Source organism: Tyto alba, unplaced genomic scaffold, assembly GCF_018691265.1.
Source record: "Tyto alba isolate M040663 unplaced genomic scaffold, T.alba_DEE_v4.0 Super-Scaffold_16, whole genome shotgun sequence".
Taxonomy (NCBI): Eukaryota; Metazoa; Chordata; class Aves; order Strigiformes; family Tytonidae; genus Tyto; species Tyto alba.
The window spans coordinates 14968216-15112394 of record NW_024881278.1 but is presented as its reverse complement, the minus strand read 5'-3'; the positions used below and the strand labels follow the sequence as shown (position 1 = coordinate 15112394).

The 144179-nt window shown below is 42.8% G+C and overlaps 3 protein-coding genes across 6 annotated transcripts; 1 reads left to right on the top strand and 2 right to left on the bottom strand.

Annotated features, from left to right (window-relative positions):
- Positions 1-27357: 27357 nt before the first annotated feature.
- LOC104366432 (calpain-8) lies at positions 27358-57344 on the bottom strand. The gene is made up of 21 exons (XM_009973368.3): positions 57108-57344; positions 54288-54357; positions 46277-46395; positions 45362-45495; positions 44889-45057; positions 43910-43993; positions 43028-43113; positions 41582-41656; positions 40413-40573; positions 39538-39713; positions 37546-37557; positions 35663-35874; positions 35039-35075; positions 34296-34361; positions 33311-33368; positions 32657-32721; positions 31388-31456; positions 29989-30067; positions 28957-29073; positions 28280-28338; positions 27358-27381 (listed from the first exon to the last, which is right to left on the bottom strand). The coding sequence occupies exons 1-21, from the start codon at positions 57342-57344 to the stop codon at positions 27358-27360; spliced, it is 2109 nt and encodes a 702-aa protein (XP_009971670.3).
- Positions 57345-63981: 6637 nt separating this feature from the next.
- Positions 63982-91589, top strand: LOC104365796 (calpain-2 catalytic subunit). The gene is made up of 21 exons (XM_032989192.2): positions 63982-64219; positions 65104-65173; positions 73119-73237; positions 73613-73746; positions 74600-74768; positions 76679-76762; positions 78302-78387; positions 78890-78964; positions 79187-79347; positions 79702-79871; positions 81074-81085; positions 82559-82770; positions 84059-84095; positions 84969-85034; positions 85611-85668; positions 86669-86733; positions 87861-87929; positions 88495-88573; positions 89592-89708; positions 90151-90209; positions 90859-91589. The coding sequence occupies exons 1-21, from the start codon at positions 63983-63985 to the stop codon at positions 90880-90882; spliced, it is 2103 nt and encodes a 700-aa protein (XP_032845083.2). The 5' UTR covers position 63982; the 3' UTR covers positions 90883-91589.
- Positions 91590-92259: 670 nt separating this feature from the next.
- On the bottom strand, positions 92260-141906 carry TP53BP2 (tumor protein p53 binding protein 2). 4 transcript variants are annotated; one of them, XM_032989119.2, is made up of 18 exons: positions 141650-141906; positions 121454-121601; positions 116445-116558; positions 114626-114705; positions 113570-113671; positions 110776-110950; positions 109157-109338; positions 108606-108770; positions 107953-108190; positions 106055-106183; positions 105492-105628; positions 104218-104707; positions 103076-103857; positions 101064-101201; positions 100348-100481; positions 99170-99336; positions 95824-96023; positions 92260-93076 (listed from the first exon to the last, which is right to left on the bottom strand). In XM_032989119.2, exons 1-18 carry the CDS (start codon positions 141674-141676, stop codon positions 93035-93037), a joined length of 3450 nt encoding a protein of 1149 aa, XP_032845010.2. In that variant the 5' UTR covers positions 141677-141906; the 3' UTR covers positions 92260-93034. The 4 variants fall into 4 exon arrangements, with proteins under 4 accessions (XP_032845010.2, XP_032845011.2, XP_032845012.2 ...); XM_032989120.2 differs by lacking the exon at positions 141650-141906 and adding an exon at positions 127908-128165; XM_032989121.2 differs by lacking the exon at positions 141650-141906 and adding an exon at positions 123501-123744.
- Positions 141907-144179: the final 2273 nt, after the last annotated feature.

The following is a 144179-nucleotide window of genomic DNA, read 5'->3' as shown; positions in this document are numbered from 1 at the left end:
CTCTGAACTAGTCTTTATTATGTTGGTCTACTCAAGAAGACACGTGGTTGTTTCTAAAGGTGGGAGTCTTGGGCCACGTGAGTCAGCCCAGCAGCCAGGATGATGCCTCTGTCACAGCAGAGTGGAGCACCAGCAGCTATGGAGAATGCCGTGGTGTTCTGGGAGAGGTCTGTACAATACATCTTTGCAGTCCTCGCTTAGGCAGGAGTGAATCCACTCTACTCATGCTCCAAGCTTGCGTAGAGACATGGTGTTACCTCTTAGCAGATTTCAACAATACGGGCCTATTTCATTGACCCAGGCTTCCAGACAGGTCTGAACACCAGACAAGTTATCTCATACCCACCCAGACAAGAACAAGTAGACACACTCTGGCCACATCAAATATGAGGAAAATGTTAACTGCCTCTGAATAAGGACCTTGAGCCAACCTACTCATGTACCACAAAAACCAACGGTAGTTTCCTGGACATCTAGGGTTTCACTCAGCATCTGATCAAGAAGTAGCCAAGAACTGCAATTCACATGGACATGTAATAATAAGAGATCATGACAAAAAGATACAAACCTTTTCAGGAGAGGAGCTGAAGGTGTTGCTTTCCAACTTTGTCTGCAAACTGATTTTGTGCTCATATGCAAGATACACAGGCACATAGAAACAGTAGAGTATTCGCAAGATAATCATTCAAACCTAATGGATTCATGAAACTCAGTGCAGAAGAGTAATTTTTGCGACTGAAATTGTGACACACAAAATGGAAGGATGCGAGCAAGAAAAGAATATAAAATTAAAAACTTCCTCCCACTTAGCTCTCCCCTCAGATTCCTCTCTGTTTAACCTTAATTAGTTGATTAACTTCTTATGGGTGTCCTGGGACAAGTAAGGCTAGAGGACAGATTTGGAGACTCTGATCAATCTACATTGGGGGACCACCCAAGCACCCTGGTGTGGTCTGCTGAAGGTCTGAGAAAGTGTTTAAGATCCTTGAGAGGAAAGCAGGTAAACAACACTTCAAATCTGAAGTGGAACACTGAAATCTAATTAGAAAAATGTCCCACCTCAAAAAAAGATATTTTCCAACATTCCAGCATTTTCCTAAGATATCTATGATGCCTGGCATAGTAAATAGATTGCTATGCATTGATCCTAAAGGTCAGTGACTGTTAATTAAAATTTCACTGTACACCCATCTTTTGAAGGATGTCTTCTCAGCTTGCCATCTGGAAGGTTAATAACGGACAGATTTGCAGGCCATGTTGCAACACCCAGATCCAAAGATGAATTTCACACACTTCTAATTGCAGCAGCTGTTCAGATCTACATTTCAGGATGGTCCACAGAGAAAGGGCCCTTTATGAAAGTTTGGGTTCAGTGTCAAGGCTTTAACAGGGACTGATTCCACTGCTGGAGATGCTAATGTTGACAACCCTAATTCTGGTCAAGTAAATAATTACCAAGAGTAACATGAAAGGATAACAAGGGATTCTCTGTGGCCATCTGGGTGGAGAGAGAAACTGAGCCTCCTGAGTGGACACCACCCGGGGCCACTTTGACAAGCAAACAGCTTCAGCCAGTATTTGTTAAACATTTTCTCTTACATGATGTTTAGCCTCAATCTTGGAATTCAGGTACAAGTAGTATCACAGACAGGTTACAGCTTCTCTTTTATTGCCAGAGAGAGAAAGATTAGCAAGATCTTCTTGGACAATGAACTTCTATAGCTTCTCTGCAACTCTTTTGCATGGTTTTGGGAATCGCTGGTGATACATTCACAGCTATGACACTGGAAATACGTAACCCCTGGGATGGTGTTCATAAGCATGCTTAACTCAAACTCCTTTAATGGTCTCATCTACCTCTTTTCCAAAGAACATCCCACTTCATTATATCTTTTAGCATTAAATAACTGATGTTTGCTTGTGCCTGGCATTTGTAAAGGTCTCAGAACCAACAAATCCTGTGCTTTAATACTGATGTGTGGCTTTGGCTTCCTTTTACAACCTCAACTGATTTAACCATGCTTTGCATCCAAGCCATAGCCTAAAAGGTACAGAGGAGCACAATGACATATAACCCAGGGATGCCATCCATGCTTGGAAAATGATGTTGCATTCCGCACCCTATAACCCATGTAGGGCTTATAGTCTTTTACCACACACAGATCATCAGCCACCGAAGGGCAGAGGTGCTTGATCAAGATGAGCTGTCCCATGTGCATGGAGTCTTGTTTCCTGGTAACATGTTGCAGCCCATAGAATAGAAAAACAGCATCCGGCAGTGTCTCCCAGAGAGGAAAAAATTGCAGCTAGAGAAAAGGTTGTGTCCTGGTTCAGGCTGGAATAGAGTTAATGTTTCTTTTTGGTAACTAGAATAGTGCTGTGTTTTGGATTCAGCACAGGGTTTGGTATGAGAAGAATGCTGATAGCACACTGATGTTTTCAGCTGCTGCTGAGATTTCAAGGACGCTACAACTCCCCATGACCTGCGTGTGCACAAGTGCACAAGAAGAGGGGAGGGAGCAGTCAGAGCACCAGACCCACATTGGCCAATGAAATATTCCATCATGTAACATCATGCTCAGCAGAAGAGGGGTGGTTGGGAAGGAGCTCTCTCTCTTGCTTCCAGGATTGCGATTGCGGGATCTTGGTATCTCGGGGTCGCTGGCCGGGAACGGGCTGGGGATTGGTCAGCGGGTGGTGAGCAATTACATTGTGCATTGTCCATTCATGCTTTCTATTACTGTCACTGTTTTTACTTTATTACCATTATTCAACTGTTTCTATCTCAACCTGTGAGTCTCCCTTTACCTCTCCAATTCCCTACCTTATTCCCAGGTTGGGGGGAAGGGTGAGTGAGCGGCTGCAGGGTGTTTGGCTGCCAACCAGGTTCAAACCATGACAGGTTGTTATTTGGTACAATATTCTGGCACTGCTTAGCATTTTGATCTAGTTCTGTTTGGGAAGACATCTCACAACAGAGAACGTCTCCCCTTATCAGAGATGGGCAGCAGCTGCTGCACAGGGATGAGAGATCTTCAGGTGATCAGCTGCACTGGGAATAATTTGAAGAAATGAGAGTTAATTAGTTCAGGGTAAACCAAGAAGGGATATGATTAGCCAGAGTACTAAAAGACAATTACTTCCAGAACACAGCTAAACAGCTTTACAAAACTAAGAAAAGGCAGCATCTGATAGCTTTTCCAATACATGAGCTCTGATCTGTAAAAAACATCCTTTTCTTGTTCTCCCCCAGAAAATTTAGTTCTGGATGAGGACAGATCTGGAAGGAGTTTTACATTTTTTTTTTTTTAATAAATAATTTCTGCAAGGGCCTGTAAGATACCCGGCTACTCATGTGCAGGCTTCAGTGTGGAGAAGAACTCATCACCATGAATCAGGATTTTTTTGGACAACCACTGTTCAGTTGAAGCAACATGATCTTCCTTGCAAAGTCAAGTTGCCCCTTCTTCAAGTGGAGTTTGCTCTCAGGCAATTTGGCCACCTTGGGAACAGCATCAGGTTAGCCTCCTACCAGCTGGTCCTCTCTTCTCTGGTAAGAAGAAACTGTCCTGTATATATAACTAAGAACTCAATGATTTCCTTCCCATGGGTTACATATTAAAATATCAAAGAACCCTGCTTGTGGTCTTAGTCCATATCTGAAACATTAAGAAGTGCATTTCTGGACATTCAAACACATTCAATAGCTTGTATAACATTTATATAAAAACAAAAGGATGCTCAAGGCAGGCTAAGCTAAGAATGTGAGCAAGAGGCGGACCATCTGTGGACTGGTGCGTAGCTGCCTCTGTGGCTGCTAACACTCAATTCCGGCTGGATCTGTCAGCTCCTTTCTTGTAAGCATGCTGTCAATGCAAATTGACAGGAATCCCTGGGATTCGAGCCTCAGAACATATTCCCTTATGCAACGCTAATTGTTCACAACAGGACAGATATCGCAGGAGAAGATGTTTGACTAATTGCATACCAAATTGCACCCAAGACAAAAACCAGTCACAGAACAGGCAGTATATAAATTCAGATACGGTGAAATGGGATCATGTGAATGCATGAACCCAGCCACTTAGGTTCTGCTTAAATTCTCACTGTAAATATTCAGCAGAATTTGCAAGGCCATAAGCTGATGCTCCGTGTGAATGTGGATTGCATCTGTAGCATGTATGGAACTCTGTCTTGTATAATTCATGAGAATAGCCACACGGGGTCATACCAAAGGTTTGTTTAGCTCAGCATCCTGTCTATGCATCTGAACAGTGAAAGATGTGTAGGAAAAAAAGCATAAGAAACTGGATAAGCATAGCATCCTCCTTCCTTTGCTCTTCCTTGTCTACTGACTAGTTCAGGAATTCTGGAGGCTGTTCCTGCTTTCCAGAGCTTAACAGCCCATAGCAGACCTTTCTTCCCTGATTCTGTCTAATTGCTTCTTCAGCCCATTCCTACTTGTGATATCCAAAACATCCTGTGGCAAGGAGATACACTGTTTAATTATGTATTGTGTGCAGATGTTCTTCTTTTCATTTATTGTGATTAATAATTTCATGTGTTGCCTGCTAATTCCTGTGTTATAAGACAGAGCGAACAATCTTTCCTTACTCATTTTTGCAATTTTCACTTCCTCCCACAGATTGTTGTGTATTATTTGGAGAAAATTAAACCTTGAACTGACTCATCTCAAATATTAAGGGGATAAGGGATCACGTCTATTTGTTAACTTCCAGCCATGTCTTTATAGTGGTCCTGTTCTGAATTCCAGGTACAAGAAATGGTCTCTATGTAGTGTTCAGGCTTTGAATACAAATTACAACATGAACCCGCCTCCAGCGTTATTATCCGTTGGGCTACTGGGATTTAGAAACTCTTTGTATCTTGTCTGGTTACTATGGTCATTCTCAAAGTCTGTTATTTATGTGCTTTGTACCAGATATGTGAGCATAAGGCTATGCTTGTGGTTGCCTTCAAAGGTACAGCATTTCAATGAATATCTCTCCATGCTCAGAGGCAGAGGTTTCAGCAGACTGCCCAGATGTGAAGGCCAAAAAGAATCTAAAAACCTTGGATCTAACAGAAAAACCACCCTGTCCCCCCTTCCTCCGTGTCTTCACACATAACATTTTGCAAAAGGATGCTATAAAGGTCTTCCTCTGCAACTGATCCACTCATCATTGGTTTCTCCATCTTATTCAAAGTTTCTCATATATCTAGTTTCATTTTATCCCATGTACCCATCTCCTAATAATGTACCAGATACATCCTCCTGATTGCTTGCCAAGGACAACAGTTATTTTTTTCTTTCTCAAGGGAAAGCTATATTCATACATCAATTCTCCATCTTCGTAACAGACTCTCTCCCTTGATTCTTGTTTTCGAAGCCACTCATACAAAATGCACATTGAGTATGAAATGACAGAAAATCAGAGCACCTGCATTTTGTATTCACCCAGCACTAGCTTGAGCAGCCGTGCAAAAGCACAAGCCTGGAGTTTTGAGGTCCCCAGCTCTCAGCACCCTCATAGCTGTTTCTGCTATATATTTCTTCCCGTTGCCATGTCTAAATTTGACTATAAGTTCTCAAAGACAAGAAAGAAGTGATATTTACAGTGCTTCCTTTCTTATTGCCAGTGTCTGAGACTATTAACAAGTGTGTGCACCCTGACAGCAGTTCACTTCAAGTGTGGAGCATTACTGTTCTCACCAAGGGGAAAGAACCTAGTGCAGTCCCCAGGAGCTCAGGTTTTTTAAGCTCCTTTTTAAGATGACATTTCTGTAGACAATAGAACATTTTGTTGAGTCATTCCATGCAGACTGAATGAGATCTTTCTGTTGCACTCTACACAATCAATAGGGGATGCATAATTTGAAGAGAGCATTTATACTGCCAAGCATGCAAGTTTGGTTTATAACATTGGCCCAGAAGAGAGAGCTACTGGTGGCACTGGCTCCGGGGCAGCTCTGGTGCCTTATCCCCATGGGCAATGCCCTTAGAGACCTCAGCACGTGCAGAGACGCCCAGTGCCCCCGTGCCATGCAGCAGGCTCGGTCTGGAGCCTCTGGGGGGCTGCCATGGAGTGATTGCCAGACCCTGTGCAGCACTGTCCCTCGACACCCCTTGCCAGCGAGTTGCACTCACTTAGAGGAGTGTTGAGAGTCGTAAAAGATGGGCAGCAGAGCATGCTACACACCTGGGCTTCCTGACCTGCTGGACTTCCCTGCATCTTTTCATTGGTCCATCCCCCAAACCTTCTTCTCTCTTCTTCCTTTTCTGCACAGTTTTCACTCTCCTCTCCCCAGGCCCCTTTTCTCTTCCAGTTTCTCTTTTCCTCCTTGTCCTGGGGAGAGCCTGCAAACCTTCCCAGCCCACATTGGGATTAGTTAGGTACAGCCACGATCCACTGGAATTGGTTCCGATTTTAACCAAAGCAAGATCATTTTACCTTTTTTCCCCTGTAAGGCTCACCACTTGCTCTGGGCACCCCAGGGAGTCTGCCAGATTCTCAGGGGTGTCTGGAGGTAAAGCTGGAGATGCCTACAACAGAAATATTGCAGTTGGCACACGGCAAGTTTCTGTGGCAAATTGCTACCTTAGCTCTCCAGAGGAGATCCCCTTGGCTGCTTTGTATCAGCCACAGTTTGTTCAGTCCCCCCACACCTCTAAAATAGCTTGAGGAGGCTCTGAAAAAGTAAGGCCTGAGCAAAACCCCTCTGAAGTTGACAGCTACTCCCCTCTGTCTTTTTGGAGGCTTTTTGTGGGCCTTTGGCTTGATGAAGCACGTGCTTAGTGCAACTGAGACACAATCTTGACAGTTTTCCTTCCTATGTATCATCCCAGGGGGTGGAGGAATAACCCAAACCCACACCAAATCTACTGCCAGGCACAGGGACATCAAGGACTTGACCTCATCAGAAACTCCCCTCGTACGCTAGACACACCGTCACCGTCTTTGGGGAGCTGACATACCTCTCCTGTTTCAGACTCCCGCACTGTGTCACCCCCAGCTTCATCGAGGACACTGAACAGAGACAGAGATACATGAGATAAGGTTTCTGCCTGGTGCTTGGTGTCTGCTGTGACTGCAGGGACACTTTGCTCTTCCAAACGTAGATCTAGAAAATAAAAGTATGAGCAGCAAAGTTACTTCTTGGAAGCAAACAACAGCTAAAGAAAAATCCACCGAAAGCCCTATCCCACTTGTGTTTTCACCCTCCCGATGACCTGTCTACAGGTTTCAACTCATCTTTCAGACCAAACCACTTATGTGACAAGAGGCACAGAACAAAGAGAGGCTAGAGACAAGCAGGGCTGAGGGGACAACACTTGATGCCTGGCCCCACCAGAAACAACACCACTGTTTCTGGCATCCCAAGCCCCAGCCTGTAACAAGCCTCAGTCCCTCCTCTTACCTGTGGATCTCTCTGGGGGGGCTGGCAACTCCTCTGCTGGTGGGCTGGAAAGGTCAGCTGTCTCCTCCTCAAAGAGTTCCCTGCACTAAAGGGCACTAATGTGAACCAGCATGTGTGAGCCCTCAGACACACTGAATCGCATACTGTTGCAGTGTCCTTCATTGCAATCTGATTTTGAAACATGTCACTGTAGCTACTAAACCTGAATTCACCTTGTGTTTGAGAGTATATTTCCTTAAGCTGTGTTCACAGTGCCCACTATAATAATGTTCATCCATTGCATTTCTTTCCTTGCAGGTTTACTGTACTATCACCTACATTTTATAGAAAGGGAACAGAGATACAGGGGGAAACTTGCTCAAGGTCAGAGTTGGCTGGTGTGATGGAAAATGCAAAAGCACAGAAAAAAAGGTGGAAAAGGTGTGTCTGGTCTCAACAAGGGAGATTTGAATGACAATGACATTGCATATATTTATACCAAGTCTGAAATGAAAACACAGCGTCAAGACTATTTACATTATCTCTTCTTTTTGTTCTTAATACTGGCAATGATGTGGCTTGAAAAGATAATTACTCTGATTTGTAACATTATACCGTACTTCAGATATACTATAGTTGATATTTTCCTCAGGGATTTTTAACTTCTGATTATTATTGCTTACACTTCTTCATCTCCTCTTTCTCCTTCTCAATTTAACTGCCATTTATTTATGACACTACCCACCTCTGAGCAGCCAGGATGTCTCCTCTGGGTAATACTCCCAAAGTAAACTCCACTTAGGAGCACACACTTCCTTAATCTAGGCACAACTGCTTCTCTTTATAACAAGAGATCCAAATACAGTCACTATTTTCAGACAAGTTCATGAACCCTAAGAGATCGCATGTAGCATTTTGTACAAACCATTAAAACAGACAGCCTCCTCCATCTGCATGTTGTTTAACTCGGGGGTAGGTTGAAGTCAGTCCTGTAGACAAGGCTCTGCGACCTGCCACAGTCCTCTCCAGCATAACAGGAGTTCCCAGGGAGTACCCGGGGCTAGCTAGCACTGTTGCACATAAGAGTCTGGTACACAGTGGGGAAAGAAAACCCATTTTGCTGAAAAGAACCAAAGATACAGGCATCAACTCTCACATGCTTTGAGTCCCCATGCGAGGCACTACACCATGCCATCAGCAACAGTCCAGAGCCAACAGTGGTGCATGCTTTACCTCAGACCCTTTGTAAGGCCACAGAAATTTGAATAGAGAATACAGATCCAAGACTGAAACTGTCTCTGATTACTTGGGTAGACCTGTCGCAGCCAAGGATGATATGGCAAAAATCCCATATGAAAAAAGATGAAAGTAAATAAAAACTATGTGGCCCAGGGAGGAGAAGAATGAGAAAAGTCCTCTGTAATGCTACAGACAAGACTACTGTACCTGTGTGGAGCAGGTGAGAAAGAACATACTTTTTAAAGTAGTCCCTTTGCAAATGTATGGTTCTTGTTCAGCCTTACTGCACAGGACACAGAACATCAGCCTGGACCCTGTAGTTCCTCAATGCACTCTGTAAAAGAGCCATTTGATGAATATCCCAAATGTATGTTAGCAGCTAGAGGAATAAATCAGAGCTGGGGGTCACAACACCTCTGTCTCAGTTCTTTTCCTGTTGCAAAAAGCCTATGTCTTTACATGAGCTAGAACACAAGGTAGAGCAGCTCCTAGCACAATTTCAGTTTCCAATTAGGACTGCTCAGGCCTCTCATGAACTCAAAAATTAGTGTAATATAACTCTTGAGAGTGTTGATTTGCGTAATTTCAGGGGCTTTGGTAATAGCATGTTATCTTGAAAATCTTTCCCCAACCTTGAAGTAAAAGTAGTCTTTATTACAGTGTAGGCTTAGCCAACCGTGCAATGCCTCTGTGGATGTGCCTCTTAACTAAGGCAATACACAGAGGTGAAATAAGTCTAAAATGACTTTGCGTGGAGAAAGTCAGTCTTGTTAAAAAAAAAAACTGAAAGCAAACACTTTCTTTTGACAATATGTCTTTGTCATGGGACAACATGTATCTCTCTATTATGCCTGTGTAAGACACAGAGTTTTCAAACACTGTCATGGTTTGAGCTCAGAGGGCAACTGAGTGCCACACAGCCACTTATTGCCCCCTTCCCCCTCAGTACTGAGAAGGAGAAAATGAAGCAAAATACTCAGGAATCGAGATAAGGACAGGGAAGGGTGACTCGCTCATTACGGTCACAGACAAAAGACAGACTTGCTAGGGGAAGGAAAAAAGAACTTCAGTATAATTCAGACACTAGCAACAACACTTAACAGAGTAGGACAGTGAGAAGCATTACCACATCTTAAAAACACCTTTCCCCCACCCTTCCCTTCTTCCCTGGCTCAGCTTTGCTCCTAATTTGTCTACCTCCTCCCCCTCAGTAGCACAGGGCTCAGGGAATGGGGGGTGCAGTCAGTGCTGCTGCTTTTTCTTCCTCTGGGTGAGAGGGAGGGAACTCCTTGCATTCTTCCCCTGCTTCAGTGAGGTTCCTCTCTTACGCAAGGCAGTCCTCCATGAAATTTCATCAATGTGAATCCTTCCTATGGGCTGCAACTCTTCCAGAACTGCTCTAGTGTGGGTCACCCCCGCACGTCGCAGTCCTCCCAGTGCTAAACTACAACAGCAGGGGCTTCCCTCAGGGTCCCAGCCTTCTTTGGGTACAGATGCCTGCTCTGGCGTGGGGTCCTCCATGGGCTGAAGGTGGGCTTCTGCTGCACCCTGGACCTCCATGGGTGGCAGGGGGAACAATCCTGCCATCTCACCATGGGCTGCAGCAGGGTTACACAGGTGCACCTGTGAGAGCCAACTTCTAATTCCCCAAAACAGGGTCTGAGGAAAACAGTCTGAGGAAAACAGGGACTGACAGGGCCTGAGAAAAACACCCTGAGAAAGAGATAAGGGATGGGGGGGGGGGGGGGGGGGGGGGGGGGGGAGGCGGGGAAGGGGGTTGCTGAGGCCCTCGGAGCTGAGGAATGCCTCAAACACTAACAAGTAACGAAACTATAGCCACGGGGTGAATAATGTGGAGTCTGGAGCTGATAAGGCATCCTGATTAGCATGGGATGCAGCTGGAAGAAGGAGCTTTGTGAAGGCAAGACAGCTCTGCTGTGGTTCATCTTGTAAAGTTTCAAGGGCCATATGTCTGGTGAATAACTTTTGCTTCATTATCCGCAAAATGCATAAAAAAGTTGATACCCCTGGATATGCTACATCATCCCATGAAGCACTTTACCCCTCCCCATACATGTAACACATAGGTATGTATGTTGGCCTGGGGGATGGACCCAAAGGAAGTGTGTATAAATTAAGGGGGAATGAGGTAGGTGGGGAAAAGTGAACAAGCAAGCAACAGAAAGAAGTGAAGAAGATGAAGGAATTCCTGATGAACTTGGATGGGACCAACACAGGACCCCTGACTGGTGATCTCTAGTTCTCTATTCTCTCTCTCCCTATCCTTTTCTTTTCCCTTATTTCCTTCTTACCATTAGGTAATGCAAGGCATACTATGTTGCTTGCCATGATTTGATATATATTTAGCCAATTTTCATGCATCCAGTTAGTACACTGTAGGAAATTAATAAATGTTTGTGCATGGACTTTGAGACATCTCACCATTGTCCACTCCATTGGGGATTTACGAATCTACATGACTTGCCTCCCTCATCTGAGCAGGATGTGACAGCACCTTCCCCCTACTTCCTTCTACTTACCTGGGTGTTTGCATAGATGTCCTTCTCATAACTCCTACTCACAAGTCCCACCCCCTCTCAGATTCCCCTTCTTAAAGATGTTATGTCAGAGGCACAGCTGCTGTCACTAATTGGCTCGGCCCCGGCCAGAGGTCTGTCCGACTTGGAGCCAGGGGAGCTTCAACAAGCTTCTCACAGGGGCCACCACTGCCACCCCTTTCCCTGCTACCAAAACCCCTGCCACACACACAAACCCAGCACACATACTCGGTCTAGGCAATAAAGATAATTTTATTCTGATGGTAAATAACCGTTTTCCTTCCTGTAAGTAGTCTTTGCTCTCATCAACTGTTATACTGCCCCGTTCACATTTAATCATAACCAAATTTCTTCTGGGGAGACACTGAAACTTGTTTCCTTCAGCTAGAGACTCAAGTCCATAATTCACTCCTGCTACTATCAATCTTTAATTCAGATCAAACTTTTTGAGGACATCTAATAGCAGTTGCCAATTAAATCATTAGGCTCAGTTATCTTAAACAGATGCAATTTTTACTGGGAAAGCTATAAACTAAACAGCTGTTAAGAGAGGAGATCTCTTACACTACAAGTGACAAAATATTGCTAATTGGGTGATGCTTCATTTTCCTAGGGTGAAAATATGACTGCCGGCAGGTTATAAAACCTGAGGAACTTGGGTGTGATTCCTGCAGCTCCTTCTGAACTACTGTGTCTTTTGAGCTTTGCCACTCTCTCTCTTCAAATAAAAACATCTGCAAAAGGGGGAAAAGTTAGTTAACCTTGTGTTTCTCCTAGAGCCCATCAGCAAGTGTGATTAATGGTCTGAAGGGAGAAAGCCCTTCTTAACATGGGCCCAAAGAATAGCCTGAAGAATTGCTGTAATGTAGTGTCTTGTACACATTTTGTGATGGCATCTACTTGTCCCCATTTGTACTTACAGGTATAGTTTCAACACAAGCTTAAGACTGGTCATTTTTTTTCACAATAGCATAGTTCAGCACCTCACAGAGCATTTAGGGATTGTCTTTTCTTCTTGGCTGCATGCAGGACACACTTCCTTAGAGAACACCGTATACTGGGGGAGAAAATCCTGCATATTGTGTCTGTTAGTGACTAGCACTCTATAGTTCCCCCAGAGAAGGCAAGTGCTTGTCTAACTCGGGAGGCTTAGCCATGGCAGCCTGGTTAGATCACTCGTAAGAGTATGACATGCTCTTATGCACGTTCCTCATCTCCCACCCAACAGCTGTGCATTCTCAGCCCCGATTTTTGCTTTCTTATGCTTGACTTCATGGGTCTGTCTTTTTCCTTCTCAGGAAACCCGCTTCTTTCCTGCCTTTCCTCTTCCCAAACACAGGTTGACTAAAAATGTAGAGTGAAATTTGCAACACATTTAGTCATCCCAGATTCACCCTCTAAGTATAACTGTCCCCAGGACTTACTAAACTACACCTTCACAGGTGGCATCCTGGTCTGCCAGATAAGTCCCTGAAAACATTTTCTTTGAAGTATTTGGTAACAGTTTCAACAAAAGCAGGACTTGGTTTCAATGCTATTCTCTTCAGCAGGTTCTGCAAATCCTACTATTTAGGAGCCACTAACTGTTAACATTCACCGATGAACCGTGACATTGAAAAGAACATTGCATGGATGTACTGGGAATGCAGCAACACTCTGCACTTCTGTTCCCTCTTCATTTCCCTCCCCCTTGGACGTCTGGATTGTAGTGCTTCATCCTAGAAAACAGAGCAGAGGTGAACAAGGCTGGAGGAGGTCACATGTCTTTGGCTCAGAAGTCTCTGAAGGCTGGACCTTTCATGAACCAGGAGGATCTCTAAGGTGAATGTTCAACCAGACTATTGAAACTAGTTCCAAAATTGAAATTTGTGTCCTGTAGTATGCCAGGCCATAAATGGTGGGGATTTTTTTGCTACCTTGAGAATCGGCATTACTTTGAATATACCTGCTTCTCCTTTATTCTAAATCAAGGTTTAAAAGCCAAAACCATGAGGTTTATTTTTTGCTTCAAGATGATATTGCAATCATGTCAATGTTTTGATTTCAAATATTTTTCCTGTAAATTAAAATTTTGAGGAAAAAAAATTGAATTAATTAATTGATATTCCAGTCCTGCTTCAGCTCTACTCTAAGACTGAAAATGCAGTAGACCTGATTTGTTTCAACATAGAGACACTTTCTGACAAAAAGAGCATTTTGAAGAAATGTTTCTCAAGTAGCTGTTACAGAGGCAGGCTGAGAGATTTCCAAGATCTCCCTCTGATCACTCTGCTACCTGCCCATTACTCCAACCCTCCTCTCTGCAGCTTGACAGTGCCATTCATATCATTGAGATATCAAAATAAAAGGCCTACTTTATCAACTAGCAGACTCTGGGCTTATAAAAATGGTTGAGGGAGCTGCTTTGGACCACAGTTACATGTAAGAGAGCTGAGTTGTAAGCTCCAGGCTTGCATTTGGATAGCAGTCCTTTATGCCTTGAGATAAACTGGCACAGCTGAGGTGACTGTAACAAACACCTCAGTAGGAGGCACATGCAGCTGTGGGATGGTACCCTGCAGTGCTAAATGAGAAGGGAAAAATTCTCCGGCTTTCCCTGCCCAGTGAGTCTTGTTCATCAGGATTTCAGGAGGTCAGAGAGGTGCAGATGGTAGGTGACACAGAGACATTCTCAGCATCAGCCTGGTGTGCAAGCACACAAAGCTTTATCTGTAAAATTAATATATTCAGTCCTGACAAAGTAATCCAAGATAAGTGAGGAGTCACTCAGAGCTGATCTTATTAGGATGCAATATAATTAATTTAAAATTACTTATTTAGTGAAATTGTGATGATCAGTGTTGTGTTATCTCTCCAGATGACAGGGTTATTAGCTTCAGGCTGCCTGGGGGAATAAAATAGGAATGAACTGTAGTTAAATAGTACACATGTACATGCCACATGTAACACATCAATACCCCCTCCCTGTTTTCTCCCCATCATGCCCCCTGGCCATACCTCCTTGGTCTTTTACTTGTTTGACCTCTGGCATGTATTAAAGAAACCACTGACAATCAAAGGCCAGTACAGTCACTTACTACTGGTTGTGAACAATATTAATCAGAATTTAATTTCAGCTGCTGCAACACAGTATGAAATACAAGTAGTTTCTTCAAACACCTCCTGATTTTCTCTCCCAACCTCCCAGATTTCATTAAAATTACCCAGCTGAATTTAAGCTTGCAGTGTTCAGATCACATACACAAAATGTTTATCAAATAAGCAAAAAAAAAAAGCCCCAAACCAATCCAAAATAAAAACAGACTAACGAATTAATATAATAAGGGGATGAAATGTCATCCTTGGGGCACTATAAAGGCATAGAGAGGGATTCAAATCAGCAATAAAAAAAATTCTGTTTAGTCTTCAAGATATAAACATTTTTTCATAGTGACATTCTGCCACTTATAAAAACAATACCACAATCCTAGAGTTAGTCCAATGATACTGCTTGATACTTCCTTACCCTGAATTTCTGAATTACTAGTGGCTCGTCCATCTCCATGCTCCATGGTACCTTGCCCCATAGGATGGCAGGTCTTTCCAAGAAGGAAGACCTGGGCACAGGTTTGCATCAGAGCCGTTCATGCGACTTGGGGTCGGGCTCAAGCTTGGGATCAGTTCCATGCTGACAGTTTGATTCTGCATTGAAGTGTCTCTGTAAGACAGTTCCAGTGTGCAGGCATGGGTGAAAGCCACTGGCAGAATGGCTGTATCAAATACAAAATTAGGGGCACTCCTTTCTACCTATATATAAAGGATATGGCCACCTGGAAAGCCAGGGGAAATGCTTTATTCTAACTAATTTTTTAGGTATCATTGATCCCCCTATCATTTTTCATATTTTTTTTTCTGAAGGAAAAAAGATATACATCTTTATAATATTCAAATTTGATTATCATAAGGTTTATGTTATTACTTTAAATGGTACCTACCAATTTTAGTATGTTTCAATGGAGTTATTTTTTTTAAAACAAATTCACAACATTCTTTACATGTGCTCAGAAATTAGCTCTAAAGTTCAATGTCAACAAAATCAATACCTACTAGCTTTTGCAATCTGTCCATGTCTCTTCAGAAACAAAAACTACTGCATTCAGGATAGAAATGGACATAATAAATTCCATGTGTAAAAAAGAAATAGCGATAATAAGAATTTCAGCAACCAAAATGAGTCCATTTCAGCAAGGATAGATCAGACTAGTCAGTCAGAAGTCTTTCTGGGAGAGGAGATACTTGCAACACCTCTCCTTCATTCATACTTCTTTGGCTCATTCTGGCCATGTTTCTTAAACAGGTTTCTCAGCAGAGGACTTTTAAAAATGGGATGGACATTCCTGTAAGAGTCTTTCACCTTGATTCTCCTCTGATACAGCTTGTTCTGAACTCCAAGGCAGCCCACATCTCTCCAGTGCCACCATGCACCAGCCAGCCAAGAGCACCCAGCAGCGTGTTATGGCCTGAGGGGAGCTGAACTTTTGCTTGTGAGCAACTGAGCTGGAAAGAAAATTTCCAGTAAAGCTCTGCTGAAAAATGCCCAGGCTCTGCTGAAAGGAGCTAGCACGTTATCATTTCAATAGTCCTGCTGTGCACAAGTACTCACTGGATCTCTGCAGTTAAACAGTTCCAGCCTTGAAATTGCTTTTGAAAACAAGTGATACTTCCTCAGAGTATGAACTGGTGAGATCCCCTTGACTCTTCCACATGTAGTGAGTCATGATCCTCATAGTTCCACTCATGTCCAAAACTGAAATGAATCATGATTATTTTTAGAGCTAGCCACGGGCACTGGCATATGTGAGTATATTCAACAAGGATGTTTTGAGGATTAAAGCACCCTTCTACTCTGAACTGGAAAGAATGAACTGTTTTATTAGCTGATCTGACCTTTGCTTGTATTAGAGTCAAACTTGTGATCTCAGTGATAACTCACATTTTATTGCCTTTTATTCCTGTTTCTTCTATAAACCCTGAAAAGTGTGATCCAGGTTTTATTTCCCTTCTGTAACACCAAGGAAATTGTGTACTGAGTTCCCAATTATGGTTAGCAAATTCACTTAAAGCAAAGATGCCCTTCAGGGTCCAGGCTGAAAAAAATATCAGAGCCTATTCAGTTTGGTGGAACCCATATTCATCATGGTGGTCTGGGATATCTGGCCGGGTTGATGGGTGTCACTGAGAAAGTTAACTCTTTTGCTTGGGAATTGAGCATATAATTTCATATGGATATCGTGGGTGACAGAAGACACAGGGCTCTGCTGGCCTTCATGCAGAGCAACTTTTCATTTTTAGAAGAGGACCTGCACGGTTGGCATGGTATAGCAGACTGTCACATGTAAAGATAGATCCTAACATAATGACCAAATCACGGTGCTAGTGCCGAAATGCAGGCTGAGCAGCAGTTTATGTCTAATTCAAGGAGATGGGAGAGCCAGTCTGTTGAAGAAAGGGGAGCAAACATGGGAAATGGATACCCCAAGAGAGATGAAATGGCTTTCTTAAAATCATGCAAGTCATTTGTGACACAATTGAGAGTCCAACCCAAATCTCCAAAGTCCCAGTCTGATAGCAACTACATAACCATACTTTGTTTTCACAGCCTGCCTTCCTCCATTTATGCTCTTAGAAAGCACAATAGTGGGAAATCCACTGGCAGTGCAGTCTGAAGAGCAGTGCAGAGGGCAAGTGGTAAGACGGCTCCTGAGGCTCAGGCAGCCCTCGCTGCTGTTTTATACCGCTTCTAATCAGGCTGTGCTGAAAGGCAATTTTGGGATTTCATTGTTTGTGCAGTGCTCATAGATGCGGCACCTGGTACACGTCTTATTGAATTTGAAAGCAGATCTGTCTCACAGATCTTGGTCACTGGAATGGATGACAGGGAAAAACTCAGGCTGAAGCCATGTGTTGCTGTGATTGTGTTAAAAGGGCTAGATGAAAGGGAAGCATTACAGCTTGTATATCATCATCACTAAGAAGTATGTTTGCAGAGAGAAATATTTGTCCCTTTGGGCACCCAGATGCCTCCCCCTTCGGGGAATGATCTCTATCAGGACAGCTATTTAAAATTCTAGTGAATTTTTATTCAATCCCATAAATCATTTTCTAGCATTATTAGAAAACAGGAATTATGAAGGGATGTTTTCAGTGATCTGGGAACTATAGTCACCATTATCACTAGATCTGGAAATCAGAGCCGTGGGTTGTCCCCATGCTGCGTTTCCTGAGGGAGCCTTAGAGACCCTAAAAGGTTTTTTACAATTGGCATAGACCAGGATTATGTGAAATACTTTTAATACATGTCTCAGTGCCCTCAAGCCCACACATTTCAAGTTATTTTTATAGAAAAAAGGGCAATTACACTTTTATATGTTGTCCTCTACTTTAGAGTAATTGTTACTGGTCAAACGTATTTCAGCCAATTCAATAATTGGCCAGAACTGTGCTTTGCAAATACCTTTCACAGTCTCCATTGCTTTATATGCCTATAAATAAAGAATAAGCATACAACTTACCACCCAGCTGCATTTATTTAGGATGCAGTAAAATCAGCAAAGGAAGGAGGAGGAGAAGTGAAATCTGTGAGAGGGTGCAAGTTCCTTCTGCTCTGTGACATGTCAACTCCTCTCTGCTCAGCAAAGCAGAAGCTGACATTAGGCTCCTGGCAATGCAGAGGGGCAAAGGGGTGAGGCACGAAGTGCCAGTGGTAACTGCACAACAAATGAGCACAAGTCTATTTGATATAGCGTGAAGCAAACACTAGTCTCCTGGAAATGATCTGTGGTCCATCCAGTGGACCATCCTGTCTCAAAGTGTCCAAGATTGAGTGTTTCAGAGTAGTCACACAGATGGAGGGATATTTTAGACTTCACATCAGGTTTTCCCTCAATCTTTAATATTAGAGGTTGGCTCAAAGCCTGAAATCATACGGTTTCATAATTTTCCAGAAGAAGTTTCAGCAATAATTATTAAAACACTGATTACCCATTTTATCCATACAGATGTCTGATCCTTTTTCTTATCTTGCCAAATATAGTAGACCAACGACATCCAGTGACAAGCTCCACATTTTAGTTAACATTTTGTAAAATATATTTCCTTTGATCAGATTTAAATTTATTACTTCAATATTATATTGAACATCTTCTCCTGGAGTGATGCAGATGTTTTTTTGGGAGAGCTCCTGGTAAACCCATTGGCTAAGAAGTCAGGTTTTACAAAATTTGAAAACAAAGGAGGAAAGGAGGTACAAAATCTACCAAGCATTATTATAAAATTTTTGGTTGGTTTCAGCAAAATATGGGCAAAAAGAATCCAGACTCCAGCTGCTTCCCCGTAGTGGTAGAAACCCAGGGGCACCAATGGTGTGTTAAAGCACATCAGTGCCATAGAAAAATGTGCAATACACTTCAGGCATTTAACCTCAGTTACGTGAGTAGCCGAGTGAAACAAAAAGTGCACTACTGCCTGTCAGATGTGTTTGGCAGCATTGGGATGTGTGTTCCTTCAAAACCAGACTCTTTACACTGGGATTTTGGTTTGCCTGTCTTTTTACTGCTTGATTACAATTACTCTTGCATGATTTTATTACATACCTGCCTATACTGCTGTGCATGCCAGTTATAATGATGGGATACATGGAGGTATCTGGGGGTATGGGCTTCTCATTTCTGTCAGCATCATGAGAAAGGCTAATTTGGGGGCTGATTGTGCTCCTTGTTTCAGGAGCATGCCATCTGTTGATAAGGACTTAGTTACTCCCCAAATTAGATGGCACTCAAGAACACATAGTCAAGCTCCTGGGTATTGTAGGACCAATAAAACTGTGGATATGCACTGAAAATGGCTTCTTCTGGCTGTTGTTTATAGGAGTTCTTAACAAAACCCTTGCATCAAACAGTAAGTGTCTCCACAGTAGTCCCATTGATTTCCGTGGCACTACTCAAGTAGTAACTCAGTGTGAATAAGGGTACCCATCTGGTCCTTGGAGATGTAGCTGCATCAGTTGAAGGATCTGTCAAGCACTCCCCAAGCAGTCTGTGCTCACAGACATACGGGCTAGCACAAAATTAGGCTGGGGAGTATGCTGATAGAGCAACAGCCAGAATAATCTGAGCAATAGATAAAGACCCTGTTACAATCCAAGAGTGGTTCCCATGTGTAATTAGGAAGTGCACTGTTATACAATTAAGAAAATTAATTAGAAGTAAACGTTTAGGGAGTGCAGGTTGAAGACATATTGCATGACAGGCTTGTCTAGCTCTGTGGTACTTATCTGTTGGTGGTATAATTGATCTTACGGTGTCCCTAAATGAGCTGTGTTCCCAGACTTCTCTACTGACCACTCTAGTGACATGGAGCATAATTTACTACATACATCAGAATATTTCAACCTACCAAAACCAGTACCAAAACATGCTTGTTCACTTTTTGCTCAAGGCAGTGAACCTCTTTGGTCCAGACAGGTTCATTCATTTCCTAGCTAAGTTCTGATTTAGCTGTCTCCATTCATCTGTGCAAAAATCTTGAATTTAGGGATGGAAACATTTCCTCACCAAGTATCCTCAAGCCAGTTATCACTCTGTTGCCAGCTACTTTTAAATGAAATAAAGGAGACCTGGACAACACTATTTTACTTAACTTTTTTCACTGTTACATAGCTCCATTACATCATAGAATGGTGACAGGACTTCAGGTACGGAAGAGACATATCCTTTAAACTAGAATAATATTGGCAGTCCTATGGACAGAGTTGGCTCAAGGATTCTTACGAGGACAGGCAAAGTTAAGTCTCTCAGTGCCAGGTCAGAGGGACCCCCTGGGATGCAGGAGTCACAGACCTTTGCCAATGAGTCATCTGTGTTGAACTCCCACCCATGAACAGCACTTCTTCTGAGAGGTCAGACCTCAGGCTCCACTACTCCATGGAGGAGATCTACTGCTCAGAGTGCTCCACCTCACCCAGACTTCATGTATTCCTGATATGTAAATATTTTAATTTATTTTTTATAGTGGCATAATTTATGGAGGAAGAATGGAGACGCACCTCCCCTCCAATATCACCCCTGGGCTAGGTGGTAGAGCCTCTCCTAGGGACAGGAGATGCTGACTTGCATCATCTATAGAAGATGGGGGATTGAAGCGAAGCCTCTCACATCCATCTTAGTTAAGTGCTTAAACCACTACACCACCATGTATGAGAGGAGAGTGAAAGTGGCAGGGAAACAACTCCTCCATAGGTATATTTCAGACAAAAGCATTTCAAAAAGAACTGGATCCTCCTGAGATGCCTTAGGCACCCTCTGAGATGCCTCTTGGACCGAGTCTCTCAGAGGACTTTTTCTTAGAAAAACATCTAGCATTTGGAACCTGGTTAGCATTGAGACTTGGCTAGATGTTAAAACTCGAGCCTTAGATGCTAAAACCTGAAAATTGTCAGAACTGAAATACTTCTGCACATTTAGAGAAACACAGTTTTCAGGAACCTCAGCAGCTCCAGTACAAAATCTGCAGCACCTCCGAGTGGAGGTATCTCCACAGGCAGGCAGCAACTGAACAGAGGCAAGTCTGAGCAGTGCAGCTCTGGCATTGGGATCTAAATGCAGGTGGGGACCAGGTTAAGCGATTGCCCCAAGGATACCCTGGAAGTCATTGAGTGAAGACAACTGAACCTCAAGCTCCTAATTCAAAAGGCTGCACTTAACCTTTCTACTAACGTGACAGAACACACAGGAAATCCCTGGTGTGACCCACATCATTTTTAAAGTCATGATTTTTTCTTGTTACTCCTGTTATTGGTATCACTATACAATGCAAGGCATGAACTGTGAAATTAATTTTATTTTCTCTCTCCATAAAGCTTGTTCATTGTTTGTGCTCTAGTCAGCTTGGGCACTAAAATTTGGTTAGATAATTTCTTGTTCAAGCTTTCATGCACCAGACCAGTGTGTCTGAAATTCAAACATTGTCAGCATGTATAAAAGCACACGCACACACACACAAGCACACACAAAAACCCAACCCAAAACTGAGATGAGATCAAATTAAATTAACACATAGAAGGCTGCCACTCTGCTGGAATCAATTTTGTTATTATTAAGTTCACAACTCCTGCTTCAGATAGCTCCTTCTCTCAGGATTTTGACAAAAGGTGCTTTACAAATTAGAAGTCAGGTTGGTACTTTATAATTTTCTCATTTTTCCTTTAATCTCCTTTCTTCCGTTTAATTAATTCCATGCTGATTCTTTCTGAAACTGAAAATATTTTCCTTCTGTATTCACAGTTACCATCCGCCAGGCAAAGCTTCCGCAGCAGAGGATGCCACCCAAGGCAGAGGGGTGACACAACCTGCCCGCTGGAACAGCCCCTGGGGATGCCGCTGCCCCCCAGCACAGAGGTCCTGCGGGATGCCCCGCTGCCTGCCACAACGCCAGCCACTGCCAGTAATTAATCCTGTGCTTGACGAGCACCACGCTTCCTGAGCTCCACCTCCCTACAAATTAATGAGCAAATATGCTAAGCTTTTAAAACACAGCAAAACACAATTTGCCATAAACTGTGTTGGTCACAAAGCCCATTTAAAATCCCAAGAGATCATACCTGCTTCAGCATGTGTGCTGGGTAAATTGACACAGTACTCTAAGAGTGTGATTACAGCTTGGGAAAACATATACAGTTTTACAAACACATACAGTTTTAAGCTAGTTAGCCTAGTGACTGTGCCAGATATCTTACTGATATAAATTACCAAATAAATATCTTTAAATAGAAGGAAATATTTTCTTTTCCAGGCAAGCCTACATAGATGATGTTAAAGATGGATGACATTTAAGTCCAGGTAACCAGAGAGCTGTGCCCAAGAACTGACCTAGAAGTGCTGGCTAATTAGGCAGCTAAGGTGTGCAGAGAAAATAAGACACAGAAATGAAAAACCTCTGGAAATCCCAAATCCTGTGCTATCTGTATCTAAGCTGTGGTGAAAGGATTCCATTCATTATTTAAGAGAGCACTGATAATTTTACAATTAAAGCAATGCCACACTGCCCTGATCTGTTCTTTTTTTTCTTTAAAAGCTTCAGCAGACAAAAAAGTAGCCTGACTTCTTTCAGAGATGTGAAAGGCAATGAGAGCTATAGGTACCTCGTAATAAATCAGTTTCTCTGCTTCTGTGTCTAAATACAGGCCCTCAATGGCACAGCAGTTAGTTGCTTATTTTCTCTTCGTAGTCTGTGATGCCACTGCCAGGGCAGTGACACTGATGGTGGGAAGTTCAGTAGTGGCCCCATGGAGCTACAGGGTTAAGTAAAGACACAGAGAAAACACCCACTTACATTGAAACGTGTTTAGTGTACTCATGCATTTACGACGCAAGGAAGATGCACCTTTGGGAAGATTTGTGGTGCTTTCTACATGGCCAGCCCAGCAGTTTTCTTGGGGACTCTGTGCCCCAAGTACCTGTGTTAGGTGAGCTGCTTCACAGCGATATGTGGCCTCAGCAGAGCCCCAGGGTGATGCTCCCCTTGCCAGTGATGGTACCTATTCCTGCTGCTCCACCTCAGCAACTGACAGCAATGCACCAGGTCTGGAGCACTGGTATAGACCCTGTTATCTGGGTATGGCTTGTGTCTTGGCTGACAGGGAGGGAGCAATTGATTGAGGGTAATGGAAATTCTCCTTCAAAACCAGCTTCAGTGGTTCTTTACATATAACAGAGGAACACAGAAATATTTTACCGTATCAGCTGACAAGGAGCATACAGCAGAGATAAAAATGTGACCATTTGTGCAGTTAGGAGAATAAGAGAGAGAATATCAAAAAGGATGTGAGAATTTAGGGAAGCCTGAAATACTTCAAGACATTGGAAGAAGTTCTTGACTGTTATCTTCTGTATAAGAGCTAGATCAAGCTCCTCCAGTTAAACGAGCCTAGACAAACCTAATTTGATTAGGGATTATATTGAGGAGCAGACCAGCTACCTTGAACTTAAAGAAAATATCACTGGTTTGGGGTTTGTTTTTTTTTTTTAGTGAACTGGAGGTGGGCTAGAAGAAATATATGAATCACCCCTTGAGCCAATGGTGTAGTTTTTACACATTTGGAGATGAGCAAATAGACAAAACCAGCAGTATTTTACAGAGTTTTCCAAATAAGGGAAAAGCATTTGTTTTTCTAAGTCAGCCTGGCGTATTATGAAGAGAATGCATTCCTTCTTCCCTGAAAGCAGCAAGAATCAGAGAAGAAACCATTTTCTCCAGGTTCTGACACTGTTTAGTTCCTGCATGGATGAAAAGCTGATTCATTCATCTTCTTCCTGGCTGTTATCCCAGAGTTTGTTCAGGTGCTTCTTTAGTCCATCTCCTAGATCCGTTCCTATCAATTATTTTCTGCTTCATGCTTTTTCTCTTCCAACGCAACCCTCCCCAAGAACCACACTGGCTGAGCCCTCTCGCCCACACAGGCAGGTGATTCTGCTCTGATGGGGGCCTGCACTTCAGGTGGGAGCTGCGTCAAAGATTTCAAAGACGGAGGAAGGAGTTAATGAACGGCCAACAGTAACAAGTGAAGTAATTTGCTCTATTAAAGAAAGAAAGGATTTTATTCTGTACGTGCCAGTTATACAGAGAGAGACAGACACCATGGCAACAAGCTTGTCAGGCAGGAGCAGGGCACTACTTTAAGATTAACTATCGCTGGGGACATCATTAGTGGTGGAGAAACTTCAAAAGCTTTGGAATTTGGGTTCCTTTCACACCCAGAATCTCACTTGTTTTTAAGGACTTTATCTGAATCTCCAGTCTATAAGCTTAGGCTGGGATAACAACGGCAGCCAGCAGGGATTTTGGATGCATCCTGAATAAGATGGAAGGGAAAAACGTGCTTACAGTATCTCAGCACTTCCAGGCCTGCCAGGTTGTCTGAACTGTATGGAAATGAAGAGCTAAAACATACCATTGAGTCAGGTTCAGCAGGATTGTCAGAAGTAAAGAACGAAAAGGAATTTGAAAGGGACTGTTCCTTCTGTGCTTACTTGTAAGCCATGGATCTGATCATTAGCCTGCAGGGATGGAAAGGAGAGATCCATCTGTAAGTGTCCCATTCTGAGAGGATGAGCAGGTGACAGATAATTGCATGTATGAGGTTATTTCTTTTTATCTTCCTAGCTTGTAGGCAGAATCCCAAACCCCTGTGATTGTCTTGCACCTCATGCAGGCATATACTGTGGTGCAAAGCTGGTGTCAGGCACTGATGTGGTAGGATTTATATCCACAGGAGGTTCCTCTATAGTCAGCCACTAGACAATTAGTGCACAAGGAGTTTGGAACTCTGAACATGGTCTAATGTGAATCACATTTTACAGGACCAATGTACAGAGTTCAAGTTTTCAGTTCATGAGGCTGCAGTGCAAATGAAAACTTTTCTATGGGAACGTGGAGAGAAAAAGGAAAGATCTGAAGAGCCATTGAAGAGTTTCTGGTGGGGTGTGTGTGTCTCTTCTGCCCCACCTTATTTATAAAGTGCTGAGAATGCCACACAGCACGGTTTTCATAGTGACAGGGAACATATCACAAATTCGTGAACCTTTATGACTTGCCTGCTTTATAATTCCCTGTGACTGAGCTCTAAAATCTAACAGGAGCTGCAGTGCTTCACAGCACCAAAAATGAAGCACGGCCAACATGCAGGGTATAAGAGTGCAGGGAGACCAGATGCCCAAGCCCTGGATCAGCCCACCTTGCCCCACGGCTTTCACTGTTGCTGCTGCGGGCGTTTCAGTGAAAAGGCATTTTAGCCCCATCAGAACTAACTGGGAGAACTGATGAGCACAGACATTTGTTCAGCTTGCAGCAGAGGGAAGGAAAATAAGGTGGACATTAATCATCTTTTTGCAGATACATTAAGTAAAAAGGAGAAGTGCATGAAATCCCATGAAAAGGCTTATTTTTGAGCAGTTGTTCTATGAGACCTGATAGCCAAGAGCTGTGCTTGAAGAACAAATGAAAGAGGAGGTGGCCCCTCTGGAGCTGCCTGCTTCCCAAGGATAAAGAAAGATGGAGGGCAGCAGTCTGCCCATCCTGTACAGAAGGGTGAGAGTCACTGAGATAACTATGAAAATTATAGTGATGAGGGCATCTTACTTGATGTACAGGGAGAAGAACTGGGAGCATGCAATGGATTTCTGCATATATTTGAGTTTTCCCAGTCCTGTGGAGAGAGGCCTCTCTGTGATGATAATTGTAATGAACTCATGAATAGAGCATGTGAGCAGAAAGCAAATCGGAAGCTGTAAGCAGTTACCTCACCCTGCTGCATGGTTAGTAAGGAGACATGTTGCATACTCAAGATATAGGGCAGGGAAGGACACATTCATCTTATTGAACAGGCAGAGCATTCACTAGAAAATTCCCAAGGTTTTGGGAACTTCAGCTTGCCTCAGGCAGCTCTGTTTTTCAGGCAGGTGGAGGTATGTAGATGTCTATTGTTGGTGAGCAGGCAAATATCTACCATGAGAAACTTGTGTCAACCTAAGATAGCTGTATGCATGTTCTGGCCAGTGGTACATGCACAGGGACAGCAGGGGAAAACCTATGGTTCCCTTGCGGGTTGTTTTTATTCTGCAACCTTAACTAAATATTTATTTCTCTTTTACTGGGAGAGGACCTCTAAATGAGAGCAGCAAATACCATCTATTAGAAAGGCAGAGCCATGCACTGAAACAGGTCATACATCCCGTTTAGTCAGACAGTTGTAGCCAGCACCAAGAAGAAATGCTGGGAGAAATCAAGCAGAGGCTTGGGGTTTGTCACGAGGCATTCTGTTTTCAGAGACAGGAGCTGAACAACAGCTTTCTTCCTGCTTAAAGAAAGAGCTTAGAAACAAGCAGGCATGGATAAAGGCCCCTCTCAAACACGGCACTGAAGAGAGAGGGGGATGACAGCGCCTTGGCCCCACATCTGCCTTGGGGGGGCAGATCTCTGCCCGCACTCCTCCTGTTCCTGGGGAGAAATGTCAAAGACGTCATCTCATCAGATCATTACTGAGAGTTACAGAAATACTTTCCCACTGCTAAAAAAGATTGCTAGATTTTGTTGCCTGCATTGCTATGTTAATACTCTTCGTAATACTGTGAAATTAAATGCAGAGGGATTTTTTAAAGGACAAAAGTTTTACAAGACCTTAGGAAAGTATAGCACTGTTAGCCAGTGACTATTAGCTTCAGTTTCTTCTTTAAATCACAATCCACATTAGCACGTTCCTCACACTCAAGGTCCTAGACCTTCTATATTCTCACGTTATGTTCTTCCCCTCACTCTTGCCCTCATGAGCTTCTGAGCTCCAGTCACTCACCTCCTAAAACTCCAAACCCCATCTTTGGGCACTGACATACACATATGGACAAGCATTCATACATCTCAGCTAAAATAACTGCAGCAACTTGCCTATATCCTTCCATCCTCCCTCCTCTTCCTGGAGGACTGATCCAAGACTCATAGAGGAGTGCTGTCACATTTGCCTGATGCCCTGTTCATCCTCGGGACTGTGTCCATGCCCGATTCCCCTGTGCCCTCAGCAGCTCAACGTCTGCCTCCAAGATCCTCACCCCCAGCTTCTGAGGGTGCTTGGCACAGCCAAAGAGGACAATTGGCTGGGAAGGGAGGTAGCCAGAGCTACCAAAAATACAAATTTTGCCCATGCTTTGAGCATGGATTTCTCTCTGTGAAACATATGCTGGACATTGCAGGCAATGGAGATTCCTTCCAGGATTTTGAACACTGCTGAATTTTCATGCACAGTCAGAAGTCAGACCAAAGCCACCTGGGTCCATCTGTAGTAAGTCAAAATTTGTGACATTTCAGCACGACACAGAGAAATACTCTTTGGGCATGAAAAGTAAAGGAGGTTGGGTTTGGGCTTGTCTGCTTTATTTGTTTGTTTATCTTTTTTTATTCAAGAGTGCATTTATTTTATAACTGACAAGAGATCACTTCATTTTTAGTGGTCTTAAAATAGCTCGTCAGTAATAAAACCAAGTTTCTCTCTCTGCTTTTCATAACAAGGGGAAGCTGAATGAGTGGTTCCGTGTTCAGAAGAGCCGCAGAGGTCTCTGCTGAATTCATCGACCGTGGTTCAAACCAGTGTGCAGCACAGCCACTGAAGAAAAAACAGAACAAGGAGTCAGACCATCTGGAAGGGCCACAGGATGCCACCGGGGCACTCTGCTACAGCTCTGGGAGAACAAGCTGCAAAAGGCTGGAGCTGTGTTTTAATCTGTTGTACATGCAGAATACAATTCCTCCAGAACTTTGGGGAAATTTATTGCCAGGATCAGCCTCAGACATTGCAAGTGGGGTCTGTTACAAGGGGACAGCGGTTCTCTAGGGCAAGCTGCATGATCTTTGAAAAAGTCTAGGGTTGGAGTGTGCAATGTACAATTTCAGCTAGATTTAACTAAATGTGGCTGAGGGTCACAGGGCTTTCTAGCCATCCTCCTCCCTTCAAGTCAACCTTCAGATGAGTGGACTAATCTGATAGACCTCTTGGGGCCCCTTCCAGCTGTTTCCTGAGATATTTTTGTATTCTGCAAAGAGAATACTCAAGCTGATTGCTTTTATTACAGCTTCAACAGGGGAAATTTGCATTAAAAACAATGTGGGGAAAAAAAGACATGGCATCTTAAAAGGTCTCTTCTAATTTTGGCAGGTTGATCAGCACATTCTCTGCCAGACAAGAACAGTTTCCTGCTGTGTATTTTCTAATGAATTGACCACTGCCCTCTAAAAGTAGATAGTGAAACATGTTGTGTAAGCATCTTCTCAAGCAACCTTAGGGGTTTTGAATATATCTTTATTTTTTTGCTCATATAAGGTAAATGTTCATTCTATTAATTCAGACATGCCTTCTGAACTGAAGAACCTTTTCACACAAACAAACTTTCCCTTTGACACACTATTGAGTTTATCGCTTATAATACTGATTTTAAATAAATGTATTTCAGTGCTGTCCATTGCTGTAGCTTAACTAGACAATATTTCAATCTGACAAGCCTCACCTCAGCCAGAGAGAGCTGGATGACTCCACTCTTGTCTTTGTCCAGGAGATGGAACACTTCTGACAAGTAGAAGAGGGGGAAAAAATTGATATAAACCACAGAGTTTGGCGTGTAGGGAATCAGTGTCTCACAAAATATAGAGGTCTGGCTTTTTGCCATGATCTACTGGAAATCTAGACTGGTTCTGTAAGATAATATTACAGCTGTTCTTCTTTCCTCTTACAAGTAATTTCTAAGCCACTTCATGGGGTGGAATAGTCAAATCTACAGCAGCAAACTGAGAGTTGGCAGCAGGACAACTATAAAACCTGGTGCAGTAGCACCTGGTATGATCCAGGGACAAACCTGTAAATCAGGTCTGAGTAAGGGCTGTAAATGATAAATGGTACCATTTATAGGATCTGGGACAACCTGGGGGCCAGAGCACTGACCGTAAAGTGCAGATGACTGTAACACAAGAACATGGTAGGTTATGAAAACATGTCCCCCACCCTCCGTGGTCATTCAGACAGAATGGTGTTGCTAGTTCTCTGCTGCTTTCTCCATCAGACACAATTTTGCTGGTACCCTCACACTTCCATACAATTTTCTACATTCACAGTCAAAGGACACCAAACGCTTAATGAAACCCCAAAGTTTTCAGGAATTCTCTTTGTCTACTGAACAGAGGCACTTACTGAACAGGGTCTCTAAGTGGATCATACAGGCCACAAAGCCATCGAAATCAATCGTCAGCTTGCTGCCGGCGTAGCGGATGACAATGCTGTGTTGCACCTGATCGCTGAGCGTGAAACCTGAGGGCATGGGAAGCACACAAACCACCAACGCAGCAGGTTAATGTGCTGTCTCGGATGTGACTTACCCATGGACTGCTTCACCTACAGGCAGGCTTGGGTAAAAGACTGAGGACTATTCTGTCCAGGGGGTCTGTTGAATTCCATCACCCACCTTTGGGGTGGGTCCTTTCCAAAGCCCATTGTGCTGGGTGAAGAGAGGCATAAAGTTCTCCCACAGCATTTCATCAGGCTGCATATTTCACATTGTTTCACAGCATAACCAGTCCTATGTTCCCCAGATAAACCCCTAATTAGCAAGTCTTGGCGCTGCAGCTGAATAGCAGTGATTACAGTAGAGCCAATTGCTCACATAACACATTGGGCTCTATTCAGGCCCATATTAGTGCTATTTCTGTCTCTGGATCATTCACATAAACTCCACCAAGCACAAGACAGATCAAAAAAACCCAGCTCTTCTCTAGGAGCCCCTGAGCTGGCAAGCACTGCTCCAAAAGTGAATAGTACACATCAGAGGGTATATCATTGGGGCATGCCTTGATCAGGCTTGCACCTTCTCTAGTGTAGAGAAAGGTGGTGGGAGGAAATGAAGGAAAAAGAGGATTTGGACATAACTCTGAAAGAGGACAATTAGATTGGGAAATAATGAGGCCAAAAATAGAGCAAGTAATAATCAGATGGATAAGCAATGGTCACAGCATGAACAAAAATATCAGTGGTTCATAATGCAGAACAGAGGATGGGTTTTGATGTATATAACAGCAAAAGGACGGAGCGGTATGTGACCGTCAGGAAGGGAGAATGGCACTGGCAATGCTGTGATCTAGGAGACGGGAGGGAAGCAAAGCCATTAAAAGGTTCCACTGTTATTCCGATGTTTGGTGATTCGACGGTGTCCCTGAGCAGTGTACTCACCTGCCTCTCTGAGGGCATTTCGCATCTCATGGGAGTCGATGGTACCGGAGTAGTCACTATCCACTTTCTTATAGATTGCCTGCAGCAGAGGGGAATGAGGGAATGCAGAGACAGTTTTTCAGTGTGTCCCCGCGCAGCAATGCGGTGGTGCGAGCACAGGCGGTCAGGCTTTGGCTTTCACAGCTGGGTAACATCAGTAGCAAAGACACGGTAACACGAGTCTCACCAGGGGTAAGCAGCCAGAACGGAAGAATCAGGGCTCTTCTGCGGTTTAACCTTCGTTTGCTAATCTACTCTGCAGCCCATGCCCTGCCGTCCTCCCTGCTCGTGTAGCTAGATTAATGCCAGGACAACCGTGCCAGCCTCTGCTGCGTCCACACCATCACTTTGCTGTGCGGGTACAGCCCCGGGTTTCTGATGGCTGGGACAGGGGCTGCCCCTACCAGCCCAAGCTCTTACTCTTAGAAATGTTAATGAGCAAGGGAAATGTTTCAAGTAGCTACTGGCAAGCAAGGCAGACTGGGAAACACGTTCCCATGGGCTGGCAGCCTGCCTGCCTTCATGTTACATGGTGTCAGACAGGCCATTGAGGAAAATATCCTATCATTTGGCAAACACTGCAACAGGCAAAGTCCATTTTGCTTAATATTTCAGACATGATGACAGATGCTTCCTGCTGCCAGCAGGTTTATTATGCAGAATTAGATGCCACCCAGACCTACAACTTGGACTGGAATTGACTCTCAGGACTTGCTCTGCTGACACCAGCCCTAGGACAGAGCAGGTGCTTCACAAACCCAACACCTCTTCATGAACCTCCAGGACAGATGCTCGGGGCTGACCAGCATCAAATCAGAGAGCAGCAGGCTTGCCTGAAAGGGATGTTGTCAAACAAAACAGGTCTGCATTTGACCTTCCTTTAGACTGCTTGATTCCGGGTGAACTTCTTGGGATATTAAAACCTCTGCCAGAAAATAATTCAGCATTTCTACAAGATTTAAAAAATATAAAGACAGGTTTTTGTAGGTTCTAAAAATATGCATTTCTTGTGCTTGCTGGTGCTCAGCTGGCAAAGTAACATACTGCAACAGCAGAGATATGCTCATATGAGTTTTAATACAGCAGGCAGCAGAGAGAGCTGTCTCTGCCAACAGTGAAAGAGGGTTAATCTGGCTTTCCATAAGGTATTGCAAATTATGGAAAGTGGTGGGGCCAAGGTGAAAGAGGATCTGCTTGTGCCCTTTTAAATCAGAGGTGGTTTTGAGCCCTGGAACAACTTCCAGCCACAAGAAGGAAGGCTTCCAAGTATATCTGCCTGTGTTGGCTTAACCCATCTCAGTTCTGGATCTATACTTCAGAGATGAGAGAGAAGGGGAGACAGTCAGAAATATTATGTTACCAAATACTTTTGAATCTTCATCCAAAGTGTCTTGAATTCTACAAGTCCCAAGGTGCCAGTACCATTGGTCTGGGGATGTTAAGGCATGGTTCAAAGCTCAGGATTCCTTAGCAAAACTGGAGACCAATCAGTTCTGATAAAAACAAATCACCCATCACAGTGTCATCTTAATGCCATATTAGTTCTGCTTTGTAATGCATCTCCATCTCACACAGACATGCCCACAGCTTTACATTTTCTTAGCTAAAGGCCTGCCAAGAATTTCTAGGCTATGTGCACTCTCAAGGAATGATATATGGGATTGCTAAATATATAAGCATGATTAGATCCACTCGCATTTTGTACAGTTAACTGCAGATTAGAGTCGTTAGGGAATAAAAGGACTGGCTTCACAGCAGACAAGTGTTAGAAACCAGAGGCAGGAACTGCAAGTGAACAGAGAAAGTCAACAGTAGGCTACACAGTCTTTCCCCATGTCCTTCAGCGCCTTGAACATCCATTCCGACGGAAAGTTATGCAGAAACAGGGAGCTGACCCCCATGATGCTGTACTTATTGAGTTGCCCTGTTGGATTTGGGAGCCTGTGAACTGCAGGGCAAAGCCATCACTTCTCCTAAGAGCCAGTGATCCACAAGATCCACAGTTAACCCCTGCTGACCTCAACATGACCATGTCATGAGACCAACATTAGTATAATCCTGGCAGCACGGCTCTTGACCCTCCCAATGCACTGGTTACCTTCCCAGCACACCAAAGGAGTACTGGGCAGATGTGCTGACCTCTCCTTTCCCTTGGCTGTGCCATGTGTCCCACAGGCTATGCAGAAGGGAGGGGGGCACAGCATGTACTTGTAGCCTTCCCCCTCTGAACAGGCTCTCCAGCCTGTCTCTGCTGCTTGCTCTCTATAAGCAGTACCTGACTTAGAGATGGCAGCTGAGGTTGTGCTTAAAACCTGTCTCCTGCCACGTACGCTGTGTATGCACCCAAAACTGCAGAGGTGCATCCAGGCAGAAGGTCCCTGCTTCTTCTCCCTGCTATTTTTAGGAAAAAGTTTAAGCAATAAGGGATGCAGAGCGGGTGAATGAAGCAGCTGATGATTAAATGGTTCAGGTTTCTGCCACCCTGAACTGATAGAGCTGCTTGGCTAAATTTAATGCCTCCAGCCATGTGCCTGGACAACAGAAGTACAGACTAAGCCCATCTTGTCAGGAAGTTTTGCAGAGGACATCTAGAAACTTTAAAGGTGATGAAATAACATTCAAAGGATACATCTAAAAGGCTGATCATCTCCCTGCAAGTGTTAATGTTGAATCCATCACTTTTAATATCCTTTCCTGCACAGAAAGAAAGTAAAAATCCAAGTCAGAAATACTTTTAGACAAATATTTTTCTGCAGACAACCTTAGAGCTGTAAACACAAGTTGTTAAAATCTTGTTAACAAAGTAAATGCTCTGGCCTTTCTTCCACTATCTCCTTTCAGATGATTAACAGGTATTTTTGGCACAAGGGCAGGGGATCCTATTGGTTTTGGGGGTGGTAAGCTTCTGTCTATCCACAGAAGTTATGCAGCAGCATAATAGTATCTTCCCATGGTGGTCCTCCTAAGAAAGTACAGGGAAGTCATTGCCCTTGCGGGACATGAGCTGGCAGCACTTGGAAGAGGAGCACCGGCTGGTATTTTTTCCCCCCATATTAGAGGTTCAACAAGCCAGGAGAAACTCGGCTGAGGGCAGACAAAAACTCAGTTTTTCATCACCCTTAACTGGTAGAGCTGGGTTTTGATAGCATAGATCCCATCTGTGTGCTGATGGACCCGGGCACAGACGTTCACTCTGAGCAAAGATCAACTTTATGTCTCACCATTTCAGCTCCATTCAATGCCCCTCAGCTCCATTCAATGGGAACTACATAACGTTACTTACTCTTTGCCAAAACCCGGTTTAGGATGGTTTGAAGTCCAGTTGCAGTCACTTCACAGTCCTGGACAGAAAACAAAACATACTTTAGCTGTTAACACAAAAATTATTAGAAACAAGATACAGTCATTTGCTGTCAGACACTCAGAGACTATTTTCCTTCCACATCAAAGACATGTAAACCTTTACTTTTTTTCCAACACTTTACATTTCCCATCAGCTGTCACATGGAGGAGATCCATTAATATTCCCTAGCCTTTCAAATGGGAAATAAGTGGTTTATTAGGTGCCATGGTGACATGACACAGTAAATTTTAACTTTTTAGCAAGTTTGACTAAATTGGGTGAATGCCTTATTTCTCAGCTGAAGAGGTTCGACAGAGCATTTGAGGTTTTCCGGGTTTATGGAAACTACAACCAAACAATACTAAAATTGCCCTCTCGAAACTCAAAAAGGTCTTCCTAACAAAATGTTTTCCCTCTCTGATGCCAGTGGCCACCCATTCATTAAGAGAAAATCTGACACAACAGCCACAGGCTAGCACAGCAGGGCTTTGTAGATACTGAGGTTTGTTAAATACAATAAATAGAGAGAAAGTTCAGCCAACAGTTTTCTGATTCCTGGGGCTTCTGAGTAAAAAGGAAGGAATTGACCAACTAGACAATTGTCAGAATTACACACTAACTCCACAGGTAATTTATTTCACTGTGGGATAATATTTTCACAGTCCTCTCTCCCATCACCCTTATTTTCAAAGTTATTCCATGACCTGCATTACTGAGGGAATAAATCACATTTTGCACCAATAAGAGGAACAATGCAGTAAGACTGCTCTATTGTAAAATAAATTGAACTGAAGCTGTGAGTTAATAAAAGGGGAGAACTGATTGGTTTTTGAAGACCAGACAATAAAAGGAATTGGCAAGTAAAATATTTGCATAATCATAACAGAGAGGTCCCAGTCTTTTTCTTTCCCTTTAATCCACTTACCGCTCCAGAGAGCTTTTGAAACAGAGTCTTGAACTCATCATCTATATCTTTGTTATCGACATGAGGCTGAGGAAAGAGACGACCAAGAATGTGGTTTACAAGGTGGTTCTAGGAAGCGAGCTGTGGATATTGTAAAGCAGCTTTACAAGGTACTATTTACGGCAATGAAGAATGAGCGCTTGCTCTGCAGCAATGGCAAGACAGAGGCACTACTTATATCATGACCAGCCAGGGGCTGGATTCATTTGGGAGTAAATACTTTTTTAAAACTGATGAAGAAGTTTTCTTCTGCTACCAAGATAGTTTTTATAAATTAGCCACAGTGAAAATGTTGCTGCACCTGGTCATAGCAATCCAGCAGTTCCTTGGAAGTCTGCTTCTGCAATTTCTCTCAGGTTTCAGAAAGATTATTTGTTTCTATGGAAAGGATCATTCTGTGCCCTTCCCACCTTCTCCTATCTGTGCTAGACAGAAGGACAATTTAATGTGTTCCAGCCCAGTCTACAGGGATGCAGCTTCTGTGCCACATGGGCCCAGGTACATGCAAATGCATGTGAAACTAAGACATGGAGATATGTAAGGAATTCCCACAAGCAAAAAATATTTCTCCTGAGCACAAACACATACCATGATCCCAGATCAGTGGAGTAAGAAAAATCTTCTCCCTGTTTTGCCCCCCACATTATGAAGGAAAAGTTTGCTAGGAAAAAACTCCAAACCTATCTGCCAGTTAAGATATTTACCTCATATGGGTTTGCAGATACCACATCACCAATCATCCTAAGAAAAACAAACAAACAAACAAACAAACAAACAAAAACCAAAACAAAGCAAAACAAGAAATTATGAGTTTACCATTTACCTTTAAAATAATTAGCAAAACAAGCTAGTTTAATATAAGGTGTTAGCGAATGCACAGAACAAGCCCCCAGGTTTCCTGCTTCCCATGCTCCCCATCCCACCTCTGTCTGTCCCACCTCTTTGATGATATTTTCCTTGGGAAATCCAGCCTTGTTCTTGTCTTACATCCAGACTCCCGTTTGTTCATTCAGTGGCTGCTACTGATACAACTCTTTTTAAAACCATCTTCTTATGGTCATAATCCCAATCCTAAACTCTTTAATTGTGGTAATTTGAGGGATTTAGTTAGCACTTGAGTGCTTGGTGGAGGCCATCTGAAGAACCATGACTCTACCATGGATGTGTGTGTCACATATGGTAGACTATGTAAGAAAATAGGTACTAGAAATGGGCCTATTTTGCTGGTTAAGGGAGAAGATAGAGCCCAGGACGTGGGTGCAACACCTGACCTTTTCCTTTATGTGTCTCACCAGCAGAATTGGAGGCTTTACAGAGAAGGTACGCACTGCATTTTAGCCTTTTTCTCAGAAAAAACTCTCAGGCAGAACTCTCCATTTTTGTAAGGCTCAAAAGTGGATGGCACAATGAGGTACTCTCCCCGGGGCAACTTAAAGCGGCTGGAAACTTCACGCAGGTTGACATAAGGATCAGACCGGGCTGCTGGTTGGTTCCGTGCAAAGAAAGAACGGTTCACATGAACATTGGTGTTATTTTCCAGCTGTGGGAAATGTGCTTTTGTTAGAAACCATTTGACAGTGGTAAACCAGCCACCCTATTTCAATTTCAGTGTTTTAAAGCCACCTCAAGTTTTTCCTAGCATAAAATAATAAATCCGCAAGTGATGTCATAAAAGATAACCACCAGGGTTCTACTATGGGAAACAGTCAGGCAGATAATTAGAAGGGGCAGGGATCTTCCTCTATAAAGATTATCCTTTCACATGCCTCTCTACAATCTATGATATAAAATAAATAAAAATATCATAATATGAGCTCATATCTGGTCAAACTAGTGCCTGCTGTACTTAAGTTGTCCATGTATTGAGCATTTTTTGCTTTCACAGGCTGCTTGTGGAAAAATTTAAATTTCAGAATATTTTTGAACAAATTATGGTATGGAATAGATCTCCTAATTGCATAGGAATTGTACTCTCTGATTTCTTTAAACAGACAGAAAATAATAATAAACAGGACAAAGTATTAGCCACAAGGGTGATACTTTTGGGGCCACATTAGATGATTTACCCAACTTCTGTTAGTATTACTAAGGATGATTCTTTGGATTACGTGGACAATAGTACATAACTTTTCCTTAATACTAATATACTCTTAAGCAAATGAAACACTAAATACCTCATAAAACAAAACACTGAAGTAAGAAAAAAACAGTAGCGTAACAATTACATCTCTGCCATAAACCTCCTATTCATGACTTTTGCTCCACAGGGATGTCTTTCAAAAAGTGTGATTTGATGACCCACAGAAAGTGTGGTTGACACAGGGTGGAGAATATTGCATAAGGATAAGGTTTCTGGCTGTCTAAAATCAGAGCATACAAAGATGTTACCAAACATTTTCTAATAATTCAGTTTTTCTGTTGTAAACTGTAGAAAAATATGGGGGTTTTTTTCTCTTTTGTTCTGAATTATTCAACAGCCCCATCCTTTATCCTCACTCAATCTTAAGGTATGTGGGACTGCAAACATTAAGAAGCCAGATCCATATCTTTTTCAATATATAAAGTTCATTTTCCCTTGGCATCTGCAAAGCTGTTAAAAGAACACAGTTAATTGCTACATGACCACACATTCATTTACTGAGAGAGAAGAAAAGGGCTGAAAAGCTGAGGAAAAATTGGCAGTGGAGACTGCTGGACCTCAGTAATGAGTATAGGCTGTTCCTACTGCCAGACACCCCTGGGGTCTATTTCTTAGGAATTAAAAGTCTCTTTACCTCAGTATTGACATCTGGGAGGATTAGGGAAGGTTGAGTGGGGTTTGTTCATTACCAGGAGTCCCAGCTCAGAACAATAAAAGGAATGGATCCACAGAGTTTGGCATTTCTTCTAAACAACTGTAGCTACATTTTCTCGATTTTAAAGTGCAGAGACCCAGTTCTGCCTTCACCTGTACTAAACAGACAAATTCTGACCACTGTTATACAAACTTAGTGGAAGCCAAATTTCGACAAGTATAAATGAAGTCAACACTGGGACTCAAATGTCTGCCATAAAGCTTTGGTCCCAGTCACTTGGAAGTGGCTATTCAGAATTTGAGATGTTGGTTCAGTGATCCAAGAACAAAGTTCTCCAGATGAGCTGTCATTAGTAAGGAAGAAGTCTTCCTGGTAGCCCATCTGGAAGCTAGAAGTCTTCAGCAGAGATTACATACCTCCTGTGGAAGCTGAAAGAAAGAGAAAGAGCTGATGTTGAAGGGCTGCTACATACCCACATCTATCACTAGGGAAAAAAAAAAAAATCAGATAAAGCCTCCTTCAGACACTTTTTTTTCATTTTCATTTACAACCATATATTGTAGTACCAGTTATACATGAAGTTCTAGCTTGCGCTAGAGCTGTTCCAAAGGAAGAACAGGATCTTCATCCAGAAGAATCTATACAACATTTAATTACTTTTCTCCTGATATGGTGTTGTGAATTACACTATTGCTTGGAAATATTTGGGTAAGCCTTTAAATGTTCAGTTGGGAAAATCAACTAGTCCCACTTTGCTAACCAAAACCAAACTGAGCATTTATTACAGCAGACCTAGAATCTACTAGTCTAATATTACTAGAATATGATGAAAATGTAAGGTTACCATCACTAGCAATCAGCCTGAGGATGATGAGGTTTTTGTAAGGCAATTATACCAAGTAACAAATTACAAGATTTGACCCCTAAATTAACTAAATTGCTATGTTAATTTGCACCTGCAAACATAAGGTAGCTTTTCCAAAAGCAATTAGTTGTCTTGAGAGCACAGATTCCAGTGAAAGCCAAAGAGAGTGTTCTCCCAAGTCTCAAAAGAGCTTTTGAAAATATTGTGCATATAATAATTCTGGGGCCTGAGATGGTCCCTCGAGATCTCAAGTCTTATTCCTTATAACCAGCATACTAGAAGGCCAGAAGTTTGGTGATGGACACACTTATTGTCGGGAGACAGTTTGAGCTACATGACTTACAAAAGCTCTGCAGGGCAGGTAGACTTAAGTATACATCTTTTCACTTTCTCCTATACAGAGATCTGCTTTAGGTCACCATCCATGCTGTCCTAACTGGACCTTCTCAGCCACAGCATCAGCTGAAATGATGTAAATCTACAACAGTGCCTGACTCAAGTAATTTGGATCATAGCTTGATATCTACTGAAGATGACTTAGCAGTCATGTCTTTCAAAAGAAAATCTTCATCTCGTTAAGAGTAACCAAGTCCACCCTACTATGGAAAAGATCACAGAGGAGACAGATGGGATGAAATAGATGTAAAGTGCAAAAGCTCTGCTAACTTCTCCAAGGTTGTACTCAGTGATATGAGCAAACAATCATCCTTAACGTGCAGATTCAGGATGCCAATAGACCAGGGTGCTTGGTACCATGCAGATGGCAACTCAGAAATTTGCTTGGTGAGAACGATTTGTGTATGCAGACACTTCAGCACTAGGGAAAACTTATCCTGGTTTTGAACCATCCTGCACAAGATATATTAGCAAAAGTCAGCCATTCCCAGCTGTGCTGCTTAACAATCTTCATCCAGTGGAATCTATATAACATTTAGTTGCTTTTCTCCAGATATTAAATTGGGAATGATAATACCGGTTGGAAATTTTTATATTTGCTTCTTTCCCCTCACATCACAGAAATTAGAGGTGACACTGTAGGTTTTTTCCCTGCATTACATTTGCAACCCAGCAACACTGGGAGAATAAGGAAAAAAAAAATTACTGAACCATAACAATAGCATGGCAGACAATGAATCAAAACAATTTTCAAATGCAAGGGAAAAATAATGAAAAAAAGAAAGTGACTACTGAGCACTAACGATAGGCTGTAATCAGAAACACTTATCTGGAATTGCCAGGCACCCTGAGCCTGCCCCCATTCAGATTTTGTAAGAGAAGGCTCTCAATGAGACTCTTGTTAAATTATTGCCTCTAGCTTTACACTGCTCTCCTGTTAAAGTGGGACAAAAACTGAGCCTAAATTTATCTGAATCTTCCCATATTATGTGGGTCAGGAAGAAATGAGAGAAGGATTTGAATCATCTTGCCAAATCCAGTTCTCATTGAAGTGTAGCGCTGAATGTCAAGATGTAGCACATTGCTAATTTTTTTTCTAGCATAACAGAACAGGGAATAAAGCCTTTTTGGCAGGAAAAAACTTTACCTGGTAGAGCGAATAACCAATACTAAGCAGCGCTTCTCCCATTTTCTTCTGTCTCCTGCGGTTCTTCTGCATCAAGCCCACCAGTATAGTACAGCATGGCTCATCCAAACTCCCTTCATGGTCATAATCTGGTTCGTCCAACTGGATTTTAAACTGGGGATTGGTCCAGTATGTCGCTAAGAATTCCCATGGCAAGACAAAAAAGGAGATTTTGATGTCATTGTAGCCAAGATGGCTGTCACTAGAATTACAGAGAATATCTCTTTGGAAGGACTTTTGCCTGGAGTATTTCCAATCCTTCCCATTATGTTATATGGTTTTATGTTTTCACAGCTATGCTTAATATCAATTGGAGCCATGGCAAATCAAAGCACTAAGGTATTTCCTGGGGAGTAATGACCAACAGGGAGGAGCTGGTATCATTAATTCCAGCCAGCCATTTATCTCCAGGAAACGTCCTTGGCCCAGGCTGTTATTGTTGCAAGAGGACAAAATGCCAGACAGACTCTCCAGAGGTCTAACCTGAAAATGAATGGGAAACAACACTGTCACTGAACCGTGACACTTTCCTGGCCTACCCAGCCCTGCAAAGGATTAATCCAGTCAGTAGCAAAAGCATTATAAGCAGGAAAAGCAAAGAGAGAGAAAAAAAAGCCATGAATTAACTGCTTAGTGGGTTGGTATTCCCCAACGAGGAAATAAGTGTGAATTAGATCTTTCTTTAGGCTGTGAAGCTTTTGCCTACTGTCTAAACCCCACAGAAAGAGCTGCACCTTCAAGCCCTTCCCACTGAAGCCCCCTCCAGTTCACAAGCATTTATTTTTTGATTGTTTTGTTTGGTATTTCACCAAATGCCCTCTTGGCTGGGTCTCCACCTTGGTACTTCTGGCAGCCTCCAGCAGTCGAACCCCGTCTCCACTGTCCATTAAACAGGGTCAAGTCCCATTTATTGACCTTGTTGCTTGTCAGTGTGTCGGGAGTCAAGTTGCAGATCTCAAGGCGGGTGAACTGCCTTTGAAAATCCGAAAATGCCATCCTAGAGCACAAAAAGAATAGGGTTAGTTCATCAGCCTACAACAGTCAAGAAGACTGCAAACGGATGTATCTCCCAACAGGGCAGCAAACGTTGGTACTACAGAGCTGCCCAAAGCCCTATTTAATTGAACTCTGAAACTTGGAACTGGCTTTTGGGAAACAAAATTTCCCACTCCTTGAATGAGCTGTATCTCCCGGAGACAGTTGTTCTCAACAGCTGTTACACATTATGGGCTCAGTCGTACCATTTTCTGTCATCCCCAGCTGTGGGCAATCCCTCATGGATGGTGCTTCATAAGTAAATTCACTAAAACTGGTGGAACAAAATGTGCAAGGAGATGTCATCTAATGGGAGTAAGAGTTGGCCCTTATGAAAGCGTCATGCAGTAGAAAAACAGTCTCAGTTTGGTGTTTTGCCTTAATTCTATTGTTGATGTTTGTTTTTATCATTCCTAGGAGGTTTGCACAAGTGACAGACCTTGATCACTTCATGCCGCGAGCAGAGGTCTGTTCTCATTTCTCAGTGCCTTATGGCCCATATAGCTGATTGCACTGGAAGACAGTGGCCATTTATCCTTCCAGTCTAGGACAGAGTGACATGGGTTCAGTACTGATCCATATAATCAGCTAACTGGAATGGGCTTTCCATTAGGTCTGAGTAAACAGACTCTTCCCAAGCTGGTAATCTAAACTCTTTCATTAGTGTGTAGCATTTAGGCAAAAAAAAAACAACCTCAAAATGTAGAGCAGCTGAGGTTCATTCTTGCCACCTCATTAATTTTATTACCATCTGGTCTCTATATTTTGGATAAGCACTGAGTTATGCGAGCTCTAATAAAAGGTAATATTTGAATGGGAAGGGAGATAAACAAGAGGCTAACAACACACGCATGTCATTATTAACCCACTTGATGCTGGCAGTTTCTCTCCATCCAACTGAAAGGACTGCTTAAAGAGAAAACATACACATAAAATATCCAAAAGATTAAGCTAAATGAACAATTCTCACCAAAACTCTCCATCGTCTACTTTCCTATCCAGAGCCTGTTTTTGTTTAGGATCAACATAATTCCATTGAGGAGCACTGCAGACAAAGCACAAAAGCAAGCTGTTCAGTTGTTGTATTTTATTCTACAAGACAAGAGAGGCTTTCTCGTTGGTTACAGCTGATAAAGGAGTATGTATTTCTTCAACAATTAGACCTCCTGCCCCTCCCAGTGGCAGTACACACTGCAACCAGACTATACAGGTCTGGAATCAGACTGCAACTGTATTTGCATCAAATAAACCTTAAATTGAATCATCGCTGGCAGGTGCCAGAACGTACAAATATTGCAGACTGGCTGGATTAGGTAACACGCAGCCTGAAAGTCAGGCAGAGCTTCTACATTGTAAGATCTATTGGGATGCCTGATAGTCTCCCTGGAGAAATGACATAAACTCCACTGTTGGGGTCACAAAAGAACAAGAAAGCAAAAAAGTGGAATTAGAAAATGTGCTGCAGAAAACAGCATTGCTCCTTTCCACTTCTGATGTTAATGTGCAGTAAACTGGATTCAGCTCTGGTCTGCTCCCACGTGACAATGCAGTTCTGCACCTGCCTCAGCAGGGCTGTCCCATAGTAAAAGGGGTGTAACAAAATGAGGATAAGACTTGTGTGTGTGCCTGAGGCAGCTTTTCTTGGGTCTGGGCAAAGCAGCTCTAATAAAGGTAAGAATAATTCTAATGTTTAATCTCAAAATTTCTACCCTTAAGTATGATACAACATCAACACCGGGACTGCAGTCAGTCAGGACAGCAAACTGAAATCTCCAAGTGTTGCATAAAAATAATACATTGCAGGCCAAATGAAAGTAAAATTTATGCCATTCTAAATACAAAAATAAAAAAGGTGTTATCACTGCCATTCTCCTGAGATTCCAAGATAGTTGAAGCCCAGACAGTTTCTGAGAGATTTTCAAACTTCTGGGTCCTTAGCTTAGCCAACATCTGCATGTTTTCAAGATTCTCCAGTAGAAACCAAATACTGGTTTGATTTAGAGCTGAGCAACCTTAGCGTTGAAGCAGAGGCACTGTGGTTTATCCTTGCTGCAATTCCCAGGGGTGGAATTGGTTTGCATGTTCTACTAAGGTCCTGGCACCCCCAGTAGGATCAATCTGAGAAAAGTCATCTTGCAAAATGATGTGGATATGGCTTGCACTGGGCAGCTCACAATTAAACCGTGGGCTGTTCTCTCTTGTTAGAAAGTTCTGACTGAGGCAGGAAAGGATGTCCGCTGGGCAGAGTGAATCAATATCTAACCTTGCTAATAAATTAATAGTGTTTTATTCCAACTGATTTAGTATCTCTCCTAAATGTGCTTTGTGATTGGAATAACTGCATAGTCACAATTTAATTTTTAAAATATACCAAAGTACACTGAAGAGAGAGAAGCAGGGGCATATAAAAACCTACTTATCACTCCAAGCTCCAGTCCATTCCAATTTACCCCAGGGATTTCTGAGCCTCACTAGTTTCTCTGGCTGTCCTCGGTAATATACCTAAAAGATCCACAACAAACAGAGCCTGAGCACTTCCATTATTCCAATCATCACAGGGCAATTGCTTTTCAGACAGGATAAAAAACAATTTGTACTTGAGTGATGCAGTCCATTACAATTTGCAATAGGTAAAAGACACCTAGATGCCTTCCACCCCTATTTTACATTATCTTGTGCCACCAAGTGAGCCATTAGCTACAGCACTCACCATTTCATATAATGACAGCAACCTGCAAGGAAAAATATCAGCTACAAAGCAGCAGAATATTTACATCCTCGAAAGCAGGAGATGTCGCACAACACAGCAAGGTTGGAAAGAGGTTATTTGGCATGGAAACCTCTGTAATGATTCCAGTTTCAGAGAATCAGAAGTATCTAGGGCTCACTGTCAAGGTGAGACTAACAGCAGAGTTCATGAAAGAGGTTTTTACTCCTTTCCCATTATACCTGACTGGCAAAGTACACACTCCCACCTCATGCAGTATGAGCTCGTGGGGAAAGAGCTGCCTCCTTTCCTGCTTCTCCTTTCCAGTAACAGCTTGGCCCCCCTTTACAATTTGTATTCCAGTCTGTTGGAACAATAGAAGTTGCAGACTGCACAGTGTACTTTATATAACTACCAATATAGAGCTTCCAACCTGGCTAAGTACTACAGGTACTTTTTTTCTGTAAGAGGGTGCATAAGTTAGCAGCATTTTAGTTTGGTCAGTCACAGAAAGACATCAGAAAGTTGAAGGCACTGCAGTATTGCAACCCCAGGCTGCTTTGTATGATGGCCTTGGAGAGTCTGGCTTACCTCTTCTGCTCCAGTGACAGAGTAAGCATGTCCCTTTACCAGCTTGAGACTTGTGATTGTTTCTATTTCAGTTGCAGTAGTTATCTGGGGCAATAAAAGGATACACATTTAGGACTATATAATGTGTATGTACTCGGCTTTCATGAGCAAATTAATATGGGGGAAGACATCGAAAGTGGTATGCACAATGAAAAGCAATATTCTTGATGCAAAGTATATTAAATAAAGGTTAGATCCACATCAAAAGTTCACCTCCACAGCTTCATGCCCCTAAATATGCAGTCCTAGCACAGCAGAAATTCAAGAATGTACAATGAAATTGAAATCTAAATCCAATTCCCAGCTCAGGTAACAAACCCAGTCGCCTGCAAAGACACGTTCATGTGAACTAAGCTCTAGCCTGCCTCAGTTGAGATCCAACATATCAAAATTTTAATTCTGATAACTCTATATGCCGTGAACCAGGATTGCAAACAAGATAATGAAACGGGATGTGAAAGGCATGAAGTTTCCAAAACATGTACAAACATAATCTGTAACTTGGGAGAGTGTATTATAGGTGCCAAATAATCTGTAGGACTGAAATCTAAAGCCAGAGCCAGACTATGGGCTACAACAAAGTGTCTTAAAGAGTTTGTCTCTGGCAGTTGAGTGTCTGGAGTTGAAATTAGACAGAATTTGAATGAGAAAAGATACTCAGAGAATGAAAGTAGAGTTTGGGAAGACCAGTGTCCATTTCATGGCTTTAAGCATCATCAAAATCTGTCTTGTAAAAAGGAAAGCATGATGAGAGTTGGTCATTTAGAACTTCATCTGAAGTTTTTATAACTGAAATCAGTAAAAGTCTCCCGTTAATTGTAGTTTGCTTTTACTTCAGACCTTCCTACCTGCATCTAACATTGGTCTGAGCTTTTGTTACAGTATGGATCAGAGGCCTAAGAAGACAAGCAAGGAGAGTAAGGCGGCAGCAGCCTCTTACATCGATGGAACAGCCAAGCAGCGACCCAGCTCTCAGAGCCTTCTGGATGATTTGGTACAGGTTCGAAGGAGCCCTCCGCAGATCATAGGACTCAGAGATGCCTCCAGTAAAATCCTCAAAGCCCTCCATAGTGGACCCTCCTATGAGAGCTTCATAAGAGCCATTCAACCTGTGGAAGAGATGACAAGGGCTATATAAGGGGCCATCTCTGCATGTAAGCATTGGCACTGCAGAAAATAGTGTTTATAATTTAGTATCTCTCAGTCTGTGTGATCATCAGTGTGAGCTGGGGCATCAGAAGTAAAGCCCCTTCACACAGACAGTTGGCAATACCCTTTATGGACCTAGAGGAAATTGTAACAGGTGGAATGGAGGCTGCATTTGAGCAAAGTGTGTTGTTTCTAACACCACAGCTGCCTGGGCAGTCAACTCCTGCACAACCAGGAGCACTTCCTCCTGCTTAGACACCATACTTGGCGTAGGCCTTCTCCAGCAGCGCGCTCCAGAACTCATTGCCTTCCTCAGAGTGCACAAAGAGCAGCTCCCCGTTCTTGGTGGGCAGCCTGTCATCCACCACGACGTCCACCCACTGCCCATACTGCCAGAACTGATGAAAAGAAGAAAGGAAAAATTATGAGGGCTGGTGTGCATATAACAGATCCACAGTTCCATCTTCCTATCCCTTCACCTGTCATCAGTTCCCCCTGGATAAGTCACTGTAAAGTTTCATTCCCAGGTTGGACTCCTCTCCCTTGTAATAGAGGCAAACTCTTCCCAGTCCTGTGAAGCGCTGAGCAGGCTTCTTAACAATGTACTAAATTTTGCTGATAGGTAATATTAACAACAACTTGTTGCACATAATATCTGGAACACTGTATTCCTTGCAGAACTTTAATGGTGAAAGTCCAGAAAGCTAGCATGTAGACAGGATACTCTAAAGTATTTTTTCTTGCTCACACCTGAGCCTAACCTCTTGTCAAAGCAGGTTGGCACAGTCCCAACACACTGGGTCTGCAGACAAGGAAATCCATGCAAAGCTGCAGGGAGGAGAGGGAAGGAGGAGGAGCAGCATCGACCTGAATTCACTCTCGGCAGTCAACAGCAGCAGAGCTTGGCTTGACTCACATGGCACGATCGTTTGGCTCAGTTTACAACACCTGGATAACTCACCAGAGCCCTATCAGCAGTAAGATAGCACAACCTAGCCAGTGAGCATGTGTTATTTAATATTATTTAACTCTGTTCTACTTTGCCTCTCTCACACCGATTTCACTTACACACTGTAATTCTTGAATATTTAGCCTGTGCCAAACACACAAAAAAAGGTGCATTTAGCTAAATACTAGCATTTTCCTCTTTTATTCTCAATACCCTGATCACATACTTACCTGGAAATGAAAGATCCCAGCATAGTCCTTCTGGAAACTCTGAGCCTTGGGAACAACGCGGTACAGAACATCTGGATTCAAAGTGAGAGAGGCAATGGCAGCTAGGAGCCAGCAATCACCTAAAAAACACATACTGTTACAAGGCAGAAAAGTTCATTAATAAATAGGGGTTTGCCAAGCTGATCCTTACACCGTTATGTCATGCTCCCATCCATATTGAAATACCAGCACTAAGTGCACTACAAGGTCCTTCTAGACTCAGTATTGGTTCAGCAATTCATTCTTGTTTTGTTATTTATCTCTTTTGCTCATTTTCCATTCACCCAGACCACATAGGTGTCTTGGAGTCTCTGAAGCTGATCATGATGGTAATTTCAATGGTCTAGTTTGGGCTTTGTTATTTTGACTTTTTATGAAGCTGTGAAAGCAGGCTACTTTATCTAAACTTGCTAGTGCCCTCAGGAGACCAAGAACATAGCCAGAGAGAAAAGGCATTTGTGGAATGTGGGTTGCAAAGCCTGGCTGGGCAATACAGAGTTAATGAGCTTCGGTACTTTAACTAGACCCAAGCCACCACACCTGGGAGAGGCAAGGGCTTAGAAAGTGTTCTTAGAAGAGGGCAAAAGCTTTGGGTTGATAGAAGGCTGGTGGGACTTCCATTCCTATCTTTTGGAGAAGATTTAGTGGCCAGCAGGAACATTTGGGTGGCTATTTCTTCTTAGCCCTTTCTTTGAAGGTTTGAATTTGAACCAGCACTTAGGGATATTACTACAGATTTTCCCCTGAGTCTAATGGAAATTGAAGTCTCCTGAGAACTCTGTAAGGAGGTGAGTTCTTTCTCCAGCCGGCTCCTTATTCTGGAAAGGATGTGCATGCCCGGCCCTCCCTGGAGGCAGTGTGTCTGGCAGCTGGGGCTGTTTGCTGGGTTGGTTACCGCTTGTTGTGGAGCAGAGATTGGGTAAGTAGAAGCTGCTGTGACTCCAAAAGTGGTGCCCCTGGGAAACTCAGTGACTCATGGGTTTCTTACCGTATTTGCATACTACAAACAGCAAGAACTTCTGTGGTTCTGTGTTATTTCTGAGGTGTGCAGGAAGTCTAGGAAAACAAAGCAGCTCTGAAGGTACTAACATTTTCCTGGTTCCCTGTGGGTTATCTGTGCCCAGGCATAGTTTCTTTGTGCAGGTGCATATTCTGCAGAAGGAATTGGCACAACAGCTCTTGCTTCAGTAGAAACAATCTAATGGAAAAACCTTTCCAATAGAATAGTTTAATCTGTAGCATGATTGAATATCTTAGAGCAGCAGTTAACTCTTTATATTAACCTGGGCTTTATGATTTAGTGCCGTGATGGATATAACTGTAAAGATAAGATACAGGGACTTGCCTGGTGCTGCGTGGTCTCTGCTGCCTGTACCTTGCTGGGATGTACCCAGGTGCCTCCTGTGAGCTGAGCAAGAAACACCTGCTTGCAATCAGGCAAGCAGGGACTTGAGAAATGTCTGTAAAGAGGTGCCCCTGGTGTGATGACCTGTAACCACCTCAGCTGGATGATTGGATTGTGGGCACAAAAGCATAAGCTACCCAGTGTGTCAGCCCAGGCAGTTCCAGTGAGGAGGGAAAACCTAGTATTAGTATGTGAGGTGCTTCTTGAGCCCTACTTCAGCACCTCTCTGTGTTATCTTGGCTGCCACATTCAGGAAAGAGCATTCAAGCTGGAAGGAGGTAGAAAATGGATGGATTGCCTGCTTCTCCCCATCCACCTGCATTGCTTATGAGAAGAGGTTAAAAAAATTTGTCCTGCTCATCCACAAGTGACGTTTGAAGAGGAAGTGTGAGGCGGGTTAAATGCTACTTTGCAGAAAAGCTGTTTGAGCCAAGAGCTCTTACTTGAAAAGTAAGATTTCCTATTCAGAAGAGAAGATAAATTAAAATTAAAGGGTTGTGAGATGTTTAAACTGGAAATAGGAGAATGTTGCTGTTGTGCATATAAAAAAGAGAGTCCGAAAGCCTCAGCTTCTAGAACAACTATGAGCAAAACCTTCTCAAGCTCATCTTCAACCTAATTATTTTACAAACTATTTTGTATTCTGTGAGAGAGGGCTTGACTCACTGGCCTGGAAGCTTCCTCCCAGTCTTAGGTACCTGTGTATAAAATAAGCAAAATTAAGAGAGCACAAGGTGGGGAGAAAAAGTCTTCAAGAACCTCCTCTCCCAAGAAATGTAGATGGAGGAAAACATGAGACTGAAAGCACTCAGACCTGCTTTGTATCCTATTTCTTTGAGACTTTTCCTGGTACAGGTGTATGCCTTATGCTGTTATAATTTCTGCTTTTGCTTGGAGAGGTAGAAAGAATGGTGGTAAGTCTGGGGAATGGCTCCTCAGAGGAAGAAGATGAAAGGCCTTAAAAAGTTAGAACTGAAGCCCTCATTTTCTCAACTACTCCAGATTTCCCTGATGCCCTGACTGTTCCTGGCATGCTGTGAAGCATGCAAGACTATTTCTGAGAAGGCAGTAGGAAGGATAGGGGTCCTGGTGTCCCTGTTGTGTGTCTCCACCCACAGTGAGATCAGAGATGGTCTGCAGCAGTGACAAGTTGGTGCTCTCCCAATGTGCAACCTCTGGAAGGGTTTCCCCTTCCTGGTCTAGGCCATGTTTTTATAGCCAGTGAAGGGAAAACTACTCTGGGCTTTGCTGAGAACAGTGTATGTTTGATGCACAATTAGGCAGAAGAATCAGTGAAATTAGAGGGGTTTTCTTAAATATGTTATTAACTTCCCTGACTTGGAACTAAACCATCTCAGAGTCTCAATCCCGTAAAATGTGAAATGCCGTGTGAAATCCTTTACAGCTATCTTATGGTATGAATTAACCTCTTAGCATCTGGGCAATTGAGAGACATTGTCATTGGCATTTCTGCCTCCCACAAACACACCATGCTATCTAACCTCCTGGGGAAGCATTAGGGGCAAGTCTGCTCAAAGCACACGTGGAAAGAATGGTGTTAGAAGAATTTCAGTGGTGATCTTGGCCTTAAAAATAGCTACGCCTGCCTTGAGCAATACAAGGTCCTATCTCTAAACCTTACTTGAAGGCCAAATTTGTGTTAAGTTTGTGGCTGAACAAATACAAACCATGCCTTCTGAAAGGAACCAGTTGGGAATTGGCTGCTGTGCAGTAACTTGATAAAAAGGAGAGTTTGAATGTGGTGCCTAGATGCATATGATTTGTGGCCATCTTTATATACAAGCAATGCATTACATTAAGGTTCCTGTGATACTGGCTTTAAGACAAATTGAAGAAGATAAAGGAATCTGTCCATACCAAGGACCTTCCAGGATGGAGCCTAAACTGCCCAGGTTACCTCTTATCTTCTTGTATACCACAATGGGATCCTGACCTATTAATAAGGTTTCTCAGCTGTACTGGATAATATATTACTTTTTCTAAAAAAAGTACAAGTTGACAGTACATGTTCCTTTTTTTCAAAGTTCAACATCATTTTTCTGACAGCAAATTTCAGAGTTTTGTTTGTGGTTGTGCCTACTGGATAGTGCAACAGCACAAGCTCCCTACAAAGGCAGCTTATGTAGGACCACTCAAACGTGTCCTGATTCAGCTGAAGGTTATAAGTCATCTTTCAAACTGAGGAAACTATTTGATTCCCTTCCTAAGAAGTGAATTTTTGTAAGGAGAGGAAATTAGGCCAATTGACCAATGAATTAAATATTTAATGAGAATGTATTTCCAATACAATTATAGTCAGAAAAATTACAATATCAGAAAGCATTTCTGTTCACTGTATGCATATGAAGTTGTAGCCTTTTAGGTTATAAAAATAAATTTAAAAAAAAAAAAAGTCTTTTCAGCATTAGCCCTGCAAGGCTAAATCACCTACAGACACATGCACCGCTTTCTGCTCTCAGTCTCATATTTCATGAACAAAAGTTTCAGACAAGTGCCAATTACATTGTCTACTGCTGCTGCTGAATGTGCTAAAAAGAAGCTAGCTTGATTCCTGGGGCTGAAGTCATTTGTAATGTTGGTAAAGTGCAATTCTCTTATTTAATTTGAAATAAGCAATTCTGACCTTGAGTTTGCAGTGGAAAGGGTAAACGCGAAGCCTAGCTGTGTCTAGGGGGGCGTGTGTATACACACACGATCTTGGAGAATGACTTTGACTATTAGTGTGCTTGAAATAAAGTCACTTGCTGCTCACAGATGTACCGAGATAGCTTGTGTTCTCAGTGCTACACAGGCATCTCCTGGTTTACAGAGATAACTGAATTGCTGCAGAGAATACCAAAACCTTGGTGACCTGGGAGCTGAGCAACTCCTCTATATGGATCATGTTTACCCAAGTGCACTGCAGTCATGGAGGCCATAAAATAAATGAGAAATTTGATTAGTTTCAGTTGCTACACAGCCTTGCTCAGTTTCTGTCTAGCTACCATCAAAGGGTCTAGACAAAGAGCATCTAAATTCCTCATTGACCTCGTGATGGTGAGTTTAAGCCAAAAGTCAAAGTGTTTGGTTCCAAAACCTAACTGGACAGTACAGAGAAATTTCAGTGCTGACTGTACTCTGGCTTGTTGCTATTTCAGCAGTGCCTGGTGTTCAGAAGGAATCCAAACACAATGCTGTGGCTCTTGCTTCCCAGTTTGTCAAGCAGATTGGACTCTCGGCTTTAGTCTCTGCTGGAAGCCCTTCTTCAGAGCTTGTAGTACCTGAGGCATCCTACCATACAACAAGGAAGAACTGACCTGCTAGCTTTATAATTTCTTGCAGTGCTGTTCCTGCTTTGAGATTTCTAAAGAAGGCTTCCTAAAGATTTCTATGGAAATTAATTAAGCTCTGAAGCTGTGTACAGAAAGGCAAATGAACAGGCTTTCTTCTCTTTGGGGTCTGAGACTTGTCAGTGAATATATTTTTTGAGATCAAGGGGATATGTCTGCTGGAACAAAGATCTCCTATATACCTGTGCCACTGGGCCTGAACATCAGAAGGGCCATATATTAATGTCTATAGCAAAATAAGTGAACAAACCCAGTACTCTTAAGCACTCTCCTGCTTACGGGAGCTCCAAAGGCTCCCTCAAAAGGTATGAGAGCTGTCTTAGACCTGTCAGGCTTTGGTTTGTTCTCCAATCTACCCATAATCTTCTCAAATCTGCCTGTAAGACAAGATGCACACAAAGCATGCATTGGTTGGGCTCCTCAGCTGGTGCAAACTGGTGCATCTGTGTTGGCTTCAGGAGCTTTCTCCAGCTGACAACCCAGGCCAGGACAGGTCCAGTGCTTGCAGCACCCTCTGAGCCATCAGAACAAAAGATATCCCATAAATATAAACAGAGTGGATCTGGAAAGCTGATCTTAGAGGGTTTGAGTATATTTTATATATTATTTAAATTAAATTTGTGCCACTTTCTCCTTAAGAACTTCTGCAAGCAATCCTGGAGTTAACTTATTCAGGTAACTGTAAGAAAACTCCATAAGTCACCTTTAACAACTAAGACCATGTGACTATATTTCAAGTTGTTACTAGGCTATCAAAAAGATATGGTTCAAAGAACGTTTAAAATATTTCAAGTCTTTCAAGTTCCCATCAAACTTCCCAAGCTGATATTCATCTAGCTTATGCTGTTGTCTCACTCTATTTAACTTATTTCTTTGACTAACTCTGGGTTTTCTTGTTTCTTTTGTTCATATAAACCCAGACCCACAGTGTTATTTTTAAAAGAAAAGAAACATGTCAGAGAAGATTAAAAATAGGCTGTATTTTCCTAAAGGACTTGTTAACAAGTCACATACATGGCTTATGTAAATATGTAATCAGGGTCTGTTTCAATAGAAGTGCTTTATATGACGGCTTTAGTAACAAGGACTTTGATATTCAAGGTATTGGATCAAATACCAAAAAAGCATAGCATGCCTCAGAGATGTAAAGTAAATACCTGAATGCTAGAAGGGGGGTCCTATGTCTACATTCTGAAGCTTATTTTTGTGAAGGGTCAGCATGTGCAGAAGCAATTGTAAGCAGCCTTGCAGAAACAAATTAGATTATCTTTGATTATTTTATCTTTTTCTGAGAGAGAAAACAAAGCTCCGAACAAAAAACAGAATCAGATTTTGGGGCTTTTCTTCTAGGTTTAGGGGTAGCTTTCAGGACTAGCATTTGGGGTACTCCCCACTGAAGGCTGGCTTGGGAAAGCCTGGAGCCAGGCACCATCCCCAGATTCAGTGGAGGTTTTGGGGTCCAGTTCTGTTATTACCACTATTTGATGGATTTGGGCACTGCTCTCTAATGAAGGCACATTTAGCGCAAAGGACTGGGACTCCACAGAGACATTGAGAAGGTGACAGAAATAAAAAGGGGCTCAGGGTATTTGCATTCGGTTTCTAGGTTTACCACAGATAATGCATTGACCTCTTCTAGTTTAAGAGCAGGTAATACTCTTCAGTCATTTCGTTTGTAAACTGTCAAGGAAAATAAGGTTTTACTTCAGGCATATGATCTTTTTTTTTTTTATGCTATTATAGAAACTTCTCAAATTGGAGGTGACAAAAAATGTCACTTTTATTACTTATCTGAACCATTCTCCTAAAATACAGTAAGTGATTTCCCCGTACTCTTTTCCAGCATCCACCGAATAAATATCCTGGAGCAAGCATATGATTGGGTATCTTATTTTTAGCATTTGGAGCACAGGCCCACACACCAGGGAATTTTTTAGCAATTGCTTTAATGGTGCTGTGTTTACAGAACCAGCATTGGTATTATTTATTGCCAGTGACTTGCAGAAATTGTTTGAATCTCATTTGCACAATGGATGGGCTAGGAGACCAGTAAGGTCAGGAGCACTGCAGTAAGCAGTGCAGGAGGGAGAAAGGCTGATTTCTCTCTGTCTAATCTATCAAATTCTCATTACAAGTGCTTCAGCCTTCTTGCCTCTATATGTAGTCAGGAGAGGCTGCTGCTGCTGTCTTCTGGAGCTGGATCTTATCAGCGAGGCAGACAGGGAAGGCGGCTGCTGCAGCAGCTATTCAAAGGGGGAATAAAGCTCCCTTACAGCTCCCTTTTGGCCACTTGCACAGGAGCTCTCTTTAGACAATGGCAAGCACTGGAGAAAAACGGGTAAGAAAGTTTTCCTGTGGTGGATCTTCAGGAGAGGCTGAGTGGTGTCCGAGAGCCACCTGGCTAGCAGCAGGCCCCAGTTCAGGGAGCAGAGCAACACTGCCGGTTTCGGTTCCTTTGCCCCAGCGTGGCTGGGGCCTGGCTGCCCCTGTCCCGGCTCGCAGCTCCACGCCAAGAGCTGTACGAGCAGAAGGACCATTCAGCATGAAGGGCTTGGAATGGTTTGTATGGTATTACAAAGTTTATGTGCTCCGTTCATTTTTTACGATGTGTTCCTTGTTTTTAACTCATGCCTGCAAGCAGATGGGCTGTCCTGCTTGCCATGAAATGGCACATCACAGCCCCAGCCCCTGTACTAAACCGGTTCCTGCTCTGTTCCTTGGTTGTTGTCTGTTTCTTTTATGCGGAACTGAGGCTGGAACTTGCTCTGCCGCCCAAATAAAAATCCCTAATGATTAGGCTGCAGGGTGAAACTTCCCTGGTGTCTCTTGTCCCCTGAGTCTTCAGAGCTGCTCTTGCTGGGATGGGCCTGAAGCCTCCTCTCTTGCTTCAGGGCAAGTGCTTTCATGATTAGGTTGGTGTCCAGCTCTTCCTCAACAGGTGAAAAGGGAGCCTGTCTTCTGTTTCACAAAGAGATAATTAGCTTCCTACCTTCAGGGAACATTTTGGTGCCTCCCAAGTTTGACATAGCTCTTACAAGCCCATATATACCCTGTTTCAGTCAGCAATGCTAGTACACAAGTCCCCTTCCTGAGTATCTGTGTCTCTCTACACTATGTCTGGGAGATAGCCAATAAAATGGTCTGTATGTGAGGAATTTTTAAATGAAGCATCTTTTTTTTTTTTTTCCAAAACAAAATTCAGAAGCACTGCACATACCCAGCTCTCCTTGGCAGACATCTGTTCGAGTAGCTCCTCCAATTATAAACTGAGGGTTGGCACACAACTCCTGAAAAGACACATTTTCAAAGTATGCATCACCCTTCCTGGTCTAAAAAGTTCCCATTTCTTGTTCCTTGTTTCAATGTTCAAAAAATATTAAACATTTTCAACATTTCTTAAAAAAATATATCCTTTGTCCTGTCTGATTAACATAGTGTCAAAACAATGTTGCCCTATTAAAGTGAAGACTGCATGTATTTTTCTGAGGCAAATGCTGAAGCCCTTTGCTACTTGAGACTGTCAGTAATATTAGTGAGAATTTTTGCTACTGTGTGGGCAGAGGTGAAAATTCAACCTTGGCATTTGCACCCTATTTTATCTTGCTGTGGTTTTGGCTCAAGCAGTGCAAATGAGTTTGTGAGTGACACTGCTGGCTCTGGCACTGGAGCTGTGCTGAGTTTCCACTGTCACCAGCATGGAGAAAGTTCCCCAACCCCGCTTCCTGGGAGGCCAACTGTGCAAATGGTTTTGTTAGCAAAACCCTCCCTTTCTTCCTGGCCCTTTGGGGCCAGACAAGTAGGTTATGGCCCAATTCTGAGCTCTCCAACAATTCACACCCTATATTAGGAAGTTAGTATTGTCTCTCTAGAGACAAAAGCCTTCTCTTTCTCCTGAGCATTTTCCATAAGCTTCTGGATGGCAGCAAGGGGCAGTTTATAGGAAGCCTAACTTGGAAAGCAGGGTTGAGGAAGGCTTAGGCAGTCGACAGCTCTCACAGAGATCAGCAGTTGTCAGCTCTGAGCATCCGCAAGAGACAGGAACAACCCAGGATTTTTTGCCTGTGTGTGATGAAGAGCCAGTTTGTGAATCTCCTCTTGTAATAGGTGTGATCTCAGCTACATCCTTTTTGCTCCTGTGGTTATCCAGTTGGCGTAGCTGTCTCTGTGGATAGGAGTCAGGAGTAGGTTACCTACCATACAGAAATGGGTTTGTGTTGGTTTTTCCCTCCTTCCTCCAAAGCGGTGCACCTGGTGCCAGTCAGCTGCATATGACTCATTACTCACCTAGACATCTGTCCTTTCTGAGCCACTGCCAAGTGCCACATGCACCTTCTGCACAACTGCATTTCCACCTTCTCTCTTTTTGTAAACCCACCGCTGAAATCAGAAGGTAAGTCTTTGATGGCAAAGTGTCTAACACTCACTGTTGCAAACCCACAGTCACAACCCAGGGAGGGGGAATGACCTTAGCAGTGGATATCTATTTTGCAGGGGGCATTTCTCTAACATGTCTCCTCTAGATTGTCCACTGGGTCCTGCTGCCTGTGTCAGATGCAGTCAGGTAAGTGAACAGTGATCCTATCAGCCTGCAATCACGAGCAGAGTCTACAGATGGAAGACTGTTGAACAGTTGAAAAAGTCCAAGAAATGAGCAGGGCTGTGACCTCCGACAGGAGTCATCCGCAACGTATATAAGTAGGTCAGATTCAAGTCCCTCCGTAGGAGAGCAAAGCTGAAGGTTTGTGCCACCTTGTAGCAGCAGCTGGGCTCTGCCCCATACGTAGGGATAAGCCAGTGGGTCCTGGTATTTGTGGATTAAGTGTCCATAAATTGCTTGTGTCTCCGCTGAGTGCCAGGAGGGCAGAGGGGGCCCCTGAAGGCAGGTCTCTGTCAGTCAGGGCTGGGATATTTAACCCTGTTAGATCTCATCCATCAGTCATTCCATACCCTGCTACGCTAGTAACTGTCTCTGCCTGCAGTGGGCAAAAGGTTGTTCTTCCATGAGGACCCCAAGTCTAATCTAATGAATTTTCTAAGGCTAGACTTAGAATGAGGTTTAGAATTAGTTTTCCCAGGGTAGACAAAGCCAGGAGAGACATCCGTGGCACTTGCTGAAACATCCAGGTACCAAAGTGAGGTGCTGATGGACAAATGGGGTTGCCAGGACAGAAAGTTGGAGTTATTAAACCTGCAAGTTTCTGTTTCTCACTTTTCAGGTGCAAAAATAACGAATATTGAAGCCTTGGAACTTTCCCTTCTCATTCTCCTTTCCTCTGTCAGAGGAAGGTAACTTGTTTGGGGGTTTTTCCTTCCTTCCCCTGTTTTTCAATTGTTTCTTGATGTTGCAAGGAGGGGCAAAATGACAAGGGAGGAGTAATGTAGGGACAGAAACAAATGACTGAAAAATGAAAGTACAGAAAAATCTCTGAAGCCCTCATTTGCTGGTGTAAAAAAATTCAACATCTAATCTTTCAAGATGAAAATTATTTTTTTTTTAAATGAAAGGCCGCTTATAGGATATAAGTATTTGGGTAATAATGGCTCCAGTCAGTTTTTCTTTAACTGTTATAGGTAGCTTGAAGCGAGTCAGAAGAATTTATTTAAGTATTAGCCTGAATTCCTAGGGTGCACAGTGGCAAGACCTTGGTGTGAGTACCATTATAGCTGACGATTGATGGCTCCTTAGGTGCCCTGCGGTCTGTCTGGATACACATGGGGCTTTTGCATCCATCTCTGGATGGTACCCTGGACTTGTAACTCTGTGTAGCTGGTTTGGACGGGGAGGAGGCAGGTTCCCAGGAAGTAGTTATAGGATTATTTGCTTTATAAAGGGCCTAGAAGACATTGATTTCTTCTTTCCCACCCCCTTTTCAAACTTGTTTCTGCTAACCATGGAGGTAAAGCAAGATAGAAGAAAAAACCCAAAACATACAGGAATAGTGGGCATTGAGGTTCACCACTGATTTAGCATGGATGTTCAGGTGGGTTTTGATTAGATCTGAACCCATTAAAACTGGCAGTTAGAAAGCACTCTTACCGGGGGGCGCTTCCAGATTATCCCCTGGGTTTTGAAGGAGTACGGTCCCAGGTCCTGGTAGCCCAGTGCGGAAGGGCAGGCTGGGAACTCCTCATCCTTGAAGAGGGTGCCAGCCTGCAGGCACTGCTGCTTCAGGGCTTCATAGTCCTGCTTCAAATATTTGATGGCATTCCTGTTGGATCCAAGCCCATCTGCAGTCGCTCTTTCTTGGCACAGCCTCGCCGCGACCCTGGACATGTCTGCCCACCCTCCCGGTGTGCAGTGCGACTTTGTTTTTGCCTCCTGGGCAAGCAGAGATGAATGTGGCAAGTGGCAGGCTCAGGCAGAGCTGGGGGCTGCCCTAAGTGTTCCAACAGTCCTGGAAGGAGGAGGCACCAGAAGTGCAAATATGTGCCTGAGAGATGTGGGCAGGGAGCTGGCAGGGATCACAGCCGGTGTGGCTGGGACTGTGGGCACTGCCTTGTGCTACTCCCACCTTATTTGCTTTTTTGCTGCCCCTTTTTAAAATACACTTTTAACAAGGAGTGAGGGAAACCAGTGGTTTTTTCCGACACACCTATTTACACAGAAAGTGATTGTGTGTGTTCAGTGTGCTGAAAGTTAGGCTTGAGGACCAGCACTTTAAAAATGTGATGGTTGATTGAAGATGGTTTAAAACTCCTTTCCTTCCTTCTGAGATCAGGCTTTATACTGTTAGAGGGTTGCTCAGCCACAAAACCTGGAGCTGGATAACTACTCTTCCAGCTTACATGACTATGGAGACGTCATTGAGTTTTAAGGCCAGGAAAAGGGTGAAAAGTTGAACCCACTTCTGACTTCAGTGATTATTTTTATTTTTTTAAATTCTCTTTGTTACTCTCAAAGCAATGTGATTTTATGAGTTAATTTATTAGCAATAAAAAGTGTGAACCTGACAGAGCAAGAGATGGCCACTTGGCCATATGACCTGCAGAGGGCAAGGATAAAATCCAGGCACGTGACCTAGGCCAAAAACGGAAAATTATGTCATCAGATAGGAGGCAACCTGGTAATCCCTGCACCCCATCTCCAGTGTGACCCTGCCCTAAAGTCACTGTACCTTCCTCATCTCTACGAGCGGGGTCTTATCTCAGCTAGTGAGAAGTTAGTCATCACACTTATTGTCTTTTGGTGGTGCTTTCTTCATATAAAACATTTACAAGCAAAAAGCAAAGAAAGCCTTGGGTTCAGAAGGCTTTTTAGACCTTAAAAAATAATGGTTCCTGTTCTTGTAGTAGAAAAACTCCAAGTTTATTCTCTGGCAACGGCAATCCCATTTTGTACTGACAGGGGGGTGCACACCTCCATGGTAACGTGGCTGCAGATGTCTGTAGGTTCAAGAACTAAAGCAGGAGCAATTTTCCACAGAGCACAGCTGCTCTCTGCTGTCTTCCTATTTAATGGCCGGGTTTCCCTATCAAATCCCACTGTGTGTCCAGCTAAGAGTTGGGTAAACAGTAACTCTGTTTGCCAGAGAGCATGTCTGATGACTACCCCTTGGTAAGTTTAGACAGAAGGTGTGGGGAAGGGAAGAGAGAATTTTTAAGGACCGAAACCTGTTGAGATAAGGAGTCCAAACAGAGGCTGGCTGGGTTGTTTGTCTGCAAATATTTGAAGACCGTGAATGCAAAAGAAGAAACTAAATTACTTTATTAGTTCCAGGTGGGCACAGGTAGAGAAGGTTAGGCTGAGGGAACTACTATACTCGTTATCCCCAAAATAAATTAATAGTCTTAAAATTGAGTAAAGGAGGATGGCCAGAATTTCATATCTGTTACATTTCAGTACTTCTAGGTGTGCCTGTGTACTGAGCCAGAGGGAAGAGTGGAATAATAAAGGATTGAGGGGAGGGTTTTTTTCTTTCCAGGATGTTGGGGTTTTTTTCCTGACAAATATACCCAGTCAGAGGTACCCACTTTCTCTGCCCATGAGGCAGAATACTGCTTTCTTTCCCTCCTTGCACCAACCTCTTGTGCTGAAATTTCCTCCATTCCCGTGGTCCAGAGGCACACTCCTGTTTTGCTGTGATTCCTGTAAGCTGCAAACTTTGGCAATGTTGTTCATGGAAAAGCATGGTGCTCTGGCATTTGGGAGATGCCATTTTGATCAAGACTCTCTTGTTTCCCATGTACTTTTTTAGACATACACTTGATATGCTGTGTGCTCTGTAACTCCAGTTGACACCAGACGCGAGTGGGCACGGAAGGAGTGAACCCTTGCACATCACCAGCATGTTAAGCTGTGATGCAGAGGAAACACAATCAGATTTTAATCTTCATAAATTCCAGTAAAATGTGCCATAGGATTTTTTCTGTCCTGTATCTCACATTTGGGAAGAGGCTGAGGACAACCATTTTCTCTGGCGGAGGCTTGGGCCCGGTAACCACCAAGCGTGTCTGCCACAACCCCGTGCTCCTAGTGATATGTAGTACAGCACTTCAAATACATTTCCAAGCTTGATTAGTGCCAGCGTGATTTATTTTGTGTAGAAAATGATACACAGGCACCATCTAGAGGATATGAAGAAGAGGAAAAGATGATGACTGTATAGTTGACTACAGCAACAACTGAGAGTTATCATATGGGGGAAAAGTTTTCAGGTTCCCTGTGACTCTCAAAAACTGCTGTTGAAGCGGCATTAACCCCTGTGGAAACAGCAACCAGAAAAAAAGTTATAACAATTATTCTGATTTTTGTTCCTTCTGGGATTTGCATATTTTTGCCTGGTTCTTCCTGCTTCCCTTCCCCTCTTCTCCATTCCTGATGACAGCAAGAGGGTGAGAGAAATGGGGAAGAACCAAATAAATCAGGAAAATGTATCATCTCAGTTTCAAAGAAGAGTCTCTGCAAATTCCATGAAATCGTGACTGTTCTGCATCTGTGAAAATCGTTGAAAGAAAATAACTGCCAATTATCTAGAAGTTCTAGATATATTTTTGCTGTATTGCATTAGAGAGAAATTAAATGGCTCTCCTGTACTGCAGCACTTTGCTAATGAGAATTAAAGCTGCTTAGCTGTATTGTAGATCCTACAGCATGAAAAGGGATTAGCTTGATTTTGAGAGCTTGTCTTCTCCTGTTCTAGATGTATGTGCTCCTACCTACCCTATTACTGTGAAAATGGAGTGACTGCTAATAGGCAGACTAGTGCAAGCTACGAAAGGTCCTAAATGTTTGTCTATAAGATTATTCTTTTAGAGGTTGCAATATTTTATCTAAATGTTTGGGGAGGGAGGGTTTGCTACAAGCAAGCTGCAGCCTGGTGGCTTCCCTATAGGGAAACGCATCTGAAATTAGCAGTGATCCTGCTCATCTGTTGTATAAAAGCCTGAAAATTGTTGGCACCTGTGGAGGAGGATAGTGTCAGGCTGCAGAGGTAGCACCTAAACCCCAGGTGTGAAGATCCATGACACAACGGGGCTGATCCAGGGTGGTGTTTCAGCACCATGAGGAATTGGGAAGGGCAGCTACATTTTGCAAGGTGACTCAGGTCTTTCTGCCACCTCTCACTGCATTGACCAGGGCTGAAGCCAGACTTGCACTGTTGAGGAAAGCTCAGCCCCTCTCCAGATCCCAGCTCCAGAGGTGAAAGCAATTCCCTTCCTTGTGAAACATCACCACTGTTGCTGCAAGCCTTCTCCTCCTGGAAGCCACCCTCATCCTGGTGGGGACAGGGCAGCTCCTGGGGGGGAAGGAGAGCAGGAGCCCAGCAGCTGCGTGGCCCCATTTCCCCCTTGCTGGGCTGCTGGCCAGTTGCTCCCCACTGTTGCCCCAATATCTGTGCATAGCAGGAGGAGGAGGGATGCTGCAAGGCAGAGCCACACTGAGCTGCTCACAACTGCTGACTATGGAAGGAGAAGCCCACCCTACCTGGGACTCCAGGCTGCGAGTGGTGGTGGGATGCTCCTTGTAAGGAACCACCAGGTTCGGCTGCTGCAACAACAGCTGAAACCACTTCACTTGCAAAATGTGAGAGCTAGTGACCTTTCTGAACAGTTGCAGGTGTGCAGAGAGCTTAAGAAAAAGTCAATTTTTTTTTTCTTTCTAAAGTTGCCTAGTTTCAAGGAGATACTAGTCGGTAACTATTCTTGGGGGCTGTTATTTTACCTAGGAGAATTACACGGGTCTCACAGTTAATTGGAAATTACCTCTTTCTTTAAATAAAATGGGCATATTGTGTGAGCATGTAGAAGAACAAGGGACTGCCTTGTGTACTGCTCAAAAGAACTTCATTCCCTCTGACTGTGGACTCATTTCCACATCTGCTGCTGGGGTGAAAGTGGCTGACCTGGCGACTTACCTGGCTGCAGAGGACTTTGTGGGTAGGCTGTTCAGATGGCTGCTGGTACAGCTGACTTCCCATAGAATAAGTGAAATACTGTATTACACCAAACCTATCCTTGTCTCTCATCAAACCGCCTGGGGTAGTACAGCCCCTATATGGCTGGGACCACTCTAACAAGCCATGGCACCAAATATATGTCTTTACATTGTCCCAGGTACCTCTCCCACCGCCTGCTTTAATCTTTGCTGGCTCACTTCCCCTCCGTTCTTCTCCTTTCCTATTCGGTTCTGTCTCAACCTCCATCCCACTGCAGAGACTCTAAGAAAACTCTGGTAATCCTGACTGCACAGAGAGGCCATATAACATGCTTTGGCACACTTGATCTTCTTGATCGTTGTCCAAGTGGAGGCTGTCAGCATGCTGCCAGCAGACCCTAGAATGGTCTGTGAATATCATCTATGGGACATAGGGGAGATGACTAAGAAAAGCAAAGTGATTATATGACAAAATACAACCCAGCTTAAACTTCTGCACCTACTGGAAAGGGGCTAGGGGAGTTCACAAACCAAAACTGGTTTTGTGGGCCAGTGAACACTACTGCTTTAAACTGACACTGGTTTCCTTTTTCCTTGACTCTGGACAAATCGGGGAAGTCTGATCTGTGGCAGCTGTACAGATTTAAACCACTGCGTGGAGCCAAACAAACGTCATTTGAGCAGCTCTACAGCTCCCAGATCTGTCATGTTAGGATAAAACGTGGCTCGCTGCCAGTTAAACTCCTAGGTGGTGAGGTGCTGTGGTCTCTTAGTCTCCTGGTTCAGTAGATGGCCTTCTAGCCTGTGAGATATTTCAGCAGTGCTCAACAAATCGAAACAGTCAAGCAAAAGCATCCTCTGGTGTCATACTGTGTCCTGATAGAGCTTCAGCACAGCCGTGCTGGAGACCTTGGCTAATGGCGTACCGGTAATTGAGTGCACACAGCATGTACCCGCTCTGTTCTGAGACCGCTTACGCCATGTAACAGTACTTGATCCGCTTCCACTTCTCCATGTGTGGTTGATTTGCCACATGCCTCCATATTCTGCTAAAAATACTATTATTCTCGTTATTAGAAGAGCCCCTCTGACTCATAAGGAAGAGGAGGCACTTTCAAAGCAGAGTGAAGTTGGTCTGACAACCTCACGAGTGACAGCAGGACTGCTCCTTGGCACAGCCGTGATCCACACAGACATCGCAGGCCGGTGCGACTCATACCACTCTCGTATCTAATGTGAAAAGGATTTGGGGGGCCTCCTCTGATACATTCTAAATTGAAGGGGCAATGCTTATCTTGTTTTCCTGTTTAATGGCAATGGCTCCCCACGTGACCGTGTGAGTAGGACCTGTGCTGAAGTATAGGCAATTGTAAGTGATTGAAGTCCAAAACCGTCAAGCCAATGGACAGTGTTTCCCGGTGCACCGAGGCACCATGTATCAGCAATGAAGACAAACTTCTGATTTGTAATTTTCAAGGAAAACTTCCTACCACATCTCAGCAAACAGTACAGCTGGGTATTTCGTGATTCTTTAGACATTTTCAAGCAATAATTTCATTTTAGTTGGATAGGATGGCTCCAAAGTGTTTAGTGCCTCCAGGGCTTGGGATAAGACCCCCAAAAGGAGGTGCCTCTCCTTCCGAGGCAGCTGGACAGCCAGAGCCGGCGGTGGGTGCAGCACTAAGGGCCATCAGCCTCTGCGCAGCCGCCCCGGGGAACACTGCCTGGCGCCCAGCACGTCCTGAGTCAGGCCTAAAATATGAAACAAATGGTTTGAATTCTCTCTTGGAGGGTTGCTGTACTGCACGGGTGCCAGCAGCAGCGTTTCAGCCATCCTTGGCAGCCGCATGCCGCCAAAACAGAGACACTCCTCTTCCCGCACCGCGTGGCGGGGGGCGTGCGTTTTTGGGGGGGAAACTCCTTCCACGCAGTTTGGGCTGCGCAGGGTGGGGGTGGGAGGTAGATGGATTCACGCCAGCGGTGACAGCAACACATGCCTTGTTTACCACCAGCGAATCAAGCTGTAAATTATTTCTGTTGTGTGCAGCGTTCAATATTGTAACAGGATGACAGTAGAGGGTATATATGTACTGCATTAGTTTTTGAGCCATATTAAAAAAAAAAAAAAAAAAAAAAAAAGAGAAAGAGAAAGGAAGGGAAAAAACTAAGCTTACAGATTTGGACATGGATGCTTTTGGTTTTTACGCAGGAAATACGGATTTTTTTAAAGTGATGCATACATGTGGCAATGTGGGAGCCAGGGCTGGCGCAGATGCGAAGCCGATGAGGTGCCCGGCTGCGAGGGAGAAGGGCTCCCCTTTGGGTCCACGGGGAACAGAGATGGAAACCGGGGCGGGGAAGTTTCACTCGGAGTGGGTGCGGGTGACTCCCGGCGCAGAGGGACTCGAGCAAAGCGGGGGATGCCGCGGCGCTGAGCACTGGCGGCACTCGTGACACCCGCCGCGGGGGGGGAGGGGGGTGTTTGGGAGGGGATGTCGGGCCGGGCGGGGCCGGGGCGGGGCTGTGGGACCGGGGCGATGTCGGGGATGGCGGCGGCGGTGGCGAAGGAGCGGGCGGCGGCGGCGGGCGCCGGGCGGCACGGCCACGCCGTCCCTTACCTGGGCCAGGATTTCGGGGTGCTGCGGCAGGAGTGCCTGCGGGAGGGGCGGCTCTTCCAGGACCCCTCCTTCCCCGCCGGCCCCGCCGCCCTCGGCTACCGAGAGCTGGGGCCCAGCTCCTACAAGACGCAGGGCGTCGCCTGGCGCAGACCCACGGTAGGGCGGCGGCGGCTGGGGGGAGTCCCGGTAGCATCATTCCGCCTTTTCACCCGACTTTCCTCTTCCCCCCTCCCCGCCTTAAATTAGGTTGGATTTAATTCTGTGGGGCCTGTTTGCAATCCACCCCCCCCCCCGACCCACCTGGAGGCGCGTCTCTCCGGTCGTGGCCCGGCCCCGGGTTGGGGTGAGACCCGCTGCCCCCTCCCCCTGGGCGGCTGCAAAATCCCGGTGCGCCCGTTTTGGGAGGCTGGGGCTGCTCTGAGCACTGGGGCTGTCCCTTCGCCCGGGCTCTAGGCAGGCAGGGTAATGGGCTCCATCTGGAAAACGAACAGCAAAAAAAGCCGTTTGCCTCTCCGGCCCGAATTCTCCGTGGGGATAAACCTCTTGCTTTGGGTAGCGCTCAGGGGTGTCGCTTGGGATAACTCTTTCCCTTAGCAGAGAGATGACGAGCTGACTGCGATGTGGAGGTTTCCTTCTGGAGCCCTTGCTTAGCCCGTGCCTCTGGCTACCAAAGCAGCCCTGCCTGGCCACAGGAGCCAGCGGGTCAGATGGACTCCGGGGTGCTCAGGCGTTTTCTGAAAGACCCTGACGTAGTCAGTGGTGGGGAGGTAATAGCAGAGCGGTGTGTGCACATGTGTAAAAACGCCGTGGAGCTCCTGGCACATACTGTGAAGTGAGATGGCTGCCCACAAGCTTTGGCCACCAGCTCCCGTTCTCACCGCGCTTTAGCATCTCTGGTGCCCGCACGTGTTCCCGACCCGCTCCGTCTCTGTGGTGTTCATCTGCTGTGGTCAATCGTGTGTTTAAATTTGCAGCAAGTGAGGCCTTGTTCCTTCCCTTACCTGTGGATATATGTAATGCCAGGCTTGTTTTGTTCCCAGGAGCTGTGTTCCAGCCCCCAGTTCATAGCCGGAGGAGCCACTCGCACAGACATCTGCCAAGGGGCCTTAGGTAAGGTGGAGGCAGAAAGATGAGTTTTCCTTGCAGGTGCTGCCCCAGGACACCACAGTTTATATTAGGCTGTAACTCTGTAACTACATCATTTTGCATCCTACCAACTCTCTTCATATTAGATCAGATCTTTCTTGCCTTTCCTCAGCAGCTGAAGGTAGGGACCATGTGTGTTTGGCTGCTGAGCACAGCCTTGCTGCTTGCACCGAGCAGGGGTGGCACAGACTGGTGTGGTGGCTTTTCTGATCTCTAACAGTTCCTTTCATGTCCATCTGCCTGAGAGTAGCTTGACTAATTTCCGCCTTTAATAGTCTGCTTAGAAGAGCAGTTGAGTGCATAGTGGTGTGTTTCTTTCCCCAGTGAGAAAGAGTGGTGTCGAGCAGGGGGAACACCCTGGAACCTGGAGACATGCAGTGCAGAAAAAAAAAAAAAAAAAAAAAAATTATAAAGAGGGGTTCCCAGCTGCTCGCCAGCTCTTGAGGAATACAAAACAGGGGTATTTCATGAGGGATGGGCCAGCCTGTGAGCCCTCTGCTTTTGACGTGGCTGCCACCAAGTTTGTGCAATGGCAGCCCCTGGGGCAGCTGCTGCGGAGGATCCCCGGGCGCTGCGGGGAAGCCCCAGGGGACAGCGGGAAGTGGGTGGCTTAACCTGGCTGTGCCTGCACAGCCATCCCAGTCTCACAGCCCCTCTCCTGCCTTGCCAGCCAGAAGGGGTTTTAGTTGGGTGCCTCCATGCCTCTCCTCTGAGAAGGCAGCATGGAGGCTGGCGAGGAGGGCAGCCACGGGGATGTGAGAGGAAATAAGCTGAAATGGAAGCAGTGAGACGCCTATTTATTCCGTAACTTTAGGGAGAGGGTTTTAGATTAGGCTGATTGCGTGGTCAAGGGAAAGCTCTCAGTGTAGGGAAACGTGACTAATATGTGCTGTGCGTTGTGCTTTTGCGGTGAAGTTGGCAAAGGAACAACGTTCTGCTTGTTTGCTTCTCATTGGCATAGTATTAGCTATGTTGCGGATTCTTAGTTTCTAGTCCTGCTGCTGCTATTTGTGTTTTCATGTACGAAAATAAAATGGATAGGGAAGCTTATTCCACATGTTGTGTGCTTATGTTTTCTTTCAGAAGTTATTCAGGTTGGTGCTTTAACAAATAAATACAATTTGTGTAGAAAGCCCTAACAATGAAATATACTTAGATTGTGAATTTAGTTCTCCTTGTGCCCCAGTATCACCTGTGGCATGGATTAGGCTCTGTTGTGTCATTGGTGAAGTCCTTGGCATGTCACCAGCCTCCTTTCTGTGCTCTCTCTGTCCGATATCACGTCTCCTACCATGACTGCTTTGGCATAAAGCACATCCCAGTGCTTAACACACAGGCCAAATATCTGTCCTTTTTTTTTTTTTTTTTTTTTTAATTTTTATTATCTTATTGTGAAACATCACAGCTAAGGAGTAGTTCAGTGTGAACTGACGGTTTATTGTAATGCCATTTCAACAGCTGTCATTCTGCATAGATGCTAATTTCTGAAGGCACTTAGTTGCTTTCTGCCTTCTGCAGGCTTCCAGCTTTTCTATCCAGATGTTGTGGCAGCAAGAGCACTGTAATGAAAGATTTGTAACTTAGCAGCAGCAGATCCATGACTTGAAAACTAATGCCAAACCTTGGTTTAAATTGATGAAAGCATTTGTTGTCTTAATGATCTTTGGACCAGTCAGATGTTCACGTGAGCTTATACGGTACCACCAAAGGATATGAACTGACTCACAGCTTGTATTATATTATCTCCTGAACCAGTAGTTGAATAGAAGGTTGTTAATGTTCTTGCTTGTGTTACTGTTTTCACCATGACTAAATACTGCTATGACTCACCTCACTATCTTCTTAAGAATCTGGGCAGGATTTTGGTATTATATGACAGTTTAGTGGTTGATTAAAAATTAGATGCTATTGATTTTTTTCTCTATATAACCATTGAGTTACTAAGCGCCTGTATTGAATCTCTGGGTTTTTTTCATACAACGAGGCTAGCAGATGTGCTATACAAATGTTTGGGTTTTTTTTTTTTTTTTTGCCACTGCCTCATCTCACACCTGCATTTACATAGATACATTTGCTTGAGCTTCTATTTACTTGAACTTTGTGTGCTGAGACTGATGTCTTATCACATGTTTGGAAGTTACAGAGAAGACTGCACTGGAAGATGTCAGGTGCTGTTGGAAACCTGTACTTTTTATAATGTTGATTTTTTTTCTGTAGGAAGCTTTTGTAGTCTTATTTATCCCCCAAAAGGCTTGATCACAAGGCAGTAGACCTATACCCATGTGGAGTTTCATCGCTGTTGCTCAGCCATTCAGAACATCTTGGGATACTACAGGGACAGATGAGGCATCCAAAGCACATGTGCCCATGGCTGCTGCAACAGGCTTCCTGGCAGGGGCTGTGTAACTGCACAGCTCAGCTAACGAGCAGTGGAACCTATGTTCCCTTTAGCCCAAGAGTCTCTGGTCTGTGTGCCAGGTGTAGCCTATAAATCTGTTTAATTGTTTTTGACCTGGTCTGTATGATACTGAGATGCATAAAAGGCACAGCTGATCATCAGCACAGAAAAGGTGGTCCCCTCATCAAGGCAGCAGTTCATTGGGTTCTCCAGACACTTAAAATTTTGACCCTTGGGCTTTGGATTATCCTTTATTCTGTTTTTATTGCTTTTTAGGAGAAACTTTTAAAGGTGAGCATTTGGAGTTATTTCTGCGGTATCAGATCTGAAGTCAGTGATGGTATTTGGCTCAGAAGGGCAGCACATGGGATGTGGTGACTCATTAGAGCAGAGGGGAGGAACCAAAGCCACTGCCGAGAGGAAGCTTATTCACCCTTAACCGCCTTCTTTGGAGGGGATGTCACCATGGTATCACAACACTGGGGCATACACAGCGCAGTAGCTCTCATCTGCTGTTTAAACACAGGTATCTCCTCCTCAAATAAAAATGTGTGGAAAATTAATTGGGTAAGATTAATTTAGAAAATTGCATGGTTTTCCCATGCTGGCAACCACTGTACTGTAAGTGGGTGGCCACAGCCTCATGTTCCTAACCAGAAAACTTCCTGGAGTCTCATGGTAGTAATATAAAGACATTCAGCCATTGATGTAATTGTTAATCTATAGCTATGGATGTTTTGAAATAATGACATGTCTGTGGTTGGCTGAATGTACATTTTCTCTTTGACCCCATATTCTTATGTGGGCTGTGCAGTGACCGGAGGAGCTGCCTCTTGCTTACAGCCCTCCAAGCACTTCATGGGGATGCTTTGCTTGTCTTTGCTCTCCAGAATGGCCAATTTTATGCCCTTATGGCTACTTATGCTTGCCTGGCAATTAAATTTTTTGTAACATTTATAGCTGGAGATTGGGTAAATACAGAGATGGATGTATAGAAATAAGAATTAAAACACTGATAGCAGCAGAAAGGAAGCATGACAGGAAAAAATAGTACTTCTTGTTAATATAAATAAACTCACAGCCTGATACTATTCCCTTTTCTGAAAACCTTGTTCTGCCCATTGTATTGTGCATTTACAAAAATTCTCCATGGTTAACCTCACCTTGCTAACACTCCTTTCAAATTCTTCATGTAAGAAACCTCTCTGTTAGCCTCCTCTTGGACTTTCCTTCTCTATCAAGGGAAAGTCGCTGTCAAGAGCCTTACTTAAAAGTAACAGCTCTTACAGTTAAGGCTATTTGGTAAAGACCCTGCTCAGGCTTACTTAATGCAGACTAAAACTCCAGGTATTATCACAAGATCTGTCCTCATCCAGGCTTTGAATTATCAGGTCTACTTTTAGTGATGACTGTTCAGCAAGGGAGAGATGATATCCTGACTGTTGAGCACTTTTAAGTGTGGAAACCAAAGGGTGATGTGTCTCCCATATATGCTGCATCTGCTTTTTAACCTCAAGAAGACATTGTCTAGAGTTGTCTGAGTTAAGATCTATGTTTGTCTAACTCCAGATTTTCCTTAGAAACTAGTATAAAGCTCAAGAGAGAGATTTTACAACAAAGCCTCCTGCTTCTTTCTCCTCATGTCTGCCTTGATGGGACAGCTAGAAAGTAAAGGAAATTCTGTATAAACTCTGCCTATGGGCTTAGATGTCCTCTGGGGGGAGTTCCTCCTCCTCAAACTTCAGTGCTTCTTATCTACAGAGGAAATCTGACTCAAAGATGTATTATAGCATTAAAGGGTATATGCTCTTAATTTAGATGCCTGAGCAGCTTCTTGACCAAGGCATCCTAAGCTACTGTGGTCATGTCAAGCACTTATTCTTTCATCTGTTCTCTGCCTGCCCAGGCCCTGCCTTGTTTATGGAATAGAAACGCTAATATTTTTTTTGAAGAGTGGTGGGACAGCTGCCCTCTGAGCCAGACTTGCTACTAATTTAAGTCAGCACAGTTTTTCTGAGGGTAGTAACACCAATGTCAAATGCCCTGGGGATCTCTTGGAATAGTCAAGTTTGCCTGGTCTAGTGAGGCTGTGCAACATGAACTCTGGTTTAATGCTGCAGGTTGAGCAATAGAGAGGAAAAACACCTCCACAGCTGACTCTGAACAAGGGGCATAGGACACGCCTCCAGCTGCTTCCACCGACCCGATCCGGCGTGCACAAAGTGCCTTCAGCTCTGCCTCCAGCCTTGTTGTAGAGACCAAGAGCTGTATGGTCTTGCACAGCTGTACCTTAGGACCAGCACAGTGGTGCTGAGCAGGCTGAGTTTCTCTCTGGGTTTACCTGATTTAGTCTGAATGAGAGCATGAATCTGCTTAACCATGTGAAGACATCCTAGTAATCTATGTAAGCATACCTGTACTACTTTTAATCTAGCTAGTGTAGATCTGAGATGCCAGAGAGTCACTTCACCTCCAAGTTGTGTGTGTCTGTCTGTAAAAGCCTTGCAGAGCATGGGATGTATGCCAGGGTTGTTCTGCTGCTCAGGCAGGCACCTGTCTGTGGCTTCTCAGTTTTTTGGCTTCTATACTGAGATGAGACTGGTTAACCTACCAGTTTGTATATTCATGACTTGTCTCATGCTTGTTCTCAGTGTTCAGAATGCTTTGAGACTGCTGTTTGTTAGAAGTTGAATGTCTCACTAGGGCTTGCTAACTTTTTCCAGGTGTGAATGATAGCTCCTGCTGGAGCAGGAACACAGTGTCACAGCAGAGAGAATGAAGATCCCTGCTCTTTTCCTTTTTCTTTTAGGATTTTGTTGGCCTTAAACACCCAGTGGCTCCTGGGTGCTAGAAGAGGAGTATTTGTGGGGGAGGCCAAGGGTTATCTGCTGATGTGCAGTGCTGGGGTTGATGGAGAACGCTCAGCTCTCCTGCGGTGTGTGCTGATTCAGGGCACGTGTATATTTACATCTCTCCTGTTTTCCCACAATGTCTCTGACATACAGTATTTCTGCTGCCAAATGCATAACAACCTACTGCTTAGTTGATCCAGACTAGTTCTCTAGTCACAAGCTGTAACCTCTAATTCAGTAAGGTGACAGAAAGACTTTTTTTTGTCTGGGATAATGAATTGACCTGCTACAAGATGAGTGTCACTGGGAGAAAAACAAGTTAGGGAGGAAGGAGTGGAGACAGTATGATATTAATTCAGAGTTAGTATGGTATTAATTCAGCCTAACCCCATAAGAGCCCAGTCAAAGTGCCAGGGCTGTTCTCTAGCAGCAAGTTGTCCCTCAGACTTTGAGAACCCCAACTCTTGTTCAGAAACTACCTGTTTTGGAGACTTAATAAAAACAGGTATCCTTGCTACAGAAAGGATCTCTGAGCAGTCTATCCCAAATGATTACTGTGTTATCAGGTTGGTTTGAAGACTCCTTGGAAAAAAAAAAAAACAAAAAAACAACCAAACAAGAACAACACAAAAATAACTTTGTGCAGTCAGGCTGTGTGTGGGATAGCACAGATCTAAGATGAACTGAAGTTAAAGTCCTGTTGTTGCCTTTTGACCAAAGGGTTGGTTTGTTTGAGCCCTTTAACTTCCTCCTCTGTAAGGAGAATCACTGTGAAGGTTAACTGCTAAAGCCCTCGCACAGCCAGGGGACAGAGGATCATACTGTTAATTGTAGATTAGCCCAACTAAAAATGTCTCTTAGTATCTTCTGACCCAAATCTCTTCCCCAACCAGCACATTTGCTGTGCTTGGCGGTGCCTCGGGATGTACCACGGCACCAGAAGGTGCACAGCTCCCAGGAAGGAGGGTCTTGGTATCATGAAGGAGGCTGCAAGAAGACTTGCCATTTTGTGGGGTGAGATGGATGTGCTGTCACAGCGGAGTGAGGGGAACATCCTTGTTGCTTCATAATCTGTCACAAGAGAATGGCAAGGTGACTTTTCTGCATGAAAAACTTCTGTGACATGATGATTTATCTATTGCAGTACAAGCAGCCAGAGGCAGGGCTGAAGGAAAAGCTTTATGTTTGGTTCTTCCCCTCTAGGTTGTGGAATAGTAAAAGCATCTCAGGTTTTGAAATTATTCTGCATTTTCACATCTTCCACCTTTTGTGAGATGTGAAAAGGGCCATGGAACAAATGTCAAGCATAGAGCTGCTGCTGGGGATCAGCTGTGAAAAGCAATGAGCAGCCTGGAGGGAGTTGCCCGTTGTCTGTGTTCTTCCTTGTGCTGAGTAGTGATGGGTTTGGTCCTGAGGGTGGCCCTCGAGAGCTGCCTTAGAATTAAATCTGCCATTTGAATCCCAGCCTCTCACCTGTGAGCTTTTGACCCTTTTCCTATAGGAGAGAGCTGCCTGTATAGAGAGCACTGCTTTGCTGGCCTCTGAATTGCCAGAAGCTGCAGCTGGTTCGCGTTTGTTGAATCAACACATTGCCACAGGACCATTTTCTGGGATCTGATGTGTAACACTGACTTTTGTGTGTTCACAAAACAAGGCAACAGCAAATCTGGTAACCGTAACAAGGAGTTTTGTGTTGGGCTGCGGGAGTTGGGGGATCAGCTGGGTCTTTAAATCTCTAGTCACCTTGCTAATGGGCTGCAGGAGGCCTGTAGCTGAGCAGAAGGGTAACCACTCTGTTAAAGTAGCACTAATTTCTGAAAATAATTACAAAAAAAACAGAGGTAATGTTTATATAGTTGTGGTCGTCTCCTTCATCTGCTTGGTAGGAGATGGTGTGGAAAAATACTGTCCAGACAGCCTGGGCCCTGGGGCTCTGGTGCGCAGGCGCAGTGTATGTTGGCTCCATCCCAAGAAGGGTGAAGAGGTGTGTGGGACAGGGGAACAGAGCCTGCCTTCAGACCTTTCCTGACTCTGTGGTGACTAGCACCAGAGACAAGATGTGGACTAAACAGAGAGGCCTCTAGCAAGAGCCTCCAGAGATGTGTAAGGTGAAAGGAGCTCCTATTTGATAGGAGGCTGGCAACAGACCTTAAAGGGAGCTTGTCTGTAGGATAAGTCTCTGGATGGCAAGTCAACAGGCATTTATTAAACATGAAGGAGGGAAAGGAAAAGAGCCTATGCTTGAGAAGACACTGGCCTTTTGAGGAGAAACTGCATCCCTGAGTACCTGCATGTGCCCACAGGCCCTGTTCTTTGCCTTTTCCCCATGCTTCCTAACCTGTAGACATTCAATTGAATATTAAGTTTTCTTTCAAACAGTCCCAGCATGGGTGATAACTGTGTTGGTAGATCATAAAAAGCCTGCTTTTACTTTTCTTTTATTACTTTGGTCTTGAGGAAATGCAACACTTTCCTGGAAATGGCAGGTATTTCTGTACATATGTTTGATCTGTCATGGAGGTAAAGTGATGGGAGGGATCATCTCTTCACAGCTGAAGTGATTATTGGTTATAATGCACAATCCCTTTGCAATACAAAAAATAAAGAATAAAGTTTGAATAATGAAAAGTGTTTTTTTTTATTTATTTCTTTTATACAGGGGACTGCTGGCTCTTGGCCGCTATTGCCTCTCTCACCCTGAATGAAGAAATTCTGGCCCGTGTTGTTCCCAAAGACCAGAGTTTCCAGGATAAATATGCAGGAATTTTCCACTTCCAGGTAGGTGGAAAACAGCCCTTCCCCCTCAGTGCTGTTTTCCAGGAGCCAGTGTTGCTGGCAGTGTGTCTCTGTGTGGTGTTTCCTGCAACACTGAGGGATATCAGAGCCAGGCAGAAAAATGGAGATATCCAAGAAGGGTGATGATGGTGGAAGGAAGAAAACCTCTAACTGAAGTGCTGGGAGCTGGGGCTGTCTTTGCGGTCCTTCCCCCATCGGCAGATCCAGCTGAGGATGTGCATTCCTGAACAGGGTGGGCGAAGCTGGCTTTGAGAGGGATTGCTTTTCCTCTAGGAAATCGGTGTTAGCAGATAAACATCCCGGTGACCTGAGCACACAGCATGGGGTGGTGACGAGGCGGTTGTGCTCTCTTTCCAGTTCTGGCAGTACGGGGAGTGGGTGGACGTCGTGGTGGATGACAGGCTGCCCACCAAGAACGGGGAGCTGCTCTTCGTGCACTCGGCAGAGGGCAGCGAGTTCTGGAGCGCGCTGCTGGAGAAGGCCTATGCCAAGTGAGTCGAGGCCAGGCTTTCACCCCACGCAAATCTCCCAACGCCTCTGCTTCCCCATAGCATCCTCAACAGCACGGATACTATGCATTTAGAATGTCAGCCTAATTATTAGCCTTTACAGCTTCTGGGGTATCCCACAATGGCTGCTTTAATAAAGCTTTGCTGACAGGTGCTTAAGACAAGTAGCCAAAAGTACTGGCTTTGTTGCTAGCCAAGAAAAATAGCCCTTGCATCTCATGGCAAGGCTGTTCTTAGAGTGCTGCCTCCTGTCACCAGGGCCTGGGAAGCTGTTTCACACGCTCTACGCACCTGTGAGGTCTTGCAGCTGCGGTGCTTCAAAGTGCAAAGCACACCAGTCCATGTGCCCAAGGTGAAGATGCTGAAATCCAAATTTCCAGTTTTGGGATGCTCAGGGAAGAATTCTGCTGTCTAGCATTACTATTTCAACTGGCTTAAATTGAACTAATTTAGATCAGCTGAGACCCATCATTGTTAAAGGGATTAAAAGACTGTGTGCAACTAGAGAGACTAATTTTTTGGTCTTGATTTTTTTTAATACTATTTTTTCTTCAAGTAGAATTCATGATTTTTGTCATTGATACAACTAAACCTGCAACCTGTATACATGATTGTGTATGCTGGGCTTTCTACGTACATAGGTCTAAGAAGCAAAGCTGAGTGGAGGGCGTGTTCGTAGCTGCTGTGGTGCTGTTGAAAGCAGAAATGCTGTGATTGTTGGCACGACTGAGTGCCCCTCTGCAAGAGCAGAGAATAGGGAACCTGATGGCTGTGTGCGTGAGAAGAGAAAAATAAGAAGCCTGATGGTTGTGTGTGCATGTTCCCTTTTGTGCAGGCTGAATGGATCATATGAGTCACTCTCTGGTGGCACTACCACCGAAGGCTTCGAGGACTTCACTGGTGGAATTGCGGAATGGTATGAGCTGCAGAAAGCACCACCCAACCTCTTCAAAATCATTCAGAAGGCACTTCAGAAAGGCTCTCTCCTTGGCTGCTCCATTGACGTGAGTTAGCGGGCTCATTGCTGGACACTCGGCTCTTGCTGTGCACACAGGCAGCTGGCGGGAGGTCCCGTGGTCCATCTGCAGGAGGTGCACATGGGATGCTGGTCCCCTCTGCCTGTGCTTCTCTGCTTTTCCTTGTGTCTGGAGGATTTGACCCAAGAGCATGAGCCAGGCACGTGCTCTTCTGGGGGTTAGGTTGAAATGTAGACTTAATTAGTTCATGTGTGAAAGCTTGTTGCCTCCCTTGTGTTTCTTCCTCAAGACCTAGAGCTTTCACTCTTTCATAGGTTCATGGTAACAGATCATACAGGGAACTCATTAGGGGTCCTGATAAGCATCTTTGTTCTTAAGAAAGCCTGTAGCTCGGCAGCAGGTTGGTACAGGCTGAATGGTTTTGGACAGAAAGCTGCTGCTAATGGCTCCTGCAGTCAGATGCTCAGAGGTGGCAACCTCCATCTTTGTGTCACCTTTTTTGTCACACACGGTACCAAAACATTCCCTCAAAATCTGGGCTCTGTTCTTGAAGCAGGGAGGCTCAGACAGTTAGGAGGCCTTTAGAAGGCTTTGTGAGAAAACACATCGTCAAAGGCTGAACCTGAACGAAAAGAAGGGGAACTTGGATCCTGCCAGTAATGATTCAACATCACTTTTAGCCTTACTGAAATGAGTCTTACATATTGTTACTGTGATAATCACCTTCCTCCCAAATGAGATTACATTTTAGTTCTGTCTAAAGGGAAGGTAAACTGTTTATAAAAACTCCATAATATGAATTCAAATGTTTCCTCCCATTTTTCAAGTTAAATCAGAGTTACAGGAGAGGGAAGCTTCACAGCAGGAAAATCACTTGGTTAATGTCAGCATGCAACTTTGCAGCACTTTTGAGGCCCGTTTTACTCATTTTCATTTAGATAAGAATCTGACATCTGGATTTTTGCCTACAAATCTCATGTCAGGGGTGGGGGGGAATAAATATATTCCATTGTTGGTAAGTGCTGACACTTTCTATATTGTAAACTAATTCTTGTTGAGCTTAGCCTTTGAAAAAATCCTGTAAAATGTTTCTGTGTCTTCTGTGAGATAAATAGGGACACAAAAGTTAAGCATTACATGGAGAGTGCACTGCGGGGTAGTAATAGGGCATGAATTGACAGCAGGAATCCTGCCTGTTTGATCCCACCCTCTCTTTTTTTTAAGCTTCAGATATGCTTGTTTAAAGATCACACATTTTCTGAATGGTAGGAAAGCAATGACAACCATACATTTCATAGAGGGTTAAGCATTATTACAGCAAGATGTCAAGCAGTCACTTTCTAGAAAGGAGTGACTTTTCTGTGCAGTGTCTATAGGCCAGACTGCCCAAGTATTGTAATGGCCACAAAAAAGTGAGAGGGTGGTAAGCCTTCAGGTATAAATGGTATCCAGAGTGCAGCCTTTTCCCTTGCTCCCCTGCTTGGCAGATCCTAGGGTGACGGTGCTGGGGAAGGGGGAGGGAACCTCCCACCCATGCACTGGAGTTGAAGGGGTGTTTTGACCTCGAAGCAAAGCGCTGGGGCTTGCTGGACCTGGGTGTGATCCCTGGTGATGGCTGGGCAGCCTCAGGCCAGTCACCCCTGCATTCCTCCTGGTCCCTTGAGAACACAGCGTTCATCACATGCATCCTTTTTGGAGATGCACGAGAGGGGATGCACCTCACCAAGTGCTTTGTAGCCAGGAGGGAGCTTTGCTGTAGTGCAGGGCTTTTGGTGCGCACCCTGTGCCACGGATCCCTCTTGTTGCCTCTGTGCAGCAGCTAAACCACCCCGGCAGCCTCTCAGCGAGATTAAAGCCCCATTGGAGGGGGAATCTTTGCTCCATTGGGTCCCTGGCATGTGGGAAGCCATGCTCACCAACTTTCTTTTCTCCTCCAGATCACCAGTGCGGCAGAGACAGAGGCAGTCACTTCCCAGAAGCTGGTGAAGGGACATGCGTACTCGGTCACCGGGGCAGAGGAGGTAGGTGTGCCACCCCAAAGAGGTGAAATGCAGCAAGCTTTGTGCATGATCCTCCCTAGGTCAAGGCAGCCACAAATTCATCTTCAATGTTGCAAGTTCTTGAGTATCACCCATTTTGTCAAATCGGGTTTTGAGTCCCTTCTTTCCGAAGGAATACTAAATTAGTCGGTGTGTTTTGGATAAGCACAAACTTTTCTTCTTGGGGGTCTGACCAGAAAAAAGTGGTGGTGTTTTTTTTTTTTTTTTCTTTTTCCTGAGCATTGCTATTTCCCAGTGAGTGGAGTGGTGGGAAGCTCTGTGCAGAGGGCACACTACCCTCTGCTGGTGACTGGGCCCGTCAACACATTTCTATATAGCGGGCAGCACTGTACCTTAAACACACAGCAAGATGTGTAAGAGACGTGTGCCAAGCTAAAAAAGTAAATATTATTGTCAGTTAAATGCCTGCTAAACGGTGCCTTTCAAGCAGGGCACGGTGTTCAAACGCAAGGTGCCTGTCCAAGAGTAGGTAACTGGTGAGGGTAAGACAGGTGAAAACAAAGGAAGCAAATCGTGGCATCCTTCCACGTGTATAATGGACTCTTGGTTACTTCACCGATAATTGTTTCTGAAATAATTTCTGAAGCTTCGAAGTGAGGTGTAGAGAGCCGCTGGCATGCTGTGCTGAGATAGACACTGCTAACGGGCAAGTTTATGTGCTTGCATTTGATCCTCTTCTCACAGCAAAAGCAGTGAAGAGGAAGTTTGACCTTAATTCACAAATAGGCATGATTTAGCCAGGCTTTTATCTTGGAGATACGTACAGGCTCTGTAAGGACAGTTCATCTTGGGCATCAGAGCATCATATCTGGACTCTGTGCAGTCCTCTTGACTTTGGGCTCTAGAGGTATGCCAGCTCCTTGGAGTAGTGCCGTGTGTTCCCAATAAACACGGGGTGTTCCCCCTGCAACTTGTGCAGCTTTGCTTAGCCTGGCCTCAGCCTGTGCAGAGATCAGCAGGTAGCAGGCAGTGCGAGGAGGGGCTGCCACACTGCCGGGCATTCCTCTGCTCAAAGGGGGGTTGCGGGCAGACTGCCTACCCCATCACTTGTAACAGGCTCATCTGATATTATATGGGAGAGGGGGGGGAAAAGCATTTGAACGTGAAAAGGCCATTTATACACAGATGACAACTTTAGAGAAATATCCCTTTTTACCTGCTTTTTGGCAGTTCTGTAGCAGCTTTGCATTCCCTTTGCTTGAAATCCTGTCAGAGGTAATTTTTTTAGCAGCACAATACAGACATTTTGGTTATTGTGAGCTTTGATTTGTGCGTGCTATAAACCTACTCTGTACAGGCTTGGGTGTGTGGAGCTCATTCAGAATTGGTTTGACTTTCATGGCTTTTGGACTAGATGAGTGGATGTTTGTGTATATAGGTACACTTTAGCATTTGTGTGGCACTGAGATACTTACTGTCATGTAGTTACCTTAGAAGAGGTGAAAGGGAGTGCAGTGCTGAGTCCCTGGGTATCTCTCCATATGCTTCTGATCCCATCAGGTGAACTTCCGAGGAACAGTGCAGAAGCTGATCAGAATCCGAAATCCCTGGGGGGAAGTGGAGTGGACTGGAAAATGGAATGACAAGTGAGTCAAAGGCTTGTGTGTTGCCCGTAGGCTTTTACTGCAGGGTCTGATGGCTCCTACAAGCCTCTCTGTAGTTTCTGCTTCTTTAACAGCCCCGGTTCAGTGGTGAGCTACCAAAAACTTTCTTTCTAAAATGGCTTTGAAAATCCTTTTCTGTTGTTAGCAATGAAAGCCAGAGTTTACTTAATTTTGTGGCTGGACAGTATTTGTTCTGGATCTTCCTTTTCCTAAAATAAAGCTGTGTCAGTCAAGGCACTAGCACTTTCTGCAAATAAAACTCTTTCTGATCCTTAGGTTGGATATTTAAGAAGTGAGGTATTGAATATCCCAGGTCCCTGTGTTTTAATTCTGCTGTGGTTTGAGACCCCTGGAGCTGCTGTCAGCTAGATAGATATTTTGGAGTAGTGCAATCACATGAAGCTGTAAGAAAGCAAAATCATTGTGCCAGACCAGCTCCATTAGGATCTAACCTTTACCCTATAGCTGATGGGTTGTCTTTCAGCTGCCCGAACTGGAGTGGCATTGACCCTGAGGTGCGGGAGCGGCTGACCAGGAGGCATGAAGATGGGGAGTTTTGGTAAGTTGCACTGGGTTTCCATTCAGGCTGAAGGGAATATCTTCTCCTCTGCTTTCTTCACAAAATGTAACCTCTCCCAGTGCATTGTCCAAGATGAGTGAGCAAATTCAATGCAAATCCTCATGCTAAGTAACAGTGTGAGAGAGGAAGGCTAGACAAGGTGGTTGTATAGAAAACCTGTCCATCCTAAGGAGACGTTGCCTGTGGCATTGCCTCCCACAGGATGGCGTTCAACGACTTCTTGAGACACTACTCCCGGCTGGAGATCTGCAACCTGACTCCAGACACCCTAGCAAGTGACAGGTACAAGAAGTGGAGCCTGCTGAAGCTGGATGGGAACTGGAGGCGAGGAGCCACTGCAGGGGGCTGCAGGAATTACCCAAGTAAGAGCACCTGGTCACCACTGTGATGGAAGAGACCCTTTATACTTGTCCACTTGTACTTTCTCTGGGTGCTGCTTCTGGGAACTGATTTGGGGTGGCCTGTGGGGGAGGAGGAGGAGGATGTACCTGGAATATCCAGCACTGATGTCCAGAAAGTGCAAGTGTTTGGGAAATGTGGCTCCCTGGTGAGTGTCTAGTTGTGGTTGTAAAGGCTGGGGAGGGGATCGTTTTAGTTTTTCTTTCTCACAGCTGATTTTGGAAGGTAGAGCCACACCTGTCCTAGCTGACAGGTATGTATCAGCATGGTTGCTTTCAAAGAAGCCTCTGAGCAGTTTGCATAAATCCACTTCCCAGACACTTTCTGGACAAATCCACAGTATTTAATCAAGCTGGAGGAAGAAGATGAGGATCCTGATGATCCCGAGAGGGGCTGTACTTTCCTCATTGGCCTGATTCAGAAGCACCGGCGGAAGCAGAGGAAGATGGGAGAGGACATGCATACCATCGGCTTTGCAATTTATGAGGCAAGTAAGGCAGTACAGGTGCATGGGAAGAAATGTAAAACTCGCCCTATAAATGAGGAAGTGCAATTCTCAGACTGGACTTTCTATCTAAACTCAGCTGGGTTGATCTGGACACCAGCCACAGCAAGGAAAAGTCCACTTTAGAAGATTATCCTCCAACAAAACAGTGGTCAAGAACAGGGACAAGTGCCCAAAGAGATGATGGAATATGCATTCCTAGAAATATTCAAACCTAGACTAGACAAGGTCCTGAGCAACCTCATCTAACTTTGATATAGGTCTTGCTTTGAGTAGAGGGTTGGACCAGATGACTCACAGAAGCTGCTTCTCACCTTTAATAATCTGCCTTTCTAAATGGAGGAGCAGAAAAAGTATTTTAAAAAAAAAAAAAAAAAAACAAAATTAAAAGTGCAGAAATCCAGTCTGACCTTCACTAGTCAGGCTGTGGTGCAAAGCAGCAGAATGAGAGCAGCCGTGGTAGGGATGTGACCCTAGCTGGGACACCTGCGCTAGCTTGGGAAGTGTGATCCCAGCAGAAAATCCAGCCAAAGCACCTGTAAAGCTCCTTCTGCTGAATGAAGGGTCAGAAATGTGTCTATGGTAACTCCTTAAGCAAGACATTTTGTTCAAAGGTGCAAAGCAACCATGTTTAACTGGCAGTGGAAGCAGGACTAAGGGTCTTGCTTGTGGGTTGCTCTGTAGCTGTAGGCAATATGTGCGACTGCTTGCTTTCTCGATATCCCAGCTTTGGAAGATCTTGTCAGAGAATCTGGTCCCTGTAGGTAAAAAAGGTTTAAGTCAAAGCTAGGTCCCCTGAACCCGCAAGGAAACAGAAAACCACATTTTTGTCTTGCTCAACCCCTGCCTCCTCTCCTGATGGTGGAAAGGTTGGGGGGTGAAAGAGAAGGTGGGAAGAATAGTAGAGAAGCTGAGTCTACAGAAAATATCATAGTGGGCCAGAGGGTAGAGGGTCAGCAGGTAAACCCTGACCGGCCTGGCTGTGCCTGTGCCCACGCTGCTGTGGGTGAGCCTCACCAGCCTCCATGATGGAGCTGGGAGCTGACGTGGGCTCAGCGTTCACCTACCCCCTTGAGCTGAGTCTTTTTCAAGAGTGTGGATGTGCCCACCAACCAACAGTGAAAAGTAGCAGCCTTGGAGCAGCCATTCAACAAGCAGGTAACTCTCTACTTTTCTTCTTGCAGGTGCCCCCAGAGGTATGTAGCATGCATTGGTGGTCAAGGTGCAGACTTGGGGCTGAATGGCTTGTGGGAATAAACGGTTCAGAGGATCTTCCTTCACTGCTGGACAACCTTGACTGTGCAGAGTATAAGATTAGAGGCTGTTTATTCTGGAAGGGGCCTTGAGCCCGTGTTGCGTTTTCAGAGTGTCTTGGATTGGGATGAGAGCTCTCTGTACTGCAGAAACTCACCAAAGCTGCTCTTCCACGTGTCTTCTCCCAGCCCAGACCCACGCCTGTTCCCCCAGAGCACAGCTGCTTTTCTCAGGCTTGCACAGAGTTCGTGTGTGATGAACAACTAATATTCCAGGGAGGTGTTGAGTTTCATTTCCCTAAGCACTGTCTTTATGGGTTTCTCTCTGTTTCTACTGGCAGGTAGCTAATATCATGCCCGGGGGGCCAGAGGGAGGTGACAACACAGCGATGCCTGTGCAGTAGGAGGCAGGGCTGCAGATGGCTCCGGGCTGTTGCTCCTCAGAAGAAGGAGTGAGGTTGAGCAGAATGCCGGGGTAACCTGGCCAAGGGGCTCGCTGTACCTGTGAGGGTACATGGGAAGCTGCTGGGGCACCTCACGGCTCCCGAGGCTACCCTCAAACCAGCTGCTGTTAATGTGAAACCTGGTTGCATCAGGAGAGGAAATGGTGCTGCCAGTTAATTAAATTTCTTATGTACCTTTTGAATGCCTTAGCAGTACTTCGTCAGTCTCTCAGCTCTCACTCTAGCGGTCCAAAAACCTGATTTCCATAAAAAATGAGGATCTAACTACAGTCCCATGACTTTACTTTTCCCCAAAAGGTGGAATTTTATCTCCCACCATGGCAACGGGTTTGACAGGTTTTGCATTCTTAAAAATCCAGGAGGACAGGAAGGGGGAGGTTTCTGCACGTCCCTGATGTTTGTTTCTAGAGCTGAGCTAGCCCACCTGTATGACCCTGCGCAGAAGGGTTTGTTCTGGAAGATGTTACACTCCAAATATGCTTTTACAATGCACAATGCTTATTTTCATCTCGGAGCCCTCCGTAGGCAGGCTCCTGGCCTTAAGGCAGCCTGACCTCAGAGGCAGAGCTGAGCTGCAGTTCCCTGGTGGCACCAGCTCCAGGGACCAGAGGGACATGGGGCACGAGCCATCCTGCTTTACAGAACAATAGCTGGTGGAAGTGTTTGCCACATGTCTTCACACACCATTCATCATGGGCAAAACATAAGCCTATTCTGAATGATTTATTGAGGTGATCTGCAAAACACGTTTGCAGCCACAGCTCAGGAGTGCTGTGGTGGGATGCACCCTCCCCCTTTCTGTTCTCTCTTTAGTTCTGTTGAACTGACATTATTTTTTTTTTTTCATACATGTCTAGTTGACATATCTATTATATTTTTAATTTTTAAATGCAAATACATGCAAACTGTGGTTGTTTTTTTTTTTTTTTCCTCTTTAATTTCTTTTCATAAGTTTTCTGGCCAGACAAATATTCATCTGAGCAAAAACTTTTTCCTGACCAACAAAGCAAGAGAAAAATCAAACACTTTTATCAACCTCCGAGAAGTGCTGAACCGGTTCAAGCTCCCTGCAGGAGAATATATCATCGTGCCCTCCACCTTCGAACCCAACAAAAATGGGGATTTCTGTCTGCGAGTCTTCTCTGAAAAAAATGCAAACTCCACGTATGTAGCTTTTATTTGTAACCATATGAAAGCGGTGTGGGCACATGGGTGATCTCTGGTCCTTCTTGCAGGGGTGGGAGGGTGTAGCAGCCCAGGGCTGGGGTACATTGGCTTCCCACAGGGAACGGGGAGTGGGGACACACAACTATCCTGCGTGGATGGGGTCATGGCAGTTCTTGTTTGTCCCCGATTTTGTCACGTGCAACTGAGGAAAATTTGAGTAAACTTAGCGGGCAGGAATGGTGGAAGAGAAATGTGTAGAATAAATAGTATAATAATTATTATAATGGAATATTATTGTTGTTATTGATATTATTGTTGTTGTTGTTATTATTACCACCAGCCCTACCTGGGCAGACACTTTCTGTTGCTGGGCTGTAGGCAGGTGGGTGCCACAGCACACGTTGGTCTGTGGAGGGAAGAAAGCCCCAGAGCGTGGAGGGCTGGGCTCCCTTCTTCGGAGACAGAAATGCTTGTGCTTTCAGCTGTCTGAGAACACACTGGTCGCAACCATTGATCTCACGCCTTTGGGATCAGGCTGGAAAAAAACTCAAGATACTTGCTCAACCAGATGGTTCATTTGCTAAAATCAGAATGGGGTTTAATGGAACTGACTCAAACCACACTTAGCTGTGAAGCTGGGAAAAAATCTAGATGTGTCGCATCTCAAAGATCAGCTGGGCTAAGGCCTTGGGAAGGGGTGTGGGATCCTTTGTCTTAAGTTCCCTAATTCGAAGCCAGCAAAAACCTTTCTATTATTCTGTAATCTTTTTGTTGCACATTTCTGTAGCAGTGAGAAAACTGGGAAATAAGTGTTGTGAAGGTGTGATGCTCCCACAGCACCTGGCGACAGCATGAAACACTTCTCCCACTCTGGCATGCCCAAATGACTTTAAGGGTCTCACCTTTTTCTGTTTTAAAGAAAAAGGAAAAAAAAAAAAAAAAAAAAGTGACTAGATAAAGTTTGATTTATACCTGAGAGCCTGATCCTGGGCTAAGGTCTGTAGGCAGTGGTACTGAGTGACCCAAAGGGCTCTATCTGACCCAAAATCCTGCCCGTGGCTCTGCAGGATGTTGCAGTTTGTAATGTGTTTTGACACTCTTGTTGCCAGAGCTGGCAAAATACTGCTTTCACTGGTGGTGTGCAGTGTCCGTGGCTGGCTAATCCAGTAACTTTTGAACACTCATTCTCATCATGTAAAGAACTTCTCTTTAACTGAAACTTAAAGGAAGGGCGTCAGAAAAGTGTCCTGTTTTGTTTATAATACTGATTTCTTTATTTTTCTAGGGTTATAGATGATGAAATTGAGGCCAATTTTGAAGAGGTATATCTTCACTTAAATGTTTTAAATGGAGATGGCTTTGTCATAAATAAGTGGGGTTGGAGTGCCTGTTCCTGTGCAGGGCAGCATTTTTCTGTAGGCATTATCAAGAACTTTTGCCCCACTTTGGAAACAGATCTTTCAATATCCACAGTTCAATGTCCAGCAAATGGAAACATCATAAGCAATGATGGAAACATGTGTTGTCCTTTATCCAGAGTGGTGAGCTTGGGCTTCCCAGGTAGGGGAGATCAGGTATTCTCTGCAGAGGTAACTGGACCCATGGGAAATTCCCTCTGTTCTCCAGGAACCCAGGAGCACAGCCCTGTAGTCGTAGGGGTGTTTTTGCATGTGATATTGTTTCCATGTGGCTCACCATATGTTTAGTCTTGCTAGAGCTGAGGATGTTTTGCCTACTAATGCATCTTACCCCTCTGTGTGATATTTTTTTCTTTCTTTTTTTTTTTTTTCAAGATGAAAACTTACATTTTGCTTTCTTTTATTTAGATGAAGACAGCTAGTCCAACAGTAGTAGTAGTAGCAGTAGCAACAGTAAAGTTCTGAATTTGGTATTGATTTTTTTAATAAAATAAAGAATTTTTAAAATTTTTAAAGGTTTTTTTTTTTGGTTGGTTGGTTTGTTGGGGGTTTTTTTTTAGTAAAAGTCATTGCAAAAGTTCTTAATTCATGCAGTGTTTGCAAGGCCAGCATTTTGTGGCGCCCCTGAAAATAAAACTGATAAAAATCAAAGTAAAAGCACCCTGTACTTTCAATTTTGCCGTTTAAGTTATGTTTTACCAGGGGCAAGGAAATGCATTAAGTCCTCCTCAGGCAGAAAAGTTCCTCCTTTCCATATTCTCTGTTTCTCTCTCCTAGACCGAGATCAGTGAAGATGACATTGAACCCAGCTTTAAAAAGCTTTTTGGACAGCTAGCAGGAAGTGTGGGTATTCTTCTGTTGACATCTTACTGGTAACATGGGTGAGTGGGTAAGAGAGAAGCCTCCCCCAGGATGGAGTTTAGTTCTCGTGCTGAGTCAGATTTCAAGCATGTGCATAACTGTGCACGCAGAAATCTACGTGGTTAACCGTCTGCTTACACAACGGATTTGTGAGCCCCTCAGCGAGCAATCTTTGCTCCCTTTGAACTACAGGCTCGACTTTTATCTCTGCGGGTCCCTAATTCTGTGCCTTGGGCAGAGTGCTTGGTGCAGGCCCATGGGTTCCTGCGGGAGATGATGAAGGCTGGGCTGTGCCTTCTCCTGGGGCTGCTCTCGCCTGCCCGAGGGCTGGGGCAGACCCCACAGCCCGGTGTGATGGTGCCTGGGAATTGATGGTGCTCCTGGGAGGTGGGGAGAGCTTACCGCTTGCATTTCCAGCTGAGGGAAACAAACTCCAAGGGATGTCTGAGCTTCGGCCAACTCTCCCAAAGGACTCAGAGGCTGCTTAAGAGATGGAGTCTGCAGCTCACAGTGGAAAACTCATTTTTCTCTTTTTTTTTTTTTTTTTTTTTCCCACAGGACGCAGAGATCTCCGCTTTCGAACTGCGCAACATCTTGAACAAAATCATAGCTAAACGTAAGTCCCTTCCTCCAGCCGCGGCTGAAGCTGGCCACCAGCGGGTTTCCAGCGTGGCCGTGAGAGCACAGAGCGCACCTCTGGCCGGAGCAGCCAAATCCCTGGGCTCTGCCCCGGCCCCGTGGCTTGGCTCCCCGCAGGGCCCCCGCCACGTGCCATCTCTGCCTCTGCTGGGGGCTGCAGAAACGCCGGGCTGCGCCTGCACCGGAGGGGTGTTTCACAGGGCATGTGCTTTGGCAGGGAGCGTATGGGTGCCTTTTATCCCTGCATCTGCTGCTGGGAATTGGCTGCCAGGAGGATGGACGGATTTGCTTAGTGATTGATAATAATCAAGAGGAAGTATTGCTGCTACTTTAGTATTGAACCACTCAGGATTCAAACAGTAGCCCAGCTAATGGTCTGGCGTGTCCCTGAGGAGGAGGAGAAACTCTGAAACTCTGCTCATCTTTTTTCTGTGAAGTGTTTTAGAGCTTGGCTCTGCGTTATTTTCCTTTCCATTAAATAGGGTTCAAGAAATAAGTTCTTGGAGAAATGTCTCTTTAATTTCCAAGGTGAAATCCTAGCCGGGTAGCCAGGACTGCGTTGTATGTCTGTGCGCACCAGCCAGTTAGCAAAGGTGTATTGCTGGTAACCAAGCTTGACTTAACGTTCTTCCCTTGCATGAAGTTACCTACCACTGACCTCGATGGGTCAAAAGTCCATGTTGTCCACAGAAGTCCACCCTTGTCTTTGCAGGCAGACATTAGGGCAGGAAAGCTTTATCTCTGTCTCTTGCTGCTTTAGCACCCCTACAAGCTAGACTAACCGGGCTGTTTACTTGGGGAAACATCACAGCTAACTTTCACCCTAAGCTTCTTCATCAGTTGCAAAGGAAGCTGCCGATGCCATGGAAGCAAATAAGGGTCGATGTGCATACACTGGTTACAAAGCTCATGAGCTTTAGGAAGGTGCTGTGATACAACATGCAATGATAATCCTGTCTTTTGTTCTTTCTTTACAGGCCAAGATATTAAATCTGATGGTTTTAGTATTGAGACATGCAAAATAATGGTTGACCTGTTAGATGTATCCTTTAAGGCTGTTTCTGTTCTGCCTGTGGTGAAGTAGATGAGCTGCCTTTGTGGTGGTGGGTCCATACTGATGTACTAGTGACTCCTGGCGTGGAGAAGCTGGTTTTACCCTGTTTCCCCTGAATAAAAGTGGTAGCCCTTGCTATTACTGCTGACTGTCATTCTCTCAGGCAGTGGGGAAAATCCATTATCAAGCAGGATGATCTGCTTTGAAGTCTTCCCAGCTGCTCTGTATTCTGATTTAGCTGGGGACAAAGTGATGTTTGTGCTGGGAAAAGGCACCTGGCTCTCAGCGTGGTGTAGCCTTGGCTGCAGAGTTGGAACATGCACATCTGAGTGCATTTCACTGCTCTGTTACCTGGCTGGGGTTGGCAAGGGCACTGTGAAGCCATGAGGACTTGGCAGATAGAAAACAAGGGAAACAAATAAGGGAAGCAGAGTGTGTGCTGAACTGTAGGAGCTTTTACTCCTAAGAATAAGGGCAGAAGTGTAGGATGAAGGACCGAGTCTAAGAATAGGTTGTGTTCAGCTTCTCTGTGCGGTAGGAGTTGAATTGCATAGTTAGAAAAAGGGAAAATTACTGAAATAAAATGATGCTTTGCTATAATTTGGTGGAAAATACAGCAGTCTGTAGGGACTCCTTAGCAGTTTTTAGAAGAGATGCTATCACCAGGTTCTTTTGTTAGTTGTTTGTACGAGAACTTAAGCCCTCCAAATAGCAGGCTTGGTTGTGGCTTTTCCTGTTTATAATCCAGATTTAGGACTCATGCTCCTCTAACTGCAGGTGTTGAACCAACTGCACAGAAAAAAATGGCATCATCTTGGCTGTTTTATACATGTATTGAAAAGATACGGAGCTGCCAAAGGAGCTGCAGAAGGGACTTGTGAACTGATCACAGTTTAAATGAATCAGGCATCTTTATTGATTTAGAAATACATCTGGGACATCACTTGTGTATTCAACAGGATGGGTCCTTCAGAGGGGACCTGCATCCTTTTCTTAATTGCAATTTTTTTTTTTTTTTAAATATTAAGTCACAATTGTCCACGTAAATAAACCCAGCATAGGGAGGGGAAACCCCTTTTCCTTCCCTCCAGAAAGATGCCCTTAACTCAAAGAAGAATGACGGGAGTGGCAAACTGGGACTGAAGGAGTTCCACACCCTCTGGAGAAAGATTCAGAAATACCAGGTAAGACGCAGCCTTTTTGGGAGAACATGCAATCAGATACAATGTGTACCATCACGCTTCCCCAAGCGGGGCCTGTCCCTTCAGCTCACAACAAGCATTTGTGTCCTCAGTCCCCCGGGTTTTGTCCCTTGGAGTTCAGGGGTGTGACTGCTTGTCCTTTGGGCCCTTGGGGGAAGGGCTGAAGGAGTGGCTGCTTCTCTTCCTGCCTTACTTTCGGAGGGGTTTCTGTTTTGTTTTAACTCATGTCCAAATATGTTTAGCATTCCCACTTAACAGTGTGAGTTTGAGTTCGGTGTCAGTCTTGCCGCTTTGGTAGCGATAGTGCCATTGTGTATGGGTGTTCAAGGAATTCTCCAGAGTCTTTATCTGCTCTGGCTGCTGCATTAAAACAACTTACTTTCTAGAGCCAGTTTTAGGTGAACTCAGAGATAAGTACCTAGCCCTTCAGACCAATGTTGCAAATGCTCCTAAGTGATGTGCAGGCTGCATTTCAAAATGTTTGGCTTCTGACGAAAGCCAAAACACACTCTGAATTATTGACAAGTTTTGGCTTTGTGTTCTGCAGAAAATTTACAGGGAAATTGATGTGGATCGATCTGGTACCATGAATTCATATGAGATGAGGAGAGCATTGGAAACAGCAGGTATTTATATTGGTCTGTCTCTCTTTAGGATTGTATCAGTTTCAAGCTGGGTTGATAGATGCTCACTAGTCTCCTGTATATATCACTTGAAAGCTGGAAGATGCTGTGTTCCCAGACCTGGAAGGCCTCTTTAATCCAGATGCTCAGCCTGGGCTGTTGGCTTTGTGTAGCAGTGTCTTGCCACACAGGCACACTAAAAGCATCTCAAAGGAGTGACAGGTTTGCAGTTACTTTCTTTAGTGACCAGCTTTTGGAGAAGCACAAATAGCAGCAACAATCTGGTCTTGTAACAGCGTACTGTTGTCTTTCAGTGAGTCTCTCTGGGTATATGTGGGTTTGGCATAAGCTGGTAAAACTGGGATGCTGTGACCTAGGGAATGGAAGTGGCTTGACCAAGGGGTTGATGCTCACAAGAGCATTAAAAGAAGAGTCAGTTTGCTACTGCAAGTGCTGAAAAGCAAATCTGAGTTATGGTGAGTGAGAGGGGTACCACAGAGCCATACGATCCCCACAATTTAACTGATCTGGGGCCATCTTAACGTCTGTATCTGGGCTCTCTGGAGCTTTCCCCTCCTGTCACTGTATAAGATGAGGCAGCATTTGTTTTTGTCCCTAGATTTAGATGCTCTTTGGAAATAGAGATGCATTTGCCCACAGAAAGCTCCTGCTTCATCTTGGGTCTCAGTGGGCTGAGTCTGGCAGCCACCTCATCACCCAGGGAAGGACCATGAGCTGGAGCAATTGGCCGTGTCCCCTGGGAAACAGGAATGCAGGTGTGGGAGCACACACAGCAGGAAGAACACACGTGACCTAGTCACAGCTCTCGATTACTCCAAGTAGAGAGGGTGGTGTTGGGAGTTTACAAAATGGAGTAAATACTCTTAAAATTTGAGAATTTAACCAGAAGTAGCTAATTGAATTTCTGACAATGCATAAGGCTAGGGGATTTTGTTGGTTGGACCTTTTTGTATTTTTTTTTTCCTACTCTTTTTTTAAATCCTTGACATTGTATTTTTAGGGTTCAAATTGAACTGCCAGTTACATCAAATCATTGTGGCTCGTTTTGCTGACGAAGACCTCATCATTGACTTTGATAACTTTGTCCGGTGTTTGATTCGGCTGGAAACCTTGTTCAGTGAGTACATGCTTAACAACCAGACAGACTCTGTTGCTTCGTGTTTTCAAGTCCAGAATAATTTATTCAGAAAACTTTGTCCTGGAACCAAAGCAACTTCAAAGCTGAGCTGTAAATCCAGGCCATGCTGCTGAACCAGAGCCAGACAGTCTTCCATGCAAACAACTAAATGTTGATTTAAAACCAAAAATCAATGTAAACACCTATAGATTGACAAATAGTGTTAATATTATAGGCTGCACCATTAAAAATGTTCACTCTTGTTCTTGCACATGAGCATTCAGTGACTTTAGTGGCCCTTTCTGGTTTGGGGTGCTGACCGTTGCCATAAATTCTAGCATCTGGGACTAAATTCCTTTTCGATCCTGAAGCATAAGGAAGGAGAAGGCTTTCCAATTAGTTCCCATATTCATCCTTGTCTGTCATCTTTCTGTTACCACAGAAATGTTTAGAAAACTGGATACTGAGAAAACTGGAACAATAGAATTGAACCTCATTAATGTAAGTTCATTTAGCTCTGAAACATTTGTTGTCTTGTTTGGGGGAGTGGGGTGGTGGTGGTGTGTGCAGGAAAGGAGAGGGTTAGCAGTAGAAACTGTCCTGCTCCAGTCTGACTGATTGTAGCTGGTTATATGTATTCACCTATATGCTGGATTTATATAGCATGTGTATTTATAAGCAGTCTTAAAAAGGTTATCCTTTTAAAATGTACCTACATCCCACTGTATTCTCTAACAAGCAGGCCAGGTTACTTTGAACGTGATGCCACTTGGGCGGTAACTTTGGCTGATATGTATTCAGGCTTCTTTCCTGCCTTTTCTGTCAACAGGGTAAAATGTAGGTGCAGTAGTGACTCATGGTATTGACCACATCTGCTTCTATCTGCACCGTGTGTGCCCTTTACAAAGGACTAAGTTAGGAGAAAACTACCCTCCTACATGTGTTCAACTTGCTTATTACCTGAACATAATGTTTTTCTTGGCCTACATGAGGAATGTGCACATCATCCCAAAACTCTTCTGACTTGAGATACAAATTTAAATCATTCAGGAAAGATCCTAAAATTACCTCTGTAACAATAGAGTTTCTTCATCATGCTACAGGTATTCTTACTAAACTTAACCTTGGGCCATTTTCTTCTCTCTTATAGTGGCTGTGCTTTACTGTCATTTGAGCCACTGACATCAGCTAAGGAGACCTCAAAAAGAGCAAGATCAGGTGAAGATAAGCAAGCAAACATATAAGCAGCATCCTAACATGAATGTGCCTTAACTTATGTATGACAAATTTTGCACAGTTATAAGAAGGAAAGCGTTCTACTTCAACCACCTCATTTTTATGGATCTGACAGTCTTTATCTACTACTAACTATCCTCTGTACAAAAGCTTTAATTTAGTATAAATCAGTGCAATTCTTGAAAATACTGCTTTACTAATATCTGTGTATTTAAAGTGTTTTACATGACTTCTGGAAGAAGGCTCATTATAGCTTGACAGCCTGGTTTAATAAGTGCTTTTTGAACAACAGCTCCCTTCCCTCCTGTGTATCTGCAACTGGAAAAGGGATGGTATTAGATATCCCTGAATACTGGTGGTTAGGTAAGATATGGGTACCTTGTATGCTTTCTGTCAAGCCCCACCATTATTCTGATTAAATATTTGTTGAAGAATTTGAGTAGCAAATATATGTTTGACCTGACCAAACTAGATGGACAAGTCTTTCCCTCCTGACCATTGATGTGCCTGTAGCTGGAGGATATTGGCAACCAGACTCTTCCAAGAGAAAACCTGTGCTCTCAGGTGGAATCTTGATTTCCTGTATCTTATTTATCTTCCTTTGAAATACAAGAAAGTATTTAAATAAAAACAGTAGAAATAAAATTTGTATGACTTATTCCTTCTGCAAGTAAGCACAGTTTTTTTAGCAATCGGTCATCACAGAGCATCTTCAGAGCTGTTGGTGTCAGGAACAGAGTATGCTGCCTTTTAAAGGGGAAAAATGGCATTCTGGAGCTGATAAGGCACTGACAGGGATGCTGGGTGTGTGTCAGTTAATGAAATGCTAGATAGTCTGATACTTCAAAAGATTAGTGCTTGAAAAACTTAAATGTCTCTATGAGAGGTGATTGATACTACTCTACCCCATATCCAACCTATTAAAATCATGAGGCTGTAGAAAAATAGGAGCCTGAAGGGTTAGGTATAAATTTCATAATTACCCTTAAGGAAAGATTTGATCCTTTCTATTTAATAGTTTTCATTATCAAATGATTATTTCCTGAGATAGATAAAGGGTAGTTCCAAATAAAACCTCTCAGGGAAAGTACCAGGTTTTTTTTCTTAAAAGTATGTCCCTTAAGTTTAAGGGTTAACAAAGGTTATATGCAACCACCAGCTTCAGCTTCATTTTAAATGCAGAAAGCCTGTCTTAAATGGAGGAAGAGGGGTTGAATTTAATACAGAAAGTAGTTGAATGTTAGTGTAATGTAGAACAGCAGTGTGGCTAAGGGGTAACATTGTTAGATGGTCTAATAAAAACTTGACACTAAAATACCCAGAGTTAAATCTTAAGAGGAGACAAAAGTTTTAATGGTATCACAGTCAAGTAAAAACAAGTAAGTTGTCAAGGTCTACAGAAAGTTTCTACACTTAGTTTTTAAAGTACAAAATACAATAAATACATGAGGCTCTTTGTAAAAAGAGGAATCTAAAACTACAATGTCTGTTACAGCACATAATACTTTGAATACATGGAATTTCTAAGATGCTACAGCATTTCTAAAAGTTATTGCTTAATGGATTTGTCACAGGGTTGTCACTGTTCAGATGCACTTCGGTTTAGCTTCTTTAACAAACATTCTGCTTCCAACAATAAACATTTGGGTGCTGTGCACGTACTTTATTTTATTTTCTCCCATCTGGAAAAAAGCCTTGCGATAAATTTGGACAAAGCAAAGTTCTCTGTTTCATGATGATTCCCTCAATGGTAAATTGAAAAGGTCCTTGTATTTAATGCAGAAAACTGTGAAATTCTTTTCTGCCATGTTTGAAGAAATCAGAGTGGGTACTTGAACATAATGGCTTGCTTAGACCAAAGGCAGCAGAATTTCATTTGCTTGTAAGCATTATTTCATCTTGTAGAATGCCCTCATCCATTTGCTAATGCATCAATCCTTCATTTGTTTTCAAAGCACATTCTTCATAGCATTCAAATTACATTGTCATTTAAATAAGTCTCATGATATTGGAACCAACACAAAATGAATTTTTTTTTTTTGGTAAGTCATCCATGATTAGTACTTCAAGAATCTGGCTTCTGTACTATTTCATGCCAAGCTTCTTTGTCTAGGTTTAATCCTGGGATACAGCTGAGGGTAAAACAGAAATGAGATTTAAAATTTTAGTGCTTTAAAATGTTACTTTTTTTCTCTAAGAAGAAAGAAAAACCTTTCTTTGGTGCTACAATTGTAATGTAAACTCTAGTAGCAAAAGCATGGTTATAAACACACCCAGAGCACTAACAAATATAAATTTTGCATTCTTGGTCAAGCTTAAAAAAATACTAACCATGTCAATACAAGAGGAAGATACTGAACAGCACAAAATTCAGTACCTTCAGCTCTACTCAGATGGGGGGCTAGGAAAAGCATGTTGCTTTGTAAGTCAAGAGACTTGTGTGTTCGGTGAACTATAGGATATTTTTCCCTATTTTATCGATGGAAATAGAGAGGCATTAAAGTCTGTTTTGCTTTCTCGCTCTCTCTGCCTGCCAGCCTTTACATACCTATAACTTTGGGTAAGCTGGAAACACCTGGCTGCACAAGGACCCTGGAACTGTAGGAGCTGTGTTTTAGTTAGTGCACAGTGGGTGGCCAGTTAAACTCATTTAACCACCGGGCAGGAAATCAGTCCCTGTCACCCCGTGGCCCTTGAGCTGTGTGCTACTCTCCTGCTCTGGCTCCACACACAGAGGTACAACAGCGGCTGCCTCAGCCGCAGGGTGACAATTGATGGGGCACAGCACACAGCGCTGCCCCGATGCTTGGGAAGCTCTTGGCTCCCACTTGCAAAGGGCTGCAGGAACAACTACTGTTCTGCAAAGCATGGCTACTGGCATATAAAAATAGAAGGGTACACTTCAGTGCACTTAGGAAAGATGAATCCTCCATGCTTTAAGTGGCTATCCACGTCTACATTACATCCTGGGGTTTTTCAGTTAAAGTTCTCCTTAAAGATGCTCTCTTCTCTCTTCAACCAGACTCTTCTTTTTCATGGTCAGCTAATTGATTAGGAGACCAACACAACTTCACCCACAAAGTTTGTCTCAGCCTGCTATGATTTCGCTGCTAACAGAGATGAAGTCAGTCAACTGCAGTAGCAAAACACCTGATAGTGTTTAAAAGATTTTGTTTGGTATTAAGTCGTCAGTATTTTGACAGTATTATCTTATTTGCATTCAGTTTTAGAGCTCTCACAGCTTAGGGAGCTAGTGAGTCACTAAGGGTAGAGTACTGATGCATATAATTTCACCCTTGTTTTTATTCAGTGCACTTAACTGCAAAAGGATAAAGCAGCTGTGATAAAATTATAACTTAATGTAAGAATATATTAAACTACCAAACATTTTCCTCTGTGCTGAACATACTAGCCTAGATTTCAGCTGCTATATTAGGAGTCCAGTAATTGCTTTTGAGAATAACCAGAGAATACTTTGGTAGCAGTACTAGAACAACTGAACAGACACAAGAGTGTAACAGATAATACTGGGCTTGGGAGGTTTTCCCCAAAGGTTCTGTTCAGATTGTATTGTGTTTAGAAGGATGAGTTGTGATCCCTGGTATAAGCTGTGTTGCCTTGTGCTTTTTATTACAAAGCACAAGTGCTCCTAATGTTCTTACACACCTGTGCTCAGGCTGACTGTGCAAGCTTATGAAGAAGTAACACATGCATAATTCACCCTGGGGCAGGGAAAACCAAAAAAGCTGCCATTTCTGACCTTATTGTGCAGGGCCAATGCTGTTCTCAATTTAAAAATGTTTATGTTTGGAGAGAAAAAACTGAGCAGAAGTACCATGTTAGTGAGAATTTTGCCGTACGTTGTGGGTAGGCCTGACCTAAAAGTGATACAGAAATGAAAACTGATTCTGCATTAGATATGGTCACTCTACAAAATGTAACCAGTTTAAGAGTAAGGATTATCTGCACGAGGAAGGAGGTTCAGCCTCTTTCAAGCATCATACAATCAATCAGCTAAAATTCACAGCTGTTAAGTCTTTAGCCGTGGCAGAACCTCTTATCTCCAGCAGCAGGGCAACTGAATATGTAGATAAAAAGCTTAATGGAATTTTTATACATGTGTCCATCTGCTACAGTTTTCTAGCAACTCAGCCATGAGGAGAAATATGGGGGGCATCATTTGAAGTGTCTATTATTTGTACACAGTTGTTTTTAATAAAAGAGGTAGTACAGAAGGTGATGAGGAAAGGAGAGGCCATTCATTTAAGGCCTTTGTCGTATGGTTAAGTATTACTCAAGGAGCACAGGAGAAAGAGCCACCTTTATTTGGCAATGTGATCTCCTTTTCAACACTGGAAAAAAATAACCATAGATTTGAAGTGTTTGTCTTAAAACTCCCTGTGAAACCATCTCAGATCACAAGGTGCACTGTATACATCTGGACAAGGAAGGACTCATGACTCATTCGTCATACAAGTTGCAGTTCCTAAGGGCCTTTGTGGCTCTAAAAAGAGGGGAAACCCAGTTCTGTTCACATGCTCAACAAAACCTTATGCACACATCATGTTCAGATAAAGGTGTTTCCTTCTCTAAGATGGTGAGACAAGGTTAGTATTAGAACCTGCTATGTATAGCAGGGTGGTGATACATGTTGTTCTTTTACGTACCCATTAATATAAACCATGTTAGGTATCTAAATGGAGGGTGTTAACCCACTCTGCTAAGGTATTCAACTCCCCATATGAATACATGGAGAACGTCAACTCCTTTTTCTCTTGACTTTTGAAATTATACCTAACCTAGATGCATGAGAATAATGCTATATATACTCTACATAGCAGGGTAGGTATTTTTGGCTCTGGAAATACCAAGGACTCACCCCTAGCAGGTTGCGGGGAACGTAGCCTTCCTTGTCATTCAGCCGTGCCCACCACCACTCAATTTCATCTTCATCTTCCCGGCGCAAGATTGTCATGCAGTCTCCCTCTTTCATCGAGAGCTCATCGTCATTCTGAGCCTCATAATCCCAGAGTCCATAAATCACTCCTTTGTTCATTATCCCCATTTTCTCCTGGACTCCTGCAACATTAAAAATGGAGAGCAGCTCAATAAAATAAAATAAATAAAAAAACCCCACAAACAAACAAACAAAAAAAAACACACACAAAAAAAAAACAACAAAAAAAACCCCAACAGTTGGAAAAGCTGATGTAACAATCCAACACACAACTTCAATTCTTATCACACTTAGCATCTTGCTACCATAAGCCAACTGAAAGTCAGGCCTGGGAAGGTGGCATTGTGAAGCTGGCCCTTGAACACGGCAGACATTCCTTCCTTACAGTGTTCAAAAAAGACAAGATAAATGCAGAGAGGAGCACCAATTGATTAAAGGTTATGTTGTTGTGCTAGTGTTCACACTTCCTATATGTGCCAGAAACACCTGTTTGTACTCTTAGTTCATCAGTAATTTTTTTCTGTCAAAGGGAGACAGCAATACCTGTTTGTGTTGACCACCACTGTCATTTTGATACTTGAGGTGTCCTTCACCACCTACGTCACTTTATTTCAGACCTTTAAAACAAGTTGAATCTCAGACCTATACTTGAAAGATTTGTCTGCTACCTGCCAGCTGCTCTTGGTTAACTCAAACACTTATCTCAGCAGCTCTTAATTTCTGCCACTATTTTAATTATTTTTTAAACGCTGACTTCAGAAGCACAATTCTGTTAAATTGCTTCTGAACCTAGGTGTTTTGGAGTACATTCATAAGCCCTGCAGATGCGATTTAGAACTTGCTTATTTTACAGCTGTAGCCAAAGATGAAATACTATTCTTTCTGTACACATACCTTGTCTGGTTTGCTGCTTAGAAGCTGAGGTAACTTAACTGTTATACAAACTTTCTCTTAGGTAATTATTCAGTTTTAAAATACTGAATCCTACTGTGGTTTTTGTTTTGTTTTGTTATTGCCAGGAGCAATGAGTACATTGCACATTGTAACACAAAACTTGTCATTTCCCTTTCCATCTCTTACCTATTACAACCTATTATATGGGATTGTTACCTACGTCTGCTAAAGGAAGCACCTGCTCAAATCATGTTTTTTATTTCTGCATACCAGCTCATCATGTAAAAATAAATTACTTTCACTGCATGCTTAGTTCTGCTCTGAGAAACTCTTCCCTTGCTTTGCATTTTGTGTAATTAAAGGTTTGGCAAAAGCTGTGCTCTGCACCCATGTGGAAGTTAAGACTGAGCACTAAACATCAAAGCAGGCAGAAGTTCCACACAACGGATCTGGCCTTCTAAAAAAGTGCTAACAGTCACGCCAGGGTAGCAAGGCAAACATGCTCTTAGAGCACATGCATTAAATCTTAGAAAGTGAAAAATAATTAAGCAGCATTAGACTTGTCATTTAATCAATGCTAAAGGACTGGTGGCTTTATTTAAACCTGCCTGTACTTGTTGGTGATACTCAGTATTGTGCATCATTTACAACAAAAGGGGATTAGGTGAATCAATGAATTACACCAAGATTTTTTTACCTTACAGATAAGTCTCAAGAGCAAGGTTTTAATGAGGTATCTGTTCTGGAAACAGATACACATCCTCAAACTTCTTTTACAGCAATAAACATATTTAGCTAGTGATTTAATTTCTCACTACAACTATAGGCAATCAGAAACAGACCTAGCAAGAGGATTAATTCCTAATGGAACAATATGCAAAATATGATAGCTGAACAGCCAACGTATCAAGAGATACCTTAGTTTCAGTGGTTTCAATTTGGAAAAGCTGACAATAAGCCAAAGCCTTACAGCCTTTCAGGACCCATTGAAAAGTATCTCATAACACACACATACAAAAAAGAATCCCAAACCCAACAGAAAACAGAGTATAAAGTGAGACCACCAGATGGTGGGTCCAAAACACCCCACAAACAGAAACGTTTCTTCATGCTATGTATTATAAAGCCATGGAGCTCCTTCCCACAGGATCCTGTGGGCTGTTTACCTGAGTTTAAGAATTAGATAAATTCCAGAAAGAAATCTCTCAAGACCTTTTCAACACAAAGATACCATCTCTCAACTCATAATCAGAGTTAAAACCAGCAAGAAATGCTGGATAAGTACCATTATTTTTAATCTAGTCCTACAATCTTCCTTGGGCATTTGCTTTTGATGACCACCACTGGATTCTGGATATAAAACTAAATGAAACTTTGCTTAGCCCACAGATTTTGATGCTAGCTAAATAGGCTCCCTCCCTTCATAAGGAAAATGATATATTTGGCACCAAGAGATACATTTTTCAAGCTCAGTGAGGATAGCTGGACAGGCTGTTTTGAAATATGCTGGCTGAGCAGCTTACAGAAACTCAGATCTCACATGTTCCACAAAAACAGAAAGGCTGTATTACAGCTTTTCACACCATATTACATTGCTATTACTCTAACCTCTTACAGATAGATGACACTCCAGCTGGTAGGTACCTAGAGGACAAGCACTACATACAAAACATACAAAAATGTAATTTAAAACCTCATTACATACAAAACATACAGTAAAGTAATTTAAAACCTCATTGACTAATACTCATCACACCCTAGGGGGAATTCACCCTCTCCGTTAAAATAGTTTCCTTATAATCTTACTATTTGAATAAAATCTAAATTTAATATAGGATTTCTTTTCAAATGCAAGAGAAGAAAAAGGCTAGAAAGATAAAGTCAAATTCAGTGCTTACTAACCTTTATTAAGGCAGAAACCTGGCAATACCTTTCTTAGTTCTAAAGTGCACATTAGGAAATATTCCTTATTTAAAGACACCAGGTAGCAGATATGAACTGTCTACTGAGATATCCACACCACTTTTGGTTTTATGAAAAAAAAAAAAAAAAAGTACTTGCGTGTTAAGATTCACCTAATTGTCACCTCACACTAACGTATTTGATGATGCATGCTTTTAACTCATTTCAAGGTTTTTAATGTAGGGGAGCGTTTTGTTACTCAGATCCTCTCTACAGGTTCAATATTATAAGGTTAGTCTTGATGGACCTCATTTTGTGACAAGAAGCTGGCTAAAACCTCTCTCTTCCCGAGAGAAACTTGAGGCATGGGTACACAACTCCAGTGTGCAACTTACCGCTCCTCACCCAAAACCAGACCAAAAATGCCAGGTGAGTCCCTAGCACGCTCCAGAACTCGGGCGTTATCACCTACCATACAAGAACTGGGAGCACTGCGTGTAGCCTTCCTCCATTTCCTCACACTTGTCTGCAGCCGTCTGCATGTCACTGTAGGTCATCGCAAATACAGCTGCGCCTGACTCCACCAGGAACTTGCACACCTGCACGTTATTGCAGGATGCTGCACAGTGTAACGGGGTCCTGCAAGCCAGAAAGGAAAAGATAACATGTTACTTTTATTGCTCACAGCGGTGCTTACAGACTCCTAGGGGAAAACCACTTTTGTGTGTGACCTCCAGCAACCAGTACTGCATGGCTGCAGGCTTCCCACCAGAAACACTTAACCCAGGATTGTCAAGAGCAATTGCTTTTCACAGATAATGGGAGGTACCAAGAGCTGCTTGAGTCCTAAAGGTGGGTTTCCATATGGATCTCCAGTTACGCTACCTTCTTCTAATCCATTAACATTTTAAGAATATTCAATAAGGCAATTAAAAAAAAAAAAAAAAAAAAAAAAAAAATCGGTATTAAAACCACTCAGAAATCTTCCTGACATCATGCCTCTTACAATCTACAGAACTACTTCAAGACCAGACTTGGTGACAAGTGCAGGTAATTGAGACAACTACTGAGACTGAGGGATAACAAGCATCTTTATTCATTCTTGGGCCTTAGACACAGACAGAAATAGTGAAACTGCTGCCCTCTTCCCCCTGCCTTTTGTAAATAAGCTTTCTTAGGATTCGTAAGAAGGATTTGTAACCTATTATCAGTTACAAGCCCAGTTTGTAGGTTATGGTTTCCTATTTTGTTTTTAAGTTGTCCGAGTATGGGACACTGAACTGAGGAGTTTGCAGGGCTAGATACTGCCCAGAGCGTGTGTAAGCTACAGGTTCTCACAGAAAGTCAGCAAACAGCTCATTATGCATAAGCTGTCTTCCACATCTCAAAGAAACAGTTTCCTGAGAACTGTATCCACACTACTGGGCCTCAGATACACACTTTTTTCATATAGGGAATATTAACTTAATTTGCCTATTTTCTCCTCTGCACATTCTTATAGGATGCCCCACAGGGAACTGTTTCTGGTCTACTGTGGAAAAGTTGTTGTGAAAAGCTCTATAGGAGCAAATTGAGGAGCCTGTAGCAGCTCCCAAGCTGCAGCTCTCTTGCAGAGAGCATCTGTAAGGTGCCAGTTAAAGAAAGCCTTACCATCCATCGCTATCTGCAGCATTCACGTTCACGCCAAACTGCACCAGGAACTTCACAATTTCTGTGTGCCCAGCACACACAGCGTTGTGCAGTGCAGTAATCCCCTCATCATTGGGCATGCTAGGATCTTCGACCTATTCAGAAAGAAAAGGAGCCATTCCCATTCAGGTAAAACTCTCTAAAATAAACATCTCTTCACAAATAAAAATGAATCATCTTATTCTAGAATATGATTGAGCCATATTTCTGTGGATAGGAGCAACAGGCAGAAAACTACAGCAGTAATCAGACTCACATAGAAGCTTGCAGCCTCCTTTTAATAGCAAGAACCTAAAGTGGTTCAGAGAAATAATACCTTGATAACTTAGCAAAAGCATTTAAAACAAATTTCTGATATTCGCCTATTTAACTGCAAGCAAAATTCACATGGATTTCTCTTATCAAATTATATGATAACGTGCCAGGGGATAAAACATTGCATAAGAAATGAGGAAAAAGTTGTCCTGCAAATTTACAGTCTTGATGCTAAATACCCAGGGTGGATTTAGCACACTTAAAAATCAGCCTCCAAGTGGCTTTGTCCTGTTAGGACTTATCTCCTCAAGAGCAGATCTAGGTTGTGTACTGTTATTTTATCTTCCCAAGTCCAGAAAAGCTGAGACTTCCCAGTGTGAACCAGGATTGCTATTCTTTCTCATGCAAGTTTGCATCTGTACCTCATAAATTATTCTCTGCACAAGGTCAAACTCCCCCTCCAAAGATGAATCCAGAAGCAATGCGAGGGGATTGAATTTCACTCTCATTCCATGGCCAATTCTCTCAGAGCCAGTTTTACGCAAGTTCGTCCTCTTTCCCTGTGAAAAACATAACACAAGTTACAGACATTTTTTTCCTGGGAAGAAAAAGAATACAGAACTGCTTATTTGTGAATGACAGCAGAAATGACCAATTAAGATAGTGTTTCATATGAAATTTAGACCATTTTCCACCAATTCTCCAACACATTACAAATATAGTAGTTTAGGCATTTTATAAAAGATCTCTGCCTTTATCTCTTGGCAAGGTCACTATTCAAACCAAATACAGAAGTCACCTTGATCAAACACATCAACAAAATAATAAACTCCCAAATCCCTGAAGATTGGAAAAGAAATGCGCTTTTTTTTTTTTTTTTAATTCAGACCATTTCATATTAGCTCTTAAAGCTATTACACAAACCAAGTGGTACACTCCATGAAGTATGCTACTTTTTAAGCACCAATGTTAAGTTCCTAACGTTTTCCTAGGTTTAGCAGACGTTACCAGGAACTTAAACAGTTACGGAAAATGGTTTTGGAAAGAATGTAGAACTAAGTGTAGAAATGCTTTAGATGCTCCCAGTGATACTGGAAACCAAGTATTTCTATGGCTGAGTTTGTACTCTTTCCTTTATAGAATGCTTGCATTAGCTCAGCGCTCTCCCCAGCTGGCTGTGCAACAGTAATAAACACTATTCATAAGGGTATGTAAATTTCTGACAGATGTCCAGGCAAAGATGAATAGAAATGACTCATGTTTTGCAAGAGCAAACATGTGAAATTAAGATATATAAGAAGAGATTCCCAGAAAATAATCTTTTGCCTGTTGATTTATACATAATATCAAAAGTACAGGCTTTGTAAAGAAAGAGCCTGTCAGCACAACCCAAGTATTTAAATATGAAATCAAGAAGTTGGGCCGGTTTCTTCTCATTATCGTAGAATTATTACAAAACCAACCAGAAACGAGTTCTTACAATTTAGGAAATCCTACCACTCAAGTTTCCTTGTAAAAGGGAGCAAGGACAAAGCCTTGAAAACATGCAATGACTATTACATACAGAAATTACAAGGTTAAAAAGTATATTTAAAGCTTTTAACTCCTCTGCACTGATGTGATGGAGGAAGAAACACTTTCATGTATCAAATTATTAAAATTCTATTCATGATAGGTTTTAAAAGAAACTCTTTGAAGAACTGAAAGTAGTAAGCATTTCTGTTCTACAACAGTGAGATAACACCATACCACACACAAACTTCTACAACAAACAAGATGGTAAAATGCTGCATACCCTTAGCCCAAAGAGACTCCATTTTGATGCAACTTGAGAACTGACTGATGTTAAATCAGGGTCCACAGAAAAATTCAGAAAACATTTCAGAAGAAGAAATGCAAGCAGTTGATGTCTACAAATTAGTTTTTAAAGCAGAAACTAAAGAAGTCTGTTTATTGATATTTTTCAAGCAAGGCACTTTCAGATAAACAAATGCAATCCAGGATTAAGAAAATAACTTTCCATCTCATATCAGCCACTTGTGGGAAATGCTTGTGAAATCTGTATCTGTGCCTCAAAAAAAAATACCAACTTCAATTTCTCTTAAGAAGGAAGTATAGTTTGGATGTTGTAGGCAGACTTCTATAAGAAATGTTCTTTACAGCCCAGAAGAGTTTTACTATTTGTGTATCAAATTCCATTTGAAACTTTTCATCATGTCATTCACTCTAGAGACAACAGTCTTTTCATTACTGTCATTCACTCTGGAGATAAGAGCATCGCACAAATAGAACAGATACCCACAGAGAGACTTCTAGACTATTTGTGTGACTGTTCTCCCACATCTGCGTAAGCTCTAAAACACACAGGATTTATGGCAGACCTTGCAGTGGCTTATTGACAGGGCACCCAAGTTACAGGCTAACTAATACTTACAGGAGGCAAGGAAAACTGTCCAGTAACTTCAGGAGGCCTCATACTGAATGAGTCCTCTCCCAAACTCTCTGGTTCTCCTGATGGATAGGGAGGTGGTGGGTATGGAGGATATTCTTCCATGTATACCTCCAGCGGCAGGGAAGCTTCTAGGCTTGGTTCTTCCATTTTTGGCTGTGTGAGTTCATCACCATCTGATACTCCCTCAGGTACAGCGTCCAAAGCCACGGAGGGAAGAACAGCTTCGCTCTGATCTGCTGGCGTGTTTTCTGCTTCCTCAGCAATGGCCGGTTCTGGCAGAGAAGCAGCTGTTTCTTTTTCCGATTCTGCAGTTAGGTAAGGATTTGGGATTTCTGCTGGGATTTCAGGACTGGCAGCTGATGCCGTCTGTTTGGAGGGATGTGATGGAGCAGAGATAGTCTCCATTGCAGCCAGAGTGGTCCTCTGATACAACAGCTTCTGAATATTGGGGCCATTAGGTCCTTCTGGCTCAGTAATGGAGCTACGTTTCTTCAGTGGCCTGGGTGCATTGGACAGCTTTTTCCGTAGTGCTTCCAGATCAGCATCGCTCTGGTTGCGGTATGGATTGGATAAGAAAGGCAGCAATTTGGTCGGGCTAAGGGGACGGGGTATTCGCTCCGTTTCATGATTCTCGTGAGCAGAGGCTGTTGTTTCCATCTCGGGCTCCGGGCTGCCTGGCTTGCCTTGGAGGTTTGAGTAGACATTCTCAGTCTGCGGCAGCTGATTCTGTACACCAGCTCCTGCCATCACAGGCTTGCCATACACTGCGGAGCAGTTCAGGGAGGGATGGGGAAAAAACAAGTGTGAATATTTGATCAGCGAACCTAAAAAGAACATGCAACCTGATTCACCTATGTAGAGCAAAAAAGCAGAACTATATGCTCAACTGAACAGAATTAATCTGGTAACCATGTTTACCATTAGTTATCTTACAAACACAAGACAGATATTTCACACTTTGTTAATGCTGATGTACAGCACGTAAGATCCACCTAAAATTCTTATGGCTGCACTAACCTGCTTAATTCCCCTGAGGAACAGATTTATACCCACAGAGCAGGTGGAAAAGTACATTTATCTGAGGTTAATGAGGTCGGAAGAGAGGTAGAGTGCCACATGCTTACCGCTTGGGAAGTGTGGTCCTCTGGTCTGCGCCCTCGTCAAAGCGCTCTGCACTGCCTGCTGGAAGTTCTTCCCAGGGGTCTGCTGTTGCGTGTACATGCTGTAAATTGAACTTGCAGCCACAGTTTGAGGCTTTCGAAATGGTGGGAGTGAAGTCTCTTTGGACGGCTGAGGGGTAAAAGGTCTCACAGCTGCTGCTGGGGGACTCTCCTGTTTGGAAGAGGGAAGAATTTGGTCCTGGCTAGAGGAAGGACCTGCAGGAGGTACAGAAATTCTCTGCTGTATCTGCTGAGAAGGGTGGGAAGGCTGCTGTGCCGCTGGTTTTTGTTTGTTCCCCATAGTTACAATAGCCAAAGGCAGCTTCTGCAGGTTTCCATCCAGCTTAGTATCAGAAGATTGCAGATGACTGGCTTGACCAAAGTAAGGCAAGCTTATCTGTTTTGGTTTAGTGGGGACAGGTGGTGGTACCTTTGTTACATTTTTATTGGCTGTCTGAAAGACAAGAAAAAATTAATTAAGATTAAACAGCAAAACAAGTTTTAGGAGTTTTGCTGTCAAGGACCAAAGATCCTCAAAGAACAACACAGTATCTCGCATTTCTAATGCTGCTACAAAACTGTTTTACAACATGGTTGGAAACATGCACAGACTTCTTGAAACATGTTATCATCACAGTTGTTTATACTTTGAACACGTGTTCTTTAATTCTTTCTGTAGCAGCTATGTTTAAAACATCGAACAGTAGCAGGACACAGTAATTTCACTAGAGATAGCAGAGGCACGCAGCAGCATCTGTAGGCAAGAAGCTGGTTTTCCAACGGAGCACTTGTCATCCCCAGTTCTTCTACACTACCTCACCCCTACCTGATCAAATTGCACCCTTGTGCCAAGATTTAAGTGGGAAGTCTTGCTGCAAACATCTGAAGGACACTGCTGCATTAAACAGTGAAACAAGGGTGTATGTGATTTTAAAAACCTCCATGCAAATGCCTCTGAGCATATAATCTTTGGGAAAATAAAAATACATGCATACACACTAGTACAAGTAACAGTCACTTTTATATATTCAGTCAAAACGTAGATTTTCATCACAGTGACTGTATGGAATGATTTTGAGTTACCAACTGCCATCAAAAGCCTAAAAGGCATTTTTCCTTAGAAGTAATCTTTCAGAAGACGACCTAGGTACTTTCCAAAGAGCTTCCTGGAAGCAATATTTGAAAAGCTGTGTAGTAATCCCTGTCAGATGGAACGCAGTAGTTAGTTTCCCGCATACCTGTGCTTCTCGCAGGAGATCTTCACTGCTCTGGTTCTTTCTCAGTGTGCCCAGCCCAGCAGACTGGTCCACAGAATCAAACATTGAGAATGGACGCACTTTCTTCTCTTTCTCTCGTAAAAAAGTTTCTCCTTCAGCTGTTATTAGAGAGAGAGGAAGACTTAAAAGGGACAACAGAACTGTAGGAACAGAGTCCTCCTCTGCTGCACAATATTCAAGACAGTATATGCAAGGGATGCTTTTTGTATCCATCCTACCCTTGGTGCTAAGGACCCAAGGGCCTGCCAAATGCTGTATCTTGCAAATTAAACAGGAGCATGTATGAAGGCATTAGTATCTACTTCACCACCTGAAACAAGGTTGTTTGTTTTGTTTGTTTTGGGTTTTTTTTGTTTTTGTTTTGTTTTGGTTTGTTTTAAATCTGTGAAATACGATATTGAACCTTATGTGGTAATATTCTTGTTTATTTTTTTTTTGGTACTCTCAAATGAATTCTACATATTTACTGAAGCATTTAGAAGATTCTCCATATTTTAAGATAAGGCAAGCACATAAGAACATACCTTGTCCTTCACTAGTCACAATTCCTTTTCCTGAAGTCAAGGCTGATCCTTGACTAATATGATTGTCTGCATTTGAACTACTCCAGTCAGTGGCAGATGGGGAGGGTTTTGCACTGGGGACCACTGAACCTAGGAGAGAACAGTGGAACAGATTAAGCTAAAATAATGTTTTTATTGACTTATTTATTACAGGTGATTTTGTGGGGTTCTTTTAATAAGAGTTGGGTCTAGACAGTGTACAAGGATCATATACAGGTTAACGGCTATAAATACTATCACTTTAAATTTTTGCTCATTTGTTTGTTTTAAAAAGAGAATGTAAAACCAAGTTCAGAAACAACTATCAAAGCAGCAGCATAACTATTTGTCTTAGTGCATCTGCACTTAGAGCATTCAGACAAGAAACTTCTCTAGATTGACTTCTTTCCAGTTAGTAAGAAAATTTCCTTGGATATTTACAGTAAGTTAAAACCGACATGATGGTAAGAAGGGATGAGAAAAATATACTGTGCAAAGAAAAACATGAGGCCTTAAAGCATAAATAGATCCTGCCAGTGATATCCAAAACAGTGTAAAAAAAAAAAAAATCATCTTTATGTTCAACGTGCATATAGACACTGCTTTAAAGCTGATCTTTACATTCACTGGAGTAGACATCCAGTCTGCTTCAAAAATAACTAAGAAAATGCTTGCAATTTGCTATTAGTTTAAAAATTTCACCAAATTCTCTCTACTAAATTCTAAATTATCTAGTACAATAAGTAATATTAAATTTAAATAGTAAAGGTAAGCAGCAGAAGCAAAGTTTAATTCTGACAAAGTATCAGATACAACCTCTTTTAGGAAAGCAGTCGTTTTGCCAAAACGCTATAAAATAAGGACTGTTGTTTTAGTTCAAATAGCACACTACCACACATTCCTATTGCAAAAATTCAAATTTTGTGTGGACTAGAGCTAAAATTCCACTCCTGTGGTTTTAGGATCTACAAAGCAGATAAAATGGAACAGTTCCCCATTCTCCAGTACAGCAAGAGACACTTCAACCTTTTTTGTGTCATGGCTACTTTAATAATATCTGCCAGAACTGCAGATGGAGAGAGGGAGATAAATAAACAGAACTGTTCTACAAGCCCAGCCTCCATTTTTTCCTGTTTGAAAAGATCAGAGTTTTTTGCTCAGCTGAAAAGCGAGTCTTCTCCTCCCAAGATAGTGCAGAAGAAATAGCTGCAACTCTTTAGTTTCTCCAGACTTATACTCTTACAGAGCTGAACTGTATCTCATAGGAGAAAGCCACAGAGAAAAGCCAGGCAAATCTCTGTTAACACTCCTAGCAGGAGAGTCCAAGCCTCGCTTCAGGCGTTGGACTTGCATCTCTCCATGTTCCTACACCATCGACATGTCAGCAAGTTTATTGCTATTTCTGTGCTACAACCAACTGCCTCTTTTATAATATTTCTTGTAAATTTGGTTAATCCTTTACATGTGTCATTTCCAAAATGCATGACCAGAAAACTTGACTTTGCTAGTTTTTAAGTCCATGCACCAGGTTGTTACCATGTATGCCCCAAAAACTGCTTCTAGAAACCCAAATAAAAATTGTTGTATAGTTTTTAGGGAGTATTTTAAAATAAATAAATAAATCACTGGTTTACAGAAAAATTCTCCTCATCCTTAGATTGCTCACTAAGAGGATTACTTAATTCATAAAACGTTTATAAACACATAACACACTGAATCTTATGACCTCAGTGCTTATAAAATATATTAACTGAGACAGGAAAATTGCAAGCAATAAGACTGACATCTCAAGTAGTACTTTGCTTAAAAAAAAAAAATAAAATAGAGCTGGTAGATAAGACAACATTTCTGTAGAAGAAATATTAATTGTAATCCATTACCTGCAGGAGCTTTAGCTTGTAAACTGCTCCCAGCTCTCATGTTGGGCAGAGTTTGTGTTTTCAGCGGGCCATCAGGTACCTGCAAAGCTTGTGTCCCATCTGAAAATGCTGGTTTCACCAAAAGTTCAGGTCTGGAAGCAATACGTGGCATAGTAGAGGACTGGATATAAGGACCTACTGCTGCCACTCGACTTGGAGCTGAAGCCACTGGCTGGGGTAAATTCCCATCTGAAGAAACCTTTGGAGACAAAAAAAAAAAAAAAAAAAAAAAAAAAAAGGAAGAAAATTTAAAGATTGTTATGCGGCAGTATCCATCCATCAGAGTTTGAAGTAGAAATCAAAAAGGCTAAAACAATACTGCAATATTAAAAATGCTTTTTTAAAAAAGCTTTAAGAGATCTAAACATGAGGTAGTAATAGACAAAAAAAAAAAAACCACAACAGCATAAGAAGAGTTTTTGTCTGTAAAGAGTAAGTAGGTTAACACCAACATACCATGAAAAGTACTTTAATAATACAAGACTTCCACCACATATGGATAAGAATAAGTAGTCTAACGTCTGAACAGCCTTCCCCACAAGCAAGTTTTAACTTCAGACTGTATAGACCACAGATTAAATTAATTTTTTTGTTATTAAATATCCCACACTTACTGGTACATTCTCCTTCTGTTGCAGAGCTGCCTTTTTCTTCCACAGACGCTCTCGCAGCTCATTAACACGCTTATCCATGACTGCCACCTCCGAGTTGCGCTTGTTCAAACACTCCCTCTGTTGCTGCAGCTTGGCATTCTGCTCCTGGTTCAGTTTGTTCCTCAACTGAATAAATTCACAAAGCAGGGGGGGGAGGCGGCGAAAACAACAAAAAATCAAAACAAATTAACTTTCAGGATGGGCTGCAGGAAACAGTTACAAAGAGAAAAGCCGCCTAAAATGTCAAGTCATTCTGGCAAACTCAGATTATTTCCTCCAGAGAAAATTCTGGTTAGGGTCCAAATTTTGCAGAAAGGGAAGGTATATACACTGCGTGCTCCTTCCCGTTTACCTTGAAGCCAGTACAACTAACGCTCCCTCCTCAGCGTGCAGGCAGCCACACAGCTCTGTCAGCAACAGGAGCAATGGGATTTCTTTCCGACAAAGTAAGAAATGACCCAACCAACTTTTAGCCCTTAAGAGCTGTGGGTCACGAGCTGGCTCTCCATTACCTGCAGCTCCTTGTACAGGCGGTCAAGCTCAGCTACAGCCGACTGGTTGTCGTGGTAACCATCAATTCGGCCGTTCTTCAGCATCTCCAGTTGCCTGGTGAGTTCCTCTACCTTCGACACCGCCAGCACCAGCTCGCGCTGCTTTTGCTGGAACAGGCTGTTCATCTGTTCAATCTCCTCCACTGCAGAGGACGAGAGAACACAATAGCTGCCCTGAGAAACAGCCGAGCGTGGGCTGCTTCCAAGGCGGCAGTTCAGGGGACCGGGAGTGCCCTGCCGGCCTCCGGAGCGGCGCCGCACAGAGCCCGCAGCCCGCTGCTGCAAACTCATGGTCCCTGTCAAACAAGCTCTTCCTCAAAGTGTTCGTAAAAGCAAACGCGCTAGCAAGACTATGTAAATTCTGCCTACTCAGAGCACTGATGGGGAGGGGAAAAGGAACACTTTTTAACTTTCTGAAGTACGGAAACAAAACAAAACCACATTACCGGGCTGAATTTCATCTACAGAAGCCTAAATTCACTTAATGCTGAATTCTGCAGGAAGACACTCACTCAACCACAAGGCATATTTATGATGTTTGAAACTCTGAATTTAGGTTGTAGGAACTCAATGACAAAACACTTGAGCTGTTATATTAAACAAAGACTGAGAGGGCTTTTTAGGGTCTATTACAAACGACTGTCATCAGCTGCTCCCACTGCCAAAAGCTGTTGCATTATAGAACAAAGTTTAAGGAATCAGTAAGAGTTCAAGCAAGTACCAAGTCCAGACCTGCTGGGGAGGGTACAGGGAAACAGATACACATGTTCCAAGATATTTTATTAGTCTACTGTTCTATTACTTTAAAATTACATTTATTTTGTGCAAGAGAACCTAAGCAGAAAATGCTTTCTCCCCATAAGAAAACACTTTTGCTTTATCTGTAAAGCACCATGCTCCCTAATAAAACGATATATTTACATTTTACCTTAATAAACCAATACATTTTCATCTGAGTCCAGCTGGAAATGACAAGTTCTGTACAATATGTATGGAGGGAAGATGAACAGGTAGGAAGAAGAATGTGTGTTGATACAAAGTCTAAAATCAACATTTAATGTTGCATCAACATGCTGAACTGCAAGCACCCAGCTAGCACAGCAGCAAGACAGACACTAGTCAGATTTCAGTAATTAAAAAGAAAACACTCAGCCACTTTGGCCATTAAGTTACCTCTTGCATAGGAGGCAAGAGGGTACCAGGGCAAGCTTTGTTATAGGCCAAGAAAATAACACTAAATGTGTGGAGTATTAACATCAGGGATGGAAAAAGTTACTGTGGTACACAAACATATTCAAAGAAGGAAAAAAGCTACACTGTAATTAAAGAGCAGATATGCTAGGCTCAAAACACAGGGTACCTTTAATGGGATATTTTAAAATACAGTAAGAAAATATATTTTGTTCTAGGTCATTCAGGACTTTTCTTGATAGATACAAGAGGTGAAACTGTCAAGATTAACATTTCCTGGAACACTGTAAATGCCTCATCTGAATCACTGAAATCACCAGAAATTTTGGAGTTCCAAGAAACACACTTCAGGAAAAATCACAGGCTACTTTACCCAAGTAGCAACTCACCCAATTTCCCATTGCTGAGTCTTTTTTGCTCCACATGGCCTTTCAGTGCTCTCACTTTCTTAAGTTTGGCTTCCTGATTCTCAGCAATTTCCTTTAATCGCTTCAGTTTTTCCTGTTCAGCAGCCTGCTGTTGCTGTCGCTGATCTTGCTGTTTCAGAAATTTCAGACGTTGCTCCTGCAGTCAAGACAAGCAATTTTTTTTTTTTTTTTTAAATGAACTTATGGTAAGGTACTGACAGAAACAGTTTCAAAAAACATCACCGCAGCAGCTCAGATCAGTTTCAGCCCAGTATCCTGACTTCCCAGAGTGTCAAGGATAGTCTGAGAGAACAGAGCAACACATACCAATTCTGTTCCAATACAATCCTCCAGGTACAACCATTCCGTAGTGCAAGAATCTACCGAAACACATGTGCTATCCATGTCTAACAGCCCTTGGCAAATTTTTCTTCCATTAAATTGCTCAAAACCCTTTGAAGCCTAAGAAAAATGTTAGCATTTATGTTCCATGACATTTACCAATTTCATTTAATCACTAGCTGGCTCTTGAGTTGCAAGAGCAAATGATTATTTCCCCTCCACCTTCTCCATGCTGCTTGTACTTTACAGATCCCTATCATATGTCACATTTTAAACAACTGTAAGTCGGGCTGGAGAATATTAGATATTTTTTATACAGAATATATCCATAAATTATTGATCATTTTCATCACACTCTGTATTTTACTAGTTCTACTAGAACCTCCTTGAGATGGGAGGATCGCTGCATACCAAAGTTCTGAAAATTTACCATTTCCTGGTAACAATCACCACTATCACAACACAGAATGATTAAAGACATGAGAAAACCTTCACAGTGACCTGGCCCCCATTTATACAACAGATATCATTTCAGTGGATAGGATCCTTTTGCCTCTCCAACAGTAAAATGGCACGTTTATCAGTTTCTATATATAGATGTCTATAGTTTAGAGCTAAAAGAAGCCACTAGATCACTTACAGAGTCTGCCTTTAAATCACTGGCCATTATACATGGCTGCCAGTTCCAGAGATTATAGGTTATTCCAGACGTAGAACTACTAAGACTTTCCCAAGCATCCACTAACAGCCAAGCCTAGCACTTCTTACTAACATTAGAACTCAAGACTTCCTCCAAAAAGAAGGGGGGGGAAAAAAAAAAAAAAAATCACCAGTCATATTTATAAACAGGAACTCTTGTGCACTTTGAATAAAAAAGGAAGAGCAAAGGAGTGAGCCTGCTTTCTGGAAAAAGCCAGGCAGCACCTGCAGTGTGTGCATGAGTTTAGAGTCAATCCCACACAGGCAAATGTCAAAAAATAGATATTACAGCTCATGTCTAAAAAAGAAAGTATATTTTTCCCCCTCAATCTATTTTTAATACTGCATTTGATTTCAGAAGGCAGGAAAGAGGCTATGCAAAGCCTCTCTGGAACAAACCTGCTTTCCTAGATGCCCTTTCAGAAAGGAAATGTTAAATGAAAAATTCTCCCATGGGTCACCCACAAAGCTGCTTTCTGCAAACCACAGGCAGCAGACACCTATCTGGATGGGTAGCTATCCAGTCTCAAACTCAATTTTTATTTTATTTTTTTTAAAAATCTTGTATGATTCCCTTTATAGTAAATAAATATAATGTTCCTATTTCTGATTTCATATATATAGTGACTACAGTGGTATTGCTATTTATAAGACCAACGTCTATTACCATCACCAGTGAGTGAAACAGCCAAAAGTTATGAAAGTTTAGGCTTCTCTTTTATATAAAACACTCCTCTGTCAGTTGGAACCAATAAGAGGACAACATTCTACCTTGACAAATTAATCTGGGTGGGATAGTTATTAACTGTGCTGCTAGAGTTCAAGTGAAAACTCTAATGACTTGGCTGATTGACCGATTTCTTACATTTATGTTTGCATTTTCTTCATACCAGAACTTACCATGAAACAAAAAGAGGGGTGTAACTCAGCTACCTCAAAATGGAGAGTGAGACATGGCTTCTAACAGAGGATGAAAAGCAAGACAAGAGCCCCAGAGCAGCTGCCTTCCCCTGTAAAGCACATTCTGAAAAGCATGGGAACTCATTCATCCAGTCAGATGAGTGCTCTTCAGGATGGGCTTGCATTTAACAATTCTCTGCAAAAAGCAGCATTTTCTGTGGTATTTTCAAGAGTAGTGTGTACCAACAACACTTAAGTCAAACATGAAATCCATGTCATCATTCTGCAGATGCATTCAGAGTATTTTTTCCCCCTAAACAATTCAGGAGCACCCTGTGTGCTTTCATTAGCTTTTCTGTTATTGTTCTGCAAGCATTTTATAAATCACTCTCCTAGTTACTTTTATCACATACACGCCGTCTTTTCCAGACAGCTACCCCAGGAAACCAGGCACATTGAACTCTGTCAGGAAAAAGCAAGATATCATTATATCCGGAGACAAAAGCTCTGTTCAGTGATCAAACCGGTGAATGGCTGGTCACTGTATGGAACACAAATGGAGTTGGCAGAGCCACCAGGATGAATGACACTATATCAATGTTGTATCATCTATCCTTTTAGTAAGCTATGGGGTCACTTTTATCACTGGCATTAATGTTTTACTACTGGATATTTGCATAGGTTAACTTGCAAATTTAAAAAGAAGCGAAAAAAAGAGCCTTCTTTATAAGAGGTGAAAAACAAAAAAGAAAAACAAATCCCCAACCCTCCCTCCACCCCATGTGACTCTTACTACCTTTGTTCCTGGCTGTAAACAACCTCATTCTGAGCTCACCTTGTTAGCCAGCATTTGCTGTTGAGCCTCAATTTGTTGCTGCTGGCGTGATGCCATTTCCTGAAGTTCAGCCAGTGTCATATCCATCCTTGGAGCACTGACCTGTCAAAGAAAATCCAAAGCATGCTAAGTCTAGAATTTTTAATTTGGCTAACATGCAAGTCAACAGAGCTACTGCAGAAAAGTATGATAAAGGTCTTCAAAAAAATAACAACAGTTGAGCGTACAATAAAATAATTAGAAAGAAACAGGATGTTTCTATGGTAAAAGAATAAATAGTTGTAAGATCATACACGTGTAGCCCAATCCAGCAACACACATAAGCTGTCATCTCTTGAAACATTAATATTTCTAGCAAAACCCCAGCAGCATTTTAAAGAAGAGTTTCAGAGTCCTTAACAATTAAGCTCATCATGAATCAGCTCTGACTGACTGAGCCCAGAATGCTCAGCACATGGTTGGATGGATCTCTGGTTGTAGCTGTATCATTGCAATTCAAAGCACTTCAACATTAAGTTGAAGAAAATAGAAAGTTTAAATATAGTGCGTGGTGGGGAAAACATCACCCTCAAAGGTAGAACTATTATTACATTAGCTATCTGTTCACATCTGTTTCCTGAATCTAGATTCAATCTTATATCCATAATAATTATATCTTCTGGATCAAGAATACGAGACAAGATGGTGGATTCAGTGCTGAAACACTAACTGGTCTCAACTTGAAATAGGGAACTAAGGAATAAACTGAACATGAAAATCAATGAAATGAAGGAAAACGAGAAAAGTTTCAACTGGAGTAGAAAAGGGAAAGTATGCTGAATTTGTATGGGTGATCTCAGAGCTGCAAATACAGATACGGCAGACAATGGATCTAAGAGACACCTTGACAACTGAAGTCAAGGGTGATAATTGTTAGACACTTTGCGTCTGTTTTAGAGCAGTCATTAGAAATGTCTCCAAAAGAATCTCTTAGTTTCCAGGTAGGATTTGCAGCAATATCTCAAAGGAAGGGAAACCTCCATTTTCATTATACTGGCCATTGCATCAAGCACTTACTCCATTCTCTATTCTTCGATCACCAGGCACTTTTACACCATTTCTTTTTAAGGCTGGATCTTGAGACCTTTGTCCACTCACTGGATAGAAATACAGGATAGTTGAAGACGGTCAGGTATTTTAGGATTTTTCTTATCTCTTTAGACATAGCATTCAATACAAACAGAAGCAGTACAATCATTTTGGTTTAGAATCCAAACAACTGTTCTTCCCATGCTCTTCCCACCAAGATAAACTTATCTGATGACACAAGATATTTTATGAAGAGGCTGCCGTTCAATGTCAACACTTATTTTAAGATTTAACACTATTTAAAAACAGACAAACAAAAACCCGGTAGTATGCCAATTCAATATCTCTCCTGTGGTCAACAGGCCCCTAGTAAGTCTGTGTTACAGATGAATAGTCACAAAAACACGTTCCCCTCTGCAAATGACACAAAAACATCTTGTTAATTCACAGAGAGGCACTTTTACCACAATGTCTTAAAAACAGCACCTAGATGTTCTGATGTGCCTTTGTCAACTGTCTCACAGAGAATTTGAATAACAATAGTTGAAGGTTAGTCATGTATCATGAAAAATGCACCATTTAATCTACAGCTAATTATTTGCACATAACAAAGTTTAAAAGCACAAAATTTTCCCTTCCTGGCAGTTATTGTGACAGTACAGATGCTACTTAACTAGAATTCAACTTTAATGTTTCCATCAAATTATGTACAAATGGTGTTCAGATGCCAAATACAAAACTCATTCATTTCCCTGTAGGACATACATATATTACAGGATGAAGTCTTCTCTGTTAGCTTCTTGCCCACTTGATACCTATTTCAAGACCATATTCCTGCAAGACTAACTGCAGAGCTCCTAACTATTAATTTGTTCTTCCTCCAATATATTGCTTAGCAATGCTATGGCCAATAAAATGCCAATAATCCTAATGCTATGAGCATCCTGGACTTGAAAAATTACATCCTGACAACTAATCTGCACTGTAAGATACTTAGTAGATAGAAACGGCACAGCTTTAACTTTTCATGTACTCAGTCTGTCGTTACTACACATTTCAAACATCAAGATACGTTTATCCATTTTAAAATATGCTAGGTACAACGCCACTTAACACAAATGCAGTATTTCCAACACCAAGGAAGATTACCAAGGATCAAAACAGAAAAAAGGAAGGAAGAAGAATCCAGTAGACTTATTTAAAGTTAAGACTTAAGGATTCTAACTGAATAGATTAATACGGGATGCACAGAAAAACCTTGAAAAGCAAGAAGTCAATTTCTTTATATGTTTCACATTTAGATTTGCAATGCATATATATTACATTCTTAGTTAGGACAAACATCAAAGAACTCTATCTTTTGGCAAGTTTATCACCCCGGTAAAGTGTTATCCAGGTGAAACATCCTAAGCCCAAATAATAAGTTACATTACTGGACAACAGTTTGGTTAGTAGGTTTAAAAGAAGAGACTATCACAGGTCTCCAGATATTTAGCTGTGGCTAATATATTTAAAACAGGATGCCCTTGGGTGCTTTGGTGATGACCAGCTCTAGAAAAACCTGCATAAATTTTAATTTGGATTTAATGTCCCCAGATCTGGCAAGGGAAGATGAAGTCTTTACTAAAATGAACAAGTTTTCTGTTACTAGAATTCTCTACTCACAAGAAAATAACCATCAGACCAAAAAGGGCTGCAACACCATACTGACTACCAATATTAATAAATAACATATGCAAGCTGTTTTCTTAACCTCAGGGAACGAAATTAAACTTATACAAACGAAGCAGCTGAGATCAACACTTACCTGCTTCCCTGCTGGGAGAGCGTTCATGACGAAGAAAGAAACGAACCTCACTTCTCTGCATCCCAAAGCGCTGCAAAATATCCAGCATCCGTTCATTATCGGCTATGGGACGTTCTGAAAAGGTAAAAAGCCAGTTGACTATACATCCCTATGTGGCTTGGGCACATATCAAAACAAAGCAAAAATATCTGTCCGTCACCTTTAACTTGAATACCTGCTATTACTCAGGTGCAGTGTGTGCACCTAACCCTTGTCCTTACCCAAGGCATTTCTACCTTTTCCTTGGGAATTCACTGTGTCACTCCTTGCTTCTGAAATTAAACCAACACATCTGAAAAGCAGATACAACCGTTCAAAAGTCCATCCCCGAAGGGCGATGGCACTGAGGCACTATCACAGCCCAAGGGGGAGCAAACAGGCGATTTAGAGCTTTCAGCTCTAGTGCCTTAGTTTTGTGTTTGCAAATCATCTTACCCACTCACCACCACAGGAAACGTGCTGGCATGCCTTTTGTTCCACTTCTGTGGTAACTCAGACAAACTTACTTTTCAGTCATTCCCACCCCCACTTCTCAAGGGCTCCTCCGCCCCGATTCCTACAGGGACTCATCTACTTCCTACTCCAACAAGAATTGAGAGATGCAAAGAAGATCTCTCAGAGAAGAGTAATTCTTCCCTTAACGCTTCCCAAGGATTGTGACCAAATGCTGATTGCAGCCCTTGCGTTCACACTCGGGCAGAAGCATTAGGTGCCCTGAAGAGGCTCCTTGGCAGAACCCAGAGGGCCTGATCCTCAGCAAGTCAGCACAGCTCCTGTCACTTCAAGTGTTCTCCTATAGCCCGTCAGCCACAGATCTGGCTCATTGCCTCAGACAGTAAATTTCATGAAGTTCAGATTACATGTGCTTTGAAAGCCACACTTCCGATAAACCTGGAAAAGCTAAACTATTTTGGATTCACAGCTCAAGGGAAAAAAAGATCAGACAGTGAAAAGTGAATCCAATAAGAACTTCCCATTTCCTTTCAGACGGTCAGGATGAAGTTTCTTTAAGTTACATGCACAAGCTCCACTGAACTTCCTTTCCTGATCTTGTTCCAAAGTTCAGGATTCAGTCACATTTCCAATTTTTAAGCCTTACTCATTGCCTTTTGATATTACGAAAATCCAGTGAGAGTCTACATCTGCCACCTTCTTTTATCAGTACTCTCCCCTTTCTGTATTACTGTTCTTCCAAAATTTACACACTTCCTAACAGGGTATTCACAGACAGGATATAATTACAAATACTTGTTGGCCTCTAAATCTTTACATAAAAGCAATTTCTTTTGTTATTCTAGACATTTTACCATACATTTTTATACCTATGTTAAGAGTGATGGCAGGTATGTGGTCAATATATTACAATAATCAAAATTTATGTAGTCAGGATACTGTCATAGTATCTTATGACAACATCTGAGACTGTTGATCAGGTTAGATTCATTTGCACTGAGTGACAGACAAACAGAATATATTATTCCTGGCCTGAGAAATAAGACAAGAAGACAAATACTGAAATTAAATACCCCTACTTTTGCACCAGTTTTGTTTTTCTGGACATTGCTTTTGTTGGATGTTTCCTTTCATTATTTACAGGGAGGGGGGAAAAAAAATAATAAAAAAATCAGAGAGTAGTTCATTCATATTCAATGGATAATCTTTTAAAGTCATTGTCTTAATATGGAATGATCATTTCAGGGGAAAAATTGTTGGCGTTAAGCATAAATGTTTCCAGTTTCATAAGAAGAGGAGCTACTAACATATGTTTCCAGCATGTGAAAAGCTCTTTTCAACATAAAAGTGTTTCTTTAAATGAAAATGCTGCAGCTGTGCTCAAGCAATCTAGGAAGGAAAATTTCTGGAGTCACTGTCAAAAGAGATTAGCTTTACAGAATAAGCAAGTAGGTCACTGTTACAGAAAAAGCAGTCTCTTGGCAGTTACTTGTCTAGACAGCTAAATAAGCTCTTCATCTGCTAAACCTTAATTCAAAAAAAAAAAAAAAAAGGCAATTATAAAAACCCAACAGTACCACTGTTAGATTTTCTTCTTAAAGAATATACAGCAGGCTCATGAGACAGATTTCTAGCAGCTCCGCAATACTTTGGCTGAAATTCTATAATCAAGGGATATGCCCTTTACACAAGGATTCTGTCAATACCACCCAGTGACTTCAAAGGAAGGTCAAAGAGATTTTCAAATATCAAACAAAACTACATTAGGAAAGCTCAAGAAAAAAGGACAAACAATCAGGCTTCGTTTATTCCCTACCTATCTCAAAAAAAAAAAAAAAAAAAAAAAAATCTATCTTTATACATGCACACACCTTTTGACTGCTTTCTACAGTGGCCAAGGTAGTCACCTAACAGAATTCTGGCAATAGTAGAAATATCAAGAAAGTTTGCCCTGATACTCATCAAATTTCAAGCAAAACTGGGAAGAAAAGGAGAGTAGTAAACTTGCTCCCTTCAGGGAGCAGAGTGCCTCAAGCACACTTGCAGCAATCTTTCAAAGTAGGCTTAATAAGGTCTGACAACAGAAGCTAAAATTCCTGAGCAAGCGTCAGAAAAAGACAGAGACAAGCCACCTAAGAAAGATCAGTAATTGAAGTCTGAGAAGTCCTTTTCCAACATAAATCTTTTGTTTCTAGCCCAGAAAGTTAGCTGCAATGTGCCATGTTTGTTTTAAAATAAAGTTTAATTTGTTCAGTGTAAAACGCAAACAAAATAGAAGTTATGGCATATCTTGGCAAAACAAGACAGTGAACTTTGCTGACATCTAAAATGAGATAAGGTTAAAGGCTAAAAGTATTTAACTCCCTTCCCCCACCTACCTCCCTCAAAAATTCCAAGATATACATGAAAACATATCTTGCAAATAGTTGTTACTGGATGTTACACAGATGCTTAAGAAAGGATGTATTTTATCCAAAGCAACATGCATGTACTTCATCTAGTATTCAAGTCTTTTAATGTTACATGATTTGAGACGTGCATTTTTTGTTACCAAGTGCAATCTGAAACTGTACAGAGTTCTGTGCACATATATCAGTGTTTGCATACAGAAATAAATAACCAGTAAATATGACAGGATCAGTGAAGGGAACAAGAATAATTTGGTTTCTAAAACAACTATCAAGGTTTTCAGTGTGTAAATGGATGATACTTTTTTTTTGGTCTTATGACAATAGCTGTGCAAGTAACATTTAGAGATCTGTTCTCACAGTACCTCATTATGTCTTTGCAAAGACTAATCTCAGAAAAAATTCTCTGCTTCACCTTATATTTCTGTATCCAGATTATTTCCTTACATATCTCCTTGTGTACCAGAGAGGCTGACAACTTGGTTTTATAACTAAACCTCTGTTCCCAAAAGTTCACTTTTCAGCTTAACAATACCATTTAGACACTAAGTACTGGCAGGCTTCACTTGATTCTCTGTATAGGTGCCCTCCCTTGATTTCAGAACAATCTCTGCCCCTTCTAGCATACTCTACATCAACATCTCAAAAGCCAAACAAGAACCAGGAAACACAAGGAAAAAAGATGCCCACTCTAGCAGGGCTCCAACTTTGGTAATGACAGGAGAACCCTGTCCCTCATCATCACAACCTGTGCACTCCAACAGGGCACAAGGCTGAGACTAATTATAAATTCAGTCCTTTTACCTAAACCTTTATTTTACTTGTCTTTCACTGTAGACTTTGCTATTATGTTGATTTAGACAGAATTGGACAAAGACACACAATAAAAACACTTTCCTAAAAGATCTTTCCATGCTGGACTAGTGATTTTATTTTACTATCATTTATAAAGAAAAGCTGCTTTCTTTTCCAAGTAGAAGATAAAAATTTCTGTTTCATTTTTTTCAACTTAGAAATATCAGAAACATTACATCTCTGTCAGAAGGGACTAAAAAAAAAAAAAAAAAAAAAAAAAAATCAAGAAACAACTCAGGTTGTTGCTATTAAAGAAACATCCAGCTCACCAAAGACTTCTTTGAAGAGGTGTGAGCCTAAGCCAACAGCAGAGGAAGACAGGAACATAAGCCCTTATCAATTCTTTTATAATTTTGTTGAAGCATCTCAAAAAAGTTGGATCAACTATCATTATTTTTCATTATTTAAAATCCTGTGATTCATCTATTTTAGGCCTCTGGATGGCTATTGGTATCTAGTGAGTACTATGGAGATAGGAGATAGTCCTTTCCCATTTAAGCCATGAAAAGTTAGCCATACTTTAGCTTTTGATTTGCTTGTTGACATGTGTTCCAGTTCCAATGGAGTACTGAAAGCTAGGGAGATTTGAACTTCCAAAATCAGTAAGAACACAGAAGAAAAAAAGCCACAACTAACCACATACACAAAACCCTCTTCCACAGGCTGAAAAGGACAGGGGACAGTCAAAAGTAGTTTCTACATCCTCCCTCCCACCCACCACACACCTTCTTTGGATCACTTCATATCAGGTAACTCCTACTACTGCTGGTAACACTCCTTCCCTTCCAAACTCAGCTAACACAACTGAGAACAACAAAGCCATCATCAGAAAAAGGAAGTTTCCCTTTGTCACTGCAAGTGAAAATGGCTATGGGGTTAAATAAATTATTCTGACTGGGTAATCATCAAACTACTGATACTTTAAAAAACCCACACGGGCCACTGGGATCCCACTGTGGGTAGAAAACAGAATAGAAAACAACTCCCCCTCACCCTTCAGAGACTTGAGTCAGAGAAGGTCTGCATACACACACGGACAGTGGCACGCCCAATTCCCCTTCTTTTGCTTTTGACTGACTTTTGCACATGTGAGCCTTTCTGTAGATGTGTTATCATACAGCAGATCTGATGAGGAGATTAACAACACTAAGGCAGAAACCTTCTAGGACAGGACCACGTCTGTCATGTCTCCATGTGCTACCTTATTAGAAGCAGTGAATGCCCAGTAATTCAAAAAGTGCAAGCCTAACCTACCTGAGCCACACCACACTTCAGCCAGGTGGCACTCACTCTCACCAGGCTCCTTGCACAGCTCCACCACGTCTCTGCAGGTTGTTTCGGGGGTGACTGGCACCTCCGTGAAGTGCTGCTCATTGTTACTGAGGTACACGGTCAGAAACATCTGGAAGAGACAAAGGCAACAGCACACAGTTATTTTATAACACAAAGCTAGACTTCATATCGGAGTCACAATACTCTCATTAAATGCATTATTTTCAACACAGTTGTATTGTTTGTTATCAACTCCTGTGCATCCAGAATTTCAAAACAAAACCAAATTTCTTTTTAAGGCACAAGCGAGACACTACAGAATTAATTCTTTCCTCAACTAAACTACATTGTTGAGGATTGTTTGGTTTTAAATCTGGACCTACTGCTCTTCTTCCTTCTCTCTCACAGTGATGTGTCAGAACTTCTCCCACCTTACTATACATATCTACTGCACACATTTGACGCAGCAGGAGAAGCAGTAAACTATAGTTCAGAAATACTCTTTATGGTGGAAAACAGTGGCAATCATATCTGTAGAACAAAAAAAAAAAAAAGAAAAAAGAGAGACCAGACCTTACTACATAGGCAGTGAAGTAGAAACACAATTTGCACTTCCATAACACATTTCATCTGAAGATTTCTTCGAAACACAAGTCAGCTTGCTATAGCCTTAGTCTCAGACCACATAAAAGGTCCTCCCCAAACACCATTCACAAGAAAGCAAGGATATTTTACCTGGCTTCCCCTTCACAGCTGTAGAAAGATCCTTGATCTTTGGTTATTGTTCTGTATAAACGCACCACGCAGCTAGAGGTTATTCTTGCTAGTGTCTTTCCTAACACAACTAGAAAATAAGCATTTTTAAAATTAGTTCCCTTATTTGATAGAAAATATTGATGATTACTGCCTCTGAACACCACCTCACTGTATGCTATTAATATTAAACTGCTATCAAAGTTTAGCTGCTAGCCAAAAACTTGTCAATTCTCTTCTGAGATCTATTCTCAACTTCAGCATCAAAATCAGTCAAATGTCTCCAGAAAGCAATTAATCCAGTAAACATTTCAAGCAACAAAAACCTTATCAAATAGGCTGCACAATTCAGTCTTTCATATAGCTAGAAAAGCTGTTTTTGCAGGAAAAAGACACAAATCCTTGCCTGCCCTCATTTTTAGAGGGTAAAAAGGGTATACATCCTTACAAACAACAGTTAGAAAAAAAAGAGTCCAAATCAAACAAGGAAAGACAGAAGTATTAATATCCTTCAAAATTAAAAACAAAACAACAAAAAACGCAAATTTAAAAAAAGAAAAAACTAAAACAACAACAAACCAACTGCACCACATTACCACAAGCATTCTGTGATTTTGTGTGAATACTCTGGAGTGAGTATTTCTGATGCCACTGTAAAGTGAAATTTAGCCTCATCATCTTCACAGTTTTAGGAACCCCTTCTTGGGGATTCTAGCAGAACAGAACTGTGCAAATGCATATCCCTGACATCTCCAAAGTCTTTTCAGGGCTCTTCTGAGTGCCAAGATCCCCTCCGCCCCTACGAGAGAAGCTGTCTTTATTCTTTTAAAAACTGATATGAAAACATTCCACACTCAGCGTGTCTTGCTATACAGAGTATAAGTATTTGTCCCACTTCTGGAAGTATAAACACTTGAGAATAATATTTCGGGCCCTGGCACTGCTTCAGATTTAGCACCACGAGCATGAAGAGTTTCTGATCTCTGGTTGTGCCCAGCTCCCCAAGACAAGGGTTTCTGATAAATTCCTAAAGACCTTCTACAGATATTCACAGAGCAGAAAAAGCTTGCTGAAAGAGAGCTCAAAACTCCCTGTAATCCTTGGGAAAATGTTCAGATCCCTCAACCGTTTCCTTGTCACATTATGGAGAGGGGAAAAAAAAAAAAAAAAAAAAAAAAAAATCACACACACATTTTGGAGCTTGTAAGGCAAGGAGAGGAATTAGGAGAGAGAATGTGGAAAATGCAAAGGCAGCAACAAAATTCTGGTTACTGACCAACAGAAGCCGGTGGATCCCGTGGAGGGCAGGCAGGCAGATGGAGCGGGACACCCAGCGCTTGGCGATTTTTGCTTGAATCAAGGCTGCTGCTCACTCCCCAGTTCTGCTCTTGGAGGGGAACATCTCGCCTCCAGTCAGGGTCACAGCTGCTCACCCACAGGTGGCAGGGAATTTGTTTTAATGCCGCTCCCTCTCCGGTATGCCCTGTGTGGGCCAGAGCTGCGTGGCAGGCAGTCAGGTAGGATCAGCTTACCGCATACACTTATTACATAGTGAAGACGGGCGCAACCGTTGTGCTGTTTACAGCATAGCGCACAGAAGTACTGACCTAAATTAAGAGAGAAAGCTTTCCAAGCAGGAACTCTGATATTATGCTTTAATCTTTTGTCACTGAACACGCTATCTTTTAGATGTAGAGTTTCTAAAGGAAGCTGACAGTGAGGGATGCCGTGTGCAGCCAGGTAAGAATATCACTTAATCGCAAAAATTGGGGCAGAAGAGTACAAAATAAACCGAGGCTCCCAAATATCTTTGCAGCAGGGTTATATAGGTATGTAAAACACATCAACACTTCATATTTAATGCTGTACAACCTTGTATTCAGAACAACACTAAATCACACCGGCTGTGTATCTGCAGTAACATTTGTTAGTTAAAAGATGAGCTCACAGATGGGAATTAAGAGAAAATTATAAAATACATGGCATTATACACAAAGCAGACCTAATTTGACCCTAGCAGGGCTGTTCACTCTTCAGTGTGCCTGTTTATATCCAGATGTTAATCCTTAGGATTTACCAATACAGACAACTACACAGGAAGGATCATGAGTTGCCATTTCTATCCACAATGCTCTGGATAATTACTAATACATTAAGCTAAGAGCACTCAAATCTGGTGCATGCGGATCATTTCTGAGACTTGGTAGCATCTGCATTACTGCTATCCAACATATTCTAGGAACTGGGGAGCGGGGAAGCAACCAAACTCTGCAAATTCCCTAAAAACACACACCAAAGTCTTAAGAGTTTAAAGCAACTAAAAGGCTACAAAATTGACGTGACCCTCAGTTACCTCATCCCACCTCCCTTTAGCTCCAGGGACAATGCTGAGATGATTCAGAAGTCCTCTAAGTAGTTGAGTCCCTCCTCTCCCACCCAAATGGTGGTCATATTTGTCACCTTGCAGGGGTGATGCAAGGAGACTGCTCCCTGCATTGGAGCCCAGGGCAAGCACTGAGCTGAGAGCATCCATCACAGGAGACATCTATCTCTGCTCAGAGAGGGCTGGAGAAGGTTAAGAGGTTGATGTGAGTCAAAAGCTCACTATAGTTTCTTGGCACTACTCATAACCCTTGGTGGCTGCTGTGGCGTGCACCACCTGGCATGGGGATCCCAAGAAATCATCCTTCCTCCAGGAACGATTCAAATGCAACATTTATTAACCACCCTACCAGCTAGTTTATATTGCTGTTTGATCGCTGTGCAGCAGCAAAAAAAAAAAAAAAAAAAAAGCAGGGAAACAAGAATATACTGTCACAACACCTTGTTCAGAAGTTTGAATCCTGTAGATTGTATCAAGCTAGAGCATAAAGTGGTCTTTTGCTCCTCCCTGAAACCGATAAGACAATTATATATAGGCATACAATAATTAAGATAGAAGGAAAAAAGACAAAATCAACATGCATAAAATTCAGTTTCACACTAGGCATAAATGAAAGACTTGATAAAAAAAAAAAAAAACACAACAAAAAAAAAGGAAGACAAATCTCAGTCAGACCTTGCACTTTTAAAGACAGCATCCAGGCAAATACTGAAATATCTAATAATTTCATATAGCCTTGGATCAGGGTTTTTTTCCCTCTTAGACTTTTAAAGATTGAGTTTTAGGAATGCCCAGCATACAGGCTGAGCACTTTAAAACGGGGGTCAGGTCCCTAACTAAGTTCTAAACTAAAGATTTCCCTCTCATTCCCCAATCCCAAAACTACTCACTGTTTATAGGTACTGAAAAGTTTTAAAATGTGAAAGCATTCCAATACTGTGGCATACTTTCAAGAAACAGGGATGTGATGTGTACCTACTGATGCAGTTCTTTTTGAAATCACATCACAGATTTCAGCTGACTCTGCTACAGCTTAGAATATAAAAGTTTGCAGTTATGGAGCCACCAAATGAGGCAGGTTCGATCGAACTCACCAAGGGCAAAGGGATGACCAAGGACACATGAGCTGAAGCAAGAGTTTTTGGAAGGAATGACTGCGACATATGAATTACAAACACACGTCATACCACACAAGAACTTTATGTCTCAAAAAAGCCTACCACTTAAGTCACAAATCAGTACAAATTACAACTTTGAGTCCTCTCAGCATGATATATATCATTTTGTTCCAACTCGTAATACCTATGCATCACCTCCAACTGCAGTCACTAAGCTGGACTGTAACATGCCCAGGAACAGGAAGACAACGCAGCAAAGGAAAGCAACCAAACAGGAGGACAGAAGAGGGCATCAATTAAAGCAAGTCACACCCCACTTTATAATCCTCCATCTCTCTTCTGCACATCAGTCCCAAATAGCCTTACATTTGCCAGCACATTTGACCCGTTTTTTAAGCCCATCAGCAGGATCACTTGGTACAATGACATTGATATTGAATACAGCATAACACATCTCAACATTCACAAGTAGGTTTTCAACTGGAAGTATTTAAGAATGGCCGGCTCTACAAAAGTGCTAGGCTATGACCACACTACATTTTGGCTCCTGCTTTGTCATATAAAAAAAAAAAAAAAAAAAAAAGGCAACAAACAAACAAAAAAACCCAACAGCTTTCAAACCTCTTTGGAACATGAACCTGAGGAAACACATGCCTTACGATTCACATCCATCCAACGAGATATTTCATACCAAAGACCTCAAAATCAATCTTCTCATGAGATCAGAAGACCTCATTTATTGATTAAAAGGGGCGAGAAATAGAAATGCAATTTACTTTTCAGTTTCTGTAAGGATCAGACTTATGTTACTCCTTACTTATTGTAAAACTGTTATCATACAACCTAGGTATTAAAAGGCTGTTAAATTGGACATTTTCCAATTAATATACTAATAATATTCAGTTATTCAGGATGCTAGTATTTAGGGGAAAGCTCCATCCTTGTGCATGATGAAAATTAAAATACAAGGACTTAATTAATTCCTGAAACTACCCAAGTTTAAAAGATGAATATACTTTTTTCTTCCTAACAGTTTCTAGTGAAATATACAAAATTTAGATCATAAAATTTCAACAACGGACAACAATCTTCCAGGGAAAAACTCAGTCCCTTATAAAATATTATAAACAAGTAGAGAACTTATTAAAAAAAAAAAAACCCTACCTTAACCCTGGTTTTCACTATTTGCTGAATTTCTAACTTTATGCAGTCTTCCTGCACAGTGTGTAATATACAATACAAACTGTGGCATCTATTCACATTGTATTTTTCATCTTCAAAGCATCTTATGACCATGAATTCATGACACAGGCAAGCAGTTTCAAGCAGTTTCCTACTCTATAGGCAGTGAAACTGAGGCATACAACAAGGCAAAGACAGACACAAGAACATTATTTGGTAGCCAAACAAGCATGCTGCCTCTGGAGATTGTGATTCATTTCACTACCTTGCATTAGAGCTAATAATATAATTCTGCACCACATTCCATAATCTCTGCATTTTAGACCAAAATCTAATATCCTTGAACCACACAACACCAGTGTTGGGGGTTTTTATATTTCTGTAACACAGCTAAGTAACAGTCTTAGCTTGCATGACAAATTTTCCTAGCTCTCATTTTTAAAGAGGCATTAAAAGTCACTCGAAGTAGGCAATGCAATGCTTTGCAGTAATATTCTATTGTTATCCAAGTTATACCTCTTACGTTACACTGCAAATGTTTCAACATAGGCAATATATCTTCCTACAACATGGAGAACATGTACACCTTATGTGCTGCATAAACAAGCCTCCAAAAAGCAGCTCATAGCATGCCCTTCAATGACTTTTCTACACAGTGTGGTTACAGAGAAGCAATATACATCAATACAGAAAATATATTTCACAAGTATGTGAAATAGCTTTTTTTTAAAACACTGCGTGGGAGGGAAAATAATTACAACAATATAATTTACCTCCTGAACTAAAATACATTTTTAGAAGTTAATTTTAGTTAGCTGAAAAACTAGCAACATAAAATTTTCAGAATGAAGAGTTTAACTATCAAATTTCAAGTACAGATGACAGAAATGAGAAATAACTGCTTCCACCCACAGATCTGATATGCCGTTTTAACCACAAATGTTTCCTGTTAAATATAGAGCCCCTCCAAACAGTTTTAAATGGCATTCTTGCATCTTACCTAGTGGGAACACTGATGCTGCACCTTCCCAGATAGCCACAAAGAAATCAGCTGCTAAAATAGATGTTTTTGCTGACTTGATGCAACTTTCTAAACAACAGAAGACAGCCTGCACAACAGCACATTTTCCTGTTCTGATAAGCAGCATTATGAGCTGGTGCATAGTTACAGCTCTCCATTCAATGCAAAGTATCTCTCAGTAATAAAGTAATTCACCCATTCTTCTGCCTCAAGTTCCTCAGAACCCCCACACAGTCCTTCAGTAGGCAACATGCTCGCTTATTGCGCTTGAAGATTAAGGTAAGCAAAAGATTAAAGTAAGTAAAGATTATAGACTTACTAGAAGACAGGCACACGGGATGATTGCTATCCCCGATCCTGTTTATATTCAGTTGCTCAGTAAAGCTAGGTTCAACGGAAATGCAGAGTAAACTTTAATATTTGCCTATAGCCACACCCAAATGCATGGAGTTAGGTTCTTGCTGTCTCACCCGCCACACACACTACTCCATTTATATTTTACTGGCTTTTGGCCATAAATATGAGAAAGGAAGTTATGATGCAAGGTAGGTGGAGTACAGTCGGAAGCACCGTGGGATTGTTCAGATTATTCCCAGTCTATATAAAGCATAACCCTTTTCCCTTTCAATTGTATCACAGGACAAAACAAGACTCAGCCTTTACTCTCAAAAGCGTGGTAGTTTTTGCCTGTATAGATTGTTTTAAAGATAAGTTTATTATGTATTTGTACTTTATCTTGGCTAAAAATGTCAATTTTTTCCAGGACTTAAAATGCAACATTCTTCTATGTACACTTTTGGGGGGGTGGGAAAACAGAGCTGGAAACAGTGGAGGAAGCTTTCCCCTTCCTTTCCTTTTTTTCTCCTCTCTCATCCTTAATGTAGAGAGAACAGAATGAAAGCCATCTACTTTTGGTATACACTAGTAAAACTCAGCAAACATGATAGGACAAACGCAATGTTACGGCTCACTATCAGGCATGCATCTGAATCATCTTTAGGGGAATCTGAAGACCTGCAAGGAAAAGAGTTGGGAGTTCTGGCCAAGCATTGTTATCATCTGAAACCAACGGATGCAGATTCACAACCCTCCTACTTCATGGACTGCAACCTCAACGACATAACTCAGTGCTTCAGTTCAGACCTACAGATGAGGAATATGCAATATCTTCCTGCCAAAACTCAGAAAATTATCATCATCTTAATTTAGCCATTTTGGTTTTGCGAAACCTGCCAGCCATAGCTCACAACTGGTAAATACAGAATTCCTAACCTACATTCACCCTCTTCCAGTAGGGTATTAGGCACAAGGTCATTAAGAAGAAGACTTTCCATACAAAGACTTTTACTTTGAACCCAAGTTACATTTTCCAACTTGACATTTTTCTTCAGTCATTCTCATACACCAGAAGAGAGCAGAAGTCCTCCCATAAGCCAGACATCAGAAAGGTCTATGCAAGTGACACTCACTATTTTGGATGAGCACTAAGCACAGGAGCAACACACTCCATACTCCTTGGTGGGGCTACCACATACGGAAGGCAAGAATGTCTCAAATCAAGTGTGGCTTTTAAAGCCACTTATACTTTTGGACTGCAGGTCTATTGCAACATCAGCATTAAGCAGAATAAAATATTCTAAAATATATGGGTCAGTTTGTTTGTTTTTTTAAGATATATAAACTAAATTGGTTTCAGCAACATACATAGGAAACCACAGCCTTTTACTGAGCACCCACATTTGCCAACATATCATGTACAGCTCATTCTGCTCAGACCTGAATCCACACTTGGATTTGCACCAATTTAGTTAAACACCTGCAGGAATTCAGAGTAAACAAACCCTGAATACATTCTTCATATTGTGGCAGCATATTCACAGATCTCTTCCCGTTGCCATCTGTAAAGTTCCTCTCCTCCACACATTCCTTCCAAAGCACTCTTCCCCTTTCTCCCCAGACCCTTCCTCGTGGCTCCTTAGAGCCACCACTTTTACACTGTTGGACACTTCACCAAAACCTGCTGCAAGCTGACTGGCAGAAAAGCAAGCCTACACACAGTGTTTGGACTTGTACTGTTGGTGTCCTACTTGGAGTTTGCTCCTCCTCCTCCTGGAGCCAGCAAAGGAGAATTGGGTCTTTGGAGGCTTGTCCCTTCAGGCAGACTCTGCCTCATCTTCTGCATTCAGCATTGAGTTATAAACACTTGATACACAAGGAGAAAGCAATTAATATTTTCATGCAGAAAAAAAAAAAATGATACCACATAAATCTTACAATAGGTACTGTGCTCTGGAAAAAGATAACAGTCTAACTCATACAACATAACCACAGGGGTTTACAATTGCTCCTCCTCCCATTCTTCAGTATCGCCATACACGTTGTGCCTAACAAGAGCCTAAAGCCAAGGCAACATACAAGCATAATGAGCAGGGTTATGACCTCAAGCTTAAGCCTGAATCATTTCAATTTTCTGTACTCGCGTCAAACCCAGAGGCAGTCCTTGTACTAAAAACCAAACCAAAACAAAAAAAACCACAGTAATAACTAAATAAAGGAAAATTTTAAAAGAAACTAAGCTACTCTTGCTGCTCTAGAGTTTTGAATCCCCCCCATTGGGAATAAGCGTTACCGTTCTCTTAGCCTCCTAGATGGTTAGAGGCCAATAAAAAGATATACTGACTGCTGCCAGTTGGAACACTTAGGAATTACACCTCTCAAAACAGTCCCTTACGACGCATGTATATTCTTACAATGAAAAGAAAGCCTAGTATTTTTCCTGGTAATCAAAGATTTTGTACAAGCCAGGACCCTTCATGGAAAAAAGCAAAGTTACACTTACATCGGGAATGAAAGCATATTTAATGCAACCTACACCTAAACAAAACAGGCTATCACAGTAAACTGGCACCTACCTATACCACCCCCACCACACCGCCCACTGCCTAAGCCACCAACTCCTTACTGGGTTTAAAAATAATCGCCTTCTACTTTTCCAGCCAATTATAATAATCTCACCAATAAAAAGACAATCAGCATTCACACCAGGAAGCACTCGATCTCAGCCCACCAGAACACACAAGTCAAATCCACATTTATCATGCAACAAGTACCTGACCCACACATCAAGCAAATGTATTAGCTTCTATTTACTGACAACAGGGGGCTGTGCTCCTGGGAGCACCCATGGGGGAAGCAGAGTATTGAAGTAGAAAAGAGGATTTTTTTTTTTTTATGAGCTCAGTTTAAAAAATAAAAAAACCACAACACTGCAACAACATAAAAAAAAAGCGTAACATATGAACAAGAGAGCAGAAACTTTGTGATTTAATAGCAACACAAAAGAAATCATGTGGCAAGTCAGAAAAAAATGAAGCATAGAACATGGGTTTACTGCAAAGCCAGTGACTTCATAGAGCTCTGTGCCAAATGCTTTTGAAAGTACTACTCCTTACATCACATTAGTCACTCCTCCAGGAAAATAGCTGCCAAAATCTGTGTCCTACCTCCATGAAACAAACCTATGACAACCAAAACACTCATGACATGTACAGGTAGGTCAGAGGACACACCGTTTCTGGCACCTGAAACAATGACACATGTTTAACCATGCAGGTAATTCCAATGTGGGGAAAATCACAGGATACACTGTTCGGGCTGTTTTGTGATACAGGCTGACCAGTCTGGTATCCTAAAGTGCATCACTACAATGTGAAATTCGGGGGCATTTTAGCACACTGCAGGTTGACATCTCCTTTATGCTGCAAAACCAGAACACGTTGTTCAGCCACCTACCCTAGGATAAGCAAAAAGAAACAAACCCAAAACAAAAATTTCAGACCACATAGCACAACAGTCTGCGTGCTTTACCGCTTTCAAGGTCAGCTCCACCTTCTTATATACTTGCCTCCAGGAAGCAAAGGCTTCCTGATACATGAGCTTTTCAATCTCACCAGGATAAATATATGCTTGTGTTAGTCTAACTTAATCCTCGCAGTGAGTGAGAATGCCCAAAGATGGTGGAGAAATTCCCCGCTATTACAGTCTCTCAAGACAACATGGATGTTAAGGAAAGCATAAGGTATCATCTGACTGCTACAGCTTAGTTGACCTAAATGGGGAGCTGACAGAAGCAAGACATGCTCTTCTCAAATCTCCCCTACTATGTCTGATTATGCAGCCCCATGGCAAATCACTTCTACCATATAGACCTTTTTGTGGCTTTTTGCCTTTAGCGTAGGTAGCATTTCCTCCCAACTGTCACCCAACTCCTTACTAAATTCGTGGGGAAGCTACAAAAGACATGTGGCTTTGGGTGGGGATGGAAACCAAAGGAACAAGATCATCCATTTGAGCAGCATCCTACTATTAAATTAATTAGGTGTAACGTCACACCATACCTTTGCAGAAGGGTAGCTCTTTCCAATTCACCACTGGTTCTGGGTGGGAACATACTGCTGTTGTAATGGAAGTGCACCTTGAAGAACGACCTTTGCTTGTCAGACCCAGATGACTGCTACTACACTGAGAGCGAGCAGCAGCACAGGCAACCAACATAGCCACCAGCAATACCAAAGACAACCGACACAAAATGCCTATGCTTGGTGATCATATCTATTTGACAACAGCTGAAGTTATTATTCAAAACCACAAAGAAAGGTTTTTGTCCTATCACTTCTGGGCTGCAAACATGCAGGAAGTCATTAGTGACTGTGCAGATACTGAAGAATATTATCCTACAGCAGTACGTGTTCAACTGGCACCAAAGACACATGGAGCTTTTGCATCAAAACAGATGGATTTTTTTTGTTATTTTGCAAGTTAAAAGGAACGAGTGGGGCTACTCCAACACAGAAACGATGGATGGTCAGATGGTCTTAGTCAACCACATTATAATGGGATATGTACAATAACTACAGCAGAACTAGGAAGGAGAAATCTTGCCGTTAGACCATTAGCCCACCAAGCACCCTACTTGATCTAAACTTTGCTCCTGTGATGTAGAGCATTACTACATGTTTTAACTTTCATCAGAAAACATTCAGCTACTGTAACAGAAGCTGCAGAAGGGTGGCAGATTGTACAGTTGATCACTGTCTGACAGGTTTTATTTAAGTGCCGCTCACTCCCCAGACAGAGCTCTTTCTAGGCGATACCAGGCTCTACGCAGACACGCCAGCTGAGAAGCAAAGGAGGGGAGAGCAGTTCAGAGCAGGCTTGCTGGGTGGCTCTGCATGTTGTCACCAGCAAAGTCATGACAGTGATCTTCACAGATGGCCTTATATTAAATGGTGGTCACTGAGGTGGTCACAGCTATTTTAAATTAATTAGAGTTTAATCTAATCAATACTTATATTATGCCAGGTTCTTCAACAGGCTTCTTTTGCCTCAAGAACTCCAGAAATTGTGTGTCTCAGCCTGTTACTATTTGGCCACTCATTCAGCTTCCCTGGAGGTAGAAAACGTTTTCTCTAACCCAACCCACTAAATGTTATTTGCAAGAGAAGCACTCTAACAATGTTTTTGTGCAACACTGGGAAACCAAGCTGCAGAAGGGCATCGTGAGCAAGACCTACATACAATAGCAGAGAAATAACAATGCAGAGTCAAGAAGCATGCAGTGCCATTTCCATAGCTTCCTGACACAAACCTTTATTTATAATAAAACATGCTCTAGTACAGCTGGAAGACACAGTATGGGTATGACTGATAAAGTGGCTATGGGGCAGCATGACAAGTAGACAATGCTCTTCAGAAACGTGGCTCATACATGACCCATGGCACAGTCGCTTTGTTGTTTTTGGTATTTCACAAGAGAGCTTCATGGCATTCTCTGAGCAGGTCTGGAATATTTTGCCCAGCCTCTACACACAGCGACACCTCACCCCCTCCCTCTTTTGCAGCCAGAAATCAGTCACATTGCCTGCTACGTCAGCTTTTCCTGAACACTTCATTATGTTGAGGCACACACACAGACTCACCACGACTGAAATCAGAGAACCTCTAACAAATTCTGGGAATCTTATCCTTTAGAGGTCTTCCCAGCCCTAGCATGCCCAAAGATGGCAAGGACGGGTTTCATTTTTGTGGAGAAGTCAGGGCAGGAACCATCAGTCACTGCTCTGCACGGCCCAGCTACTGGTCTGGGTGAGGTTTTGCATTCAGGGCAGCATACACATATGTAGGATCATGAGTAGGGTGAAAAAAGGTGTTTGCGTACACTTTATAAAAAAAGAAAAAAAGCACACCAGACAAGCCACCACTCTCAAGCAGCAAGGAAATTACCACTGAGTTATAACTGTGCCAAGGTATGACAGGAGCAGCTGAGTGAGAGCCTCAGTTACAGGGAATAAGAGTCTTCCTGGACATTTCTCTGTGATTTGCTAGCCCAGCCAACTTGCACAACTTCAACTTTGTCCAGCAAAACTAAGGAACAGGGGTTAAGATCCCTGTGTGCCTTGCTGAAAAGTCTTGCGGCTACTGAAACCCAAGAAGGGGACAGTTACCTGGCAGAAAGCCAAGCCTCCACATCTTGAGAATGCAAGAGGGATACTCTACCCCAGTGCTTACGAGTAGTCTTCCAGCTCCTTATTCGCACACTGCAAGGCTGCAACCATGTCCACAGACCAGCAGGCTGCTACTCCACTGAAGTACCAGAGCACATGTGTGGTTTGGTGAAGCACAGAGTTCAAATGGGATAACAATGACAGCATTTAGAAAGAACCCACTGAAGCAGATCTAAGAAAATATGAATTCTCCTCTTAAAATGACAGAAGGAAATGGAAGGTTAGGAAAACACACAATTCCTGAGACTCTTCCTTATCTTTCAATTTAAAGAAACAATGGGATTTAACATTCTATTGCAATAAAGGAAACAGTAGTCTAAACTTAGATCTAAATTGCTCCTTAAGCAGTTAAGCCTCACAAAATAAAAGTATCAAAAGACAAGGAAAATCTCTTAACTTATTCCAACAAACAACAAAATAAAAACCACATGCTGCTTCTTATATCCAGGATATGCCTTAAACAGGAACACAGACTTTACACACATGTAAAGGATTTATGAGCAAGCACCTCTTTTGGTGACTATTCTCAAGCGTGGAACAGAATGAACTACCATCAAGGTTCTCTCCCCACTCATGATTAACCCTACAGAAGTAGGGGTGCAGGCGATGTAATTACTTTAAGCAAAATCATGTAATACTTACGCTGGTAATGATGACTTGTATTACAGCTGCACCATGATGGAGCAGTTGGTTGGACTCTACGGGTCTCCCAACTCCCACGCTGAACTCACTATATGACCTTTAACAAGTAGCTTAACCTCCCTGCAGCTTCCGCTCACTTTATTAAATGCTCTAATTTATAGTAGCTAGCATTTTACAGACTAGATGTTTGATACCGAATAACTCAAAATAGCATCAGAAGCTTTCAAGTCAGCAATGTGAACGTGTCTGTGTTTTTACTTGAGCTTGCATACCCTAACTATAACCCAGATACATTGCAGATAAAGGTTTTCCTGAAACAATTTCATAATCAAGAGAACCATGCAGAACAATGGATAACTGCAGTACATGTTTGATTTTTAAATGTATATGTTTTACTTTGCAAAAGGATGAAACAAAGATGTAAGAGTAGGATTAAAAAGGAAAAAAAGCAAGAAGCGTTCCCCTAATCCTCCCTTCTAAAAGAGATGTCAATAAAAGCTACGGTACTGCACACAAACATCTATCAAAGGTTCATATCATATTAAGACCTGGAAGCACCACTGTAGTATAGAAGAAATTGATACAGGAATGATGTTACCATCTCAGTAATAAAATTCTTGGTATTAATGACACAGCAACAAAAAAAAACAAAGGATTGTGTCCTTCAGACACAACTGGGTTCAACACCCACGCAATGCCATTGATACGATGAAACAACTGGTGAGGACACATGCATGACTAACTTTAAACACTGGCAGCAAGATCCAGAATATCAATGATTAACAACAAGTAAATAGCAAAGGCAAGTGGAAGACTGGTTTCTGCCTTTTAACACATCCAGCATCATGACAGTCACAATAGCTGACCTGTCCGGGATTCACTCACAGTTCCCTCTCCAGGAACATTGAACCCAAATTACAGCAACAGTTATCTAACACTGTTTTAAACAATGTTTCAGGTCTCTCAGGTTCCACAGAAAAGCCTGAAACCTCTAAAACGGTTGAGCAATCCTGACTAAGATAATTAAGTACACTTCACATGATGTCCAGGATTTCCAGTGACCTTTATACACAGTATCATCCGACTGTTTAAGAACTAAAGATCAAAAAGACTGCCTGACTCACAAGTGGCTAATCCCCAGAGAAAGGAGGCCTAAAGATAATAAAACTTGGGAGTAAAGAGAAGAGTTTTATCTGCTCATTACCTCATGAATGGGAGCACCTTCCAGTTTCCAGAGCATTAAATAAGTTTTTACACTTCACAGGAAATGGAAAGCCCAGAGATTAAAAGGATCTGGGGGTTCCATTGCTATCAGTGGGGACATGCAAAAGGAAGCAAGAAGTCCTCCTCCAGCTGTGCCACCAAGCCATGGGAGGGAGCTCGAGTCGGTCTCCTCGGGGTTATCCTGCTCCCTCTTCAGAGAGGCTGTATGGCAGCAAGGCACAAGTCTGTCCATAATTAAACAAGCTCAATAACACACACAGTAGGAGAGAAAGGAGAGTCCCCGAGGCAGACTACTAACAAGGACAGCGGCTAGACAAATGGAGCACTTTCGAGAGGGTTTCTTAATCAATAATTTGAAAGGAATGCTAGGCACATCGCCATTCTGCTAGTTTATTCTGCTGAAATAACCCTTATACCTGCGTCTTTTAAAGTCCAATCGACTTGCATGTAAATTAATCCCACAAAGACTTGTTCACTAATAAAATGGAGATCCCATCTGGCAAGACTAGGAATAAAAAAAAAAAAAAATCCTGTGAATTATCCACCCATCCCAAACTTCATCACTGCATACTAGCCCTTGAAACAGTAAATGCAAAAGCCCCATGAGGAACTCATACCCTGAACTGTTGAATAGATCAGAAGCAGCATAATTAGCTATTCCCATGGCCTCCACAGCTTGATCTGGTATGAATTTGTAATATTGCCCTTCCCGCATTTCTGATAAAAGCCACACAAAGAAACAAAGATGTTTAACATACTGCAGTATAATATAACACAAATTGCAGATGGAGAGCTAAGGTATTAAAAGTCACCTGAGAAGTTAAACGCATTTAAAACTATTCCTGGAACAGTTATTCACAGGACAGAAAAAAAGAGATCTTATTGTGACAACCTGAAAGAGGAAAAAAAAAAAATAAAAAAAAAAAAAAGGAGGAAAACAAAAGAAAAAAAAGAAGTACTTGGGGAACCTCAAGGCAATATTTCCTATTATGCATAACAACAGGTCACAGTCTATAAGAAGCAAGAGGTAGGTTGAAGTTTAGAGGCAAGAAAGCTCAGCAAAACAACCACCTAAGCTTTATTCAGCATTCTAGGCAAATTACTTTAAACACTGAATACAATCACAATATTAAAACTTTTAAATGATTAACATTAAATGGAAAATCAGGCAAAAGAACACACAACAGATACTAAATACTTCAAACAGATGAAGATATGAGGCATACGCTTGGAAGAGCTCAGTCTGAAGTCCCATTCATGCACTGAAATCCATGCAGGCAGACAAGAATAAACAGTGTTAATGACTGATAAATCTGATTGGAGTTTAAATAATTAAAAGACTACAGGAAATGGGGCTGAGATCCTACTGATCACTTATTCGTATTGTAACAAGTTGTTAAACTCTACTGGGGTTCACTTCATTTATAAACTTATAGCTGCTCATCTTACAAAGTGCAAGATACATTTCCGTTAAAATTTTTTTAGTTAAGCTGCAAGACAAGTATTTTCTAATAAATTTGCCCAAGATGGGCTACTACTACACTATTTCAGTAATTCAGAACCCATATGGCAATTGCAATTAACTGCCTAATGGCACAAGCAAAACAGCTTTAATTGTAAGGATTTTGAAAGGTTATAAATAATTTTTTTAAAATATACACATCCACAAAGTAGCAAGCATTCTGCAAGCCAAATATGTACTATAAATCCAGTGCTCACTGGACATAACAGCTCAGAGAAGACCACTTAGAAAAGCATTCAATAAACTTTAGAGGGGAAGCACAACTCCTTGTGATATCAAAATTGCAGTGTTACACTCAACCAAAGCATAGTTTAACTTGATTAGAAAAAAATACATGATTATCAGGAAACTTCATTTTCAAAAATGTAAGTTATTTCTGACAATAGAAGGCAAAATTAATTTAGGAATCTAAGCACTCTCCAGTTTGCTTATTTAGTCCCCAATCCTAATAATATATCTGCATGTCTGGATCCAACCTGATTTCAGGGAGACTTCCAATGACTACTCACATAAGACAAAATGGACCCTTATCTAGATCAAGGGGGTTTGATCCAAAGACTTCTCTGGGCATTAAGGAGTAGCTCAATCTCTGTTACCGCCTACTATCTGCAAAAAGCCATTTATCCGGTATGCATAATGACGTAAATTATTTCTCAATACATGCTCATCTTTAGGGTAATAATGTAAAATAAGGGAGATACACCAATTATGATGCAGAAAAATGTGCTATTTTAGAAAGTGTTTCCAGCTCCTTTTCACTACTTAACAGTACCAGTCACACTCCCACAAGCCTTCAAAGATGAAAGGTGAGACAACTTCACACAGCTTGCCAGCATTAACCCTGTTATTACCTTCATCAGTACAGCTACACACAAATTACTTCGTATTACACCCTTATGCAGACTTTTAATCACATTGTCCTGACATATGGTTACAGCAGCAGTTTAGCTCCTATCTGTCATCACCGCAAGGAAAACATTCTCATTTCAGGGTAGTCTCCCAAGAGCACGAGTAGTTATGCTGCTACAGCAGTTTCCGAGCTTTACACTGGCAGCTACTCAAGAGGTGAATTTCTGGCTGGGCTCATGCTTGCTAGATTCCCCACTTGGGGTCACAAGCCCTCCTGTGCTGTTTAATCCCTTGTCCACACTAACCTCTGGAGCAGAGGAGAGATAGACCTGGAGCAGAGTTAAAATCTTATCCCAAGAATTTTATTTAGAGGGTGGGAAAGAGAAAGAGACATGATAAGAAACTTTAGGCAAGAAACAACATTTTGCAGGTGGTTTAAGGCCAGCCTGCTTACTATTCCTTCAAGCAATGCAGATAAAGATACTCAAGTCCATGAACACCTCATTAGTGTGTAAATAAAAGACCGTTCAGATGACCGGACTCTCTTCAAACCCTCCTTTTCTTCCAACCCCAAACTCTTTCAACCTCTTTGTTAAGAGAAATAAGAATTAGTTCACTGGGGGGCAGGAAGAAGAAAGAGACAAGGAAATCTGTAGAAATACTTACAAAAGAAGATAAATAGCAAGAATTACTTTTGGCACTGCATTTCCCACACTTTTGTATTCACATTCATATGAGTATATTTACTAGAAAATGTTTTCAAAGTGGCAAATGTCTATTTGTCCTACAGCCAGTGGACCACAGCTTTTTTTTTTTTTAAAAAAAACCACCGTTTTCCACTGTTTAATATAACTGCTGGACATCTTATCCCTCTAAAGATTATATGAAAACTTTGGTTTGTTTTTTTTTTTTTTGTTCTGGTTTGATTTTGGTTTTGTTGTTTGTTTTTTGTTGTTGTTGTTGGGGTTTGTTTGTTTGGTTTTTTTTTGTGTTTGTTTTTTTCCCCCAAAGGCGAGTTAAAGTTCTAATACTCATAATACTTACATTTTTAATTCCTTTAGCCTCATTCAACCCTCACAAATATTTCATTATTCACAGTAAACACGATGTGAAAAGCCTGTATCCATCCCTTTATTTATAGGTTAAAAACCAGAATCACTAATGAGTTGAGTCATCAGCCAAAGTCTGAGCCACCAGGGCAATGCAAACTCTGGAATTTGTCACCTGCAAACGCTGATGGCATAAGACTGCTCCTGCTTGTTTTCTTTATTTGAACTCAGTGACAAGGAACTGGCTAGCAACAATATCGCTTGGAGATTTCGCTGTCATATGAGTGTGCTTACCTAGCTCGGTTTTGACATGGGTTGAACTAACACCTTATTATATTTACTGCTTGTTTTTCTTAGTTTTTCACGGGTAGACAACACTACAGTTGCATAATACATTGACTATTTAATCTGTAGTTGGGCTCATATTCTGCCTGTTCCTCCCTCATTAGTTACAGCAAGTCACCCAGCCTTCTCTAGTGTTCTGAGAGATCAAATTATCGCTCATTATTTCCTCCTAATTGCAGAGAAAGAACCTCACACCAACAGCAAAACAAGCATCCCTGAAACACCCATAATCTTCCAGCACGGATTGCCAGTTTCACCTCACAGCACAGCTCTTTCTTCACTTGCTTCAGTCAGCTCCTGGAAGAGTTAAACTGGAAATAATCTTTAATAAAGAGTGCTGTCAAAAGAACTATCTATGCGTGCAAAGCTACTGGGTACCTCCAAGCGAGGTAAGGCAGGCCATATCGCCAAGGGGAGGGTGGCGGAGAGAACATTTTAAAGCACCCTCAACTCGGACTAAGCAGGTATTAAGATGCCTAGGATTTTCTGGACATATTCCAGTCTCTCAGAACAACAGATTATGGGTTTCATGGGGCATCCCTGCTGGTAAAACCAGGTATTCAGAGGCAGGCATACTTTTTAAGGAGACTAAGTATTTCATGTCATCACCTTCACATGTTTTGTACTGAAAACTAAACAAAGTTGATGTGCTATGCTTTCATCCAACTTCAGCAGACAAAAACGGTGTAGTTTTAAAATCAATGTTAAAACTCCGGTAGGAGGTGGTTCTCCCTGTCCCTTTTCAAAGTATTAAACCAGAGACATCTCCCAGAGCAGGGCAGGTTTAACACACAGAGCCGTGAACAACTCCCGAAACTCTCCCAGCCGGGGATGGGAACCCCTACCCCCGAGAGCTCATCCCTTTGAATCGTAAACAACATGGACACCATCTTCCTCTGGGAGTCCGGGCACTCCGAAACAAAACCACCTACCACCCCCCCGAAGCAGCAGGTACGGCTCGTTTCAAAGCAACTTTAAGAACTTCATACCATTAAAATACAATCATAAAAAAGCAGGGTTCGGAGGAGGTGCCTGCTTACCCAGCGGGGAGCGGAGCGAGCAGCCCCGGAGGGGCACCCTTAGGGACATCCACCCCCACCCCCCCCCCCAGGAGCGGGGCGAAGGGGGAAGGTCCCGGGCGCTGTGAGCCCCCCCCCCCCCCCGCCGCCCCCCGGCCCCTCCTTCCCCCCCGCCCTGGCTCCGCTCCAGCGGGCCCGTCTAACAAGTTGATCCCGGCGCGAAAGAGGAAGAAAAGGAAAAGCGGAGGGGGGGGGGGGGGGGGGGTGTGGTGTGGAAAGAAAAGAGAAGCCGGGAGGGGGAGGGGAAGCCCCTGCGCGGCCGCGGAGCCCTCGCCGGGCGGAGGGAGGGAAGGAGGGAGGCAAGGCAGGTCGGAGGAAGGGCCTTCCCACCCCCCCCCCGCGTCCGCGGGATCCATTTTCCCTCCCGCTGCCCCACTCCAACTTTCCGCACCCCCGGGCGCTCCACCGCCGTGCCGAGCCCCCCCGGCCCTGCCCGCCCGGGACTCACCGGCATCATCTTGGAGCCGAACCGCATGGGGACGGCCGGTGAGCGGTGCCGGCCCCGCTGCCCGGAGCGGGAGACCGGCGACCGGGGTGGCGGCGGGGCCTGCGCTGCCGCCGGGACGCGCGGGGGGGTGGAACCTGTTGCGGGAAGGCGCTCGGCTCGGCTCGGCCTCTGCTTTGTTCCCACCGGGCACCGCTCTCCCGCCGCCGTCGCCCCCGGCTCCGCTCCCAAACTAACCCCGGGCCCGGCGAGGAGGAGCCGCCGCGCCCCGCCCGCCGCCCACCCACCCCCGGGAGGGGCCGGCCCGCCTCCTGCCCCCCGTCGGGGGTGCCCGGCCCCGGCCGACTCCCGGCTCCGCTTCCACGGCCGGTGCGGCTCGGGGGCCAGCCCTCCCACGGATTATCCTAACGACAATCCCCCTTTTAGCTCTCCGTGGACGCGGACGCGGCCACTTTAGCATCTCTGCTCAAGGTACGCTTTACTTTTTTCGCTGTTTTCAGTTGGACCTGGCGGTCGAGCCGCTGCGGCCAAGTCAAACCTCGCAGAACAACGTTGAGATGTCAAAACAAAGTCTTCAGAGACCCGTATCAAGTTTGGGCTGTCCAAAAAACAACCCCACAAATCTTTTACACCCATTTAAGAGGGGGGAGGGAGGGAAGAAAAAAAGTTTCCCCTTCTTTGGACCAGAGCGCGGGATACCCATTTCAAACCCAGGTACTTTGCTAGCAGCAGTTCAAAAGCTCAGGGAAGGCTTGGAAGAAAAGCATGCTAAATGAGCACCGTTACTGGGCTCTGCAGCAAAGCCAGCTCCATCTGTTTTTCCTACTCGTATTAAAATCTTCGCAGTTATTAAAAAGGATAAGAGGGAAGAGGATCAGAAGTTCCCAGATGAAGGGAGAACAAAACTCAGACTTAATTTGTATATAAACATCTCCTTTTTTCTAAAGCAGTAAAGAAACCTTAACAGCATTGATAAAAGCCCGGGGAACTCCTATGCAATAATCAAGTATTGTTCAATGCAATGCTGTTGCATCAGGGGGAAGGGCTAAAAAAAAAAAGCTATAGTTGTCTAATTACAGCAAAGAAAAACAAAAGACACTTCTGTTGTTGTTACAGCGGTTTGAAACACAGCGATAGGTAAAACATGTCCCAGAAGTGTCTCGCATCTGTTTTAAACCTGCTGTACAAAGCCGCCCGCCCCGGCTCACACCCCCGGGAGCCCTTCGCTTTCGCAGCAGGCACCTGCCTGGCGGGGACAGCGCTGGGGGGGGTCCGGCCCAGCCCTTCCCCCGCGGCCGTGGCCAGCTTTAACCCGCCCGCCCCACGCCGCGCGGGGCCCCACGCCGCCCGCGGCCGCTCCCGCCTCCCTCCCCGCGGGCCTCGGCCCCCGGCTGGTCCCCGCCCCTCCGCCAGGGCCGACCAATGAGGAGGCGCCGCCGGCGGCGTGACATCACTTTCCCCGACGCCTATTGGCTACTTCGCGCAAACAGCGCGCCGTCTCCCGGCAACGCCGTGGCGTCACGGCACCGCCCCGTAACCCTTCGCGCCCCGCGGCGGCCGCCCCGGCCCTGCAGCGGCGGCTCTCCCGGGAAAAACCCGCGGCCGCGAGCAGCGCCAGCCGTCGCCGGTTTGACCCGTGACTTACGGACTGGAAACACCCACCCGCCACCGTGAGCGGAGCCCAGCACCGCTGCTCACGCCACGCCACGCCCGCAGGCGTGCTCCTTAAGCACTGCCTATGCATTACCAGTAGAACATACGCCCTGAGCACCAGCTCTTTCTCCTGGTCCTAATACACTGGTCAACCTCCCTACAGAAGGTTTACAATCCCAGTTTCCATTTGACAGTTTCTTTGGTTTTGGTTTTGTTTTTTTTTTTTTTTTTTTTAACTCAAGCTTTTCATTTACAAGATAAAAATGTTACGGGCCAAAGCACATGGCGGAGAAGAACCAAAATTCTTCTGCAAATCTTTGCTGAATTTTTAGGAGCATCTAGCTGGTAAGGGATAAAATAAGGGGTACGATCTTTTAATGTATTCCCCAAATACGGACACAAATTATTTCTAATGATAATTAGAATAACAACTTCTAAGCCTGTAAAATAAAAACTGGAAATGGTTCAATAAGCATCAACTAGAAAAGAGGTTTTAGATGCGTGTATGTGCATGATAGCTACATTTTGCTAGCACATGCCTCTCGTGGCCTAATCCACAAAAGTCTCAGTTGGCACAACTTCTAATTTTTACATCTTCCACAGAAAACTACAACCCCATACCTGCTAAGGAAATGAAGCTTCAAGGGGTACACCTATTTTTTTCCCAGTTTTTGTCCAGGCTTTGTGACTCATACGCTATGGTGGAGGCTCTCGGTGCCATCTGGCCACACACTTTAGATCACTCACAGCTTCCCTGCAACGGGGGAGGCAACACTTGCCAGGTTTGCAGGTAAAGTGGGGTCAAAACCACACGCACCCGTGCATATGTCAGCAGCATTGCTTACCTTCCCCAGGGGTTTCTCATTTTCCCTACGGCATC

Excerpts from the sequence above, each read along its gene's own strand:
- TP53BP2 (XM_032989119.2), bottom strand. The coding sequence starts at position 141,676 with ATGCGGTTCGGCTCCAAGATGATGCCG. Across the intron at positions 110,951-113,569 it reads AGCAAATGCTGGCTAACAAG|GAGCAACGTCTGAAATTTCT; the intron begins GTGAGCTCAGAA and ends TCTTGACTGCAG. Across the intron at positions 93,077-95,823 it reads TTCCCCGCAACCTGCTAGGG|CTGTATCCCAGGATTAAACC; the intron begins GTGAGTCCTTGG and ends TTTTACCCTCAG.
- LOC104365796 (XM_032989192.2), top strand. The coding sequence starts at position 63,983 with ATGTCGGGGATGGCGGCGGCGGTGGCGAAGGAGCGGGCGGCGGCGGCG. Across the intron at positions 74,769-76,678 it reads TCCTTGGCTGCTCCATTGAC|ATCACCAGTGCGGCAGAGAC; the intron begins GTGAGTTAGCGG and ends TTTCTCCTCCAG. Across the intron at positions 86,734-87,860 it reads TAATGGTTGACCTGTTAGAT|AATGACGGGAGTGGCAAACT; the intron begins GTATCCTTTAAG and ends AACTCAAAGAAG.
- LOC104366432 (XM_009973368.3), bottom strand. The coding sequence starts at position 57,344 with ATGTCCAGGGTCGCGGCGAGGCTGTGCCAAGAAAGAGCGACTGCAGAT. Across the intron at positions 31,457-32,656 it reads AGATGATCAGCCTTTTAGAT|ACCAATGGTACTGGCACCTT; the intron begins GTATCCTTTGAA and ends TAACATCCCCAG. Across the intron at positions 30,068-31,387 it reads TGAAGATTCAAAAGTATTTG|GCAATCTATAAGAAAGTGGA; the intron begins GTAACATAATAT and ends CCTCTGCTGCAG.